The 131686-nt window shown below is 47.4% G+C and overlaps 4 protein-coding genes and 1 long non-coding RNA gene across 14 annotated transcripts in view; 1 reads left to right on the forward strand and 4 right to left on the reverse strand.

Annotated features, from left to right (window-relative positions):
- Window positions 1–8783: 8783 nt before the first annotated feature.
- LOC104058559 (deleted in malignant brain tumors 1 protein) lies at window positions 8784–32021 on the reverse strand. 5 transcript variants are annotated; one of them, XM_054071128.1, is made up of 22 exons: window positions 27917–32021; window positions 24934–25170; window positions 22356–23354; window positions 20389–20700; window positions 19217–19264; window positions 18690–18734; window positions 17623–17670; window positions 17096–17140; window positions 16029–16076; window positions 15560–15713; window positions 15122–15336; window positions 14928–14972; window positions 14587–14631; window positions 14405–14446; window positions 13858–14169; window positions 13639–13686; window positions 13112–13156; window positions 11894–12044; window positions 11345–11556; window positions 10907–11079; window positions 9992–10380; window positions 8784–9475 (listed from the first exon to the last, which is right to left on the reverse strand). In XM_054071128.1, the coding sequence occupies exons 3-22, from the start codon at window positions 22420–22422 to the stop codon at window positions 9202–9204; spliced, it is 2718 nt and encodes a 905-aa protein (XP_053927103.1). In that variant the 5' UTR covers window positions 22423–23354; window positions 24934–25170; window positions 27917–32021; the 3' UTR covers window positions 8784–9201. The 5 variants fall into 5 exon arrangements, with proteins under 5 accessions (XP_053927103.1, XP_053927101.1, XP_053927099.1 ...); XM_054071126.1 differs by having other exon boundaries at window positions 22356–23403; XM_054071124.1 differs by lacking the exon at window positions 22356–23354.
- Window positions 32022–32168: 147 nt separating this feature from the next.
- HTRA1 (HtrA serine peptidase 1) lies at window positions 32169–66668 on the reverse strand. Its single transcript, XM_054071130.1, has 9 exons — window positions 66192–66668; window positions 48971–49070; window positions 48437–48641; window positions 39837–40031; window positions 39137–39169; window positions 37826–37940; window positions 37660–37717; window positions 36647–36742; window positions 32169–32890 (listed from the first exon to the last, which is right to left on the reverse strand). The coding sequence occupies exons 1-9, from the start codon at window positions 66613–66615 to the stop codon at window positions 32722–32724; spliced, it is 1395 nt and encodes a 464-aa protein (XP_053927105.1). The 5' UTR covers window positions 66616–66668; the 3' UTR covers window positions 32169–32721.
- Window positions 65001–72039, forward strand: LOC128852667 (uncharacterized). 2 transcript variants are annotated; one of them, XM_054071139.1, is made up of 3 exons: window positions 65001–65579; window positions 67841–67998; window positions 68228–72039. In XM_054071139.1, exons 1-3 carry the CDS (start codon window positions 65059–65061, stop codon window positions 68482–68484), a joined length of 936 nt encoding a protein of 311 aa, XP_053927114.1. In that variant the 5' UTR covers window positions 65001–65058; the 3' UTR covers window positions 68485–72039. The 2 variants fall into 2 exon arrangements, with proteins under 2 accessions (XP_053927114.1, XP_053927113.1); XM_054071138.1 differs by having other exon boundaries at window positions 65006–65579; window positions 67841–72034.
- A 2182-nt stretch (window positions 72040–74221) lies between these two features.
- On the reverse strand, window positions 74222–104468 carry PLEKHA1 (pleckstrin homology domain containing A1). 5 transcript variants are annotated; one of them, XM_054071134.1, is made up of 13 exons: window positions 104347–104468; window positions 89126–89286; window positions 87420–87476; window positions 86172–86217; window positions 85251–85348; window positions 84898–85029; window positions 84001–84141; window positions 82949–83017; window positions 81629–81693; window positions 80742–80805; window positions 79324–79413; window positions 78136–78176; window positions 74222–76686 (listed from the first exon to the last, which is right to left on the reverse strand). In XM_054071134.1, exons 2-13 carry the CDS (start codon window positions 89264–89266, stop codon window positions 76461–76463), a joined length of 1170 nt encoding a protein of 389 aa, XP_053927109.1. In that variant the 5' UTR covers window positions 89267–89286; window positions 104347–104468; the 3' UTR covers window positions 74222–76460. The 5 variants fall into 5 exon arrangements, with proteins under 5 accessions (XP_053927109.1, XP_053927108.1, XP_053927110.1 ...); XM_054071133.1 differs by having other exon boundaries at window positions 78106–78176; XM_054071135.1 differs by having other exon boundaries at window positions 78136–78210.
- A 17689-nt stretch (window positions 104469–122157) lies between these two features.
- The window catches only part of LOC128852744 (uncharacterized), a 13706-nt gene continuing 4177 nt past the window's right edge, over window positions 122158–131686 (reverse strand). The window contains exons 3-5 of the long non-coding RNA XR_008450777.1: window positions 127185–127280; window positions 125902–126010; window positions 122158–122579 (exon numbers count right to left, since the gene is read on the reverse strand). This is a non-coding gene — a long non-coding RNA (uncharacterized LOC128852744). The remainder of the gene's footprint in view (window positions 122580–125901; window positions 126011–127184; window positions 127281–131686) is intronic.

The raw sequence follows: 131686 nt of genomic DNA on the forward strand, positions 1-131686 counted from the left end.
TCTCTCTCAAAATTCTCTGGGCAATGCCAGGCCCTGCTGGTATGGTCCCTTCTCCACAGTGCGAAGAGAGGACATGAGGCCTGCCTGGGTCACCAGGAAAAGACAGCTTGCAGGATGAAACAGTACAGGCTATGATGATGGTTCTTTCAGAGCTGCCCACATCCTCCTCATCAGGTCAGGATGTCACCCGAGAGTACAGCTTGTCCTCCTCACACGCCCCTGTTTCTCTGGCTCACCTCAGGTTATGGTGCTCCCAGTGAACTTCCCTCTGTCATAGCTGGCTAGAAAACACGAAAGTCGAAAGAGCATCTCTCAGTCAAATACCAGTGACCTTTCCACGTGTAGTAAGCAGCCTCTTCCAAGCAGATTCTTCCTTTATTGTTATTTTTATTGTGTTTTCACACGGGCATAGGGGACAGGCCACATTTCCTTCTGGCAGCTTATGCACATTCTCTGTCCTCTCCCCATTACAGGTGCAGAAACACGTAAGAAAAAGAGCAGAAATCATTGCTTAGCAAAGTCTCTTCATCAGAGGCACATTTTCCAAGCTGATAGTGCATTAGCTGGGAGTTCAGACATGTAGATGTTGTTAGCAAGTACACAAAAAGAAGCGGTGCTCAAAGCCTGTTTTCTTTCCTGTGTTTTAAAAATTACACATTTACATAACAGATTTGATTATTTTTGTCTTCTATACAAAAATTGTGCAAGTGGCCTACATTTGCTCAGGAAAAATCATCATTGTGAAGAACTGTCTCCCGCAAAATAAGGAAACAATTCCTCATGTGAAATCCCCATGCATTTTCACTTCTGGCTCATTACTGAGATATTTTTTACTACAAAGAAACATTTTTCTTGGACTGCTTTCCAGCGTATCTCATGGTGTTACACGGGTGTTTATTCTGCTCATCAGCAATGGCAAGTAAGCTCTTCTTTCTCAAGTCACCCAAATCAGTCTTCTCAGACAGACAGACAATCGACTGTGATGCTCTAAATATCCAGCACTGAAGCTGGATTCACTGGTAGCTTATTTGGATGCTGGGATGGAAGGATTAACCTTTCTTCAGACCTCAGGTATATGTGGACTTAGGGTTTTAAACCCAGGCTCCTTTAGAGGTTCAGTTCATGACAACACAAGGTTTTACCTTAGAACAGTGCATTCTTCAAACTAGATGTGCATGATGGAACAGTCAAGCAGGAGTCACCCTCTACACAGACTGCAAAACCAAATCATGAAGTAGATGACTGGTGAAAAATATGTTCCACCTGCAAGCCTTGGTTGCCTCTCCCATTATCTGGTACAGGACAGATTCCTTCAGTTTGTTTCAAAAGGAATCACAGTGAGAAGGGCAGCTGCCAGCCCCACGGCAGCCACAGCCAGAGGAACAGGGGATCTGGCAGCAGGCACTGGCCACAGAGGTCCCTTTCACTTGAATGTCAGAGGCCAGCTCTGTGTGTAAAAGAGATGCTAATGTTCATTTTCCTGAGCCAAGTGATGTCAAACGTAACCAGGCAAAGGGAATTTGAATTAAAATGTTGCAATCTGGGTCTGGTCAGAAACCAAATTGCTGTATTGTGCATTGTTTCACAGTGATCCTATGGCCATGCCAAACAAGTAAAGATTACTCAAGATATGAAAGAACAACTAAGAATTTACATTGTTCACACTCAGAGACCGTAAAACGCTGTTTCCTGGTATTGGAAACCAGGAGCTGGACTCAATGATCCTTGTGGGTCCCTTCCAACTCAGACATTGTGAGATTCTATGAAACAGCAGCTATACGACACCTCGAAACAACATTTCCAAGGGAACCTACTGACTGGTTGCTAATAAACAAAAGACACACCAATCAGGCACAGAAAGTTCTGAAGAACTCATGTACATCCTGGGGGGGGGGGGGGGTGAGATACATCTTGTCCCTCTTTCCACAGAGCTGAACCATTCTCTGTCTGACAGAGCAAAGAATGGATCTAAACTGTGATAGAAGGGAAACAGCCTGCAAATGGTGTAAAACATTTTAATAAAAATTATTTTAAAAATCCCTATGAGGATTATAGTAGAGTTATGAATCATAGAATCACTACGTTGGAAAAGACCTTTGAGGTCAACAAGTCCAACTGTCCCTGTCCACTACAAAACCACCCCTGAGCATTTAATTTCACCACCTTTTAAACCCTTCCAGGGATGGGGACTCCAACACCTCCCTGCACAGCCTCTACCAGTGCCTGAGAGCCCTTTTGGTGAAGAAGTTTTTCCTAATGTTCAGTATGAACCTGTCCTGGCACAGCTTGAGGCCATTCCATCTCATCCTATCACCTGTCACTTGGGAGAAGAGAAAAACACCTGCTTCACTACAACCTCCTTTCAGGTAGTTGTAGACAGTGATGAGGTCTCCCCTCAGCCTCCTCTTCTCTAGGCTAAACAATCCGAGGTCCCTCAGCTGCTCCTCGTAAGACCTATTGCTCTCCAGCCTCTTTCCCAGCTCCGTTCCCTTCTCTGGACATGCTCCAGCCCCTCAATGTCCTTCTTGTAAGTGAGGAGCCCAGAACTGAACCCAAGATTCAAGGTGTGGCCTCACCAGTGCTGAGTCCAGGGGCACAATCCATTCCCTGGTCCTGCTGGCCACGCTGTTTCTGAAACAGGCCAAGATGCCATTGGCCTTGGCTACCTGGGCCACTACTGGCTCGTGTTCAATTGGCTACAAAGGCACATTCCAGAGCTGGGATTCACTGAGCTGACATGCAAACAGGCAGTGTTACTCAGACTCTTAGGTTATTTAAGTTACTTCCACTATAGGAAAGATGAGGAACTGCAGAATGTCAAGTTCACATCGTATCTGCCATGCTGGGTTTTGCTGACATTAACAATGGCATCAGCAAGGTATTCTACTTGCACCCAGGCGTTCTGGAGCATTTTGCAGTTCTTGTGTGAGTGAAGGTGCTTTTACCTCTTGATGAGGTCACCAGAAGCAGTCACTTTTATCACAAGTCAGCAATAGTTTCCTTGCCCTTCTAGACACATTAGATGAGTATGAAATTACGCAAGAAATCACATTCCCAATGTGTATAAAGTTCTGTACCAGGTCCTAGTGTAGTCAGAAAGAAGATGTAATACTCAAAAATCCTGAGCATGCTGAATGGAACTGTTCTCTTAACTCTCTCCTATATTTTGCTCTCTAGAACATTATACTGAATATATTAGATACAGAGATTACCTAAATCCTTGGAAGAACAAGTAGGAATGTTTATCAGACTCACATGAAGACCTGTCTCTCCAGGTTTGATAAGAAACACCTTTGACTTGTAGCCACTACAGTGCCAGTGTCCTCTGTACCAAATACGCCTTAGATTGCCTCTGCTTCCTACTGTGCACACTGACAGCAGAGCAGCCGATATCTGTATTTCTGTTTCCTGCAAAGTGCCATAAAACCCCTTAAACACAGAACAGCAGATCAGCAACCGCTTGTTGTTCTCACACCAGTAACAAACAGAAACCATTGCCCGGGGGGCTTCACCACATATTGCTGAGACAGAGTACGAGGAATGGAATTTGTTTAACTGTAACGCAGGAGATGTCAGGCACAAAACACCCGGAGAAACTCGGCATCTACCTCAGTCAATCATTTTCTTTCAGTATTTCAGAAAAAATACAACATTTTCCTTACTGTAACAGTGAGTTCTGGGTCCAGGGGCTGGTTCTCTGCCACGTGCTTCTTGTGGGAGTGAGGTCGGACACATCAGTCTTCATGCTGCTCCTTTGTATATCACGGGGATGAAGATCTTAGATACAGTCCCACTCATCTCCTGTTGCACCCAGATGTGTCATGATCCCAGAATCAGCAGAGCATTTCAGAAGGGGTTGACTAAAAAAAGAAAATGTAAGAGTAAATATTAGTTATTAAGAACCATGGCTTGTATTTACTGACAGCACTTCAATGACAATATCGTTTGACCTAAAACTTGAGATTTGGTCTTCCATCTTCCAAGCAGGTGGAAGAGGCTCACTGTACACAACCAAGGAATGCTGAGGAAAACTTCAGACCTCAGCACAAACATGACAGTGTAAACATCGCTATGGGGATGCCCATATTGGTTTTATTCATTCACTAGTATTCCGTAGAGGGGGAAATTATGGAAACATTGGGGGTTTGCTACAGTTATGCAGGTTGCAGCTTCATGTTAACAGAAATTTATTAGAGTCCCTCAGCTATTCCACATACTTTGGTCTTAAATGTGAAGTACTTGTGAATCATTAAACTTTCATCCAATTCAGCCCTCAGTCTGTGCTGTCTTTCAACTCTCTTCTTCAGAAGCATTCCAAAGCAGAATTTCCTCCAGCTGTTTGCAGTTAAATCATCACAGCGGTGATGCGGTAAGTCCAAAGCTGTTGAAGTCCGATCTAGGCTTTTGCCCTTGGGAAGGTTTGAACATGTTCCAAAGCAAGAGTTTATAGCAGTACCTCGGTTTGTTCATTCACAACTCCAGTTACGCCTGAGAAGACTGGTCTTGTTTTCTCCAGAAGCCCAAACTTTTGTTGGTACCAGTAAAGGTACCAAAGGTCTGCTGACTCAGGTGGAGCTGACCTGCAAGCAGCCATTGAAGCCCATTTCCACCTGCCTTGTCCCCAGCCCAAGGCCAGCCTGGATCACACAGATCACACTTTCCAGACACATCAAAGCAAAGCTGCTCTGCATCAACAGTGCCAGGACACAGGGATATTGCAGCCTGGAGCTGGAGGGTTGCAGCCAGGCATTCTTGGTGTAGCATAACTGAAAATAGCTCTAAGAGCTCACTTTCTCAACAAGAATGACCTCCCTGAAGAACTAGTCAAAAAATATTCAGTGATTTTGTATGAGGACTCATAGAATCACTGGGTTGGAGAGGATCCACTGGATCATCGAGTCCAATCATTCCTAACACTCCCTAAACCATGCCCCTCAGCACCTCATCCACCCGTTCCTTAAACACCTCCAGGGAAGGTGACTCCCCCCCTCCCTGGGCAGCCTCTGCCAGTGCCCAATGACCCTTTCTGTGAAAATTTTTTTCCTGATGTCCAGCCTGACCCTCCCCTGGCGCAGCTTGAGGCCATTCCCCCTTGTCCTGTCCCCTGTCCCTTGGGAGAAGAGCCCATCTCCCTCCTCTCCACAACCTCCTTTCAGGTAGTTGTAGAGAGCAATAAGGTCTCCCCTCAGCCTCCTCTTCTCCAGGCTAAACAACCCCAGCTCTCTCAGCCGCTCCTCATAAGACTTGTTCTCCAGCCCCTTCACCAGCTTCGTTGCTCTTCTCTGGACACACTCCAGAGCCTCAACATCCTTCTTGTGGTGAGGGGCCCAGAACTAAACACAGTACTCAAGGTGCAGTCTCACCAGTGCTGAGTACAGAGGAAGAATAACCTCCCTGGACCTGCTGGTCACACTGTTTCTGATACAAGCCAAGATGCCGTTGGCCTTCTTGGCCACCTGGGCACACTGCTGGCTCACGTTCAGTCAGCTGTCAACCAGCACCCCCTGGTCCTTCTCCTCTAGGCAGCTTTCTAGCCAGACTTCTCCTAGTCTGTAGCACTGCATAGGGTTGTTGTGCCCCAAGTGCAGGACCCGGCATTTGGCCTTGTTGAACCTCATGCCATTGGCCTCAGCCCAGCGGTCCAGCCTGTTAAGATCCCTTTGTAAAGCCTCCCTACACTCCAGCAGATCCACAATTCCACCCAGCTTAGTGTCATCTGCAAACTTGCTAAGGGTGCACTCAACGCCTTCATCCAGGTCATTGATAAAGACATTGAGCAGGGCTGGACCCAGTACTGAGCCCTGAGGAACCCCACTCGTGACTGGCCTCCAGCTGGAGTTAACTCCATTGACCACCACTCTCTGGGCCCGGCCATCCAACCAGTTTTCAACCCAGGAGAGTGTGCACCCATCCAGGCCAGAGGCTGACAGTTTCTGAAGCAGAATGCTGTGAGAAACTGTGTCAAAGGCTTTACTGAAGTCCAAGAAGACTCCATCCACAGCCTTTCCCCCATCCAGTAGTCGAGTGATTTTGTTATAGAAGGCCATTGGGTTGGTTCGGCAAGACCTGCCTTTTGTGAACCCGTGTTGACTGGGCCTGATCACCTGGTTCTCCTGCATGTGCTTCATGATAGCACTCAAGATTACCTGTTCCATGACCTTCCCTGGCACTGAGGTGAGACTGACAGGCCTGGAGTTCCCCGGATCCTCCCTGCAACCCTCTTGTAGATGGGCACAACATCAGCCAGCCTCCAGTCTAGTGGAACTTCCCCAGTCAGCCAGGACCGCTGGAAGATGATGGAAAGGGTTTGGAAAGGACATCCGCCAGCTCCTTCAATACTCTTGGGTGGATCCCATCCAGCCCCATAGACTTGTGGGCGTCTAGCTGGGCAAGCAAGTCTCTAACCTCCTCCTCTTGGATCATGGGAGCCTCAATCTGCTCCTCTAACTCCTGGGTTTGTGCACAGGGGGAACAACTTCCCCTACTATTAAAGACTGAGGCAAAGAAGGCATTAAGTACCTCAGCCTTGTCCTTATCCCCTGTCACTGTTGTTCCTTCTGCATCCAATAGGGACTGAATATCCTCCTCCCTAATCCTCCTTTTCTTGTTAATGTATTTGTAGAAAGATTTTTTTATTATCTTTCACAGACTTAGCCGGTTTGATTTCCAGTTGGGCCTTAGCTCTCCTGATTTTTTTCCCTGCACGATCCCACTTCCTCCCTGTAGTCCACCCAAGACGCCTGTCCCTTCTTCCAAGGGACCCGTCTGCAGATGGGTCCCTCCGCACCTTTCAGAAGGGAGCCCCGAAGACAATCAGTCTCCTCTTCTTATTTGCTGAGGATGTTTTTATGGTCATCTGAGGATGGCACAGCCTAGGGAATGTTTCTAGGCTGTGGGAGCCATCTTCTTCATCCTCGGGGATGGGTTCCGTCTGCAGCGCTTCATATTTGTTCCTCAGGGGGCTCTGGGGGTTTGTTGACTGCATGGGGGGAGCAGGTTTCCTGCGCCGGGCAGGAACTCGCTGCCATTCCCCCTCTCTTGTTCCCCCAACCCCGCAGTTTGCAGGTGGGGGTTGCTCACCCTGCTGAGCTCGTGAGCGGGCGCTGCTCCCGCGATCCATCTCCCTCTCACATTCCCCGATGGCCCTCAGTCTGTTCACCTCCTCCCTCAGCTCTGCCACGGCGCGAAAGAGTTCCCCCGCGAGCACCGCTGCCCCGAGCGGAGCCGGTGCGGGGGGGGGGGGGCACTGCCCGCGGGAGCTGCACGGACCCCCTGAGGCTCTGCCTGGGGGGCAACACCCACCCCGCTCGCTGCAGCGCCCGGAGCGGCTTTAACCTTCTGCCGGGTACCCACCACGGCCCCTGCCGGCCGGGCTCGGCCCCTCTGGGCGCCCTCCCCGCCCGCTCCGACTGCCCCGTTACGCTGCCGTGTCCCGTTCCTCTTTCGGCCGCGCTCCGGGGCGCTGTGCTCCCACGGGACGGTTTAAATCCCCCGCGGGGCCGCCGGGACCACCCCTCCTGTCCGGCCCCGCGCGGGACCGTCCGCTGCCGCGTGTGAGGAGCGCAGCGGGGCCGTTCCGGCGCGGGGCAGAGCCGCAGCGCAGCCGCCGCCCGTCCGCCGGGGGCCCCGAGAGAGCCGTACGCAACAGTAACTCTCCTCTTTCGGTCGTGTGTGGTGGCCCGGGTGTCCTTAGCTGCGTACAGCCTCCACCTGAGACACTTCATCAGCCCATGCCGGTTTTTGTGCCACGTTTAACTGCCTTCGTAGAAAACTGGAACTGGTGAAAAACTGGCTCACAGAGTACCACAGCAGCGCTCGCGTTCAGGTGTTTTGGCCGCTGGGACTGACTGCAATGGAAACAGGAAAGACGAGGGAGCGATTTCAAGGGAGCCGGGCTTATCTGAAGGGTAAATTGAAATATACACAGTGAGGTTTATTGCGGTGCCGTTCAGAGGGGTGCAGGGGGGCCCTGTTACCGCTATCAAAGCAGCACACGCCACGCATGCACTCACTGCTGCTCTGTGGAGAGGAAGGTCTTGGTCTTCATTTACCCCTGAGGGAGCAGCAAACAAACTCCCGTTCGGGGCGGAGTAAGAAATGGCCATATGGGTTCCCCACAACCCAAGCTGTACTATTCACCAGCAGAGTTAAGATATCCATCCTGAGAGGAGGGAACTGATGATTCAGCCACTGTGTTACGATTCAAGAGCCTAAATTGCAGGTGGCAATAATGTGACAGCCGTTATTGGGCTGCGAACTTGCTTTGGCATCTTTCAAAGCCGGGTTGTTATGTCAAGCCCATCTCTTCTCTTGAGGTGGGCCATCACCACTGAGAGCCTTTCTTGCTTGATTTTTCATCCAGAGCTTCCAGTGGAATTACTCAATGAAGGATATTACTCAATCCATCAAACTACTCCACAAACATGATCAGCAGCGGGTGTTTACCAAGGCTTACACCTACACTGGGTAGGGAACTGGTTTCTTTGCTTTAGGTTGCACAAGAAACCCAACAAGAATGAAAAGAGTGGCTAGTGGAGGCCTGACAGCAACAACAAGTGGTGCCTGAGAAACTTCAGCTGGAGCAGGAGCTGAATTCATGTTCTCCTGGATGACAAAAGGGTCCCACTCTGGGAAGGATGAGAAGACCTGGTCACATCTGATCCCTCATCCTGTTGTTTCCAAAGCATTCAAAAAGGAAAAACTGGCTTTCTGGGTCAGATTTAAAGATCAATCACCACCTTGCACCCTGATACACCCAGGCTACTCCAGGTACACCTTGAACAAGGATTGTATTGGTAGAGCTGGTTTATGGAACTTAAAACTACAAATTAAGCATTTAGGTTTTAGCATTAAGAAACCAAACAACAAACAAAGAGCTTGGGGATTGCAGATTTATCTGGGATGTTTTCTGACTGGCTTTATGGACGCAGCAGCTGCAAGCAGTTTGGGAAGAGACGAGTTCCACAGAGCTGCCGGTGCCCTTTCTCATCAGCTGCCCCCCAGAGCTCCTGAATTGGCATCATTGTGACACGCAAAGACAAGTGAAGTGAGGTGGGGTTGATAGGCAAGAGTCAGTGAGCATGTTCCTAAGGTTTATTGAGGAGCTGCTGGTAATCCATCAGTAGAAGCATAGTTTCATTCAGAACTAACCTGGGTTTAAAGATGCTCTCTGCTAAAGGACACACAGTTTTATTTAAAATCTCATGCATTCCTATTCTCTGCATCAGCTTCCCTAAGCAATATTGGGCCAGCGACAACAGTCACCAGTTCTTGGTCAGAACTTGCCCCTCTCTTGGACCGAGTAATGCAGCCTTGGTAGCATCTGGAAGAGTAGTCATAGGTCCTGCACACCACTAGTTCACACTGCACGTAAACCAACGGATTGCTACGAATGAACTGGAAGGCATTGAATTTAAACCGGACCCTGTGTCTGTAGTGTGAATAGTAAGTATTGTAGGTAGGATCTCGAACACATCTAAAAAGAAACAAGAAAGCTCTCATGAGTACAGTCTCTGACCAGTCATTCATGTGCAGTATAACACAGAACGTGATAGCAACTGTTAAACATGATGAAAGTGGTTCAGAAAGCTGAAATTAGGGAAAGCAAGATGCCCTCCTTTGGCAGCACTGAGCCATGCTACCTCCTCTCAGCCTGTTGTGTGTCTGGGGTCGGGTTTGTGTGTATATTTTTCTGGATGTGCATTGACCTCACCCGAGATGGGCCATTGGTACCTCTCTGGTAATAAGAAGCCATGGTGAACTGGCCACAGCCATCGAGTTGAATTGTCATCTTAAAGCGGGCTGTGTTAGATGGAGTCAGTCCATCCCCCTTTCCCCAGTAAACCCCAAATGCCTCTGTTGGTTAATTAGTCAGAAGCTGACATTAACATATGCTGTATTCACACTATTCCATTAGAAAATAAAAGAGAAAATAAGAGCTAGAGGAGTTCAAAGGCAGTTCTGTCTGTAATTGTAATGCATAAGAGCTTACCCATTCCTGATTATATCATAGGTCACTGTTGTAACGTTGTGGGGAGTGGGAGATGCCACACATGTGTCCACAAATAACATCAGGTTGGGATCAGAGCTGTGCAGGTAAGCTTCAAGGAACAAGTTCTGGTTGATGTCAACATAGTAGGGCGAGTCATAGACTGGCCATGAGAAGGACTCAGAATGATAGAATGTGAGGTTTACATCGTATCGGGCATACTGAGTTTCAGTGACTTCAAAATTGTTGTCCGCCACGTACATTATCTGAGCCCAGGTGTTCTGGAGCATTTTGCAATTGACATGCAAGAGAAGATTTTTATTTCTTGTGATTACACTATCAGAACTGTATCCTGTGATGATGTTGGAATAGATTATTGTGTTGTTGTTCCCCTGTTTGGCACAGAAAATAAAATGCAGAATTAATTCACACAGTCAGGTTTCCTCCTGTGTATCCTAAACTCTGCTGCATCCTTGCACAATGTATACAGTAAATACATTCTTTCCCACAAAGTCTGTGGTGGAGAAGTCTGAATCCAGGCATTTCTGTTCTCAAGGTAAGAAGCCAGAATCTTCGTGTAATTTTCAGTACCTACAAAGTGGGCCCAGAAATCTGCTCACATGAAATGCAGAAATTAGCCACAACCTGTACAATGCTTTGAACACTGAATGCCTGTGGGTTTGGGTCCAGCAGAGCACTGAAGCTGAAACCTTGCTTAAAACATGATTGGTTGTATTTAGTAAAGCTTTGGGACCATTTTAACCACCACCCTCAGCCTCGGACCTTGGAAATGCCAGGTGTTTACTTCCTTCCCCAGCCCAGCTCTCGGTTTGTGCTGGTTTTCACAGCGAACACCGCGGTCTGAGTTCTTACACATTCACAATCTTTGCACCCTTTGCTGACCCGTGTCAGCCCTACCTCGGTCACTGTGCCGCAGGCGCTGTATGGTATGTCAAATATGACGTACTGCGAGGTGACATTGGGTTTGCAAGTGGGGTCGTTCAAGCTGAGCTTCCGAGCAGAGTAGCCATGTGACTGAAGGTAGTACCTGCTCACAACTGCACGCATGTAATCTGGCAGACACTGCAGAGCTAGTGAATGGCAAAGGGAACATGTTAAAATTTCACTGGAGGGACCGGAAAAGGTTCTAAGTGGCAACTCAAATAAAGTGGCAACTTTTGCAGAAGGAGCTGATAATGCAGGAGGAGTTCAGTACCTGGAGCACAAACTTGCATCTCTATGAAATGCTACAGATCAAATTGAAATAACGAGATTATGGAAGGGTACAACAAGATTAACAACGAGGGAATCAGCAAATACTTGAGGAGTGAGTTTCTGCTGTAAGCATGAACTTACTAATGCTCTGATCTGCTGGGGTGGAGTAGTATTGAGCCTGAAACCCTCTGTATGTGTAGCGAGAGTTACTGTAGAACTGGACCGTCAGAAGGTTGGAGGAAGACGTGTATGTGCGATAGGAACCAGAACAGAACTTCCCAAGCAGAGGAGAGGTGTAGAGTGGCCCATCATAGACCTCCACGTAGTCAGACAGGCACCTGCCACCCTCCATCCTGTGGAGCAAACAGGACTCTTTAGTTAAATGCTGCAGTTCTTGTTGCTACAGCTTGTTCCTTTTGTTTTGTTTTTAATAAAAGCTCAGATTAACCATTCCCAGCAGAAAAGCACATTTCACCAACAGCCCTGTCAGACCTTTGGAACAGGCATTACAGTCTCCAACCTCCATCTCCGCAGATGCCAGCCACATCACTGACTAAATATCTAAAAATGGGTGCATTATTCACCTCAGATATACTGAAAAACACCCTTGAAATCAAGCAGCTATCAGGTTACTGAGTCTGAGATGTCAATCCCATGCATAGTCTTTCTAATTCATAAATTTTTACTTACTGAACATCTCCAAATGTGAGTGTGACAAGAAAATTGCTCTTTACTTGTATTTCCCACACACATTTGGCATTGTTTGGATAATTTCTGGGGTAAAATGGACTCTGTAGTGTCCCAGATGGAGAGGAAAGCAAGCCACCACAGAAATAATTCTCTGCAGAGAAAAATAAGAGCAGAAAAATAGACATATAAACCGTTTAAGGTTGTGTTTGGAATATATCTATGTAGAAATTACAAGTCTAAAATCTGGAGACAGTGACTTCTATGAGCTTCAATGGTCTTTTTATTAGGTTCCTGTATTATCTGAATGCAGATTAGGAGGTGCAAAGCACACTGAAGGACTTTTATACTGCTTGTCTTCTGCATCTGCACCGGCGGGGGACAAGCCTTTGCCCTAGAAGTGCACAGTGGTGGGGGTTGGATCCCTGGAGCTCAGCTGCCCCTTGACAGAGAAGTCAGAGCTGAGCCTGGCTCACCTCTGTCACAACTGCCAGTGACCAAAGTGAAGGAAACAAGGACACAAATGATTTTGTTTCTGTGTAAGAACATTGGCAAACACCCAATTCATAGACATGGAGACCTTCTGTTACAGTCGACAGATTATTTGTAGATCAGTTGCAGCCCAATCAAATAACAGAGGAATCCAGATCAGAGAAGGCAGAGAGTGCCATGGATTCCTAAAGATACCTTTCAGTCCAAATTCAAACTGCTCTGAGTAGAGAAATGTGTAAACGCATACCGCCTTTTGGATTACATCCCTAATTAGATAACCCACACGTTTGTGCTTGAACCCACAGCAAGAACAAGGTACCTGCCCAGAGAAATCTGCTGAAGGACATTCAGTTTCTATTTTCTAGTGTATTTGCCACTAGCAAATCCAAAGAAGCCCTCCTCTCACTTGGGGCCAACACTGACCATGTAAACAAATAAACTTTTGATGGCCCAAGTATGTTCTGCCTGAAAAGCAGGAAACACCTTTTGACTGTGAAACTGACTGACCAGTGGCACAGGTTGCCAATGGAGGCAGTGGAGTCTCCATCCTTGGAGACAGTCAAGAACCACCTGGACATGGGCTTGGGCAGCAGCTCTAGGTGATTCTGTTTTAGTAGGAGGTAGGACCATATGACCTCCAAAGGTCCCTCTCAGCCTCAGCCACCCTGCAATTCTGTGGTCCTGAGCAAAGCAGGAGCTCGTCAGACCTCTCAGGCCCTCTGGACCTACCTGGGGTCGCTGACACCGAAGCCGTCAAGCTGGAGGTCTCTTGCGCTGCAGGGAGAGAGCAACACGTGAACGAGCAGCACTTTGCATAAGAGAAACAACACTATGGGAGCCACCGCTTCCCAAAAGGACTCCCAGGGACACTGGGACACAAGACTCACAGTCACCACCCTGCCATTCACCAGGCTGATGCAAGCCACCACAGGTGATGACACTCGTGGAAAAGAGCAGAACCCCGGGATGGGCAGAATGCTCTTGCAATCCTATCTCCAGAAGCCCTCAGGGCTGAACTTGGCACAGGCAGTGACCCCCACGGGCAGTGCCAGGACATCTAGTGGGACACCTGAGCAGGAGTTATTAAGACCTCGTGGCCCCTCCGGAACTGAATGTGGACACAATCCCGTGGAAGTCAAGCTGAGCGATCGTGTCAGCTTGCTCATCATACAAATTTCTTCCCAAGAAGAAATTGGGTGGTTAAAATACAAAGGCATCCTGTCACAGAAAGAAGAAAGCTGATGGATTTTACTTACAATCAACGGTCACAGGTACTGTTGTAGGAGCTGTAGTGGTTGGTGTTTCTGGAGAAGGAAAAAAAGATGGGGAATGGAGATCTCAGTAGGATGGTCTTCCATGGTAGGAGCAATGAAAACCACACTCTTTGAACACTCCCCCAACACATACCTAACTGTGGCCAACAAGGGCCACTTCTATGAAGCGTCTCATTATTTAGGAAGGAAACGCAACGGTACCTGAGCACACAACACCAGCATCTTCATAGTGGTCACAGTTGTGGATGCCCCAGCCACTGTGTCTGCACTGGAAGAGGGAGGACTCCCTCCCTGTGCAGTGCACATCGTCCAGGTAGATCTGGCCAGTGCCTTGGCCAAAGTAGGCATTTGTTGTTGCAGAAACAGCAAAGCCACATCCCAGCTGCCTGCACACGACGTTGGCGTCATTCAGGTCCCAGAAGTCATCACAGACAGTGCCACGGCCCCCGTTGTAGTAGATCTCTACACGCCCTTCACACCGGTTGCTGCCGTTCACCAGGCTCAGGGAGGCACCTTGGGAAGGAGAAAACATGGGAAACCCCTCCAGCACACAGGTATCTTCTCTCAACAGGGCATTGGCAGCGCTCGACGAGTTTCAGGCCACCAGGGCTGCCGCCATGGGCTACCTTGGTCTGTGTGTTTCCCTGGCTCTGCTCTCTCACTGAGAAGACCACACCCCATCATGTGAGCCACCACCTGGTACTGCCAGAAGTAATGGCCAGGAAAGCCATGACAAATTCAGACTCACCTGGAAGAACAGATACCTCGGAGCTGGATGTGGTTGTGGCATCTGTTTAGAGGAGGAAGAGGAGGGCACAAGTGAGGACACTGTGGATGAAGGAGCACAGCCAGGCTTTCTCCCAGCACTGAGGATGTTGGTGCCTGAGCAAAGCAGGAGCTCGTCAGACCTCTCAAGCCCTCTGGACCTACCTGTGGTCACTGGCACAGCGGCTGTCAAGCTGGAGTTTTCTTGCACTGGAAGGACAGAGCAACACGTGAACGAGCAGCATTTTGCATAAGAGAAACAACCCTGTGGGAGCCACCGCTTCCCAAAAGGGCTCCCAGGGACACTGGAACACCAGACTCACAGTCACCACCCAGATGTGTGGCAGGTGCCTGTGTGGCTGCACCTCAAACCCTTCCCCCCTCCATCCCACAAGCCCAGAGGGCACCTCGCCTTTTGCATGAACAATAGTTCTCATCAGCAGGGCCTTGTGATTCTGAGATCCTGTGCAAGGACAAGAGATAACCTTCTGCTTCTCCAAGCCTACCTGTGGTTGGTGGCAGAGACGGAGTCGAGTTGGAGTTATCTGGTGCTGAGGAAGAGAGCAGCAGATGAGCTAGCAGCCTTTTATTTCAGACAAAGAGCCCCCTGGGAGCTATCGCCCCCCCAAAGGCGATATTACCCTGGGATGCATAAAGCCAAACCACAGTCAGCGTTTCATCCTGGTGGGACTGATCTTACCTGTGGTGTTGCTGAAGGCGGGATATGAGGAGTAATGCGCTTGGAAGCCTCTCTGGGTGACACTACCGTCACTGCGAAACAGGATGGTCATCTGGTGCCCGGATGACTCGAAGAAGTTGTGGTTGTTCCGACAAACGCTTCCAAGGAATGAGCCCCTGGGGAATGCGCCATCGTACACCTCAATAGCGTCGAACTGGCAGCTGTTGCCTTCCAGTCTGCGGAGGAGAAGAGGGTCTGTCTGCACCACAGGCTGCGCCATCCCGAGCGCCAGGGCCAGGAGGAGATGCAGAGCTCAAGCAACTTGACCCCATTCCTGGCTGGCCAAGGTGCTTGGGCAGAGGCGGCCAAGGTGCCGTGATGGGGATACAGCCACCCCCAAAGCCGCAGCCACCACCAGGCACCCTGTCCACACTCCAGCTGCCGCCCCACCGCACGTACTCGACATTCAGAAAGCGCAGCCTGATCCTGTGATGCCGCTTCCACAGCCGGATGCGCCACACGCAGTGGGCGTTGTTGGGGTAGGAGTTGGGGTAGCCCGGGCTCTGCAGGTAGCCAGACAAACTCTGATGCAAGCCACCACAAGTGATGACACCTGTGGAAAGGAGCAGAACCCCGGAATGGGCGGAAAGCTCTTGCAATCCCATCTCCAGAAGCCCTCAGGGCTGAACTTGGCATGGGCAGTGACCCCCACGGGCAGTGCCAGGACATCTAGCGGGACACCCGGACAGCAGTTATTCAGACCTCGTGGCCCCTCCGGAACTGAATGTGGACACAATCCCGTGGAAGTCAAGCTGAGCGATCGTGTCAGCTTGCTCATCATACAAATTTCTTCCCAAGAAGAAATTGGGTGGTTAAAATACAAAGGCATCCTGTCACAGAAAGAAGAAAGCTGATGGATTTTACTTACAATCAACGGTCACAGGTACTGTTGTAGGAGCTGTAGTGGTTGGTGTTTCTGGAGAAGGAAAAAAAGATTCATGATACCTTGTTGGAAGGTCAACAAGGCAAATATAATCTGAAGCTTCCTCCTGTAGCAATGTGTGGCGGACCAACTTCAGATCCAGGAGGTTTCTTTCTCTTTTAGTATCTCTCACCAGTTTTTTCCTCCACTCATCATCAAATCTCTTTGTGAACCCACCTTGTCCTGGAAGCGGCCCAGAGGCTGCCACGTGCCCTTGAGGTGAGAAAAGGATCTAAAAGAGGGGTGGCCTGGCTGTTTAAAACTGGTTGATAACATAAACTGAGTTGTTTCAGTGTTTGACTGAGCTTAATAACTGCAGTTCCCAAAACAAAACTGGTTTCAATATCGCCTTCATCACGATTGCGTTGGGCACAACTGAAGCGCAGGAGGTTCTCCCTGAACGTCACACAGAAGGTGAGGAGAACTCGCTCCGGTCGCTTACACAGGTGGTGGGGTCTCCATCCATTCTGCACTGTTTGAAGCATCCTCCCTCCCATCAGACCCACCGACATCGGTGTCAGTCCCCAGTTGGGCAGATCACTGCCTGGGCAACCAACGTAATTACACTCATAACAAACATTAGCCTATGGGAAATTAGAATAACATAAGATGGCGGTAATTCCTATTATATTCTTATCCTTACGAAAAAGAGGAACGGGGATTTGTGCCATACTTGTTCTACGTAGAGCGCCCTGTTATTAATCATCAATGTGTTATTCATGACAATACGCTCAATCAAATGCAAAACACGTGCTTTGAAGAGCACCTCAAACTGCAAAATAAACATGCATTCCATCCAAAAAAGAGAGATTAGTCTTTAAATGCATTGCTCCGACACGATTCATAGATTTATATCTTTGGCTTTACAGTCTATTTGTTTTCTTTACTGGCTTCCTTACAGAAAATGGGAGACCTTGCAGATGAAGCACAGCCAGGCTTTCTCCCAGCACTGAGGGTGTTGGTGCGTGAGCAAAGCAGGAGCTCGTCAGACCTCTCAAGCCCTCTGGACCTACCTGTGGTCGCTGACACCGAGGCCGTCAAGCTGGAGGTCTCTTGCGCTGCAGGGAGAGAGCAACACGTGAACGAGCAGCACTTTGCATAAGAGAAACAACCCTGTGGGAGCCACCGCTTCCCAAAAGGGCTCCCAGGGACACTGGGACACAAGACTCACAGTCACCACCCTGCCATTCACCAGGCTGATGCAAGCCACCACAGGTGATGACACTCGTGGAAAGGAGCAGAACCCCGGGATGGGCCAAATGCTCTTGCAATCCTATCTCCAGAAGCCCTCAGGGCTGAACTTGGCACAGGCAGTGACCCCCACGGGCAGTGCCAGGACATCTAGCGGGACACCCGGACAGCAGTTATTCAGACCTCGTGGCCCCTCCGGAACTGAATGTGGACACAATCCCGTGGAAGTCAAGCTGAGCGATCGTGTCAGCTTGCTCATCATACAAATTTCTTCCCAAGAAGAAATTGGGTGGTTAAAATACAAAGGCATCCTGTCACAGAAAGAAGAAAGCTGATGGATTTTACTTACAATCAACGGTCACAGGTACTGTTGTAGGAGCTGTAGTGGTTGGTGTTTCTGGAGAAGGAAAAAAAGATTCATGATACCTTGTTGGAAGGTCAACAAGGCAAATATAATCTGAAGCTTCCTCCTGTAGCAATGTGTGGCGGACCAACTTCAGATCCAGGAGGTTTCTTTCTCTTTTAGTATCTCTCACCAGTTTTTTCCTCCACTCATCATCAAATCTCTTTGTGAACCCACCTTGACCTGGAAGCGGCCCAGAGGCTGCCACGTGCCCTTGAGGTGAGAAAAGGATCTAAAAGAGGGGTGGCCTGGCTGTTTAAAACTGGTTGATAACATAAACTGAGTTGTTTCAGTGTTTGACTGAGCTTAATAACTGCAGTTCCCAAAACAAAACTGGTTTCAATATCGCCTTCATCACGATTGCGTTGGGCACAACTGAAGCGCAGGAGGTTCTCCCTGAACGTCACACAGAAGGTGAGGAGAACTCGCTCCGGTCGCTTACACAGGTGGTGGGGTCTCCATCCATTCTGCACTGTTTGAAGCATCCTCCCTCCCATCAGACCCACCGACATCGGTGTCAGCCCCCAGTTGGGCAGATCACTGCCTGGGCAACCAACGTAATTACACTCATAACAAGCATTAGCCTATGGGAAATTAGAATAACATAAGATGGCGGTAATTCCTATTATATTCTTATCCTTACGAAAAAGAGGAACGGGGATTTGTGCCATACTTGTTCTACGTAGAGCGCCCTGTTATTAATCATCAATGTGTTATTCATGACAATACGCTCAATCAAATGCAAAACACGTGCTTTGAAGAGCACCTCAAACTGCAAAATAAACATGCATTCCATCCAAAAAAGAGAGATTAGTCTTTAAATGCATTGCTCCGACACGATTCATAGATTTATATCTTTGGCTTTACAGTCTATTTGTTTTCTTTACTGGCTTCCTTACAGAAAATGGGAGACCTTGCAGATGAAGCACAGCCAGGCTTTCTCCCCGCACTGAGGGTGTTGGTGCGTGAGCAAAGCAGGAGCTCGTCAGACCTCTCAAGCCCTCTGGACCTACCTGTGGTCGCTGACACCGAGGCCGTCAAGCTGGAGGTCTCTTGCGCTGCAGGGAGAGAGCAACACGTGAACGAGCAGCACTTTGCATAAGAGAAACAACCCTGTGGGAGCCACCGCTTCCCAAAAGGGCTCCCAGGGACACTGGGACGCAAGACTCACAGTCACCACCCTGCCATTCACCAGGCTGATGCAAGCCACCACAGGTGATGACACTCGTGGAAAGGAGCAGAACCCCGGGATGGGCCAAATGCTCTTGCAATCCTATCTCCAGAAGCCCTCAGGGCTGAACTTGGCACAGGCAGTGACCCCCACGGGCAGTGCCAGGACATCTAGCGGGACACCCGGACAGCAGTTATTCAGACCTCGTGGCCCCTCCGGAACTGAATGTGGACACAATCCCGTGGAAGTCAAGCTGAGCGATCGTGTCAGCTTGCTCATCATACAAATTTCTTCCCAAGAAGAAATTGGGTGGTTAAAATACAAAGGCATCCTGTCACAGAAAGAAGAAAGCTGATGGATTTTACTTACAATCAACGGTCACAGGTACTGTTGTAGGAGCTGTAGTGGTTGGTGTTTCTGGAGAAGGAAAAAAAGGTGCCTGTGTGGCTGCACCTCAAACCCTTCCCCCCTCCATCCCACAAGCCCAGAGGGCACCTCGCCTTTTGCATGAACAATAGTTCTCATCGGCAGGGCCTTGCAGGCCAACGGAGGAGCATCTTTATTAGCCAAGGGGATGATGGGACAAAGCAGACCCTCAGCAAGTTTGGTGATGACACAAAACTGGGAGGAGTGGCTGATCCACCAGAGGGTCCTGCTACCACCCCAAGGGCGCTCAACAAGCTGGAGAAATGGGCCATCAGGAACCTCATGTGGTTCAACAAGGAGAAGTGTCAAGTCCTGCTCCAGAGTAAGAACAACCTGAGGCTCCAGTAGGCACTGTAGGCTATCGAGCTGGGAAACAGCTCTGCAGAGAAGGCCTTGGGGGTCCTGGTGGACACCAAGTGAAACATGAGCCAGCAATGGTTTAGTGGCAGGGGTTGGACTAGATGAGCTCCAGAGGGCAGCTCTCTTCCCCGCACAGCAGCCTTTGTCTGCTCTGCAGCCGTGCCGCTGGCATGTGCTATGGGGAAAGAAGGAGAAGGGATGGAGCATTTCCATCTTGCTGTGAAGCAAGGCTGGGAGAGCTGGGACTGTTCAGCGTGGAGATGAGGTGGCACAGGGAGATGTCATCAATGTGCAGGAACACACAAAGGGAGGATGCACGTAGCACAGAGCCAGGCTCATTCCAGAGGTGCCGGTGGGCACAAACTGAAACACACAAAGTTCTACCTGAACAGCAAAAAACACTTTTCCCTAAGACCGTGACTAAGAACTGGCACAGATTCCTTACACAGGTGGTGGGTTGGAGGTTACCCTGGAGCTGGGTATGGTCATGGTTAAGAGAAAGAGGAAGAGAAAGCCACAAGTGAGGACTTTGTGGATGAACAAGCACAGACAGGCTTTCAGCGAGCACTGAGGATCTTGGTGCCATCCTGTCAGTGGGTGCTGGAGAGCTTGGGGATCTCAGTAGGATGGTCTTCCATGGTAGGAGCAATGAAAACCACACTCTTTGAACACTCCCCCAACACATACCTAACTGTGGCCAACAAGGGCCACTTCTATGAAGCGTCTCGTTATTTAGGAAGGAAATGCAACGGTACCTGAGCACACAACACCAGCATCTTCATGGTGGCCACAGTTGTGGATGCCCCAGCCACTGTGTCTGCACTGGAAGAGGGAGGACTCCCTCCCTGTGCAGTGCACATCGTCCAGGTAGATCTGGCCAGTGCCTTGGCCAAAGTAGGCATTTGTTGTTGCAGAAACAGCAAAGCCACATCCCAGCTGCCTGCACACGACGTTGGCGTCATTCAGGTCCCAGGAGTCATCACAGACAGTGCCACGGCCCCCGTTGTAGTAGATCTCTACACGCCCTTCACACCGGTTGCTGCCGTTCACCAGGCTCAGGGAGGCACCTTGGGAAGGAGAAAACATGGGAAACCCCTCCAGCACACAGGTATCTTCTCTCAACAGGGCAGTGGCACTATGGACAGGTCTCCAAAATATTTCCTCTTCAGTAATGAAGTGCTAATATTCGGTTCCCCAAAGTGTTTGCAGATTTCCTATCCCTTGAATAATTCCAGGCCAGGTTGTGTGAGACTCCTCACCATCTTCCATTTGACGTCTATTGATATCCTGCTCGTTATAGCGAGGTTGGATTAGATGATCTTTAAAAGTCCCTTCCAACCCAAACAATTTTATGATCCTATGACTCTTGCTTGAAACTGTTTTTTTAGTGAGTGCCTACATTTGCCCATACAAGTGATAAACAAACACATATGAGGTGTATTTTCCATAGAGATGTGCATTTTTTGGGATGTGGTGCAATCCACCTTGGAAAGAACAAAACTGCAAAGCTCCAGGTTTGCATGCCGTGTGTCCAACAGCCCGAAGGTCGTGACTAGCAGACCTGGGGCATTTGGTTCCTCACAGCACCATGCTCCTATCTGTCCCACTTGCAACTGGGCAACGTCAGACTCTTGAGCCAAAAGGCAACAGAGGTTGTTCCAATCATCCCACACCTGAATAACACTCTGCAATTCATTGTGGGTGCGAGTCAGTGGGGCGAAGTATAAAACACATTCTATATCCTTCCTGTCCCTGGGATTTCAATGGATACTGTTTTCTTATTTCTGCCTGCAGAGCACAGTGAACAGAGAGGTGTCCTGCTCATAAGACACTCCTAGCTGGAGCAGAACACTTCAGCTCTCTTCTGTGCCACAGGAGTGATGGTCACAGCCTGGTTTCTGCTTTTCTCTTTCAAATGCTCGTGCCTGAGGTAAAGCAGGGAAGTCCCCTTGGCAAAGCAAAGCGAGAGGCTGGCAGGTGTGACACAGCTCAAGAGGTGTCTGATTGGAATAGGAAACTGAAGAATTCACCTCTGTAAAGCAACAGTCGTATTCAGAAAGCCCTCACCAATCCTAAATATTGGCGCTGGGGAACCCCAGCACTGTTCCCATTTGCCTGTGCAGACTGGATGGATAAAGTCATTTCATTCCACATGCATGAAAGTCTCGAGGATGCAAAACGCTCACTCCTGGGACTTTGTGACACTGTACAGGACAGCACATGGCTCTCACTGGTGTGCTTCATTAAATTATATAAAGTGAAATAAGTACTGGGTGGTTCCATCTGCATCTGCAGGGCTGACTTTGGAGTCTTTTAAATCAAATATGCATTGCAGCCCAAGAAACTCTATTGCCTCTTAATTCCACAGGGAAACCCACAGGCTCATAGGAACACAGTCTTTCAGTAGCATTGTCCTGGTAATATATTGTTTTTAATGTGATTTAAACTCTGCTACATGACACTACTGCAAACCAGAGCACTAACAACCTCATTACACATTCTTAACATGAATAAGAGTTAATCATGACCTCAGTGGGTTCCTGTTTTCAATAAGACCACACAATGTTATCCAATTGCAGTCTGCCTTACTTCTCATTTTCATGCAAAGCTGATTATTCTGGCATGTGAATTGCATGGAAGGAACCCGCACAGAGGAATGAGACATCCCTTCTCTCCTACCTTTTTCTGGAAGAAAGGTGTGCAAAGATTTTAAGCGCTTTACCTGAGGTGGCATCCAGCAGTGCTGTACTTAAGAGGAATAACCACAGCAAGTTCTTGGTGGTACCCATCTTGTCCAGAGATGCCAATAAAGCAGAGCATCAGCATTTATACTCTGCACCTGGAGAGTCTGAGGCTCCCAAGGTCAGTGCGGCTCGTGCTATGTCTGACCTCTTATGCAATATTTTTATCACTTCCTGATTTCTACAGAATGGTTCTATATCAATACCACAGTTTCCATTTCCTGCATAATCTGGGCTACTGCCATATTATAAATTATCTTAACTGTAGGTGCAGGCCCAGCGGTACCTTTGGAACCGGGCTCATGAATCTATGTGTTACTTTACCCCTACCATCCCAGTTTTATCAATTTACTGCTAACGACTGCATTGAGCAGACCATAACGCACGCCAAGGCAGCGAATTCCTAGCAGGCTTCCTGATAAATCCTTCAGCAGAGAGCCCTGGTCTCATAATGTTTATATTTCTGATTGTTTCCACTTGAAATTACAGGCTTATTTCCCTGCTGCTCGTACCCAAACAGGACATCATGAATGGGATTATGTCCAGTATCCGAAGTAAATTAGGGTCAGCTCTCGGTAGCATACCCTAAGTGGACCTCATCTAGGAGCCTCTGGGTTGTCAATGCCTTCGCTGAATCTGCTGCTGTGCTCCTTAGCTGAATTTGCCAACAAGATTTCCTTCAATCCTTGAAATCACAAAGTTTATAAAAAGGGAAAGAAGTACGGGTTGAAGTAAAATCAAAAGTCAGTGCACAACAGCCTCAGTCCTGTCCTGCTGGAGTCATTATACTGCAGATCCCACATCCGATGAGGAGATACAAGCCAGTGGTTGATTTGATGTTTTCTTCATCGCACTAAGGCAGTGCCTCTCTGTTCGTTTTGGCTATGGCACAAATGGCAACCAAACTTCGATAGTGGATGTAACTCACGATTCCTGCTAGTATATTCCAGCTTTCCTCCTGCACAAGGCATAGCTTGGGTCTAGAGAAGAAGGGAAAAGAGAGTCTTCTTTTTGCAGAGGTTCCCAGCGCTGGAATAGAAGAAGGGAAGACAAAAGGCCAGAGTGCAGAGACAGAGTCTGAAGCTATCAAAGCAGTCATTGAGAAGAGCAAACAAACTGGAGGACAATGGTAAATAAAACTGAGTGAATTCACACGTTAATAATGAAACATAAGCCTGAATGCTGTTATTCACAGTTGCACTGTTCTTGCCTTCCAGAAAGAAGAAAAACCAATAACATGTACTCAGTGGGGTGATCACACTCGTCACTGGGAAGGGGCGGCGGGGTCAGAGTCCCACCTCTAAACTCTTAAATAATTAGCCTTTTGCACAGACCAAGGAGCCCAAGCAGCTGGAAAGCAGTTTTTCAGGGCAGGACCCAGGGCTCCTGGTGAATGCGTTGACCGTGAGCCAGCAACGTACCCTGCGGCAAACGTGGGCAGTGGCACCCTAGTGCTGTCTTCTAAAGAGCATTGCCAGCAAGTCAAGGGAGGTGACCTTCCCCCTCTACTTGGCACTGGTGAGACAAACTTAGAGTGCCGGTGTCAGTTCTGGGCTCCCCAGTATAAGAGAGGTGGACACACTGGAGCAAGTCTAGCCAAAGGCCACCGAGATGACTGAGACTGGATCATGTCTCATATGAGGAGAGGCCCAGGGAAGAGAAGGTTCAGAGGGATCTCAGTGTGTACAAATACCTGATGGGATGGAGTAGAGACAGAGTCTTCTCAGTGGTGCCTGATGGCAGGATGAGAAACAACATCCATGAACTGAAGCACAGTAAATTCCATTTAAGCATAAGATAAAAGTATATCACTGTGAGGGTTCTCAAGCAGTGGAATAGGTTGCCCAAAGATGCTATGGGTTCCTCCATTCTTCAAAATATTCAAATTCAAGTGGAAGATACCTGCTTTCTCTGACCCTACTTTGAGTAAGGGGACGGGCAAGATGATCTCCACCCCATCCAGCCTCAGCTGGGCTGTGACACCATGAAGAGAAAATTTATGAAATATGTCAAGGAGGCTCAAGAGCAGAGGAGAACTAAATGTGCTGTGGTTAAACCTATCCACAACCATTCAATCTGGCAGCACGGTTCTTTAACACCAGTTCCTGCTTCCTGGTGCATTTTGTGTCAATGTTATCAGCCTCACATGAGGACCTGTCCCTCCAGGTTTGATAAGAGACACCTTTGACTTGCAGCCACTACAGTGCCAGTGTCCTCTGTACCAAATACGCCTTAAACTGCCTCTGTTCCCTACTGTGCACACTGACAGCAGAGCAGCCGATATCTGTATTTCTGTTTGCTTTAGAGCAAAATGCCATAAACCCCTGTAAATACAGGTCAGCGGGTCAGCAACCTCTTGCTGTTCTCACACCAGTAGCAAACAGAAACTGTTGCCCGGGGGCTTCACCACGTAGCGCTGAGACAGAATACATGGGATGGAGTTTGTGTTACTGTAACAGAGTAGGTGTCAGGCACAAAACACTTGGAGAAGTTCAGCATCTCCCTCGGTCAACCATTTTCTTTCAGTTTGAGAAAGAAAAAATACAACGTTTTCCTTACTGTCACAGTGGGTTCTGGGTCCAGGGGCTGGTTCTCTGCCACGTGCTTCTTGCAGGACTGAGCTCGAACACATCAGTTTTCACCTCGCTGCTTTTTGTCTCATAGGAATGCTCTGCAGGACTTAAGTCCTTAGATATGGTCCCAATCATCCCCAGTGGTACCCAGAGGGGTCTAACTCCATCGGGAGAGCACCCAGTACTTTTAAGAGCTTTACTCTTCGCCTGCTTTGCTTTGTTGCTGCAATAGAAGGAAAGCTCAGCTGTAGGTAGTCTGAGAAAGTGGCAAAAATAAACATCAGAAATCATATGCAGAGCTTCTCATGGACAATATCTGCTCCTCTCTTACCCTTCCCTGCAGCTGCATTCTTTCCTACTGTTTTATATTATAGAATCATAGAATCACCAGGTTACAAAAGACCTTTGAGATCAAGTCCAACAGTACCTGTCTACTACAAAACCAGATTCTTGAGCAATATATCTGACCCTCAAGCCTAATTTTCACCTTCCAGCCTCCTTTTGTATCCCTCTACGCAGATTTCCTTTCTAAGCTGTCTAAGGTAAAAGATACCAGACAGAGGGGAGCCTGAGGCAGCTGAAAGAGAAGGGTTGAACCAAGAGGGCAGCCTGGATCCGTGACTTCCAGCACCTTCCTCTGGTCCCCCATCTTCACTTCCCAGATTTTTGGCTCTCCTTGCACCTCTGTCCTAAGCTTTGTTTACACAAGCATTACCAGAGCAAACTGCAAAGCCAGAAGGGTTTCGTTGCATTATGAAATCAAGGTTTGTGATTAGTCATAAAATCCTAGAATACCAGGTTGGAAGGGACCTCAAGGATCGTCTGGTCCAACCTTTCCTGGCAAAAGCACAGTCTAGACAGGACGACCCAGCACCCTTTCCAGCTGAATCTTAGAAGTGTCCAGTGGTGGGAAATCCACCGCTTCTCTGCGGAGATGATTCCAGTGGCTGATTGTTCTCACCATGCAAAATTTTCCTTCTGTGTCCAACTGGAATCTCCCCAAGGTGTAACTTGTACCCATTGCCCCTCATCTTTTCCATGTGATTCCTTACAAAAACAGAGTCTTCATCTTCTTTGTAGCCACTCTTTAAATACTGGAACATGGTGAGATCTCCCCTAAGCTTTCTTTTCTGAAGGCTGAACAGACCCAGTTTCCTCACCCTTTCCTCATATGGCAGGATTCCCAGTCCTTTGATCATCTTTGTGGCCCTTTTCTGGACCCTCTCCAACCCGTACACATCTCTTTTGCTAGCATTGAGCTAATTTTGCTTGGAAGAGTGAAGGCTGATTAATTAATTCAGTCAGCAACTGGGGCCAGCCATGCGTCTTGGCCATGGGAACACTGCCTTCTCTCTTTGTACAGAGGCCTCCTACCACCCCTCTGCTGCTCCTGCTTCCAGGAATGATCATCTCTCAGTAGACATTAAAGAATAAATGCGTACACGGAAGGTGGTGCAGATGAAGAGAACATTCGTTTCTTGTAGAAGACTTGCCTGCACCCCTCGGCTGCGTTGCTCAGCCATCCAGGCCTTCAGCTCACACCCCACCGCTTCCCTCAGCGCCACCCTGCAAGCTTGTTCAAAAGGTGAACGGTTTTGTTAAGTGTAAATGTTTGGCAGGTTGCTGGAACTGTGCTTCTGTTATGAGTCCGAGTTTCAAGTTTTAGTCATAATAGCACAGTTCACCTCACAGAACAGTCATTTGCGATTTTCACCAAAGGGTAACGATCGTATTTGAACGTAATCATTACTGGTTGATTCTAAAGAGCAGGATTTACAGTCACATAAAATAAGCGGTTAATGTTGTAGTTATTTGATGGTTATATGAAAGTTATGTAAAGATTTCCCTCCAGTAATATCTGGATATGGAATCATAGAATCGCAGAATTAATAATGTTGGAAAGGACCTCTCAGCTCATCCAGTTCAACCATCAGCCCAGCCCCACTGTGGCTGCTAAACCACGTCCCAAGGTGCCACGGCCACACATTTTTTGAACCCCTCCAGGGACGGAGACTCCACCACTGCCCCGGGCAGCCTCTGCCAGGGCTTCATCGCTCTTGCAGTACAGAAATGTTCCCTGGTATTCAATATAAACCTCCCCTGGTGCAACTTGAGGCCATTTCCTCTTGTCCTGTCACTTGTTCCTTCAGAGAAGAGATCAGTCCCAAAATCTCTACAACCTCCTTTCAGGAGCTGCAGAGAGCAATGAGGTCTCCCCTCAGTCTCCTCTCCTCCAGGCTAAACAGCTCCAGGTCCCTTTGCTGCTCCTCATAAGACTTGTTCTCCAGATCCCCCCCCCCGCCTTGTTGCCCTCTTCTGGACATGACATCTGGATCAAGAGACATAAAATAAAAAACCCTTTCCACTTTAGCAATTAAGCTTCTACCACCTGATTTCTGTTTAAGCAACTCCAGCAATTCTGTGATAACAGTAAGGAAGTACACGTTGCCGTGTTCAGTCTCCAGTTTATCTGATGGCCAACGACTGTGTGGTAGGGCTGCAGCTGCAGGGAAAGCTTATTACATATAAAGACTTTCTAATAAGGGAGATTGTGTAGCGGTGAGGGGAGCAGCTGAGGAAAAGGAGTCAGAGCTACAAGAGGCCAAGAGCAGCCAGCATGGACCGCCGGCAGCACCCGCGAGCAGAAACACTGTAAAGATAAAACACTGTCCCACCAGAAACCACGGTATTGGCACTAACATGGAGAGTATATTTATATATTGTTATATATCTTAGTACGCTATATGCAATTTAATATGGAATCTCTTTAGAAATGAGCTGTAAGTGTAAGATTCTTTGCTAACGTTTTACGTCTAAGAGGATGTGAAAGATGACAAATTGGACACAAAGGCTCCCAGTGACCACGCTGGTGAAACACAGCATTCTTTTGCCAACTCATCTTCAAAAGGAAGGTTTCAAACAAGACATACCCTTCTCATCCCCAGAGGACGACTAACCCTGCTGCTTACCTTTGCAAGCCCCATCTCACAAGCGAGAGGAGCAGTGCTGCGATGGTGCTGCCACAACCGCGCCCAGCAATTCAAATTGCACTTGGGCTCCCAGCCTCCCCTTGCCTCACTGGTGTCCTTCTTTTTAAGCAAGATACTGTCTCTGACCACGCTTTCCAATCCAGCTCTGAGGAAATGTGCTCTTTTTCTCCAGTGAATTACAAGTGTGTCCCATCACAGCCTAGTTTTGCTCCAGCGACAGCCAGAGCTGCTTCTCCGTTGTATTTGCTTGTTAGTGGTTGACTTGCAGGTTTGAGGTTTTCTCCTGTAAGAGCAAAGCTGGACAGGATTTCAAACACAACACAGCATCCTGAGACGTTCTGGTTTCCTATCCAGCCTGGCAGCTCTCCTTCCTTGCCCGACACACGGAGGTACCCAGCGTGCAGACAAAACCTCTTTCCTTGCCAGACCTGCCCAGCCCCTCAGAGAGTTAGAATCAGCTCTGTTAGAAGCAGAACTTGCAGCACTTTGTTCTGAACAGACGATCGGTTCAGGCTTCCACGTGCATCTCTTTCCCCCCGCACCGCCGGTGCTCCCGCTGCTCCACACCACTGCGCCAGCACTCGCCAAAGGGCTCCATTGTCAGTGCAACCACCGGACACAGCCTGGGGAGCTTCCGCCGAGGATGGGGTGCAGGTTCTAGCCTCAACTCGCCCCCTCGTGGACTTATTACCTGACCAGAGGCTCTTGTGAGAATCATAGAATCAATAAGGTTGTTAAAGACCTCCAAGCTCATCCAGGCCAACCGTCAGCCCAACGCCATCGTGCTGACCAAATCGTGTCCGAAAGCATCACATCTGCATGGCTTTCTGAGCACTTCCAGGGACTGAGACCCCACCACTGCCCTGGGCAGCCTCTGCCAGGGCTTCACCACACTGTCAGGAAGAAACTTTTCCTCGTGTCCAATCTAAACCTCCCCTGGCACAACCTGGAGGTCAGTCCAGAGTGAAATTTCAGGTTCCTCCTGCTGGCAGCTACCAGGAGCTCTAATGGGGAGGGGGTCAGACCAAAGGGAGGGGGAAAATAAGTCAAGGATGCCAAGGTACTTTTCTGAGGGGAGGGGGAGAGGAAACAGTGGGAAATAATATAAGAATTTAGGAAGAGCAGATATAATCGCAAATACAATTCAGTCAAGAAGATCCCTGGAACCTCAAATGACCATTTCTTTATCTTCACTCTAAGGATGAAAGGCGATCCTCCAGTGACCCACCATCACATGAAATAAACATGCAGTGGCCCTCATCATCAACTGCTCTGGACTGGTGACAGTTACAACTTCTTCATCACCACTAATTCTCTTAGATATTTCCAGCTGCAGTTTTAATCACCTTTACAGTATTTTTCAGACATACAGTAAGGACACGAATATAATCCAACGCCCTACTAGATGTTTCTTGCTCTAATTTGGAAAAACATCATTTTTAAAATATCCTCAGTTTTCTGAGGCTATAAACACAAAACAGTGATGGGGAGGGGAGGGGGGAAGCCCTCTGTTACTGAAACCCCAGGCTCTTAGTGACTGCCATACAAGCCACAGAAACCAGACAGCTCTCACTAATGACCATTTCTTTCACAGCTCGAGACATTTCCCTCATGGAATAAGTGGATTATCTTCTCAGAACCATCTCTGAGTGCAGCCACACCAAGCCATCCGCTCGGCACCACAGCAGCAACTCCAGTTTCCGTTGCAGACATTCCAAAATGCTGAAAATCAAGCCAGGATGTCCAGTTTCCCTGATTTACCTCCAACACTCACTAAAGCGTCCAGGAAACTGATAGTTCTACAAACTGTGCCAAAGCCATTCCGCACAAAGTCTTTTCAGTTGCACTTGGCAAGAACTGTGTGTGGAAACAAGGAATAAAATCCACTCCAAACCATAACCCAACAGAACATCAAAAGCTGCCTTCTAGTACCAAAAGGTGATGACGGGGAAGCTGGAGAGAGACTGTTTGAAAGGGCATGGAGGGACAGGACAAGAGGAAGCAGCTTCAAACTGAAAAGGGGAGATTTAAGTGAGATCTTAGGAAGAAATGTTTTGCTGTGCGGGTGGGGAGGCCCTGGCCCAGGGTGCCCAGAGCAGTGGGGGCTGCCCCATCCCTGGAGGGGTTCCAGGCCAGGTTGGATGGGGCTTGGAGCCCCTGATCCAGTGGGAGGTGTCCCTGCCCATGGCAGGGGGTGGCACTGGATGGGCTCTGAGGTCCTTTCCAAACCAAACCACTCCACAATTCCATGAAAAATACAGGCTAATTGACTGTAATAAAGACAAACTTTGCTCCTGTGTCTCTGCTTGTCAATCATCTTATTTTAAATGCTTTAAAATATTTAGAGGCAAGTTTGATTATAAGAAACAATCTGCAAACATTGTTGGATACTGGAAGAGTAAATATTTCTCAGGACATGCATGTGGTTCTGGATATATGATGCAAAGAAATTACTTATAAATGGAAAAACATCAATCAGAAAGGCACTTTCAAACACGTGATGGAAAATGATTGACTGCAGCAAGGGCCCATCTCACATCCCACTAGATGGAGCCACAGGCCTGGTCTACACAGCCCAGAAATCCAGTCAAGTGCCTCCTAAATGCCAGTGAAAGGAAAACCACGCACAAAAGTCAAGTTCACTTGCATCCTCCCTATCGTGCACACACACGCGAGCGTTTGTCTCACAGCATTTGTGCCCCACGGCCACATCTACATCCAGCAGAGGCAGAAGGATGTGCTGTGGTGGCTGTCATGGCGGGAACCTCATCGGTCCTGAAGCAGCCAGGCAGAAACTGAGCCAAAAAAGGAGTGGGTTTGCATACTAAGAGACCGTAACAACAAACAGCAGGAACAAAGAGAATCAACCAGCTCAGTAAACCATGCAACCACTTGTTCTGAAATAACAAGGCAGATGAATATCACTTCTGTTTTAAACACAACCTCCTGGCTTCGGGGCTCAGCTTCACTGTTGTGAGCCGCGTTAGCGCGGTAGCAGAGAGGGTAGGAGACCGTTTAAGTCACTTTTGCTGAGAGCCGGATGCCACCCCTGCGCACTGCGGGGCATGGATGGCCTGCAGAATACAACAGGAGCTAAAACATTCACCAGCATCAGTAAGACGAACTTGCAGTGCAAATACACAACAAAGCAACTCCGCTGGATTGTTCTCCTTTGCATCTTCCATGCCAGAAGGCATCGCAGACCTCCAGCACTTGGCACCACAATACCTTGGCAGATTTTCAGACTTGTGTGATTCACCACAGTGACGGATGAGTAAATCGGTACTGAGTTGTGTCCACTGTCTGACTATAAATTTATAGTGGTCCGGATGAGTCCCAGTGCTCACAGATACAGGAGCTCCCCCAAACTGGGAAAAGCTGGCTGAAAGAGAACTGAAATACAGTGGGAGAAGGGGCACTGCCAGCTATCCGGGTCGAGAGGAGCTCTTGCTGTAATTGCATGGAACGCAGCCCTTTCTTTCTAAATCATAAACTGCCTGCTACCCATCTACTAAGACACAGTTTCCAGCAGAAGAGTGTGTTCAGGAATGACAATCACCAAAGTCTGTAGCCCTTGGATTTATTCTCAGAGATGCAGATTTCAGCAGAGGAAAGGAAGAGCTGCTTAGCCTATCGTTATCCCGTGAGTGATTACACTGTAATTAAATTCAGTTAATTGTTCTCCATCACAGAAAGACAGTCTCATTCACTACCCAAGCTTCAAGGACATCCACAAATCCACATATAAAGCTTAATCTCTATGTTAAAGGAACGCCCAATATTCTAGTCAAACCGAAGTCCCATCACACCCCTCCCAGCACTCGGATTGTAAATAAACCAGCCTGCTGGAGAGAGCTTCAAAGCCAGATCGACCGTGGTTACAAATATCCCAACATCTGAACCAGAATGGTATACAACCTGTGAGCCACAGCATGACCATTTCTGTAGTGGGCAAAGAGATTTCAGGCTCTGGTGAAGCTGCGATTAAAACAAGGCAAACGCATTCCCATCTGGAGGACAGGCAACCTGCAACAGCCAGTAAAGCAAATTCAAACCAGTTGTGCTAATAAAAGCAGATGCACAAGAGCACAAATACGGCACACACTGACTCGTAAGTGTTTTGGGTTATGAGGATAAAAAGGAGACCATCCAGATGTCCTCACAGGCAGATGTGCTGCTCAAAGGAAAACACTCCATAAGGGGAAGCAAAATGACTCACTCACAAGAGCCAAACTGTTGAATTCTTTTAATAACATTAGGAAAATATCATAGTATTAAAACCCTGCATGGGATCCTCAGAGAGTTATTTCGGTTGGGATTTCTTTGTGTTTATAAACCAAACTTGTTTTCCCCAATTGTGTTTTCATTTAAACCAACTACTCCTTTACAGCGGTATTTCCAGTTAAAACGCAGCTAACCTATACATACCTGAATACCACAACACACACTGTGTGCGTGGGGTTTGTTTAGATCTGAGCGGAAATAATCGTAAAATCTATTCAACACAGGGAAGCAAACGTCGAGTTGTTAAGCGGGAAATGTAATAGCCAGTAAAGAATACATTGCATAGATAATACAGAAGGAAAACATTATCGTCTGGAGTATGTGAAATTACACGGGTTTTGCACCTTAAACCTATTAGAAGTTACTCTGTCGGCCAATGCTAATCCACTGAACAAGCAGAATGTCGGTCAGAAGTCTAACGGTTCCTGTACCAGCACAGAGAGAACAGAAGCAGTCCAATGCTGTTAAAAGAAAACATGAAATCCAGCTCATGTTTCTGGTTAGGGATCGATTTCTTCAGGAATTACTGTTAACATAACATCTTCGTTGCCCCTGCGTATGACCATGTTCAACGTACTGTCCCTTTTAATGATGTCACTGACATCACTGGCTGAACTGATCGACTGTCCATTGATGCTGATAATCACATCGTTGTCCTTCAGGCCACCGCTGCAAACACAAAGCAGCAATGTGTTAGTAGCTTTGCCACTTTATTGTCTTCATAGGATTGTTTAAATAAAAAGATTGCTGGATTTTTCCCCTTTCCTACCCAAGTGGGCACAGAGACCCTGCAGGCATGAAAAAGCAGTAAGAATTTGAAGCAGCAAAGACTAAAACACAACGCAGAAACCTCAGAAATGGATGAAGGTATAAGCTTGAGGGACCCCACACTTCACTGTCTTCAAAGGACTGAATATTGCAAAGAGTGGAATGCTTTTGCAGCACAGATCCCAATGCTGATGCAGCAGAAGAGAGAGAGGAATACTTTCCTTTCAAAGTAATTGCAGTGAGGCACTCGTTTTAGAGGGGAAAGTTTCTAATCTTTTATTTACCCACATGTAGCAAAGCAATTTGAGCGGCACTGTGTGTTAACAGATGAGGAATTCCGGTCCTGGATCCATGCTGCTCTCCACACACGGCTTATTAGCAGCCGCTCCACCTTACCTTTGTGTATTAAACCTGAGCAGAATGACACATGCAGTGATCCAGCCCAGTCACCAAAAATGCACGTGTGTCTTCCCCTTGTCCACAGTCCCCAGAACCCCTTCTCCTGATCTCAGCACCACCTCCAAACCGCAAACAACCACCTCCTCACTCAAAGCAAGACAGGGCAGAACCAGAGCCGGCACTGCAAGGCTCTCCTGCCAGGACCTAGAAACAGGGTGCTGAGGGCTACCATCGATCACGTCATCTTGCCCAGTCTTGCACAATGATCTGGCTCCAAGTTATGGAAATATTCACCAAATAACCAGATCAGACATGATTCAGCCCTTCAGCGTAATCACAGAATCATAGAATCACTGGGTTGGAAACTACCCTCCGGATCATCGAGTCCAACCATTCCTAACACTCCCTAAACCATGTCCCTCAGCACCTCATCCACCCGTCCCTTAAACACCTCCAGGGAAGGTGACTCTCCCCCTCCCTGGGCAGCTGTTCCAGTGCACAATGACCCTTTCCGTGAAAATTTTTTTCCTGATGTCCAGCCTGACCCTCCCCTGGCGCAGCTTGAGGCCATTCCCTCTTGTCCTGTCCTCTGTCACTTGGGAGAAGAGGCCAGCTCCCTCCTCTCCACAACCTCCTTTCAGGCAGTTGTAGAGAGCAATAAGGTCTCCCCTCAGCCTCCTCTTCTCCAGGCTGAACAACCCCAGCTCTCTCAGCCGCTCCTCATAAGACTTGTTCTCCAGCCCCTTCACCAGCTTTGTTGCTCTTCTCTGGACACGCTCCAGAGCCTCAACATCCTTCTTGTGGTGAGGGGCCCAGAACTGAACACAGTATTCGAGGTGCGGTCTCACCAGTGCTGAGTGCAGAGGGAGAATAACCTCCCTGGACCTGCTGGTGACCCCATTTCTGATACAAGCCAAGATGCCATTGGCCTTCTTGGCCCCCTGGGCACACTGCTGGCTCATGGTCAGTCGGCTGTCAACCAGCACCCCCAGGTCCTTCTCCTCTAGGCAGCTTTCTAGCCAGACTTCTCCTAGTCTGTAGCACCGCATAGGGTTGTTATGCTCCAAGTGCAGGACCCGGCATTTGGCCTTGTTAAACCTCATCCCATTGGTCTCGGCCCAGCAGTCCAGCCTGTTCAGATCCCTTTGGAGCCTCCCTACTCTCCAGCAGATCCACCCAGCTTAGTGTCATCTGCAAACTTGCTGAGGGTGCACTCAATGCCTTCATCCAGGTCATTGATAAAGACATTGAACAGAGCTGGACCCAGTACTGAGCCCTGAGGAACTCCACTTGTGACTGGCCTCCAGCTGGAGTTAACTCCATTGACCACCACTCTCTGGGCCATCCAACCAGTTTTCAACCCAGGAGAGTGTGCGCCTGTCCAGGCCAGAGGCTGACAGTTTCTGAAGCAGAATGCTGTGAGAAACTGTGTCAAAGGCTTTACTGAAGTCCAAGAAGACTCCATCCACAGCCTTTCCCCTATCAAGTAGTCGAGTGATTTTGTTATAGAAGGCCATTGGGTTTGTTCGGCAAGACCTGCCTTTCGTGAACCCGTGTTGACTGGGCCTGATCACCTGGTTCTCCTGCATGTGCTTCATGATAGCACTCAAGATCACCTGTTCTATGACCTTTCTTTCTAACAAAAACCACAGAGCAGTCATCATCTGCTTCTGCCCGCAGGAAACGCCTTCCATGAGTGCTTCCTGCAAGCAGGATGCCTCGGCCAAAGCTTGCAGCACATCCAGTTGCTCACTGAAGACGTGACTTTAAATATCTCCTTGGGAGAAATCATTTGGGTTATCCTGGTCCTTCCGGCAGCCTCTCCTCTTAACTCACACCCAGGACAGGTCGCTGCCGAACTGCTCCGATCCCCCAAGCACACTGGAGAGGAAACCAGAGAATGGGGAAACCCATGGGCAAGGGCACCAGGAGCGGTGGGAGGACAAGGCAAATGTGGGCTGCATTTTAATTGCCAGACCGGCCTTCGGATCCAGTGCCCTGATTTCATCTTGCCTTCAAATTATGAGGCTGTATTGCCTCACATTCTTCTCTCTCTCTCATGTCCTTCTCCTGCTCTCTCCTAACTATTACCCACACTCCTATAATGATTTTTCTGCACCTTCAGATGGGACCGGCACGTCGGGGCTGTCAGTTCAGCCCCACTCGGGAATGGCCACGCTATTCCTATGCTCACTGCAGTTTCATTTCACATTACAGATAGAAAAATATTCCACGTGAATATTTTCCACAAGAACTATCCACACAGAGCAGCAATAATTTAGAAAGCAAGGAAGACAGCTGGCACTGATGGCTTAGAGTGGCATCCGAACTGCGACAAAAAGACATCACCCAGTCATCCTTGCAGCCTCCCTAAGAGACAACACGTCTGCTCCATGCAGCTTTCTGCCTACACGCCCCTGATGCTCCACTGCGTCTCTTCCATGCCACAAGATTCACTCTTCTCTTAAATGACCTTTACTCTCAGAAAATGAATCAAGCTTCCTATTTCCTATCCTGATCACCAAGTGATTTTCTATTAATCAAACTCTGAAGGTAAAGTGTCTCCAGTGAGAGCCAGCCTGGCCGGTGCTGAGCACGGAGCAGATGCTGCCCTTCAGCCAGGCATCTCGTGCAGAGTGGTACCCACCAGCAGGAGAGCTTCTGGGCAGCTATGAAGGAAATACCTGTTGGCCAAACCCAAAAGCTCCTCCCAGTAACGTGACCCCGACAAAGCTCTTGCATGGAAGGGTATCTCATGCTGTGAGAGGATTTCACCCCAGAAAGAAGCACGCCAGGAGAGCTGGTGGGTTTGCCATGCTTGGGCCGAGATGGACACCTCTTCATGAGGTGGAAGCCAAGTTTTCCCCCAGCTCTCTTACAGGAGGGACCAGCAGGGCTGTGGGGAGCACATGCAAGCAAAGGGCTTTATTCAGCACTGGCATCGATACAACAGAAGTCTTGGAAGCACACACTAGGAAAAAGGAAAACAGAGTGTTCCCGCCCATTGAATCCTTGCCCTTTGAGCTAGGAACGCTGACAGGGCTTCACTGCAATGCCCCGATACGTTCACAATATTACCCACCAGGGACCCGACTGAAACCACAACCAGATTGCCAGCAGACAACTTAATAGCTATCAGATGGTAGTAATTTTGTTAATTTAGGTTAATCAAGCCAGCCAGTGAAGCAGGGAACATTCTCCATCATTACCCCCTTCAGTCAGTGGCAGCGGTTTTGAGAGCAAAGTAGTTCAACTTACGCTTCAGCTGGTGTTTCTGGAATGACTTCAATAACATAGGCCCCAGAGACAACATCAGGGAAGTCTTTATGATGATCCTTCAGCTCTCTAGCTTTGCTGGAAAATGAAAAAAAACAGCAACAAAAAACATTTGGACGAGATGAGGGGTGAAAATCATGCATTTTTGCTTAGTTTACTCAACATTCTCCAGCTGAGGCATCTGACACATGTTGCTGTGACACTGCACAATTCATTTTGAGTATGGACCTTAAAGATTATAATTTTAACCCATAAAAGCCTTTGAAGAATTACAGCACTTCTTGCACGCAGGCAGCTTGTTAAAGCCTGTTTCTGGTAAAGGCAATCATTTCAATAGATGCAGATGATCAGAGTTAAAACGTTTCAAATCTTTGTTATTCCCTTAGAACCAGCAGATCCTGAACACCTCAAGAGCCCTTCAGTTTTCAATGCTTCATTCGACCTCTGGTCCTGCGTGTGGGAAAATGCTGGTTATTCCTCTGGGATGTAGAATGCCCTGCTCACAGGTTTGTTCTGGTCTGAGTATGAATACCCAAGCCCACACAAAAGATTCACTTTACATTAAGTGAATTATTTAACAAAAAGAATTTTATAGAAATTGAGATAGGCATGGAGCTGCTGGGATTCCTGACAATTCACTGTTTTGTTTCCTCCTCGACCAACAGGACAGCACAGGACAGATGGTGACAACACTAAGAGAGCCCTGGGACAAATTAATGACTTCTAGCTCTTCCCTTCAGAAGTGCTAAGGAAAAGAAAAAGCCAGGGAGTTCTTTAGAAACGAGCTCATACAGGCATCTACAGGAGAGTTCAACCATGCATGTAGCAGAATCGGAGGAAAAGGCAGTAAAACCGGGCTGGAAGCTGCCACCAGCACCTACAGAGGCAGGCGCTGCTGGCGCATCCTCGTGGCTCTTTCTGCAGATCAGGAGCTTTATTCAACTGCACGCAGTGACAGCGCTTGGGAAAGGTGAGGAACCACAGGTTTTACTTACCTAGGAGTTAGAGACATCATTCGAATGCCAATGTATTTCTTTTTTGTTATAGCTTTTCCTACAAGAGAAAAACAGGTCTTGATTAATTGCTTATACCAAAACTGTTGACTTTCTGGTTTATTGCTCTTTTCACATATTTTTCTTTCAAAGTGGTGAGTTACGGTACCTTTAGCTTGTCTGTCATGGGATTCAGTTAGGAACTTCTTGATTTTATCTGACGGGATAGCAAACGAGATGCCTGCTGTAACTTTTAATGTGTTGATTCCTATGACTTCACCATCCTGGAGAAATAAGAAATTGTTATTAGCAAACGTGAAACACCATGAAGAGAAGTAGATGGTTTCTTCCAAGTAACCACAAAGATAAATCCAGATGGTGCATTTCATAGCTGGTTTTCAATTTATTAAATGGTTTCTTTAAGTGCAATTCCTCTGCATTTATTGATAAAAAACCCTAGGTTTTGGAGAGCTGATGTGGATATTCATATTGCTACTGCCAGAATCGAGACTGGAATTGGGCAGCTCTCCTCCTTCCAGCAGACAAGCAGCATACTCTACAGCCCATTTCGGTCTGCTTATCTCAGCAGGCACCTCATGAAGCATGGCGCCAACTGGTTCTGAGGAAATAGTGCAGAATAATAAAAAGGAAAACGGGATTTCTGCAAAACCTTAAGCTTTTCCCAGTAATGTGACTCCAGAGAATTTAAGATAAAACATCTCTGCAGTCCCAGTAGCTCCCATCCCTGATCTATCCCAAATAAACCCACCCAGCTACCAGTTTTCCACTGGAGGTACTGAAATTGTCCTGTGAGTAGGGTGAAAGATAATTGCCGACTCCCAAGGCAGAAGCCCTGCCCAGCTCTCTCGCCTGTCCCGCGCTGTCCCTCGCTGAGGAGCCGCACCTGAGCTCTCAGCCTGCAGCTGGGTTTCACAACTCATTCTGTCCTTCCCTCTTACCCACAGCTGCAAGGTCAGCTCTGACTGCACGCCGCAACATCAGCAAACAAACCCTTTTATCCCAACCGTTGTGGGTTTTTCTACCTCCTCAGTGCAATTCAAAATAAAGAGACGGATGCGATTTTGAAGCATTAAACTGAGTTTCAGTTTTAATGCAAAAAACTCTTCCCGGCTGCACGGTACACAGTGAGCGCAATGCCACAGCTTCAGAATGGGCTTTTTACTTCTTGCAAGGCACGGGCAGAAAAGATTGGGCAGTACACTTGCCCAAAACTATGCAAACTGTAAAGACCTTAAATATTGAAATCCAAGTACATCTTGTGATTATCCAACACAAATGCAGGCAAATGATTAGTAAGAACCATAGGAATTTTGTGTAGTCAGCCAGATAGCAAAAGCTGTGAATCACAGTTCTAGCGCAGAGCTTTGTTGGTTGGTTGGTTTGGGTGGGGGTTTGTGACGTGTTTTTAAACTAAAAAGTAATACACTTGACATTAAGCGAACTTAAAAGAAATTCTTACCAGATTTACTAGGGGTCCTCCAGAGTTTCCATACTGAAAAGAAACACATGGCAAAAATGTGCTTTAATATCTACCTCTTCATTCGCGGCAAGCAAAACATCAAAGACACTTCTGAGATATTTCTGTAGTGATTTTTTCATTGTCTGTTAACTAAGTGCAACAGGACAGTCTGAACATTCGACAAATTAACTCACTTAACATCCCCCCTTTCAGCTTAGTTTTGCAAAGGCCTGGTCCTTCTTCTCTTGCCAGAGCACATTAGGGAAGCCAAAGTTTTTCTTTTGCTTTAACAGAAGGTTTTAGGACAGCTCTGGGAGCTGTTAGTGAGGATTTCTTACAAGGGCAACAGTAGAAGTACAAAACCTATTGTTTTGCCTTACTGCAGAAACAAACTCGGATCCTTAAACTAAGCTTGGCTGCTTTCTGGAAAACATGCTGGCTTTTGAAAAGATACTTATTCACCAGAGAACACTGCCTCCTCTCTCGTAATCTGTAAGGATTTTGAAGTGAAGGCAGATATTGTACTTGGTGCGGTTCCTTGGGGGGGGTTAAATAACAACCGAGTGCTGCTGCGCCACAGATGCCTGTATTTACACGGATAAAAGAGTCAGTTACGCTCACTGCTCTTAACTGCAACACTGGGAAGTTTTCAAAGGAACTATTCAAGAAATCGAAGAGCTGAAGGGGCCGTGGGACCTACGTTGATGATGGCGTCTGTCTGGATGTAGTCCATATCAGAGTTGCGGAGCCCCAGCTCCTTCCCCCCGCGCTGAGTGGTACTGACGATCCCCGTCGTCACGGTGTTTTGCAGGGAAAACGGACTCCCAATCGCGACCACGAATTCTCCCGGCCTCAAGTCTGCGGACTGACCCAGCAGAAGAACCGGCAATTTACCCTGCAAAGGAAAAGAGATGGACAAGAAGAATGAAGCATAGTTCAGACGTTGTCGAGACACTGCTACACCGGTAGAACGAGTTCTAGAGAAATATGAATACATTAATGGAGCAGAGGGGGAAAAGAGAGTTTTATCCCTTGGGGATTTTGCTCTCTGTTTTCTTTGAATTTTCCATGCAGCTCAGTACGGAAACATCTCAAATGAGCTTCTGCTCTGAAGGGTGGGCTCTTTGTACTCGTAGGATTGCTTTTTCCACAACAGGTACCCATTAAATCCAAAACAATTAAAAGACCAAAGGAATATTTATGCAAGTACAAAGGAAACATCTGATGATACCAGAAATAAGCTGTTCCCAACAGCTTCTTGAAATAATTACCCAACAGCTGCCTGAGGAAAAACACTATATTGTTTAAGAGAGAACCCTGAAGATCATGAAAGCAACAGTCAAAGTCTACCACACATACACAGGTGGAGTTAAAAGCATTTTATATGCTCAGAAGACACCAGCTAATGTTTAATCTTACTATTTTTTCAATGGAATACCTCTTCTCAACAATTATCTTGCCTCCTACATACATACACTGATGTCTTCTTCTGAAGATTTAGGATTTAAGACTTCACGGGATGTCTCTGTTATGACAGTTGGAGATACCATTGTACTTTCCTTCCAAGATCTTATCTCTAAACACATTACCTATCATGCTATTGAAGACATTCCCGCTAAGACACAAACCTAGCATCAAGAGAGATCACTGCAATTTACAGCAATTAAAAACAAAACGGGAGGGAAGGTTGGATCAAGGGAACGGATATCTGTTCTCCAGGACATGTATTTGCACAAGAACCAAACTGACTGGATAGTGGATGATTCAAACTGGACCAATAGCCACTCCTCAGCAAACAGAACAGAGCTGGGACGTTCTTAAGGCCTCCTACTCCCCAAGTCATTAAAGAAGGTGTTCTGAAACACAGCTTATTTCCAATAAATACTTTGCCTTTATTTATCCCGTCTGGAAAACACACACTGCGCTCCACTGCCCCTGGCTGCACATTTTTAAAAATCAGCTTCTACCTTTTCAGTGATGTTAAATGTTTTTTCCTCCTTTTATGTTTAATCTCTTGTCCAAATGACCCTGACTCACACATATCTTACCACGGCACTAAACTATTTCTATTAGCATCAATGCACCTAGACATGAACAAATTTTGGCTTAAGGATTTGGAGGATTAGAAGGTTACTGAACCCTACATCAAACCAAAGTCCGAAGGGAAGCATTCTTGTTTGACCAATCCAACTTTAACACAGCTTTCCTCCAAGCTTGCCCCACTTTAAAAGTCCTCCTTTTGCTCAACAAGCCTGGCTCCAAGAAGAAAAAGGCATTAAACCTTAAACACAGGCCAATGATTCTAGAAGCAGAGATTAATGCAAACCAACTTCCAAGAGCAGATAACAGTCAATTAACAAACAGGGCACCTTCAAGGTCTTCTTGAGCTGTGTACCTAAAACTGAGCTAAAAACTGGCTCGATACCTTTCCTTGTAATGCACTCCTGGAAAACTTGCAAAGGTGCCTCTTCCATCCTGTACCTGTTCCAAAGCACACAGACACCCGTGTCTGTTCTTGGTGGGATCAGAGCTAAGCATCGTGGGCTCATGTAGCAAAGACAACAATATTTAGTATGCCCTGATCATTTGTACAGACTCCAAACTCGGTGATCATTTGGTTCCAGAAGTTAATGGAAGCTGAATCCTTACTAAATTTGGGCAAAAAGGGAAAACATTTTGTGTTTAAATTGGAAATCAAGGGATAGCTCTGTAGAGGTCTTATCACCAGCGATGGAAAAGCCTGTATTGATAACCCACCCTTAGGGACAAAATTCCCAATATAAACTGACCCAAATGCTCATCACTTTATTTTTCACCCATAGTTCTATTTCAAATGTCCCAGGAGATGCACAGTGTCTGTGAAGCAGCAAATAAGAAACGAAGGACATCAGTCACCACTATATGCTGCTACAAATATAGAAGTTATGGTTTTAATATTTCACAAGCCTGGTCCTGCGTATCCTTTGCAATGATTCCACCGCTCAAATTTCACTCAGATGAACAGATTGTTTCAATAAAACTCACTGCCAAATCCCAGACAGGAGAAGATGCTTTACGGAAACTTCTCCTTTAGTCTCCAGACAGTATGAAAATAATTAACCCACTGCTTGTTAAACAGAATCAATTGGAAAAGCAATGTAACAGGCAGTACAGTAAGGAAAAAACTTTTCCCTTTCTAATTATCTTGCAGAGGAAAGTTTTCAGGGCCAGCGATGCCCTTCTATTATCCGTGGTCCGTCCCGGTGCCACAGCCACGGCTGTGGTTTAGCTCCGAGAAGGATGCAGTGGCGATGCTCAGTTTCCCCATCAGGTTTGCAGCACGGCAGAGAAGCAGCAGCATCCCAAGGCGACAGCGCTGAGCAGCTCAGAACCGCAGCGCTCAGCCCCGAGCCCAGTGAGCTGTGCTGGGAAGCACGCAGCCTGTGCGGCACAAACAGCCCCAGCTGGCTGTTGTTTGGACAGAGGGAGCGCCCGGGCCCTTCCTCCGCCCAACAGATGCCTTAAGCTTACGGTGCACGTGTTTTCAAGATGTCACTGGTCAAGAGGAACATCTCTTTTTGGCACTGCTCCTCCTTATTTTAAAACAAAACAAGATAAGAAGTGACTTTTGCCTGTGTCCTTGTGCACTGAAAACGGGTACTTTCTAGAGAAAGAGGACATTTATCAGCAAATGAAGCACATACAAGCAAAAGAAATGAGAAAGCTTTTTTTTTTCACTAATACAAAAAAAGAAAAAAAGCCTGGTCGTGTAAAAACTTAAACATTTAGACAGCGTTCCTGAGTTATAAAAACAGTCACAAAGCCAAAAATCGCATTTGGCAGCAGACAGAAAAACCATGAACAATCTCTGACTAACACAATTACTTCTGATTGTGCTGAGTTTTCAAGCCTGTGCCCATACCAGCTAGGCTTCAGTTCAAAGTCCAGCGCTGTCTGGGGTGGCTGTGTGATCCAACATGCCTTCTGGAAAGAGTTTGGCTACCTTTCCCTGCGCTAGGAACACAAAATCAATCATGAAAATCGCCTTGCTCTGCACATATTACGAAACAGAGCTTTGGAAATTGTGTTCTTTAAGCATCGTGGTTCACGAAAAGATACAGCCTTGTGCAAAAATACACTATCCTGAGATAACTACAGACATGAACAATACATTTGAATTGTCATATTCTGTTAAGCAATAGGATCAACTGTTACCTGCTATATAGCCCCATGCCATAGGAGGGAAGGACCGCCAGTACCTATCGCACTGAAAGAACAAGGAGGATGCTGAGCACACTGGAAAAGAGCTCCTAGGTCTGGAAGAGTATGTCGTAAATGAAAGACAGCAGGGTTTGCATACTGCTTGAAGTACTATCCGTTACAATTTAGCAGCGTTGTGCAGTGCACACTGACAGCACCGCATCCAAACAGGCACCAGCGCCTCTGCAAGTAAATGCCATGAAGAACTGGTCGTGATGAGCACATGCACTGTAGTTGTTTTAAATTTGGGGTCCTCTTTCTAAAAAGCTTGAAAATAGCTTTGCCACATTCAGAACTAACCCTTCTTTTATAAAAACAAACCCCAAGCACGCATTTAAATTGCAGAGGTGGCTTTGCAATGAAACCAGTATAAACCAAATCAAATTCCAGGGCATCAGGTGACTGCATGGAGGGGTTCCAGGCCAGGTTGGATGGGGCTTTGAGCCTCCTGATCCAGTGGGAGGTGTCCCTCCCCATGGCAGGGGGTGGAACTGGATGGGCTTTAAGGTCCCTTCCAACCCAAAGCACTCCATGATTCTATGTTCTTACGTGGTCCACAGGAGGAGCACAGGACAAGTACTTCCAGCAGTGGTTGAGACCGGAATTGTATTAGAACCCCCTGCCCATGCCCTCACACCTCACAAGCTCATGCCTAGGACATTAAGGCAGTCCCTGCAAACCAGGTTTAAGTGCTCAGGTCTAGGACGCTCAACTGCTACACTTAATAAAGGGACACTCTTCAATTTTTATGTAATGCTTGATGGTCATCTGGACGATGCAGCTACTGCTGCAACCCGTGATTCTCTTCAGTTACCTATAGATTTGCCACCACAGTTAATTAAAATCCCAGGCAAAGGAGCGTGCCTTGCAGCACAATGAAGAGGGAGCAGAACCACCCAGCTTTCCCGGTGACTCACAGCATGACCCTGGGCAACGCATAACGTCTTTCCTTCCCCTCCTCCCTCCATTTCTCATTCCATGGAGCCTTGGGGCTCTGCTGGGATCCGTGTTTACTCAATAAAACAAATCTGCAAGTAGGCATTCTGCAAGTACACAGAAATAGGACTAAACATGCAAAACCATAAGTAGCACATGACTCACTGTTTACACGCAGCTGGAGAAGGAGCCGTTAATTAGTGTTAATATTTTAAGCCTTTCTCATCCCCAAGGGCTTCACGCGTTATTATGCATGGATTTGACTCAAACCTTGGATAAACATAACTCCCACGAGATGGAGAGCTGTACACCACCACACGGAATGGCGTCACCCAACGATACGGTGAGGCTGTCCCCGGGATGGGAGGCAGCAGCCCAGCACCGGGGACAAGAATAGGGAACAGCAGCAGCAGCGAGGAGCCAGATCTTCTCCTGATGTCCATTAGCAACCTAACGGTAAGCAGAGCCTTCTCTAATCGGCTCCGAGACTAAAAGAGGCAGCAGCATGTAACCCCCACTGGGCACAGCCAGTGCCATGGGCAAACAAAAGCCAAGAGACGGATACCCACAGCCAGCAGGGGTTTGGGCTGGAATTCCTTCACATCCATGAAATAAGCAAACCATTTCTCTGCTCTGCAATCCCCTTCATTCAAGAAGATCAGGAATTTGCAGGAGGTAGTTCAATAAACTGATGGAGAGAAACATTTGATTGGTTTTAAACAGCAACAGATTTCCTTCTTGCTTTTTATTTTTAGGGGTAAAAGAAGCAGATGCTCATACGGAATGCTAATTCTGCTGTAAGTAACTGGCAAAACATGTAACTTCCCTGGGAATTGCACTGCTGTTCTCATTAATGAAACTATTTAACTCCTAGAATATGTTATGGCAAAATAAAAACACAGGACATGAGCATATAAAAATGTCGAGTGTCATCTACAATCCAGAAACTGCTTGACAAAATGCCAAAGAAAACGAAAAGCCCAAGCTGAATGCATTACGAGTCTCCAAAAGTATTTCATCTATAGTTAGAAAAACAAAACTGGGGCTCCTTATCCAAATACGGAGCCTGGGAAGCTTGCAGGAAAAAAAAGTAAAAAGCACTATGCGTTGTTTTGCTGTGTCACCAGGATTTCAGTTACCTGGCAGGACGTTGCTGTTCTCCCTTAAAATAAAATAACCTGGAGCTGGCAGGGCCGCACTGGAGGTGTGGGAGCAGCTGCTGCGCGCGGAGCCGGACCACGCATCGTCCCTGCAGGGAGGGCTGCGACGAGCTGACAGCGGCAGGAAACCGCTGCTGCCTCAACTGATGGGCAACCAGGAGCTACCAAGCAAGCTTTTTACAAGCTATTTCATCTCTATGGGTCCTGAGGACTTCTGGAACCAATCTGTGGGCTTCCTCAGGCACTCAAGAGGAAGACAGACATCAAAGTATGAAATAGCATTTTAGGAAAGCCACGTACATCTGGTATGCAAATAGCTTGGTTTTCCAAAATGCAGGCTATTAAAATATTGATACATAAACAGGAAAGTTTGCTTTAGTGCTTCCTCCAGTTTGTACACACGGGAAAAAAAGCAAATCCTCTCTGACCACAAGGACACAGAGCCTGCATTGCCTCCCGAAACCGCCAGAGGAAGGAGGGCAGCGGCCTTGTTGATTTAAAAGTGTCAGCCTTAAGTGGTCATTAGTAGAGGGCAGGAAAAACCTTAAACGAATGGACTGAACTATCACCGCAAATTAGAGATCACTCACAACCCCAAGACTGCTGTATCCTCAGATGCCAAGTCCTGCTGGGATGCAGACGCCAGTAACTGGTCACACCGAGGAACAAAAATCTGCAGCCCCTGGCATGTTTTCCGTGACACCGGTGCTATGTCAGAGTCAGTGGCTGGTTTGTAGGGGTGTAGGAAGAAAACACACCTCAACATAAAGCCATGCACCACACTTGCCCCTTCTACACTTGTCGCCGAACCATAGGCACCTGACACGGAGATCATTCCTGGGGGGAAGAATACAGTTCCCACGGGTGAAAGGGGCAAAACCACCTCCGCTTTCCACTGCTTTGGGTTTCAGGCTGACGAAGCCCAAATGGTTCTGGGGAGGTTAGAAAATTGGCATGTTCCTACCAAAATTGTCTGAAACTGTACCGTTCCGTTCTAGTTCTGCTGCCTTCTCCAGGCCGTCTACATGAGGAAGCACAGTTACACTGCACTCACCGTTACCACGCGACTCACTCTGTGATGGAGGGGAGGCCCAGGCCCAGGGTGCCCAAAGCAGTGGGGGCTGCCCCATCCCTGGAGGGGTTCCAGGCCAGGTTGGATGGGGCTTGGAGCCCCTGATCCAGTGGGAGGTGTCCCTGCCCATGGCAGGGGGTGGGACTGGATGGGCTTTGAGGTCCCTTCCAATCCAAACCATTCTATGATTCTACGACTCCAATCTCTCTCCCTACTTTCAACACCTGAGCAAACTGCTGTGTCTCACTGTGGACACCAGAAATTCAGTTTCTCTCTTTTATAGGCTGTAAAAATAAGCATATTTTAGCATTAGAAGAACTCAGACATTTCTTTTCCTTATTGACTGCAATATGGTTTTGCATGGAGAAGAATTTAAATCCAGGAAATGGTTCATCCTTCAAGGTGCCCAGATTTTACCTCCCTCTTTCACTTCCCCTACTGCGCTCAGTTCTAGTCACGTCTTTGGCTACTGTTCACAACTTGAAGAAAAACAGCATGCAAAGTGCTGCAAAGTCTGAACAGTTTTAGGGCTCCCGGCTGACAGCCTAACCTCATCCTTCAAGCCCACCTCTGTTCCTCACCAGAGAGCACTTTTTCCCCTCACTTCCTGACAGAACACGCCACGGAGAAACAGAAGGGGAAAAAAATCTCTGCATCTTTATGTCACCTTCAAATAATTTATTCAAAAGAAAGAACTTCATCTCTTACATCATCTAAATTCTCAATGATTTGCAGGGATCTTTCGCCTTGCTTTGTTACTGCACATCTGCTTTTGCTTATTCCAATATAAAAATGAGAAAATAATGGACTGGTTCACTGTAAATAGGTTGCCTCAGGAAAACACGGGAAAAAACAACACGGCAAACCCCATTCCTGGTGTTGCAAATGTTTTTTGCTATGTTGCCGTTAAGAAGCTTTTAAATGAGAAAAAAAGAGAGTGTTTAAGTGCTAAAGGTGGTGAGGGAGCAGCAGGAGCACTTCACATCTTGGGTCATCCAAGAGTTTCGCATCAGACGTCAGATTTAGTCATGAACTCTGGCACAAACACCCCTGACCCAGCTGGGGAATGGGCCTGAACTGAAACAACACTGCAAGATCTACACGTTTTTGAGTCATGTGTTTCAAATGAAATGTTCTCGTTGTTAAATTTGGAGGTCGTTAACTAACAGTTCAAACAAGGGAAACAGCACTCCAAGCAGTCACGTGCAGCTAAATGCATCTACATCACACAGGATTTTGACACAACATTCCACTTGTGCTACGCTGCCGACACATGCAGAACTGCATGATGGCTTTTCTGCTGTTGCAGGGGCAGAAAGATGCTGACAGCCTTGTTTGAGATGGAGGAAGAGTACGGATGGGAAGCCGCACTCCCATTTGTTCTGAAAACCACTTGCAGCATAAGAACATCCTTTCAAGTTGGCTTTAACTTGCACATTTCAGATGTTTCCTGAGTTATTTTCCATTTTAGTATCTACATCAGTGTAGCACAGCACTTCATGGGGGGATCTAAAAGCAATTTGTGGCTTCAGCGTAAGCACAGAAGAAAGACTAATACATCCCTCTACCAACCACAGGAGAACAACTCCCATTTCTTCTCCGAGAAGGCAAACGTGTGTGTAAACCATCCAGTAAATGATGCTGGGTTTTATTTTGAGGGTGCATACAAAAGTGCTCAGTACTTGCTTATCCTATGCTAGACAGTGATAAAAACAACCACTATCAACCTCAAACTTGGCCTTCAAAAGCGTGGATCTACCTTACTCGAAGACTCTGCATAACTCACACTACAACAATATCAGCCTTTCCTCCAAGCACAGAAACGAGCTATAACTTTTGGACAGGAGGATACCAAATTAAGAGGAATAAAATGTCTTGCTTTCAATGACTCACCTGAGAATCTATTTTAATTAGTGCAATGTCAGCTTTTTCATCAACATCTTTAATTTTAGCTTCATATGTTTCCCCATTCTTCAGCTCCACCTTCACCCGGTTTTTGTTGGTGACGACGTGGGCGTTTGTCACTATCAGTCCATCTTCCGAGACGATGAACCCTGACCCACTGGCAACAGGGATCTCTCTCTTCGAATAAGGAAGTCTAAAAGATACAGGAAACAAACATTTATTCCTGCAAAAAGTTGAAGCACCACACATCACTCCAAATAAAATACAGACAAAGACAGCATGGTGGGTTCTAACGTTGCAGGAGACCTGCTGCTATACTTGCTATCATTAACGGATAATGCACGTGCATTAGTTTAACTCCTTTCTTTTTTGTAGAACTCTTAAATTATCTTTAATTCTTAGGCATGACAAATATTTATCATCTCAAAAGCCTCTCTGCTATCACAGAGCACCAATCACCATGCCTGGCACACTGGGAGCTTTTTCAAGAACACAAAAATCACAACTGGGCACGTTGTTTACTTGCGAAACAATTCGATGTGAACCACGGCAGGAGCTATCTTCTCCACCACATCTGCAATAAAGTTGTATTTGTGCCGCAGGCTGTTAGGAAGTTCTTGGCCTGAAATAGAAACAGAAAACATGTCATGAGTTCTTCAAGTGATAGCAGACGGGGCATTGCAAAACACCTGAATTAAAAAAAGCTCCAAGTGAATATAGTTCTTCTCCTTAAAAGCCATCTGCAGCACAACCCTTGCCCCTAGACTTCCTTCTTTGCTCAGAAGAGGCAGCACTCTTTATCACTGCGACAGAAGGGGCCACAAAACCGTCTTGTTTCAAGCGCGGGTGATGAGGCCACGGGGCAGCGGCGTAACTGTGGCCACAGACCCTGCACGTGGGCAACCCCCGGTTCAGCACGTCCCACCCAGCAGCTCCTGGGGCAGAGACGCTGGAGAGTCATGGGGTTCAGTCCACACCTACGCTGTCCTGCTCTTCCCTTCGTGAAAGGCATCTTGAGCTTCAACGCCTCCACTACTGCTCTCACCTTATTTTCTGGATGGTCTATTTAGCTTGCATGGTCTTCTCAGATAAAACAAATGGGCTCTGTTCCTCTGCTTAGTGATTCTTCAAGCCTCATGCTGCTGCATTTGTAAAATGCCCAGGACAGCACGGTCCTATGTGCCCGCATCACATCTGCTCTGCAAGGCTATACCCGAGGCGTCCACTGGGACTGCCTGAGGTCCACCAGCTCCAGAGAGGAGTGGATCACACGTGCTCTGGAGTTATTGAACCACCCTCAAGGCGATAAAATAGATAGGAACACGCAAACAATGGGGCTGCAAAGCCCTGCATTCCTGGGCAGTGCTGTAACACAAAAGCTCATGGTCACTGAGGATTCAAGAGAGGGCAGTGGGATTTTCAAATGCAAATAGATATCAAACACCCATTGTGGCCACTGGGAAAGTTGTCTGCGCTATCAGATGTGTAAAAACCTCTGGAAGAAACTCACAACTCTGACACAGCTTCCCCTTCTCATGCAGCTCAGGGGCAAAACTGAAATTGGGAGCAACTAAGAAACTAGAGCACCCCAAAGAGTTCTTCTGTACTTCCCCAGAGGCAAGGAACACCCTTTGTTTTCACCAGCCTCCCCATTTTATCTGCTGCATCCATCTCGCTCTCTGGAGGCACAAGCCAGATCTGTAGTTGACTTTCAGATGAGCATTAAGGCACTGTGCTGCCCCCATCCCTCCTGGCCATTTGGCTTCTAAATCTGCCCGAGATTAAAGCAGTAAGCAGCTTGTGGGTGCTGCCACAGGACAGTTTATTTGCAGAACTCTAGGAGACACAGGACTGTCCTATAAAATCATCTTAATGCTCATACCCAAATGACCTTAATCAGCTGAAAACAGACTGGAAAACTAAGCACATTTTTAAGAACATACTGGAGGCAAAACCCCATGGCAGGAGAGTCAGATGAACGACTCGGGAGCAAAACATTGCTGCTTTTAATACTAACGAGATACTGGTTTGATGCAGGGGTGAACAACTGTCTTAAGGTGACTTACCAAAGCCACCGAGCACATACTGCCCTTGTGAGCTGCGTGGATGTGCAACCCAAACACTACTCGGTCACTCAAGAAGAAGTCGGTTCCCATTTGTTCCAGGACCTGAAAGGGCTACAAGAAAGCTGAGGAGGGGCTGTTTACAAAGGCTTGTGGGGATAGGACGAGGGGGAATGGGGATAAACTGGAGAGGGGCACAGTTAGACTGGACATAAGGAAGAATTTCTTCACCATGAGGATGGTGAGACCCTGGCCCAGGTTGCCCAGAGCAGTGGTGGTGCCCCATCCCTGGAGGGGTTCCAGGCCAGGTTGGATGGGGCTTGGAGCCCCTGAGCCAGTGGGAGGTGTCCCTGCCCGTGGCAGGGGGTGGAACTGGATGGGCTTTAAGACCCCTTCCAACTAAAACTATTCTATGATTTACACTTTCCTGTGAAGCACTTCAAGGGCTTTTAAATGCAATCATGAGCAGCAGCCATCGCAGTAACCACAAAATCCGCTATGCAGTTTCAGATCACGGCTCCAAGATGTTCATCTTCTTTATGGAGCAGGAATATCGATCAGGAAACCCATGTGCTCAACCTACTGCTTTCCTCAAAAGCATTCCATGCTTTCTGTGATTCATGCATACACTATTTTCCTTGCACTCTAACACCAGAAAGGCACAAGGGCTAACTGACAAACATCAATTTACCTAAAGATTTATGTTCCCCTCATTAGAAACACCCAGTATCAAATGAACCACATCATCGCTATAGAGCTGACAACTGTAAGAGGGGTTCAGTAAATGGGCAGGAGAATGAGCGCTGTACTTTGGAAGCGCTCACTCACATCAAATAGGAGCTTTGACAGATTATCAGCTTGGATTAAGGCGATGTTGGGACAAAACGCCGCAGGGCACTACTGTGTCCATCAATCTACTTTTTGATCTCTGCTTATAAAATCATTCATTTTGGCTACAATGCTGTGAACATCCAAAGGTCACATCCTGCCCTTGAAAAAGAGCGCTCCCACGGATGAGGGGACTGCGCAGGAAACACACAGCTTTTTTCATGCCTTCAATCTTTCTTCGCAACTATTCAGGAGGAGAAAGTATGCCCGAGCAGTACATGGCCAGACTGCTAATGTTTCGGCTCAGAGCCGCCTTTGCTTCGGCTATGAATGCCCAGAATTCAAGAGCTGACAGTACTTGTCATACAATTTGCCTCTTTGCGTAGTCCCAAACGCTGCTGCAGAGTTAAAAGGTCAAAATTTCAAGCTCTGAAAAAGTTAGATAATAAATACTGATTCGTGGCATACTGACCTAAAAAGCTTGCAGCAGCAGCAGCAGCAGCTCGCCACGCCTGCCCCTCGCTTATGCATCAGGAATTTGTGCATTGTGTAACAGGGTTTTGCAACAGCTCTTGAACAACTGCCCACTTAAATGGAAAACATACCTTTGTAAAGCAAACAGACAGAAGTCAAGGTACCACTCAGACAGATTCATTGATGAATGCTAACTACAACACCCCCACCAACTGGGCTTTATTATTCTGTGACAGCAGAAAATCTGAAGACTAGAGTAAAAGAATTACTATGACAAAAGCTTCTTCTTTCACTGAGAAAAAGCACGCTGGGGAAAAAATCAGGAGACCAAACTGAATTCGATGCTCACCAGAACTAATCACTCTTTGGGATTACTGAGAGCAGGTGGAGCTGAGATGTGCACTTCTGTTTCCTCTACGGAACAACTGCCGTGTAAAAGGTTACAGAATCACAGAACGTTTTGGTTTAGAAGGCACCTCAAAGCCCATCCAGTTCAACCCTCCTGCCACGGGCAGGGATACTTCCCACTGGATCAGGGTGATCAAAGCCCCATCCAACCTGGCCTGGAACTCCTCCAGGGATGGAGCAGCCACCACTGCTCTGGGCAACCTGGGCCAGGGCCTCCCCACCTTCATCGTGAAGAATCTCCTCCTAACATCCAATCTAAATCTTCCCCCTTCCAATTTAAAGCCATTCCCCATCATCCTATCACTCCAGGCCCTTATAAAAAGTCCCTCCCCAGCCTTCCCGGAGCCCCTTTCATCACTGGAAGCTGCTCCGAGGTCTTCCCGCAGCCTTCTCTTCTCCAGGCTGAACCACCCCAACTCTCTCAGCCTGGCCTCAGAGCAGACGGGCTCCAGACCTCAGATCATCTCCATGGCCTCCTCTGGACCCGTTCCAACAGTTTCCTTTTCTTAGCTCAGATCAAATCACCAATGGGCACAGATGACTACGTGGAAGGCGAAACTGCCATAAAACCACCAATAATACAAACCTAATCTGAGTACACGCTCATTCCTCAACCACCACATGGCAGTTTCCACCAATAACCAGAGACAGCAGGGAAATCCATCACTTCTCAGGGGATACTTTCCTCTTTGCTCTCACACACACATTTTTCCAGATGTACTGACAATTCAGGGTTTTAGCAGAAAATACATTTTTTTGAGTGGAATGGGTATCACGCAACACCCTCCAGGTTTTCAGGTTTACAGAACTGAAGAGTCGCTGTAGCGGTTCAGTAGACAGTGCTTGACTATTATGCAACAAAAATAGCAATTAAAAAAGCACTTCCTTTATGTTTTGATTGATGATATGGGGCTTCGGTTGTTGTTTGTTTTTTTTTTTTAAACACTGAAACGTGGGTTTGAATAAAGCTCTAATTCCTAACTACCTTCAGGCTTCAATGTTCAGACCTTTCCAGACTATCCGCGTTTCCGTTTACATGCTGTGATTATTTGTGTTTTGTAATGTTTTTCCTGAGGTATTGCACAACCTCCTAAGTGCCCAAGAGGATGGTTAAGAAACCTTTATTAATGGCATTATGAAGATGATTGTGGTGAACTCAGCTAATGATCAAAAACTTTAAAAAAGCCATATGTTACAGCATGAAAACTTCCCAAGGCAACTAATTCTTCAAGGGCTTCAAAGGTGCTTCTGTCAGCCCTCAAGTGAAAAGGAAAATGCCAACTGGCATTAACAAGGCCAATATCAGTAAACAAACTGCTGGGAGGCAAGACAGAATGCCAAGCCATGGAAAAAAGTACACCCAGCTGTAAACAACTGAAATAACTTGGCTTCATAAAGATGAGCCAAAAAGCATATTAAGATCTAGGTTCTGATTAGGTCATTACTCAAAGTGGCATTGATGCTTTCATGCTTACAACTCAGACAGGCTGCTTTGGGTAATAATTTGAGCTAAACTGAAAGGATGCTTTGGAGATAGAAATCTCTGGAAGTAACCTCTTCCCTTCAGCCATGAGAGCTTCATCTGCTGTTCTGGAAGGTCTTCTCCCAGCACAGGTCCACTGCTCGTGAGAACAGCTCTTCACACAAAGCTTTAGGCGCATCTCAGTCAGAAATGGGTCTGTTTCCCACCCAGCTTTCATGTGTATTCCCCCTTTCAAAGGAGGGAGCCTGCTCTCCTCCATCAGGAGGACCAGCTCAGCTCACTGCCTGTTCTCTTCCATGTTCTCTGCCCCCAGCCTGTCCTAAGGCATCCCAACACTCGCAGGTCTCCTTTCCACTGTCTGAAGTCAGAACCAATACAATTATCTCATTCCACGGGACTTGTTATCCCAAATACATGGAGAGGAGGTAAAGGCACATCCCAGGGAACACCAGCAAGCCTCTCCCTCCCAGCCTCACTCGATGTGACCACAGCAGATGTCTTCAAGTCCTAAGTCAAAATGCTCATATTCAGTCTGGAATCAAGTCTTCAGTTTCTTTTAACACAAGAAACTTTCATTCCTATTAAGACTAAAAAACCCTTCCCATGAAACTGTAACCACCTAGACAGCTGAAACCATTAGCATTCATTTATTGTAGCCGTTAAAGAGGATGCTCACATGCAAATCACAGGGAGGGTGGAGCACCATATCTGCGTTCATCATTAAAGATGCTTTGGAGGACATCAGCCCTGTCCTTCCAGAGGAAAGCAGGTAAAATCTCCTTAGTGTTTGCTCCATGCCTGCACCTGCGCAGCAGCGGGTTCAGCCAGGAGGGCTGCTTCACCCTGGCCCCCCTCACCAGACACACCATCATCATCTCAGCTGGAGGGTCCACGGTCTACTAACATCATCCTGGCATCAGTGGAAGAAATCGGGACTGGGAACCAAGGATCTTTCCCCATTACCTTCCTAACGATCACAAGGGATGCTATGCACTCCTTGCCCAGTAACAGAGTGTGAGCAGAGCCACCACAACCTGCTGGAGTTTGTGGGCTGACTAAATGCATTGAGCTACCCAGGTTGCTGAAAACAGAGGATTCCTTCCTCCTGTCCTCGCAGCTTGCTTAAAGTTCTGCCCAGACACAGAATCCTGGGTGCGTACGCACACCAGGGTCTGACAGGACAGCTTGGGTTTCTTTGCAGAATGAAACCAGCAGGGCTTAAGCACGGACGAAACCCCTGGGCTGGCAGGATTGGTGACTACCGACACAGACTGCAGGACTGAAACCTCCCAAACAAAACTCTGCCCGCTGGTGTTTGTACAAACTCCCATTCATGCGGTATAGGAAAACGTTAACCCCCTGATGGTGCAATGGAAACAGAAACCCGAGCAAACGCACTCGGCTCACGCTGAAAACGCTGGCATCAGCAGGCTCCGCTGGAGAGAGACCGGGAAAAAGTGATGTATGGGATCTGCTGCCGCTTCTCTTTTTGAAATGACAGAAAACTGCAAGCCTAAATATTCCACTTCCTATTCAAGGATAAACTGTGTAATGCACCAAAAAAAGGACATTATGCAATGAAAAGACTTAGAAAATAAGAAACAACATTCTACATATTGCAGGTGAGTCACTTAAGAACAGCTTTGAGGTCCATGGAGGGAGGTTTGAGAGGTCTGAACCACAGGACAGTGCTAATAAAGCCACTATTGCATCAGTTATTTTTCCCCCTGTATAATCCAAGGAGAAACCAGAGACACATCACAGGTTTCTGAGAAGAAAACCTGTATTACTGTGACATCCCAAAAAGCAAAAATATTTACATAGTGCTAAATAACGTAGAGACTTCAAGCACTTTATTCCACCAAACAGTAAACTGCACAGATCTGTTATTCACTTGAAATATTTCCTGCAGCAAGACCCGCTGCAAGATTAAAGTAAAGGATTTAAAGTAAAATCGCTTTTTGGCACGAATGCAAACTTGCAAAGGGAAAATAAACTCCATTTTCATCACCATAATATTTAGATGCTCAGTTCTTTCTTGGCAGCCTCCAACAAGGACTCTGCCACAAGCACCACAAATCTTGCAAAGAAAAGCCTTTGAAATTTCTTATTTTCCCTGCTAATCCAACAGCCTGGAAACATTCATTTTAATCACTGATTTTAAACAAACAATAAAAAAAAAGCTGCCAAGCTAATCAAAATCGGGAATCTATGCACAGCTTGTAGAGCTAACCAGCTCCGAAGTTCATGATAACAGTTATCAGCCCCACCTGTGGGCGCTCATAGAACACAGCACTTTGGAGTACAAAGATGCAGGTGAATAAATCGCACGTTTTAATTGAGATTCTCAAGAACAAAAGCTGACTTCACTGATTTTCATGGAAGTGGGTGTGAAAAAGAGTAGTCCAACCCACCCATGCATGAAGATGCTCCTGCTGGAGGCGCAGAGGCGGCTGCAATGCTCTGGATGGCTCAGTAACTGTGTGCATCCTATTCCCAGGTACTGGCCACAAAGTAATGCTGGCACCAATCAGGGCTTAGGGGAATAAACTATTGAAAATGCAAATGCACAAATAACGAAAAGCAGCTATTGGCAACACACCATTGAATGGCCAGGCTGCATGAAGAGGGCAACACGCACAGCTTTTCTGCAATCAGAAAATGAGAAAATAACAACCAAAAAAAAAGGAATTGATGATAGTTACGTTGTAAAGCCCAGAGTTTTCAGAGAACTTTGGTCCAACCTTTTCGGTCGAGCTTCTTTCTTAGCAAGAAACAGATCTGTTTGGCATCCGGTCCCAATCTAATTCAAGATTTTCTTGCGACTGAACCTGGTCAAAGGGCAATGTCCCCAGGCAAGATGCCTACAGCTGCCTTGGTGGAAGCTCCCATACAACTTCAGATACCAACAGTTTAGCTTAACAGGGTGTTCCTGCCACTTGCCCAAAGGCAGAAAGAGTAGTAAATTAATCAGACACACAGTGCCTGCTGTTGCAACTCACCTACTGAATTGCTAGGTAGATGTTAAAGGGTTAGAGCAGTGTGCAGGACGAGGAACACCCAGGACGTGCGCATCTTGCTCTAAGCTGTGTCATTCATCTCTATGCAACTTGTGGAAAGTAATTTGAATCCTCAGTGTTTTAGTTTTATCTTTAACACAGGCACCACTGCTGTTTTATCTCACAGGAACAACACCTGCAGAACCTCAGAAGGAGAAAACAGGCAAATAAAAGAGCTCAGAAATTCCGGCAACTCTTCTATAGACCAGGCACCCTGGCTGCCCCTGCGAGAAGCCAGGCTCACAATTCGAGCAGTAGCGAGCAAAACCAGTAGACTCCCAGGCTGAGGAGGCTGAGAAGCAGCTCAGCGTAAGCAGGGAGGGCAGGCATCCAGAGCAGAGCAGCAGCTCCATCTCACTCCAAAAGGAAACTGCGATTCCTTCTGTAAACACCAGCGGTGAGGTGGGAGGAAACCCAACTTCTGCATAAACAGCCAGGCTGGAGTCCCGGGCTCCAGAAACGCAGCCCTGTGAGGAGGAACACGCTGTTCCTGCAGCAGCACTGCCATACAACGCTGAGCCCGGCCTCGTCGCAGGAGCTGCCAAACAAATTGCAAGGCAGCAGCCCTCCAACGATGGATGCATGGCCCTGGTGGCCACCCAGCAGCCTTCCCTGCGCTTGCGATGCCTTGTGCAGGCGCACTGGTCTGTCTGGGTGATGAGGCAGGAAGGCAGGGTGCAGGGAGACGCTCCGACACAGGAAAAAAGGGTGAGGAGCAATTCAGGACAAGGGCAAAGAGCCCTGAGCTCCAAAACATCGTTAACAGTAGCCCTGCCTGAACTGGTGATATTAAGAAAAGTAAGTCAGGCAGTTATGGAAAAGAGTCTGCCTGGTTTCCTGCAAAGAGATGAGAAGAATATTTCAGTCAACAGGTTAAAGCAGACGTGGTATTCTCTTCCCTGCAAAAGCTGCAAATATAACCGATGAGTCAGGAATAATTTCTTCTCTCCTTTTTCCAGCCCTGCTCAGTTTACGTCCCTTCCAGCTCAGGTCATCACCCTGCTCTGCCTCCCAGCTCCACACGTGGCAGGCAGAGAACCAGCAAAACAACCCCAGAACGCCTGTTAGGTAACAGCAATGGTAAATCCTGTCTCCTCCACGTAACCAACAGCTGTCTGATCCTGAAAATTCCTCTTAACACCATAAAACCATTAAAGTCTCATTTCAGGTAAGTGAGAAACTTTCACACTGCACCTTTATAAGAAACCCTTGCTTAGGGGAGACTTGGTTTCAGCTACCAGGAACCCTGGTCCGAAGACACCAGGGAATAAAAGCCAGCTCTTGTTTTCACATCTTTTTTTTAATTCTTTTTTTTTTTTCCCCTCTAATGGGAAACCTAAAAAAAGCCTTTCAAGATGCAAGCCTAAAAAAAGGCTGCTACGATGCTGCCTCTCTGCAGCGGGAGAAGGCACTGATTTCACTGTGGGAGGCGTCACTGCCCCTGGCGAGACAGCCACCCCTGCCCCGCTGCACCTACAGCCTCTCCTTACAGGTGAGGAGAGCAGGTTTCTAATTCACTCTCTCAGATACACACATTTTTACAATATTTAGAGTTCTAATTACTATATCCTTTGCTCCCCATCAGCATCAAGTGTTTACACAGTGGCATTTCTATCCACATAGTCTGCCTTATTGCGTGGATCGCCTGAAGGTTTTTCATACTTGATTTATAAGTGGCCTCTGCTTTTGACCCTTTTACTTTTGTCTGAAAACAAGGGCTAGTCAAGCTTTACCTTTCTAGGTAGGGGTCTACAGGCAGAGCTCTGATACAGAATGGCCGGACATGCCAAACAGTGCATACACTGTCCTGGAAAAAGGAGTGAATCATCCCTTTACCACCACAAACGGTGAAGTATGACATTCCCGGGGGGTTGTGTTTATTTTGGGGGTGGGATGATGGGAGGAAAGAGAGTTGTTTGGGTTTCTCTTCCTTACTCGTGCCCAGCCCACTCAGTTCTTCCTTTCCCCAAACAGACATTCTGCAGATGCGGATTGACAGATCATCGATGCTGTTTGCAATCAGAGCCAAAACTGCACTCTGCGAATTTAAGAAATAGAGTAATGGAAAAGAAGAGTCACGGAAAACAGAGCAGCAATGCTGGGGAGAGGCAGGAAAATTAGCAGGGGCTCACAAAACCTCACTTTGCTCTCAGCTCTGCTACTGGCTGCCCTGAGCAAAGCTCTTTATCCTCCCCTGCCCCAGATCTGCTATCTGGGAAACGGTGTAAAAAAAACGTTGTGAGCATCTCCTCACGCTCTGCTGTATGAACAATTCCAAATTTGAGAACGGTGGATAACTTCCGTGCGTGGTTCCTAGGTTTAATACACATCATTTTATCCATCATTTCTTTGTAAGGAAAAATACGTGCAAATTCAATTGCTATCAGAAACACAAAGTGTTTTCTTACTTTGATGAGCTCCACCTCATCAACGTTTCTGGTAACCGCCTGTAAAACCAGATATAAGACCCATTTGCTGCATATCCATCTCTGCCGTCCCAGCCAAAATGCGAGCAGGGAGAGATGGAAAGACTGAAAAACACCTCGTAGAACTTGATGGGAAGAAGTGAGGGACACAAGATTTGGTTAACTAGGAGCACAGAAAAACCGAGGGGTGCTGATAGCAGCTACACCGTGACAGTCACACCGGGGCCATTAACACCGCTGCTCGCACCGACAGCACCAGCTACGGTCCGGTGAGCCCGCAGAGCTCGTGTGTGCTGACAGCATAGGCTGAGGGATCATCTCACGCCTTACACACACGTTTGTATTTTTTGCAGTGTGTTTACCTACACGCACACATTTTTGTACCCAGAAATGAGCTCCTGGCAAAGCACTCGTGAGGAATTGCACAACCCAGCTGGCTTACAGCCTTGTGCTCCATCTTATCCATGCACCAGGGTATCCGATATTAACCCAGAAAGTCAAAAGTTACTCTGGCCGGCTGCCTAATTCACCTCCAGTCACTGAAATATGGTAGCCAAGATCTCCTCCATTCGCTAAACTTGAAAATAAAATCACTAGCCACCTGTGTCCCATCTTACAAGTTCATTGTGTCCTGTTCCCTACAGATGGGGGCAACACCATCAGTTAATGTAGGATCAATGCATTATTTTACAGCCCTTCAACACAGGGGAATCAGGAGTCCTTTTTTAGCTGCGTTCTTCTCTCTGAGGCAGACGAACCAGTTTGGGAATCACAATGACCTGTATCCAGAAGACAAAATAAAGTTGTTCTTTTTTTACACATCCTGAGCACAGCCTCCAAAATAACACCAGATATTCACTGGGGCCCGGTTACCGACGCTGCGGGACGCGATGCCAAGCCCGGCCAGGGATCCTAGGGGCCCCAGCACTTTATGGGAGCGAGGAATGGCTTTATTTACAACAAAAGTTAAGTTCCACAGCACCCCAGTTTCTATTTCCAACGCTGCTTTCTTTCACTACCAGCACACAAACTCATATTCAAGAAATATTTTCCAGCTTCTCCTATTTCTTGGATGGCAGCGTCTTCCCTTTAACTGCTGCGGACACGCTGCCTCCGGCACATCCAGACTGCTTAGCGAGATTCCTGCTGCTTACTCACAGCTTTAGGAATTCCTGTCCAGTCCACAGGTACCTTTAAGTTTCAAAGCCCAGAAGATGAAAGGATAGAACCTTTCCTTGTTCCACATCTGTATTTACCGAGCTGCCTGTTTGAAGTCTGGAGCCCACAGAACGACTCGGGAAGGAAACCTCGATGTGGCGAGGGGAAAAGGTGAGCTGCTTCAGACAAACCACTTCTTACAGCGCTTTCCTCTCAGAGCTGAATGCTTGGCTTTGGAAAAGCTCTTTAATCCCACACTTGGGAATTGCTTCTCCTCTGGAAATGTGTTGCTATTTATTTCCACTGCCTTCAGCTGCCTCTTCCCTCCCTCCTCCTCCTGCTGCTGCAAAAGAGAATGAAGAAAGCCGGAAGATCATGACCTTCAGACCACCCAAAAGCAGCAACCGAGGGAGATGAAGGGGGCTGCAAGAATTAACGTCCCTGCAGGGCTCATTAGTACATCCAGTTCCTTAACACCCAGCCCTCCCAGGTCATTTTTAACAGACTCGACACGTGCCAGGTCACCTGGGAAGCTCTCCCAGCATCTCCCCAGCACTCTAACCATCACAGGCACAGCTATCTTGGGGGAAACAGCTGAAAACCAAGTTCACGACAACAACATCAACTTCCCTCTTGATAAATACCTGGCTCGGTTCCCGGCCTTCCCAGATTTCTCAGCTGAGTTCCTCTTCCTGCCCCAATTCTTCATCCCTGCTGGGCCAAGCGCTGCCAGCTGCCCAGCCCTGTCTGTGCTCTGGGCAAAGGAACTCAGGCAGGTCCACCTACTGCTCTTTCCCATCCTCTGCCGTGTGGATTTCATTCTTATACTGCTTTTAAGGGACACAGAATTAATGGCAAATAAGTTTATTGACCGCAAAGGTAATTTTCTCCTGCCAGATAATTACACAGTCACTTGGAGGCAGTTTCACCTGGTGCGCTTCAAAACAGAGTCAGCCACTTGGCAAAAAATGGGGTTCGGGTAATGGATTTTTTTTCTCCTCACCTCTCCCCAGCCTCTGGAGCTACGGAATGATAACGCGACAAAAAGAAAGAGCAAAGTCTGTCAGCAATAACAACCCCTCCAGAACTGAGTTACCCCTAACCACACCTCTGCCTTCCCCCAAAGCAAGCAGTAATGACCCGCTCCGTCCAAAGCGGAGGAGCTCACGCCAAACTCCAGACGTGACATCACGGTGAAAGCACACCTGTGACAGAGACACAGGAACTGCCGTGACAGACGCTCTCGCTGAGGACTGCTGAAGTGCCTGGGTCATCCCACTGGACAGAGCACGTGCAATAAAAACACAAACCCCTTACAATCCAACTCAAAAAAGGAGCAAAGTCAGGAACTGACAGCATCCACGAGGAGCTTTCTTCTTCTCACTCTGGTTAAAGGTGAGAAGAAAAATCCAGATCAGTTTGTGTTTTACAGTGTGAGGAGCACAGTGTGGTGAGAATTTGCAACGTCCTAAACCACCTGCCAGCCTACGAGGAGCAGCGAGAGGGGAAGGAAGACTGGTTTTGGTTGGGTGTCGAACATCCCAAGCTTCTTCCCTTGGTCAGCAGGAGGGATTTAAGGGCACCAAAACATATTTGCAGAAGGAAAAGAAAACATCCCGCTAGTAGAATGAACCTCATAACATAGAACGTTGAGGTCTCGTTGCACTGCCCTCACTCCCAGTGTGGAATGGTCCTTAGTCACTGATTCTGCTCAGAGAATGCTCACTTTCCTACCACGCCTTTGTGTTTTCACAGGTACTGACCCACGTCACGCTGCCTCACGCGTGCTGAGCATCTACCACGCACACACTCTGCAGGCCTGGACACTCTCTACCAACATGAGCAACCTGATGGAGTTAAAGATGTCCCCACTCCTGCAGGGGGGCTGCACCGGGTGACCCGTAAAGGTCCCTTCCAAACCAAAGCATTCTATGATTCTGTGAACATTGCTCACATCCTTCGTGGGAAGTGAAGGTTTCGTTTGTGAGAGCCGCAGCTCCGCAGCCCTACCCAGGCTGGTGCAGAAACACCTTTCTGGTGCTGCGAGTGTTTGCCTACCAGTGGTTTGGATACGAAAAGTGGGGCTCCATCACCTGACGGAGGCAGAGGGAAGATCTGCCCCACACACGGTTACAGTGACAGTGGCCACATCGCAGCAGGAGGAAGCTATGAGAGGATGCATGGCCCCGGAGAAGGACAGCCCTGCTGAAAGGACTCAAGCTCACCCTGCCCAAGGTGCAGCCCTGCTCCCACAGGGACACTCACCCAGCCTCTTCCCTAACAGCCACAGCCAGGCTTTGGGCTTTCCCTTCTTCCCTCGCTGCAGACCCAGCACAGCCTCCTCCTGCCGCTCCCACATCCCCTCAGGAATTCTCCGGGGTATGAAGAGGTAGTATCATAGTATAGTTAAGGTTGGAAGGGACCTTAAAGATCACCAAGTTCCAATCTCCCTGCCATGGGCAGGGACACCTCCCACTGGATCAGGGGCTCCAAGCCCCATCCAACTTGGCCTGGAACCCCTCCAGGGATGGGGCAGCCACCACTGCTCTGGGCACCCTGGGACAATGCCTCCCCACTCTCACGGTGAAGAAATTCTTGCTAATGTCTAGTCTAAATGTGCCCCTTTCCAATTCATACCCATTCCCCCTGGTCCTATCCCCACAAGCCTTTAGGGATGCCCTGAGAATCCCTGAAGGACAACAGCAGCACTGGGAGTGAGCTGTAGTAGACAAAAATTCTAAAAGCCACACACTTTTATATTCTTTTATGCAATATACACAATGTCGTATCTGACCAGATACTGAAACAACATGAAACTTAAAAACCACCAAAACCCGTGCTCTCTAAACACTCTGTCTACCATCCCTGCTCCCTCCTTTCCCCAGGCCACCTTGCTGTATTCACTACATTACGTATATAGATATGTTATTATGAAAGCATAAAAGTATTTTACCACTAATAACTCCATCTTTCGGAAGCAAAAACACTCCAAAAAGCAAACTCAAAATACAATTAACAAACAACGACTCTGAGGAGTCACACATGAGGCAATGGTTTGCCAAAGCAGGGACCACTGCTTTACAGCCTGCTTTCTATTTCCTTTTATTTGAGGTTCTTTACATCAGAAAAAAAAAAGCTTTGCTTGCAGCTTGCTCCAGACTAGGGATAAACACGTGCTAGCGCTCAGCTTCTCCAGCACCTTCCTTTTGTCCCTACTGATACAGAAAATAGGCATCGCTCCAGCCAGAGATGCAACAGGGCAAAACGATTGTCCGGCCTTTGGCAGTGCCTCCTGCCGCGGAGTTTCCCCACGCCAGGTCTGGATGCAGACTGTGCATTTTCTGTAGAGCCCACGGAGGCACGGAGTGCCCTGCAGCTCCAACCCTGCCCCAGTTCCGCAAGCGCACAGCACAAAAGGCTGAGACAAACAATATTGGTGTCAGGAATTGAGGACAAAAATCACAAGGCATTAATGTTATACTGCGGATCAGGAAACTGTAGCGTGAAAGCTTTAATTGTCTCCCATGTCAGTCAATGACAGCTGTGTTCCGCCAGGACAACGCAGCTTTGAATCCCGGGGGAAAATCAGCCATACAAAAAATTGATTGTATGGACTCCAACGTTCCAAGTTCGATCCGTAGCACAGGACCGGAATTTTGCCCCTGCTGAGCACACAGTCACTGCACATCACAACACTCTCCTGCCAAAGAGACGATGGCTAAACATGGGAAATTATGTGTTTTAAAGAAACGAGTGCAAAAGCGGCATGAACTCTACCAAAAGAATCATGCCTCAGTGGAACAGCACTGACTTACTGAAAGGGGGCTCCCACTTCAGAAATCAAGGCTGAATTCATACTGACTTTTACATGCTAACACCCTAAACGTGCTCAACGGCTGGCAGGAACAGGCAGCCTCAGCTTACAAGGTTTAAGCCAGTCGAAATTAGGGGTTGCATCTCAAAGCTCATCCCGTTTATCCCCCAGCAAGGCTCTGCCTTGCCCTGTCACATCCTGCGCTCGTCACGCTGACAAGACTGAACGCTTCACTGGGCTGCTCAGCCCAGGACTCCTCCCGCAGAGCCGCCGTTTCATAACCCAGCAACGTGTTTTATATGGATCACGAATAATGAGCATCCCTCCTGCAACGAGGCACACCTGATTCAACTAAAATAACTAAATAATGGCAATGCCGAGAAGTAAACACTACGGTTCTGTCGGTACCTCTCGACAGTGAGAACTCCCCGTTCGGTGCCGAGCGCGTCCCTCTCTAGCACATCCAGTATTAATAAGGAGAGCGCGGCTGTGAGCGCAGGCAAAGGCAGCGAGCCGCGGGCTCTGCCGCCACGGACACCCACATCCATTCCCTGTGACCGGATTTTAACAACTTCTGCATTCTTGGCTTGAATTCCCAGGGTATCTCTTTGTGCCAAAGCGCCTGGCTGGAAGCCTTTCTCTAAACTTTGCTGGAGCCACACAGTCGGACTCGGCTCGTCTGCACCGGCTTCTGGAGTTTTGTAACCTGGTTCCCCAAGCTGTGAGCCCGGCACCGCTTCTCTGGGATGGAGAAGGTCACAGGACCATCCTGGAATGGTTTGGGTGGGAAGCGACCTCAGAGCCCATCCAGTTTGACCCCCTGCCCTGGACAGGGACACCTCCCACTGGCTCAGGGGCTCCAAGCCCCATCCACCCTGGCCTGGAACCCCTCCAGGGATGGGGCAGCCCCCACTGCTCTGGGCACCCTGGGCCAGGGCCTCCCCACCCGCACAGGAAAGCATTTCTCCCTCAGATCTCATCTCAATCTCCCCTCTCTCAGCTTCAAACCGTCCCTCTCTTCCTATTCCCGCGCTCCCTGATACGATGTTTAGTTTTGAAGTTGGACGCGGGCTGTTTTCCCCCCGGCGCTTGGCAGACGGAGACAAACACCACATTCCTGCTCCACTTTCTCACTGCAGTCAAACGGAGCTCGAGCCAAGGGCAGCCCCTCCTTCGGCCCCGCTCCGCGATGCCGCCCGGGCGCGCTGCGAGGGACGGACGGACGGACGGAGGGATGGATGGATGGATGGATGCCTGCACCCCCTCCCGGGACACGGGGCACGGCGCCAGGGGACAGCCGCACCAACGGGGGATGGGGACAAACGGGACCAAGGGAGAACAGAGCACAACGAGGAGAGCGATGGCGGATGGGGACGAGGTCGACGAAGAGCGACACGGGGACAAAAAAAGGGGAGAAGGTGGAGGCACGGCGGGGGGGGGGGGACGTGGAAAGAGGGGGATGAGGGAGGGAAGAAGACGAGGGAGGGCAGAGCACGACAAACAGGGAGGTCCGAGTGGCACAAGGGGGGAGAACCGGGGCACGAGGAGATGGAGATGGGGAAGGGGAGGGAGGGGCACAAGGGGTGATGGAGCACGCGGGGAACACGGGCGCAGGACAGGGGACTCGGGAGGACAGGAGGGGGGACGGGGGCCACGGGCACCGGGGGGGGGGGACGGACACGAGGGGAAAGAAGAAGCCGGGGCGGGGGGGGAGGCACGAGGAGATGGGGAAGGAGGGAACACGAGGATGGGGGCACGAGGACGGGCGGAGGGGGCAGGATGAGGGAGGACGAAGGAGGGCGAGGGGAAGGGGGGCAGGACAGAGGATGGGGGAGGACGAAGGACGGGAGCGCGAAGGCGAGGGGGGCAGGACAGGGAGCGCGAGGGGCACGAGGACGAGGGACGGGAAGGATGAGGGGCACGAGGACGCGGGGCAGGAGAGAGGGCAGGACGGAGGGAAGGAGGGGGGCAGGACGGAGGGCGATGAAGGCCGACGGGCGGGAGGAGGACGGAGGGGCGGCGCGCCTCACCCTGCCCGCAGGCTCCGCGCTGGATGGCGATGACCGGCGGCTGCCGCAGGCTCTCGGCGCGGCGGCTGGCGGCGCGCAGGCGGCACGCGCTGCCGTAGGTGTTGCCGTCGCTGCCGCAGACCGGGTCGGCGCTGAGGCAGACGCAGCGCCCCGGGGCCGCCCGGCGCCGCACGGTGCCCGAGGCGGGCGGCGACCCGGAGCAGCGCAGCCCCTCCCCGCACGGCGCCCCGTCCCCGCACGGCTCGCCCTCGGCCGCCCCGCACACGCGGCAGCAGCCGCAGGGGTCGGGCACGGCGCCCCCCGGGCACGGCGAGGGCAGCGCGGGGCAGCGGGAGCGGTCGCAGCGCTCGGGGCACGGCGAGCCCCGCGCCGAGGCGGCCACGGCCAGCAGCGCCAGCAGCGCCCGCAGCGGCCACCGCGGCATCGCGGGCAGAGCGGGACGGAGCGGGCTGGAGCGGCGGCGACCGCGATGGGGCGCGCGGCGAGCGAGGCGGCTTTAAGCGGCGGGGGGGGGGGGGGGGGGGGGGGGAGGGGGGCGGGGGGAGAGGGCGGGGATGGAGCGGGGCGGAGCGGGGCGGCCCCTCCGGGCACCGGCACCGCGGCACCCACTGCCACCCCCGGGCACCGGCCCCGCGGCACCCACCGACACCCCCGGGCACCGGCACCGGCCCCGCGGCACCCACCGACACCCCCGGGCACCGGCACCACGGCACCCACCGCCCCTCCGGGCACCGGCCCCACAGCACCCACCGACACCCCCGGGCACCGGCACCGGCCCCGCGGCACCCACCGACACCCCCCGGGCACCGGCCCCATGGCACCCACCGCCACCCCCAGGCACCGGCCCCACAGCACCCACCGCCACCCCCGGGCACCGGCCCCACGGCATCCACCGCCACCCCCGGGCACCGGCCCCACAGCACAGTCTCAGCGGTATCCAGCAGTAGTCCAACAGCACCCATGCCCAGCTCCCCAGCACCCATCACCGGCTCCCCCCGAGCACCAGCAGGCAGCACGGGCACCAGCACCCACCAGCAGCTCCGCCCGCGCACAGACAGGGAGGACGGGCTCACCAGTATCCACCAGCAGCTCCCTCCAGGCACCAGCATGCACCAGCAGTTCCCCGTGGGCCTTAACATCAGCACCCACGAGCAGTACCTTGCCCACTGCCCCCAAAGAAGCCCCCCCAGTCATGAAATCAAACCCCTGGGTCACAGCATCCCCCCCTTGGGCAGCAACACACACAGAGGCAGTAACTACACCCCCCCCACACAGATCATACTCCCCCCTTGGGATCATAACATCCCCCCAGACCATAATATACAATCATAGAAGAGTTTGGGTTGGAAGGGACCTTAAACCCCATCCAGTCCCACCCCCTGCCACCTCCCACTGGATCAGGGGCTCCAAGCCCCATCCAACCTGGCCTTGAACCCCTCCAGGGATGGGGCAGCCCCCACAGCCCTGGGCCAGGGCCTCCCCACCCTCAGCGTGGAGAAATTCCTCCTTATGTCGGTCTAAACCTGCCCATCTCCAGTTTATCCCCACTGCTCCTCATCCTATCACTATAAGCCTTTGTGAATAGCCCCTCCCCAGATTTCTTGTAGCCCCTTCAGGTACTGGAAGGTCACTATAAGGTCTCCCCGCAGCTTTCTCTTCTCCAGGCTGAACAACCCCATCTCTCTCAGCCTGTCCTCGGATGGAAGGTGCTCCAGCCCTTGGATCATCTTTGTAGCCTCCTCGGGACCCGTTCCAACAGCTCCATATCCTTATGCTGGGGATCCCAGAACTGGACGCAGTGTTCCAGGTGGGGTCTCAGCGGAGCGGAGCAGAGGGGCAGGATCCCCCGGCCACGCCGCTCGGGATGCAGCCCGGGACGTGGGAGGTGTCTGGGCTGTGAGAGCCCTCCTCTGCCGGGCCGCTCTCCATCCCATCATCCCATCACCCCCCACCGTGTGCTGGAATCAGGGATTGCACCGATCCAGGCGCTGGGCGCAGCTGTACCTCACAAGGTTTACACAGCCCCCCTTCTCCAGCCTGTCCAGGTCCCTCCGGATCAGAGCCCGTCCCTCCGGCGGGGCCACCGCCCCGCTCAGCCCGGTGCCCTCTGTCAGTGTCACTGCTGAAGGGCCATCAGACAGCGGCGGCGCCAGCGCGGACCCTGAGGGACCATAACACCCCCCGGGCAGAGCACATCCCCCCTGGAGCACAACATCCCCCCTGGAGAACCGGGACAGACACCCCGGCCGAGCCGCGGCGGCATCTGCGGCTGATAAGGGGGGGCCAGAGATAGCCATGCAAATGTATGCAAACGCGGGTCCCCCACCCGAGCCCTCCCGGGCTGCTCGGAGCCGCGGCGCCGGGCGGGCACCGGCAATTAGCGGAAAGTTAATCACCCCGAAGAAGAAAAACACCCTCAAACCGCAGCATCCCTTCGATCCCTCGGGCCGGGCCGGTTTGTGTCGTTACAGGGCGGGGGGGACGGGAGGAGGGGAAACGGCTCCGGATGGGAAGGGGAAAGATGAGATCTGGGGAAGGAATCCTCCACGGTGAGGGTGGGGAGGCCCTGGCCCAGGGTGCCCAGAGCAGTGGTGGTGCCCCATCCCTGGAGGGGTTCCAGGCCAGGTTGGATGGGGCTTGGAGCCCCTGATCCAGTGGGAGGTGTCCCTGCCCATGGATAGGGGTGGCACTGGATGGGCTTTGAGGTCCTTTCCAACCCAAACCATCCCAGGATTCTACAATCACCACCAGCGCCCACAGACAGAGGCCCATCCCAGTCCACTCCTGCTGCGCATGGGAGGTGCGGGGAAAGCCGGTTTGATTCCACCTTCCGAGGGGAACAGTGTCGCTCTGAAAGCGAGTAGGGAGGGGATAACCAGAACCATCAGCTGAAAACCCAGCACGGCCAATTTCTTTAATTGTAAGCCAATTAAACTTCTGGTCAGACAGCCAATCTGTAATTGTTTATCGAACACCGGGTAACCAAGAACCTGATGAACATCATAAACCATCAGGCCAGATGGAATGCCATTCACCGCTAGGTGAGCTGCGACTAAGGCATCGCAGGTGCCAGCAACTACATTAACACAGAAGAAAAAGTCTTCTCTGCTGGCAATAGGGGAACAATCTTTAACAAGGAGTGACCAGAGCAAGTGGAAACACCACCCCAAGGGTCAGAATTCAAACCCGATCGCCCAAAGCAGCTGTGGCTGCCCCATCCCTGGAGGGGTTCCAGGCCAGGTTGGATGGGGCTTGGAGCCCCTGATCCCATGGGAGGTGTCCCTGCCCATGGCAGGGGTGGGACTGGATGGGCTTTGAGGTCCCTTCCAACCCAAACCATTCCATGATTATAATGTCTTATCAAATGTGACCACAAAATTTCCTTAACTGCTTGCTTAGTACCTGAAGGTCGGAGAGCACGTAGACTCCAGCATTCCCACTGGTGGCTTCCTGAGCCAAGAAGGGAGGAAAGGGAAGCCAGGATCGTTGTGCTGCTTCTGCACACAGGCCCAAGGAGGCAGCTTTGGAGTGAGCGTCTGGGAGCACAGGGAAAGGGAGAGAAGCAAGGAGCAAGTGAAGGATGGAAAAAAGAGTGCACTTGGCAGGAGAGAAAGAGGGTTAACACAGGGACAGAAGGGTCCGGTCAGAGAAAAGGATGGGGGTGGTCTTGGATGCCCCGAATGCCTTCATGCCTTCATTCAAAGCCAACTCCAGGAGCCCAGACTGCACAGAAAACTTTTCTGAGTTTATTATGACTCTGTTATTATTTTGCTTCCTTCATGAATGGCTTCTCCCAGATTTTCTAGGGGGAGGAAAGTCTGTTCTGCACACTTGTAGACTGGATGGAACACCCCTATCCCTCCCTCCTCAAACCCCAAGGCTTCTCTGTTTTGTTAAATAAATATATATTGTGGGGAAAAAAAAAAAAAAGGGAAAAAGGCTTCTGAAAACCCTGTGCTGGGTTCATCGCTACACGCAGAAAAACTGCTGTTACTTTGAACGGGAACAGCTGCCAATCAAGGAACTCAAAGCTACTTTTCTTCCAGACGTGAAGAAGAAGTTTTCTTCCAGATGTGCATCCAGCCCTGGTGCGTGACAAACCTCGCTGCAGATGTAGTTTACAAAATGGACCAACTGTAAGGCTGTCTTTTTGTTAAAACCCTCTGGAAACCAAGCAACCCACCCCAAGAAAAAGCTGCTGACCTGAACATGCCGTGTGTCTGTGTGCGGGTGGGGGCTCCTCCGGTGTCGTAGGGCGACACTCCGAGGAGTGCAAGGATCACACTACAGAGACTGCAAAACAAGCCAAAACTTCATAAACTCATAGAGTCCCTAGGTTGGAGAAGAGGTCACTCATAAACCACTTAATCTTCACCTCCGGCTGCCCTGCAGCCTGGCAGCGAGCGGGCATCGCTGGGGCGCGCTCTCAGGGGATGGGGCAGGAGCATCGCAGTCCAGGAGAGTGGCTTGAATTCTTGGATGCTGTACGCAGTACGTGCCCGTTGAGATGCAAAATTACACTGCAGATGGTGGCTTTAGACGTAAATCCCTAATGACAGAGTGAAGGCAGCACTTTGAAGGGTGATACTCACCCAGCACCGCCCCACCACACGGTGCCTGTACAAACCAGCACCAGGTTCTTCTTTCCAGAGGGGCTGCACAGAAAACCTGAGGTGAAAAGCCAAGGCAGACCTTTGGGGTGGGGTTCAGGTACGAAACAAGATCCACACTTTGCTTGTCCAGAGTTGCTTTCATTGGGTCCAGGGAAGATCTCAGAAGTGTTTTAGCAGCTTCCTGGCTTGGGAGCATCGAGTAGCGATAGAAACCGTGGTCCAAACCAGCAGTGAACAGTAAGACACTAAATAAAACCAGTAAAAGGGAAAACTACCCACAGCACAGAGTGCTTCAAATTCTTATTTTCATTTCATTTTAACTTTTAGACTAAAAATACCCTGTCCCAACTGCCCCTTCTTCCATTTCTTCCCTCTCTCCCACCTCAAATAAAGAATAGGGAATCTGGTTAAGAACAGTGGTATTTCTGTGCCCCACCTTCACAGCGCACCTCTTCGATGCACTCATTGATTTCTGGTCATTCTAATACAGACTCCCCAGAAAGACTAAAAAATTAACCTTTGAATATCAAGATTTTCTACTAATGCAGCAGTTTCCTATAACAGGAGAGACTCTGGGATGCCAGATCCACTTTAAACTCATTTCTGTACAGGATTTTGTCTTCTGAACCTGGCTTAATATAGGATTGCAAAGCTCTAAACTCTGAAAAGCAGAATTGATTAACGTGGCAGCCCCGAGTAAGGAGAGATGATGGAGTGTCCAGCTGGTGACGCCTCCTTCGATCCGCCATCCTGCTTACTCTGCCCGACCTCCAGACTCCTGTTTTCACGCTGCCTTTCTCTGCCCACCCAAAGCCTTCCAGTCCGGCAGGGGAAGGGCTGCACTCGTCTGAGGTGTCTCGGAGGTCCTCCTCTCCAGCTCCTCGCTCGCCATAACCCATTTCCCAGGTACCTTCTGGGATTTTCAGACTGCAGTAATGGAAAGTCAACCAGCTCGTCTCCCAACCTCTCAGCACAGAACATTCCCTCCTAACGCTGCTGGACACACACGCCTTTCAAGCAGTAATTACCATTTTGAGCACTCACAAGTTACACCATCCCCTAACACACCCGCGATCCGCCCACAAAAGGCTGCTGCTCTCAGACTGAATTCCTACCTGGGAAGCGAGGGGTTTCTCTGGCGCTGGTTTATCATAGCGAATGTCAGTTCTTAGACGTGGGTACATTTCATAGTGTCATAGAATCACGTGGTTGGAAAAGACCTTCGAGATCGAGTCCAACCATCCCTGAGCACTGCACCTGCCCGGCTGTTAAACCCCTTCAGGGATGGGGACTCCACCACCTCCCTGGGCCGCCTCTGCCAGGGCCTGAGATGCCTTTCCGTGAAGTTTGTCCTAATATCCAGTCTAAATCTCCCCTGGCACAGTTTGAGGCCATTCCCTCTCATTCTATCCCTTGGGAGAGGAGACCAACACCCACTTCGCCACAACCTCCTTCCAGGGGGTTGTAGACAGCGATGGGGTCTCCCCTCAGCCTCCTCCCCTCCAGGCTAAACAGCCCCCGGGCCCTCAGCTGCCTCTTACAACCGTTGTTCTCCGGACCCTTCTCCAGCCCCAGTTCTTGTAGTGAGGGGCCCAAACCTGAACCCGTTTCATTAGTGCTGTGGTTTGAAGTTCCATTCAACAGATCATCAGTTGTATCTCCCTCAGCCTTCGCTCTGCTCTCCGCCCGTCAGCAGCAGCGTGAGGAGCTCATACCTGCGCTGCCCACTGCCCCACGCGGGAGGTGGTTCGCTTCTCTCCTCTAACATCAGGGCTTCCCCAGGAGCAAAGTGGTCTTCTCCACAGGAGTGACAGGGAAAGGTTCTGCCTTCAACCCATGTGCTGCAGTGCTGCCCAAAGCTGACCCGGTGTAAGAGTTAAAGCAGCCCTTGGAGCAGCCCCGTGACTTCAGCAACTGGAGCTTCAGAATGGATTTGTGAGTTCCACAGAGAGACTGACAAACTGACCGCCCGATGCAGATCCCCTTAGAACCAGGACACGACCTCTAGGTGGTGCTGACACCCCGGTATCGCGGGAGGGGAAGGCTATGCCAGTTTCTTGCACTTCCACGGTGTAAAGGCATTGTATGTCAGTGTATCAACCTCTATCCTGGACCACTGCCCTCTGGGCACGCGGATCTCAGATTCGGGCGTTAGTCCTGTATGGTTCTTGTTGCATTGCAGTGGGTTAAACCCCACAACCACAACGAATAATGCGATTCCTTTGTCAGGAAAGGGGCAACAGCAGGCGCATGGCAAATGAAAACAGGCAAAGCAACCCGCAGGAAGGCAGAGCACCCACGTCACCTCTGGGCCCAGCAGGATGGGGAAAACACCTTCAGGTTTCTATGAAAGTAAACGGAGGATAGTGTTGAAGACTAACCAGCAGAGACGCATGCAGCAAGACAGATGAACTAGAAATGATCATTTCAGCTCCTTTAAGCGAGTTTCACTCATAGCCAGCAACTGCATTTAATGCTGTCACCTCTCACGAGGCAGAAAAGCTGCCCTGCTGTGCTGGAGCAAGTGCCTGACCCACCATGCTCAGCATTACCGAGACATCAGCTCCTCGCCATGGCAAGCCAGCTGCTTTCAGAACCTGGTGATGCTGTGATAAAGCTGAAAGCGTTTGTTTAAACAGACACGGGCTGACCCGAGGTGCAATTCTATACGTATCTCGCACCAAGTCCGGCCTGCAATGCACCTGTTTAAAATGGAAGCTTTGAGCCACTCGGTGCGGTGACTCCTGTAGGGGAGTAAAATGTTGTGGGCAGCAGCACACGTGTTTCGGTACCAGTGGAACCGCAGATGTGTACGTACCTGGAACGGTGCACAGCCAGGAGAGGTCACAGCCACCCCACAGCAAGGTGGGGACCTGTATCCAGCCCGTATAAAAGACCTCACTCAATCACAGTTCCTCACCTGCAGCAGCTCATATGCCCTTCAGACAGACGGACCAACCGTGCTGCTTCACAGGAGGGAAACACGGACCAGACGCGGTCACCAGGCGATGACCCCGTACTGCCCACTGCACAGTGACGCGCTTCGGGGCGTCACACAGGGCTGGCGTCTCAGGAAAGCATTTCTGAGAGAGCATCTGTGCTGCAACAGTGGAGAGCCAGAAACAATAAATGGTATATCCTCCTTCCCTTTCCAGTGATGCCCGAGTGTTCACTGTGCATCACCTCTGCCTTTAGAGGGATTAAAAAGAAACTGGATTGACTCACGTAACACACAAAAATCCCGCAGAACAAACCAAGAACAACAGCTCATCCTGTTCAACTCCTTTCCTAGCTGACACAACCTGATCAGATTTGAAGCATCACGAAGACATTACAGCTGTATAAGAGATGACCTGAGCTAAGACGCTAAAAAGGAACACATGGATCTGATAAAATACTTATCACGGTGCAAGGAAACACAGCCAGAAGTTATTTTAAGTTACCCAAACTGATTTATTGACAATTTCAATGTGACATATTTACAGCACAGTTTCTAAAATAATTTAACAATTTTCATAGATTTATAAAAGTACTGATAAATAGGAGACCCTGACAGTTACCAGCCACAAACATTTCCCTATGCTACTGAACTACAACAGTAGTTCTTCTCTTTATTCTGTTTTATTTTTTTCCTTTCCTCTTCTAGGAGTCCCATAACGGAGCTGCTTTACCTCCACCCAAGGTGTAAAATTGCCAATAACAAAACCGAATACAATGACCATGCAGTGTGAAAGCGGTACCAGGGTGAGTGATTTCGGCTGTTAGACTACAGTAAAAAATACGTCAATGTGAAGTGTCTTCCACACAGAATGTACTTGTGAAAAAATAAGCTTTTAAAGAGCTATTGTTTTATCTTTACAGAAGTTAAAACCTACAATGCTAGTTCAGACATTTAGAGTCACTCCCAATCCTGCGCTAGTTTTCACCTACGTCTAAAGAGTCAAAACCAGACATTTACACACACCACTGCCTTCCAACAGTGGTTTGTAGCTTATGGATTAAAAGAACATGAAGGTGCTGATAGAACGTAAGGGTTTGAAATCAGGTTCTGTTTCATTCTTGTGTGACACCTGTTATTCTACCCTTGGATCAAGAAGTTACCGTGGTAAAGCCATCCACATCTCTCAAGCAGGACGTCAGTTTGGAAGCTGGAGAGAAGATGGACTTGTCTGATATGTATCTTGGGTTCCAGTAGACAAAAGTATGGCAAAGCTGGGCAACGCAAATCACGGTAACAGCAGCACGAGATGTTTGTGGGGTCTGATTAAAGCCAACGCTTCCCAAAACCAATGAACAGTACACAACCTAACCCAGTACGTGAAATGTGAGGGTTCTTTCTGTTTGCATCACCAAAGCCCCGTAACACAGTGCACACCAACACCACGTATTGCACAGCCGGGAGGTGCAGGACCAGCACTCTGGTAGCCCTCGCCTAAGGTTTTGAGTTCAAACAGCTGTGTTGAGCTATGCGATCCAGGACAACTCCAACGTTCAAAATCATTAAGGAGAGTTTGTGTACAACCTAATCCAAAAGTGTTTCCACAACATGAGAGAAACCACAGGCACTTCAGATTATTAGTGCACCAAGAGTTATAGGCCACGACCGCATGACCACGAACAGTTCAGTACCAACAATGACACAACTCATTGAGGAGGTCAAATATAGAGACAGGAACTGTTCACAAAGCACTGATAAGGAAACCGTTCTCAAAACAGTAATCAAACGATATGTTCAGACATCAAAGAACAATAATTGCTGCAAAGCCTAACGCAACACAATATAAACCCTACTTGGTTCAAAAGTGTCCAAATTCAAAAGTCCGATTTCTCTTCTCCCGCCTCCAAAACATTCCACGCAGTCCATTAAACCCCAAATGTGCAAAACGTTAAGACCCGCCTTTAGGAGTGCATCAAAACCAGGCTGTCTGCTCAAACTATTACTTGAGTGGGAATTTTACAGCACCACGATTAGAATTCCCAGGGAGCTCAGAATTTGTGTTCTGATAACAAATCGACTGACACCATCCATCCTAAAGAACAGCAGAAACATTTTCTGGTATCTGAAAATCATGGCGAGAAACAATTCCCAGCCATGCCTAGAACATTACTGCGGTTCAAATTGAAATCAGGCGATCAGGTTTGTTGGCAGCGAGCTCTCCACAATACAGCGTTAGCTGTGAATTCAGTGAGTTTGCCAGATTAGGAATGAAAAGTTGCTGGTACTTGCTCACTTGCAGAAGTACGTTTTTGGTTTTGTCTTTTGTTTGTTAAATCTGAATCGTGTAGTTTTGGCCCCTCCCTAGTAAGTGATTTACTATCAGGCTTTGAGAAACTGCACGAGGTCCGTTTCTGGCCCTCAGCTGAAAGGCAAATACAAACATATTATATATACACATGTGTGCACAGAAAAACAAACACACACACATATATATATAAAAAACAGTGTTCTGGTGTTTTTTTCTTCTCATTTCCTATAATTTTCTTTGGTTAGAAGTCCGAGTAAGGAAATTAGAGGACCGAACAAATGGATCATTCTTCAAACGCTTCCATCACTACACATCACTAACTGGAAGGCTTGCATCATCCAGATCCACAAGGCCAGGATCCTGTTCCTGAGTGCCATTTTTACTCTGGGGTTCCGAGAGGCCCCCTTCAGTCACTTTGGAAGCTGACTCTCTTGGAGCGACAGCCTGGATCTTGTAGCTCCCTGGCCTGGCCTTGGTAAAAGATTCGTGAAATCCTCGCTTCTCCAAGGCAGGGTATTTGGCGTGAGGGTTTGGGACCAGAGGGCTGCCGTGAGTGGCTGTGGAATGTGAGGTGGCTGGGGCTGGGACGGCAGAACGGAGAGCATGGTTGGGTTCGGCAGAAGACTCTGTATGTTCCTAGAAAAAAAGAACCAAACGCATATGTCAGATGAAGTCATTGATGTCATGTTGGAAAGACAGTTCAGATTTCACCCTCAGAAACAAATCAAGGTGGAAAATGGACAAAGCGCAGCATCAACCACAGCAGCAGGAAGCAGGTGCTTTGGCACAGCAGTGCGCTGTTACATGTGAGCTCACAGCGGGATGTGACAGCAACAGCAGTTTCCTCATTAGAAGGAATTAAATCTCTCACCTCAACCTCAGCAGCAGTTTGGACTTTATAAGATAGTCCAGCAAACTGAGGCTTCTCATTCTCCTGTGGCATTCGGTGACCTTTTGAGGATACACACCGTAAAGGCCATCAAAGTGACACCTTTCCACAATAAAGATGTATTTGAACTGATTAAATCTATCAGGTATTTGTATCCTAAACCCTGAGGGAATGCACATTTCACTGTTCCCTCTTCCTGGGGTATCAATCTCCCTAACTCATGCCAGGGACAGAAAAAGCCCCTATTTTATGTTATCGAGACTGCGTAACAATGCCCAAAGTTAATGGGCGTAGAAAAGAAATTCACATTTAAGCTGTTCCTTCTAATTGTCAGGCTTATTATTGCTAACTGCCATCCTGCCGACCTTCACATCGATACTGGGAAAACAGTTCTCCACCATTACCTCATTGATAGAAATGAGTACCCAGACTTCCTAGGGTTTACAAGGATTTACCTACTATTCTTCTTTATTACTAATAATAATCTTAGTTTGACAAATAGGTCAAAAGTAAGGGATATTTGGACAAGATGTCTCTAACAAGCTTTTTGCTGAGCTGAACTGCAGGACACTCAGATTCTCCTACCTGACTGCAGTGTCACAGTTTGGAGGAGATGCTGCTGTGTTTCCCCTAACGTGCGCTACTTTGAACAGTGCCAATCACACACTGTAACACTTCTACGTTTGAACTAATAATTTCATGCAGACACTCAGAAGCCATGCAAATCAGGCTACTATCTTATCTTTCCAATTACAGGAGTTACAATGTGCATTTGGTGTGTGCACGCATCTGGATTAGTCTGTGGGGAGCTTAAATTCAATTTTGCTTTTGCGCATTTTCACAAAAATGTAACGTAAAATGGAAATATGAACTCTCATGCAAATTAGTTTTGATACTTTCCTGCTAAAACGACATCATGTAACTACACTTAAATATATAGTATGCTTTGAAGTATAAATACACGGTTTTGCCATTTTAATTTCCAATTAGTTTAAAAGTAAGAAAAAAAATGAGTAAACCTGTAAGTGAATGATATAATTTACAAGTTAGTTTTCAGTAACGGCAATGCCAACAGGTAGCGTTATGTTTAGTTTTTTTGCAGTGCACATTAGTCTCTAGCCCTAGCCCTCTGTTAAGAAGGCAAGTTTCCATGAGAGCCCACATACGTGCTGCATTCACCAGTTCTTGATGTATACCTCTGTATACAAGGATTCGACAGCCTTCTGGCCTGCCGCATCTGGAACACAGGGCAAAGCTAAGATTAGAGTAACCTATACTCAGGGAAAGGAGAGAAGAGAGGGAAAGAGAAAGAACCGATCCAGACAGTGACAGCTAGATTGCTCAGTTAGCCCCACAAAACCAAAGCATACACAAAGAAAAGTTATCGGCTTATTTTCATTCCCCCCAGAAGAAACACAATTTATAATAGGAAGTTTCATTTAAAGGCACAAAGCAGCTTCCAGCTGCAAAAAATAAAATCGAGAGCGTAGATTAATTCAGCAGAAACACAATATCGATGCGTAAGTGTGGTCAAAAGGCTGATTTAAGCAATTAGATTTTGGATCGTGGGGGCAATGATAAATGCAGGTAATTACAAAACATCCCACAGCCAGACAGTGGAATCCATAGCTTGCAGCACCTGAACTGCCCAGTATCCCGTTGGTTAAATCTGGGCATTCTCGGAGGCACTGTGACACTGCAGCAACATTCACTATTCACCAGTCAAGGTGCTTTGTGTTGAACATCCATCAGCAGCTTAGACGTAAGCACGTCTGCAACGCTGCCATCCACGTGGCCTCACAAATACCAGATGTGTCAGAGTGCCTCGGTCCAGCAGCGCCAGACGGTGTGCACAACACTTTTCCAACCACAAAAACTAATTCATGCGAGCAGAGATTGCTTACAAAGTTACTTTACATTTGAATCTGTATCCACACATACACTAAACCACCAGCAGTAGAGAACAACAATTGAGCAATGAGAGTTGTTAAAAACAGATGAGGATATTGGCATCCAATTGTAAAATTCTGCAGTCAGCCAAAACACCTCGCAGGAATTAGGAAGTATCAGTTTTCCTCCCCAACTTGTGGCAGCACGGTGACAAAGAACATCCCCAGCTCGGCAGTATTCCTCTAGGTTAGCACTAGCATTATCTACACATTCAGGACAACACAGCGCACATCAAGTCACACGCCTGTCAGACTAAGGTAAAAGCTCCGTTAAAACACACACTGTTTTATGCCAGTCGGTAAGAAAATTCATGCAAAGACGCCGCGTTACCACAGGACAGGAGAGAGGGCAGGCAAGGAAAACACAACTACAACTTCATGTACACAGGTGAACACCAAGTCATCACTGCGTCTCTGAGGGTCAGAATAACATACGGAAGCTGCTGATCTTCCGGGTCCCCGCTGTGCTACAATGGCCCCAGAAATTGCTTTTATCCAACTGTGCATGTCTTCTGGACTATCCGCCTGGATCAAACAACATGTGTTACATTCAACAAGACCAACGCTCAGCCTCCCCAGCCCCCTGACCATCTGCATCAAAATGATGCCCTTGTCCTGCTTTAGTGGTCTGTTATCTAAAGTCATTTCCATTTCTTAACCCAGACCTTTCTTAACATCTTACCTGGCATCTACTATTATCCGCATACAAATATAGACAATAATAAACAAGAAATATATATAAATAAATACATATATATATATAAAAATATACTATTTGCATACTCGACAAATTTTTCCTTTTGGCAAACAAAACCATTAAATTGCCCCCAGAAATCCTTACAGGGATCTGCTGACCCCTCTCCTGGTTGATGACGTCACTTCTGTGCTTTTTGGTCACTGCTGCACTTCACTTCCATGAGGCACTGACTGAAGAGTTACAGTAAATCACAAATCAGCCTCTGCGGGGTCAGCTCTGCATTTACTTGGAACAAAATCCAACAGCAGTGCAGAAGTGACAGTGAATACCAAGGCTGCACATATCAGGGGTAAAGGCAGATAAAACACTAAAGCTATCTCCTAATTACGTTGCAACTTTAATAAATGAACACATCCACCAAGAAGAAATATCTGCACCACGTCACTTCATTCTGTTCAGCTGTAGTACAGAGGGATTTAAAAGCCAGACAGATGAGGTGCTCAGAGGTGGTTTACTGGTGGACTGGTATAGTTGGACTTGACCTCAAAGGTCTTTTCCAATCTAATGATTCTCTGATTCTATTTATCTCAGAACTCAGCACCATTGCCGTTATTGGGCTTATCCAGGTCTTTCTGATCCTACATAAGGAACTCCAAAATGATTTCTGGTACCATAAGCACCCCATTTGCCCAGAGCCAGGAAAAGCAAGTCTTTGTAATATGCATTGTATCCAAACATGTAAAAGGTGACAGGGCAAAGATGCAATAAGTGAAGTGCCTATGGATACACATTACCAAACAGGTGCGGAAATCCAAGTGGTGCTGTGCTTTAGTAGGCATTTTAATGTGGCAACTAACTTGGATCTGAGACCTCAATTACTGAACATAAAAATTCAGTGCTTCTGAATCTGAAGACACAAACGCCCACAAACTCACATGAGGAATTGTTGTTTATTATTTTCACACGCTACCAACACAACACTTGCTGTTGTGTCGAGTGTTTCTTATATGCATCTTTCTGAAATACAATGAAGACCACATTTGCTCTGAAAACAACGGCATAGTTAAATACAGCTTTAAAGGCAGAAAAGCAGCACTTCTTTGCTGTGACTACGGCAGTCTCCAAGGTTTGCCCAACGTTTAAAAGAAGGAATTACCTGTACATAGAAGGTTCGAGAAGTCGTTACAATTTCAAAGAGATTGTCTCTCATCATTATATCACTGCAAAGGAAACACAAGAACACCTCAGCAGCCAAGTAACACCAACCCGCTTTATTTTAGGAAGATTTCAGCGCGTGCAGAGTCAGAGCATTTCTTGTCTGAATTTCTTTATCACACTACTGTTGGTGTTTTTGGTAAATACCAAGTAAAAGAGAAAATCAGCATGTCTTACTCATTTTAGCCCTAAGACTCTTCATCAGTGGTGCGTGTGCTCTTATTTATATATCTAATTGGAACATTGTAAACCATATCATGTTAAGTTTAAAAATATTTATTGTTTCAGTCAATTTTCTGTACAATTTCACAATTCAAATTTTATGATGTCTTCGTAAAGTACCAGTTCTGGACACTGGCCTGATAAAAAAAAAAATTCAACTGCCCTCATAAGTTCTACCAAGGCAATTCATTCCTTTGGAATTGTGGCTTGCAGGGAGGGAGGCAGCAGGAAGGAGGCAGCAGGAGGGTTCTCATCTCAATTTGGACATTTAACACAAGGTCATGTCCTCTGAAGGCTTAAAGATCATCTAAGCAGAATGGAGACTCCTAAAATTGCCGCCACACATCAGACAGCACCCATGCATATCTAACTCCTGACTGCATGATTTCCTTTGTTCCACCCTAGTCCAAGGCGTTCGCGTTCTACTGAGTGATGAGTTTGAAACACACAGAGCCCTCAAAACCAGTTCTGTGCACAGAACTACCTGCTGTCCTACAGAGTCTCATGCACGCACACATTGACCACAGCTGCCATTCCCGAGCTGCCAAGCCATGCCAATGTCATGTCCTGCACCCCACGAAACAGCGTCAGTGCTCCTCTCCTCACCTTTGTTTGCATTCCTGAACTTTATGGACCTCCTTCAGTGGTATCACTCTGAGAGGTTCCTTCTCCTGAAAAGAAAGACATAACTATGTCAATAGACCACATCCAATGACTAGAACCCTGTCAGGAATCCAGCGGTGAGAGAAGTTGACAGCAGCAGACGTATATAAATGAGAATTTGGAGGCGGTCACTTTAGCAAAAGGCGGCACCAACCAAAGTTTAATTCGCTTTCCTAAGTATTAAATGTCACGTGCAACAAAGAGGAGGCCAAATCAAGAAATGAAACACCCAAAAGCATTGATTCCCCTCACCGTAATGTAGACAACCACCCCGGTTCCCTTCCCCTAACCAGATCAGAGCACTGAACCTGGCCTCAAGCAGCTTATTGCAGTTAAGCCGTGACTACATTCATTCATATGAAACCGCCCTCATAAGGGCAAAATGCTTCAACACCAGATGCTTTGTTAATTGTACTGCATGACACGGCTTTAAAATAGATTAACCGTATCCCACCCTCAACACAATTAAAAATAATACAAAGAGATCCATCGTACCAGAACCTGTAAAAGAGCAAGGATTCTTAAAGCATATGAAAAATCCTGGTACTGTAACACAAAAGTGTTATGGTTCCTGTAGAGGCTTTGCACAACAGGAAAAAAGTGAGAGCATGCCAAAAGAAATACTTTCACTTCTGCCAGGCCAAAGTTAAAGTCATACACACAATTATTTTCCTGTCCTTGTTGCAGCTTGAAATTTGGGTTCTTGACATCTTACATCTTGACAGGCTGAGAGAGTTGGGGTTGTTCAGCTGGAGAACAGAAGGCTCCCAGGAGATCTTACAGCGACCTTCCAGTACCTGAAGGGGCTGCAAGAAAGCTGGGGAGGGGCTGTTTACAAAGGTCTGTAGTGATAGGATGAGGAACAATGGGGATAAAATGGAAAGGGGCAGGTTTAGGCTAGACATAAGGAAGAATTTCTTCACCATGGGTGTGGTGAGGCCCTGGAACAGGCTGCCCCATCCCTGGAGGGGTTCCAGGCCAGGTCGGATGGGCCTTGGAGCCCCTGATCCAGCGGGAGGCGTCCCTGCCCATGGCAGGGGGTGGAACTGGATGGGCTTTAAGGTCCCTTCCAACTCAAACCATTCTATGAATCTATGAGTTAACAGCCACTCTGCTGACTTTTTGTTCTTCCCGACCATGAAAACCTATCATAGCACAGAGGAGACACTGCAAGAGCAGCACAGCACATTTTTCAAACACACATGTATTTCTTTAGGTTTTCTTGCAACCATCACTGGAAAGTAGCACCATTTGGAAACTTACCAGTTCCGACTTGAAATAGCCTATCGTGTTCTCATCTAACTGGAAGTATCTTCTCTTCCAGTTCTTCATCTGGTAAATGAAAATAAACACATATTCATAGATTTTATATATAAAATACAAATACACTTACATATTATATATTACCCATACATTTCTATATTTAATTTTATTCATAATTCTAGTTTATAGTATATATTGTGTAATTCTTATTTATTTATAATTACTGATCTATATTTATAACCTTAATACAGTACACATACACATGTGTGCTGTGTGTATATACAGCATCCCTAAAATACTTCTGCAAGGCTCTGCCCAGTTAATTTATTTTTAAAAATGACAAAAAAATTAAAAATCCTTGAAGCCAGTGTTTTCTATAAGAACTCTTCCACCATCTCCAGTGAAACTGCAGCAACTCAGCAGCACAAATATCCCCTAAGAGATGTTAAAAGACATCACACTAAAAATTTCTAGTTTATTTTTAACTAATAAAAGAAAGTTACAAAAAGCAGCTTCATAATCCAAGATAAAACAAGGCCGAGGACTCATGAAGCACACATCTTGCTTAATCCAAACTGTCTGTGCAAGGCATGGTGTGAGCAGTCCCAGTTACGTTCATCACTGACAAGTCATACAATTCTTCTTCTGAACTGAAAACTGTCTTTGTTAAACATTGTAGTGATTTAAAAAGCCTTCAGATGTTGAACTTCTGCCTCAATTTCAATGCTTCTAATAAGTGAGATAAGGATCTCTACATACAGAGCAGCAGAACCCCTGGCTGCAAGCACCAACCACCATGTGAAAGTCTTCGTGCATAACTGTGCTCCAAAACATCTCCAACATCATGCTGAAGAAAGTCACGAAAAGAAGGAACGCAGACATAAGTTATGTGCTGCAGGAGGACGAGTATTATCTTTAGTTATCCTTAACATTGTCAGCAATGCTGAAGTTACTGGTAATTACGTCCCTCTCTCTAAAGCATCCATTCTCCAAGTACAACCATGGCCCTAGAACCTGTGCTCGACTGATGAGACACAGTCTCAAGCACTTACCACCGCCCCTTGCTTTACGCAGTAGCCAGCTTTGATGACAGCATTATCCGGGGGGTGCTTGGCAGCGAAATAAGGCAGATGACTCTGTGACCGTTTCAGGTAGCTCCGATCCCCCCCATCACTGCACTCACTGACTTCTTTCTAGAGAAAAGCAGGAAAGTTCAGAACACTCAGTTGTTTCCAAAGGTCAAAGAACAAGCATACTAGTCATAAGAGGAAAAAATCGTGTCCCCCACATGCTCACAAGCCCCACTTTCTTCTGCTGTTACTGAACACTAGGATGACATTTCCATGGTGCGACTAACTCTCCCCTCTCTCTCCAGTGGAAAAACGTTATTTCTCGATCTAGCATTTTCTACAAGAACTAGAACTGTTTTTCCCAGAATCCCTTATGCTATATTTATTGTCACTGAATTTCACTTGCTGTCTCATTTGTCCACACGTGCCATTTCATAAAGCCCTTCTGCAACGGTTTAATCTACTGCCACCCTTACCACCTCTATTAACATTGTGTATATAATTACCTCTTAGCGTGACTTAATCACCTCTCTTTAACCACCAGGAAAAGTGGGCAGAAGACAGAACTTTGGCATTGCTAACACTAACAATGCATTTCACACACACAAACCCAGATGTTCACAGCACAAGCTACAGTATCTGTGAGCAAAAAATCAGTACTTGAGCAATTCTTTATAGTTTGGTCTAATCCTCTATGATGTTGTATAAATGGAATGAAATCCTCAACCCCCCCAGTATCACTGAAAGGTGCACGCCAAAGCACAAGTCCTCTGAGCGAGGTGAGAAGCTGACACCTACCCTGAGATACATAACCTGTTCTCACCTGCCAAAGAAAGGTTCCTCTATCAAATAACAGCCCCCTTGTCTCAGGGGCATTACCTGCGTTGGTGTGATGATAGGAACACCGCCGACAATTTCTGTCCTGTATGAGACCTGCTTTTTTCCCCCCGGGCTTTCAGCCTGGCGGTTTGAATTATCCATCGGACAGAGAGGATCAGATTGCTTTGGTACCTGAGAGTGCAACAGGACCGTTAATGTAAAAACAAAAGTGAAACAAACTCGTTTAGCGGGAGATCTGTACAGTTTCTCCAAGCCTCGCAAAGTCAGCCAAGCCTCGTTTGCAGAGTTAAAGGGACTACTCTAGCACAGCAAATGGAGGCAAAGTTTCCTTTTAAGCACCTCGAGACAGCCCCCATTTGAAAGCGTTGCTAAGAATCCACTAAAGCACTTACTGTGATTTTGGTAGCTTTGTTCAGAACATTCACCCATTCCACTAGGTCCTGCTGGTCGTTGGCTTGTAAGAAGTATTTCCTCATCCCTGCATTCATAACTGTTAAAAATCATTGTGAGAAGTTAACAACACTGACATCAATGATCAAACTTAACACCATGATAAAGAGATTTGATTTCAGACAGAGAATCCAGCTGAAGCATTCAAGCTCCCTGCTGCACTTCTTTTTAGAAATCCATCTTGCACTGCCAGCACTTTCCTCTGAGCTCAAACCCTTTGGTGAATGCAGTTGTAAAGAACAGTTGTTCATCAACAGAGCAGAGGCTGATACCAGTCCCTACAGACTTCTGTGAATGCCAACTGCTTGTCAAAAACACCTGGAATTAGGGGAAACTCTGCACAAAGAAAAATCTAAACAAAGACCATAAGTGGCTTTTACGATTATCCGAAGCTCTACTCAAGTTTAAACGGGTTTAAGTATCAATAAACCCAGAAGGTACCCCAAGCAAATTCTGTTTCTTTGGAGCAGCAATAGAGGCTGAAAGGTAACACAGAACATTGGCTGACAGTATTTTTAGATCAATTAAATCCACTTTTACCAGTAATACAGATAAAAATCTTTAAATTCCTTGTTTTCCCAGCTGACAGGCATGCCATGTTCCTGAAGACACCCATTTTTATTAGCTTATCAACGCCTCAAAATTTTCAAACATCTCTAAAACTGCTCCCCCCCCCCCCCCACTGAGCCACAACACAGCCAGCCAAAAAACATCTTGTGAAGAAGCCAACATTTCCCTCACACTGCAGAAGAAATAGTAAATGAAAGCTATTTTTAAACAACACCCTGCCAGCTGTATCGGGAATAGTAGAACATCATCTCTGTTTCCGATTTCTGATGCGTGTGCCGCATGCGAGAACTTACCAAAACAGAACTCTGCCTTTGGTCTCAGCTTCGTTGCATCGCTAACCTAGGAGGGAAACGAGGATCATAAACATCGCTGTGCATACAAAATATACATCGGATATCACAGGGTTTTTCTCTTTCAAGTGGCTAAATTTGCCGACTAGCAGCACAGCAGGCTCGTTGTGTATAAAGATGTTCAGATACAACGAAAGTACTATACAAGATTCAGCTCAAGACATGCAACCTATGGTAAGACAGCTTGAGCCATATGCTCCTGTTCCTTAAGTTTAAGGATTCATTACCAGACTAAGGCTGCAAACTAAAAACATAAGACTTCCACTTGCATTTTGAGGTCCTATTTCTCAACTGAACTAAAAACCCGAGGACATTTCACGCTGTCAAGGACACCGGTTCTATTTTGGTTCACTAATATACGAAGAACAATAGCCACTTTGCTTCCAGACTCTCCACGCTGGGGAGGGTAAGAGGGAAGGGGGTGTCCTGTTGTGAGAGAGGCATTGCCATTTTCACATCACAGAGCACTTTTATCAAGGGAGGAAGAAGGCAAAGCAGTCTCTCACATCAAACCATATTTTTTTGGCAGAAACAGAACACATGTACCACGTAAATAGGAGAACTATGGGGATTCAGGCAGGTACACAGGAGGCACATGTGAGCTGCCTCCAAAGGTAAAGATGACCAAAAGAATGAGGAGAAACAAGCAGAAAGACAAAAGAAGGTCAATTGGTTTTTTTTCTACTTATTTGTTAATGCAGTATCTGCTAGACTTTTAGTTCACGGTTTTCTTTCAGACATATTTGGAAGTGAGCGTATGCAGAGTGAAATGAACTAAGTATTTTCTGGAAGTTTTTCTGTCCTGCTCATTAAAGATCATTCTTCCTTGGAAACCATCACACCCAGCGACTTATCTTCACCAACTGACTGTCCTTTCTCCAGACTAACTGGAATTCAATCACTCAAAAAGAATTGAAACATACAGTTCAGAAATACTAACTGTATGCAGCACAAAGCTGCCATGTGGAACCACAGAGCAAATCTAGACAACATGGCAACTGGTCTGTCTTATTTCACCTTGGTACTGTTGGAAGCGTTTGTATCCTTCTCTGAAAGTCAGGAATAGCACACAAGTGAAAATCTTCCCATGAGCTACACGAGAGGTGTTTACAACTGAAGTTCAGGCCTTCGGAAGCAGCCCTGGGTGGTCATCACCAAATTTAGCAAATAGTGTCTCGCGTATTCTCTTACCTTGGAAATATAGGTAAGCTTGATGACTCCAACAGGCGGGGATCCAGAGGGAAGATTCTGAAATAAATCACGTTACAAAGTGAAACTAATTTATTCTCATATAAAAAAGTAAATGTAAATATAAAAATGTAAAAAGTAACTGAATTCCACAAACGGAAAGAAAACCCTATGCGTTTTTATGGACAATACACAAAGCATGCTAGAAACAGGATCTGAAGTGCATGTTTACTGTACACACATCTGTTAATCACCTAAAAACAGAACGACTGCTAGAAACAATACAAACAATGATTGTTTCAGAGGTTTTACTAGAGGAAAAAGGATTCTTGCAGGTCTGCATCCAGGAAATCCGGAAAGAATACTTTTTCCTCAACAGATGTTGGTGCCTCATGTATTCTGACCTGGCAGGTGGAAGGCACAAGAAGTGACATTCGTCTGTTAGGGCAGACACTTCAAAAGCAGCATCCCATGTCCTCCAAAAGGAACTGACAAATCATAGCCTTAACATTTAATATTTCAGGGAAGACTAGCATGCTTTCCAACGCTGCAGACAAGCCTCAGGATACTTACACTCCAGAGAGGAGCTGTCCCATGTTTTCACATCCTCCTAGCACACCGGTCTAACATTCACAGTACTGTTCCTAACCAGCTAGAAGAGCTGAGCAGCAACATCTTTCCTAAGGAAACAGCCTTCCCAATTTTATTCCTCTCACTAGAGTATTGTTTTTCACATACCTTTTCCCACTACAGTTTCTACTTTCCCAACAGCCCTTTACGTCTCAGTACCATTCCTCCCACTCCCGGCCTCCCTGCAGACCATGAGAATGGTGCTGTGTCTGCTTGCTGCTCTTCCCCAAGCTAAAGGGCCCTTTGTTATTCCATAGTGCCTTATGAACTTCGGCATCGCAGAGAGGAGCCTAACGCTGCCCACAGAGTCAGAAACACACAAATAAATGATTTATACTCCATTTGTATTTCAAAGTTAAGAAAGTAGGTTAGGTTTACTATAGGCTAGCAACGCTGACATTTAATTAAAAATGTCTTCCCATTCTGCCCCAATAAAGTTTTACCTGATCAGAACTTGAGGATAATAATGTGTCTTAACGATGGAGGTAAAAACAATATTGCTCCGAACAGTTGAACTGATTTCACAGGTACAAACAGTGCACTTTCTAGTAGCAAAGGGCCCAGTGAAACTCTGCACACACTGCAGACCCATCCTGTATGAAGTTCCACCACTTCATGGATTCAGAATAGTCTCCACGTGGTGAATCTATCAAAACTCAGTTGTTCTTCAAAACTACAACAGCGGAAGAAAATCAAGAAGGTTCAACTTCCCTCTCGCAAGGCACTCTAGTGACTGGTTTGTAAGTGGGATCACACTGAGACTCCAGTCTGATCCCTACGTCTCCTGTCAATACTTAGATCTCATGTCAGCAATTCACTGATGTTCAAGTTGGCTTTGACATTCTACTATTACGTGGTAATGTTTTCAATAGAAACATGAACGCTGTTTTCATTAACAGACTGTATGTATTAGCAAAGAAGAAACACTGATTTACAATTATTTCACTCAGGTAACTTTTCTCCCCTAGCTTCTCGGACAATAAGCCATAATTAAACCCAATTTTTAAGAATATCTGTTACAAGATCTGCGGAAGTGGAGATTGATGGAAGCCAGGAAGCGACTGCCAGGAACCTCTCACCTGTGGGTTGTCCATGTACCACACCAGACTGTCCTCTCGCGTGTCCAGAATGAAGTACCGCCGCAGAAACTTCCCGCTGTTCTCATTTTCTTCGATATCTAGGAAACCACAGATGCGATTCTGACGATCCACATAAGGCATTTCTGACCCTGACCATCACACTGCGGAACAGAAAGCATGGAGGTTAAGCCAGGTTCCTCGTTACTGACTCTCAGGCTGCTCTGTGCCAATCCATGACATTTTCAGCAGTTTTGACTAGCAGTGAAAAGAAGTTCCTAGAGTAGAACAAGTGGAGTGTGGTTGTTTGCCCCTACTCCACCAAATTTTTAGACAGGGCTTTTTTACTTGTTTAAAGCGTGCACTTAGGATCTCTAATATCCTGGCTGCAGAGATATGAGTGGTAAATAGCAAATGAACATCCAGCCTGGCCTTGGCGAGATCCCTGCAGGATCCCCAAAGGTTCTCCCTCACCACCTACACAAAGCAGAGACAATGCAAGGTTCAGGCTACCTTCTTTGACACCGCCTTTCACCATCAGGAAAAGATCTTTGTCAGCGGCTCTACTGTTCAATGTGATTGCCCACGTTTTGCCTGACCAATTTCAACAAAAAGGCTTTCAGAAACACTGGTCACATTTTGCATTTCTCCTACAAAAAGCACTTCATGTTTAAGAACAGACACCCATCCTTATATATTAAACAGTTGAAATGAAGATGTGAGCCACTTGTTAGCCCTCGAATCCTCAATATCCACATGGCACTAACTTTGACAGCGGTAAGCTTTTTTATTTTGTTTTATATTTTTTCTCCTTTTTTTCTGCTTTAAAAAAAAGAAAGAAAAATCTGTACCGCTGACCACCTATTCCCTTTTTGCCTGCTTCACCTTTTATGGTTCTGTCTCATTGCAGGCTCTTGCATCATTTTCTTTGCTTCCTTTTATTCGATGGGACAGTACTTTTACCCTACGAGCCAGCTGCGTACGACCAAAGAGAAATTTGCATACTCATCTAAAAACAGCAACAAATCAACGTTTAAATATGGTAAAAACCAAGTTCATGCCAATCTTTCCCAGCACAGGAAAGAAAAGATTCAGTCTTCTTTACATCATTACAGCCCTCAGAGATAGCACCGAAGGTATTAACAGGAGACAGGGCAGGTTTAAGCACCCCCCACTTCTCATAACATCTTGCAGCTTTCGCTCCGCAATATCAAATTTTCTTTAAATATTTCTTGAAGTTGTTTACCTTTACTATTTCCTTGCTTAAAGTTACTTGATCTATAGCTACACACATAGCGCCCTGCTAACTCTGCAGCTCGCTACAGCAAAGCGCGATGTGTGGTTGGGCACACTTGAAAGCGTCTGGGATCAGACCTACAAACAAGTGGATACGTGCTTGGATTTAGTGACCCTTTTAGATGGCTAATGAGAATACTGGTCACATTTTGCTTCAACCACTATGAGAAACAACTCCTAAATAATCCATTATCCTGATTTCGACACCATAGGAGAAGGATTTCTAGAGAGCAGTTTTAAATCATGCAACTCAATCTATAGAGTAACCAACCTCTTACCGCCAAACCAACCCTTGGGTGGAACTCGGGTCTGGTACACTGAGGCAGGCACCAGGGACCGGATCGACACTGGTGCAGTGGAACAACCTCCCCAAGGAAGTGGCAGATCCCTCAACACTGGACACTTTTAAGGCTCAGCTTGAGAGGGTGCTAGGACATCTCATTTAAGCTATAGATCATCTAAAAGGTTGGACCAGAAGATCCCTGAGGTCCCTTCCAACCTGGCATTCTGTGACACACATCTCAGTTCAGCAGGATTTGCCAAAAGCTGAACAGATGTAATACCATAGTGATGACAGACTATTGAAAAGTTAACACTTTAGGTTTTTTAAATATAAGCTGTTAAATTCTGTAGATAAATGCATTTTTGCGCATAACAAAGTTAACAGTTTTGTTTCCAGATGCAAGAAATTTTCTGCACAGCCCCAAGGCCATTACACATGTACAAGCTTCCCACAGAGGGCTTAACTGGTTTCTTCTTTCTATCTCCAAATGGTAAAGGAGTTTCCCTATTTAAGGTACGCAATTATGGTTTAAATCCTCAAGGGCGCAGGTTTGTTCTTCAATAAAGTCACAACATTCATTAAGGTAATCTCAAATTTACTGTATGCCCCTCACAATTTAAACATGACAGACCTGAGTGCTGTCACCGAGTTACACGTGACAGCAAAACCAAACACTTGAACGCTCTTAAGAGAAGAGAAAGTTCCAATGGTAACAAAGGTTCAGCAGTAATTCACACCCAAGGGACATCTCCCTACAAACACATCCAGAGAGGGGTTAAGCCTGAGGGCAGTGATTCTCTCAATCAAAGCACCCTGCAGGCAGGCAGCGAACATCACTTGAGTTTGAATGAATTAAAAGATCTGTCCTTTCCAGGTCCTACTTGGCCCAGATGGTCCCTCAACAAACCCAACAGCCCTCCTGGGACACAATCCAGTGCAGTACCAACAGCTTCCGGAGCCCAGCAAAGCCCATGCCTATAAGAAGCCAACAAGGGTGGCCGGGCTCCTGCCTGAGCAGGCTCAGGCTGCCTTCTGCGCAGATGTGAAGGAATGAAACACAGAAACCATTCTTGTGAAACATGGTACAAATCGATTAAAAATCCTTGAATAAAACCAACCCACTGTTAAAGCATCTGTGTTTCAGAAAACCTTGATGAAAAATGAAAGAGGGACACTCGCAACTCCCCGTTATGAGCGCATGATCAGCTACAGCCCAGCTACTCCCTGAGTGGAATCCTTTTGCCCAGGGCAAAAGACAAAATCCAGATCTCTTGTATTTGTCAATAAACCAGTTTTCACAGAAAAGTGCCCTTACATTGATACAGATCTGCTATTTCAAAGTGGTACTAGCTATTTTCTAGCCCTCAAAAATAACACTATTTGCAGTTCCCTTGTCCTCTCACGGAAACACAGGATCCACTATCACCAATTTAAAAACAGTTTTATAACTGCTGTTTCCCTTGGATTAGTTTGCAGCTCCTCACAGGATTACTGACATCTACCAGAGTGACGCTATTAAAGAACAACAGACTTAAACAATCCTCTAACTGGATCATAAAAATGGAATCAAACATGAAATCATGCAATTGCTCTCCAGCTTTAAAAGCCCGTTTCCATCACATTACAGCTCGGCAAGATTCCACTGTAAATTAATATCCACTGTATTCAGCTTTGTTAAGGAACCACAATTTGTAGCACATAAAAATTCATTTGTGCCTTTCTCCCAGCTACTGCAGCAACTGAACCCCCATGACAAACCCACCACCCAGACACCTTCCTGGCCACTCCAGACTGACTGAAAGAGCAACACAGACAGAGTCACCACGTTACTTCTAGAGAGTCATAAAAGGAGTTGCCCAGCTCCAACGCGAATCCTTCTGTGCAGCGGAACTGCCTGGCAGGTCACCAGCCTAAAAATTGACCTGAACCTCAACTTACAAGCATTTTCAGAACACGGATCCTATCTCACATGGATATGATTTATTATTCATGAAATTATAATATCAGTAAATTATAAAACAAAAGCCTCCAAATCTGTGTATTTTTTACACCCTTTATTACACGAGAGCTCTTATTTTCTGCCGTACAATACAGTGTAATAACTATTCTGCCCACTTCTAGAATCAAACATTATAAAACAATCAGGAGTTCTTAGAGAGAAGAGCTGAAGGCATCAAACCTGTAACGGATCACACACAAGACCACTGCACCATGCCCTCCCTTCCTGAAGCAGCAGAACCAGGGAGGGAGGAGATAGTGGTCAGTGAAGCAGTGCTACCTCAGAACACACATCCCCAGGGCTCATTTCATATTAGCTCTCGCCATCACCCACCAGAAGCTGCAATATGTTTGTGCCAACCCACTTTGCGGTGTGCACTGACACTCGAAGATAAGAATTCAGAAAACGTTCAGCTCCTCAAAACCCCTTCTTGGAGGGCTGTGCTATACCCTAAATAGGAGCGTAAACCTCAAAAAGTGAGTGCTCCTCTTTCCCGTGGTGCTGAACTGATTTAAGCAGGTACATACCTCACAACCCAGCTTGTCTCAGATCCTCCCTCAATATTTAAATCAAAACTGAAGGCTGCCTGGCATCCTGGGCCCCATGATAAATACAAATCATAGATCTCCTTCTCCCAGTCTACCACTGTGACTGCAGCACTGCACAGCTGGAACGTGCAGGGGCACACAAGCAGCTCCTTTACACCATTCAGAATAGTTGAGGGGAAACAGTTTTCAGCTGAAAGAGAGGAGACTGAGATAAAATCTTATGAAGAAACTCTTCACAAGGACGGTGGGGAGGCCCTGCCCCAGGTTGCCCAGAGCAGTGGTGGCTGCCCCATCCCTGGAGGGGTTCCAGGCCAGGTTGGATGGGGCTTAGAGCCCCTGAGCCAGTGGGAGGTGTCCCTGCCCATGGCAGGGGGTGAAGCTGGATGGGCTTCAAGGTCCCTTCTAACCCAAACCATTCCATGATTCTATGAAAGCTTGGTTAAGAAATGCAGCAAGATAAGCACTTCTCCTCGCTACAGGTTTAGATTCATTTTACATGTGTTCTCACCAAGCTTTCTGTATAATTTTAATATTGTTTTAATTTCTTTAAAGTAACATTTCTACTTGGTGCTCTGTCAGCCTATGGACATTTTTAACTTTGAGTTTAACTTACGGCACGAGGTTACTTTGGGGTTCTTTTTCTATTAGCTGAGATGAAGCTGCATACGTTACCTACTTACCTCTATGAAACGATGAGCAACGTTCATAAACTAACACTTATAAATATAAAATGATGCTGTGAGTCATGTCCACTCCACCTCCCCACTGTTCTTTTTAAGCCCTACTGTTTACACTGGCTCCATCACCGCAAAGGGAAGGAAAGTACCCTTCCCTGCAGTTCCAGGGACTGATTAATTATTGAGAGCTCTTGGCTTTTGCCTTGACAATTACTATCAGCTTCCTGCTGTAAATCAGCTCCTCTCCAGTTGGTCACCTCTGTTACTGCCCATTTACTCCATTTATGGGCTCCCGAGGGGAATGGGTGAGTTCACTGTCCTGCTTATTCCCTGAAGAGCACAGTAATGAAAGCTCTCCTTCCTGCATACATTCAGGCCAACAAAGAGAAGGGGGCAAAACCCAAAAACACCCAGTCCTGAGACAACCAGCTCAGAGCAGCCTCTGAAAACCAGTCCCATAAATCTTCCAGGACAGTTGTTCACATTTCTTTATTCACAACCCCTTGCAAACCTTCTAGGAGAGATGGAACACCATATAGATAATTTACACTCAGAGATAACATCGCTGCTCATCTTTAACTACCCCTTTAAGTACCCAAAGTACAGCTTCCTAAAGTACCCAAACCATGACAGAAAACACTAATCCAGGAGTTGAAGATATCACCAAGGTGCAATTCTGATGATAACTGAAGATAACTTAGGATGGAGTGTTTTAAAATGACATGCTGAGCTGCTTCCCAAAGGTCCCTCACTGATCCCTCACAACAGACATGGTACGCTTCTGTTACAGAGACCGCACTACCTGATTTGTTAGAACTGTGTGAAACTATTGGCAGCATCTTAACTCCATCTAGAGATGAGAACAGGAAATCTCCCAGACGCACTTCCCCCTAAACTTAAGATTCCTTCTCTAAAATGGCCAAGGAGGAGGGCAAAAGCAGCTGCAGGAGGCCCCTATTCACCTGGAAGAGAATTGCTAAGCATAAGAAGTTCATCTTTAAAAAATCTGAAATAAGTACCAGGAGCGCTGGCTTCACCCATCCCTGATCAAACCACGAGGCAACCAAAAGACCCCTCTCCCAGTCCCTAACCCAGCTTCCAACCCGGGCCACAGCGAGGAAGAATCGTCACTTGCGCTGATGAATCACCTAACGAACACAGCCATCTTATCCTGCCCGTCATTCTTACTTGGCTATCATTCTGTCTTCAAAATACACCTGATCTGCTGTTTTCCAGGAAGACTTATTAAGTCAGGGTAAGGCAACTATTCCCATCTTTTCCAGTGTACCACAGCAAGTCAAATGGCTGTATTTTTTATTCCATACTGTCTACTACTAAAATGCCACAGCACTAACTCCAGCTGCTCTCAACATCCACATATAACCAGCATTTCTTGAAATAGTTTACATGTGCATATTTATTCAATGTATATGTATTAAATGTATATTTATTAAAATACACATTTTGCAACAAATGCATCAAAATGTGCAGCCTTATGTACCTTCTTTCAGTACAGACTGGATCCGGTAAATCCTGCAAGACCTTTGGTATAATAAAACCCCATTAAACAGTTGGCTCAAACTGAAGTAAGAAACAACTTCGATGAAGTTAACCCCAAAAGACACATGCAGTTCATGAACACAGACTCCACCACCTCCTTCCTGACTATGCTGGCAGGGATGGCTTTTTCACACCCTTTTTGGGCTGCCCCAACGCCAGACAGGCTGGCCAGAAAGGCACAGGCATTCCCCATGGACTACGCCATCCATCCATGCACAAGCTCTTCATCTTCAGGCTGAACTGCAGTAACATTACCTTTGCCCAGGTAAAAAATCTAGTACATTTTAGGGGAACATTGGACTTCTAAGGAGAATGTTCTGAAGTTACCTAAATGGAGGTTGTAATGAAGAGGATGCTGGTCTCTTCTCCCAAGAAACAAGTGATAAGACAAGCGGAAACAGCTTCAAGTTGGGCCAGGGGAGGTTTAGGCTGGGTATTAGGAAACATTCCTTCATAGAAAGGGCTGTCAAACACTGGAACAGGTTCCCCAGGGCAGAGGTAGAGCCTCCATCCCTGGAGGGATTCAATAGATGCGGAGGTGTGGCGCTTAGGGACATGGTTTAGTAGTGACTTGGCAGTGTGAGGATTATGGCTGGACTTAAATGTCTTTCCCACCCTAAACAATTCCGTGACCCTGCGATCATCCCCTGGCCTATTCCAGATACTGATCTACAAGTTCCATGACGGAACAGATTGGTACTTCCTCAAGAACTTTTGCAGGGATTTCTGTAAGCGATGTTTCATGTTCTTAATTTAACATCTTTTCTCCATCTTAAGGTATGTGCAACAGCAGCCGCAGGCTCTGGGATATGATGAAATAAGGAAATGCCCGGCACAGGATGTGGAATTCCTCTCTGTCCCTGATCCCTTAAGACAGCCAAAACAAAAAAACCTCGCCTATTAATGGGTTTTGCCTAGGTCAAACAAGTGCTTTAATTGTCCCTCTGAATGCCTTGAGCTGACACAAACAGAAGGAAGCATTATTATAAAAGACACTCTTGGAATTTATCTATTAATAACTGACGAGTGATGCCCAGCTCAGAGAGCAGTAAAGACAAACAACAAAGTTGAAAGACAATGAAAAGATGTTAAATAAGACAGCTTTTACAGCCATCAGAAATGCAGTTTCCATTGCTTCCTATGAGGCCTAGGTAACACAAAGTCAGTCAAAATAAGACCTAGTCAGGGATGAGCACCACATCGCTAATTCATGTCGGCTTAGGTCATGCAATCCCAAAACCACGTTTTAAAAAGCTTATTAATTTCAGTTACAGACTAATTAAAATGCTTCATAATGCAGGCTTGGAGCTCATTATTATTTACAATTACTTTAATGTTGTCATAAGCCTTTTCAAAATTTTCAGTAAGTGCTGTATGTGAAAGTCCAGACACAACAAATCAGGCCCTTGCTCCTGAAAACACACACACCCGTCTAGAAACTCTTTCATTCCTGACAACTACACCAAATTAGAAATTAAGTGGGGAATAAGCTCATTACTTATTAGGATTACTTATTAGGATTACTTATTATTAATGGTTAGTCATTAGTAAAAAGCCCGTTTAATTGCAGTTACTAGGAACTGTTTCACCCAGGCCAACCACTCCAACAACTCTGATCGCACATGCTGCCAGCTATTTCAAACTCAATGCAAACTCATTCTCAAACAGCAAGAGTTTCAAAGAGCTCAGTGGACAGAGCACAAGACTCATTCTCCGGGTCGTGGGAGCCCAATTGCTCGGTTTTAGCTGTACAAATTGGCCAGGATGGGGCTAAACTGAGACAGCACCCCAAGGACTTGAAGCCCAATGACTGCCTCCAACCAAACTACAAACTCTTATGAAGCTTAGTGCACTTGGGGAACTTTGATGCAAAAAGAAGGGAAGTGAGGCTGGCTAAAAATCCATACACATCCAAAGGCAAGTTCATCTGAAGTACTAAACCATGAAAAGGACACTCAGATGAGCATTTGTTTTGACCCGTTTTGAAAAGGTACAAGGATTTAATGAAACCAAAGCACACAAAGTAAGTAACTGATATTCAGATTTGATTTGATAGATCTAATTTAGCATATTTAATGCAGAATAAAATAATGCAGTGTTTCATCTATGTTCCTACTTTAGGAAGGAATAATTGTTGCCATTAAGATTTCCCCTCACACTGTGGGACCACTCGGTACAGACCACGTTCGGTTAATTGCAGAAAACACTCTTGGGGCCAAAATTCCCACTACTGCAAAGACTGGACACGGTTTCCAGGATCTAGAGTACTCATCAATTAAACTGGTACTACACAAGAGTTCTCAGCGATTAGGACTAATCTCAGAGCTCAGCAGTAAGCACAAGTTCAGTGAGAGTTCTTTAGAAAGAATAAGGCTTTGTCCGTCTCACACAAGTAATCCAACATGCATTTACAGGACATACACCAGCACCCGTTTACTGTGGTAGCGCCCATCAAATGGCAAGGTCATTTTCTTCCTGTCTTGCTTTTTTTACTTCTTAAATTAATAAAATGAAATCCCACTCTCATATATATATATATATATATATATATATGATAAAGGTCTCGCCTAACACAGAAGAAGCCCTATAAAACAGAAATGTCTCTGCAATAACACGTTTTGTAGCACAGTGCCAGCACACTAACAGCTCACTTGAAGTACATACTTCACTGTAACTTCTCACACCATTCACTTCATTTCCAGCAGCCTTCTTCCTTGGAAGCAAGCTGTGAACCCACGGAAGTGTCCTCACAGCCTATGCTGGGCTGCGAACCTTCCTTCCCCCTCTCCCTAGTTGGGCAATACCACAGACCCAGTTACTGCCCAGCTGCTGTCCTGCACTGGCACTGGGGTTTCCCAAAATCCGGTGTCTATGGAGAATAACAATGCTCCACCCACAGAATCATCCCAGCATTACCAGGAAGTCATTGGGCTCCTGGCACTTGGCAGAAGCACTGCCTGACCTGCACACAACGAGACGGAAACAATCCAGAGGAGTTACAGGTCCTGCATGTGCAAAAATACGCCTGGAAATCCTGACCTTACTGTGGATATGCACAGGACTGGTTTGCAACACGATCTCGGTAGGGGACTGAACAGACCCCTCTGAGAAACCCTGCTCCTCCTCCTCCAAGAACCAGGACACCGGCACAATCAGCAAGAGAGTGTAAATAAATTACAGCACCTACAGTGAACTTGGTTTAAAGGGGGGGAAAAAAGCCTTAGTGAGAAAGAACAAAACCAAAGCCTGAAGTCCTGAAGGAGCAGGAACCCTTTGGAAGCCAGACCATTCTGTAGGCACTGCTACCTCACTTTGCAGCACACGCAGAAAGGCTGCCAGCTACAGAAATAACCCACCAAGTGATCGGCTAGTACAGCTTAAGCTTCCAATCATTATTATAAGACCTCCTAAAGAGTTAACCAATAGTCTTACCAACACCTTTTCAAACACAGTTTTAAGAAGCCTGCTTGCTCTCAAAACAAAGCTGACATGTAACTGTTTTAGCCTGAACAAAACACTTAATTAAGTCACTAGTCCGGACAAGTACAAACACATTTTCTTGGACATGGGATGTAAATGTGGTGGGTAACAAAGCATCCGTGGAGTGCGTAAACATCAAAACAATTCCATGTTAAAGTAATGAATTTATCACCCACTGTCGGGATAGAGACTGCTCCTGGGAAAGCTGACTCGCAGCAATCAAAACACATTTGCAAAGCTTGGTAACTGCTGTCTGGTCTACATTTTCAGCTCATAACCATGGCAATACCATCTTGTATTTCCCTACAAGGGCTTAAAATCCAAAATACTTCTAGCTCTATAAAGTTACTAAAGAGACTGCTCCTTAGAGGAGGCTGCAAAAAGAGCAGAGAGGTAGAGAAGCTCCCATTTCTCAACCTCTTTCACACAAAGTTTCAATAAATCATCCTGAATTTAAGAGATTCTGCCTATCGTGCCAGCAGAATCAATGGACAAAACACACAGCTACAACCTTGGGATGGTAACAGTTAGCGAGCATAAAAAGTGCTTTCCAATAAGAGGAACAGACAGCTTTGCTGTTGTTCCCTGTGTGGCTGAATCATAATAGATAATATTTGCCTGGTTCATTCAGGTATTTTAAGCATTGTTTTTATACTTTGTTAAACAAATTAAGCCATGCAGTGCTCCTTAATGTTTTAAGGACTGACTTTGTTTTTAACTGATCTAAGAGAATTCCCGTCCAAACTTTTTTCCCTCCTCTTATTTTTCTGATCTTACCCCCTTCTGCCTGGAGCTTTCCCCTAACTTTTAACTCTGCAGTCTTTCCAACCTCTCCTTCCTAGCATGGTGGAGCTACAAGCCCCACACTACCACTGCACCTGAGCACATCGAACCCTGACCAACAGCTCTTTGCAGCACTTGGGCGATGCAGAAACTACTTGGCAGTTTCACTATGAGAACAGAGGGACGGAGAAGCGTGTCCCGGGCCACACAGGAAGCTCTAGGCAACGCAGTGAGCCGAACCTGTTTCCCAAGTCCCAGAGGAGCAGCCTCACCATCGAACCACCTTTCTTCTACATAAAACACCTGAAACTATTCAGATTTTCAAGGCAAAGGCATATGTTCCAACCTGAAAACTGTTTAAGCTATTGAATGCCACAAATGTCTACCAGACCTGCAACTCCCTGCTCGTGCAGATAACATCTGTTAAAAGTGGCTCAGAGTTCTGCACCAGAAAGCTTAATAAGTTCCTTCTCCAAGATTAAAGAAACACCTACACATTCTCGATGCTTCTGCAAGTCCCTGGAGGGAGAAAATGCTGCTCAGCGCTGAGACAATGAACTAAGCTTCCTTCCTCAACAGCAACAAACCCTGCTGCTGTACAGAGCATGAACAGGAAAGTGTTATTTATAAAACCAAGCCATATAAGAATACGTATCTAAACGTTTCTCAGTTAGGCTGCAGCAAGAGGTCAGATCTTCACAGTCCTAATCCAAGAGATCAATGTAAGAGTTGCAGAAATTTTGCAGCAGCTCAGATGTATCCTCTATTCCAATTCATTGCCACCCTTCTGTGCATTCAAGTGTCACTTCACAACCTGAAGTGGAACCAGACTTCTGACCTCTTCAGCAGATGATTTTTTAAAGCAGCTACATTATTTCTGCACATCAGATCTGCTCACCAGGATTTGATATTTGTTTCTTATATAATTTTATAAAGCACTGAGAGCAATGCTTCTGGTCATGTCTTGTTGCATTTAGACTCAAACCCAAAAGAATACGCATTGACTGCTGTCTTTCTTGTAAGATTTGTTTCCCAGTGACACCCACAGCACTCGCTCCACTTTTACAAAGTTTACGCTGAAGCCAGTTACCTAAATTGCCGTGTTTTGGCACTGCCGTAAGTCACTATCCTGTATTTCCACACAACTGTACAACTACACAAAGGTTCCTTTGGCTCCAAACGCCACTAAAAATGTTTAAAGAATGTTCCTATTGTTCATAGTTACACACACACACACAATCTTGCAAGAACGGTACCCACTCCGGCACCACAAGCCATTGTTCAGACCAGCACTGACGCACAAGAAAGTGCACACCATGGCATGCAAGGGAACTTCTCACTTTTAATGTGTGCTCACCTCCCAGTGCTGCTGCTTTGCTGCAGTCTGAAGGAACCACACTTGCTGTGATAACTGTCAGCTTAAATAAACAGGCACATTCTGTAATAAAGACACTGATGGAATTCTAAACGACTAAAATAGACTGAGGATTCTGCAGGCCTGGCAGGATGGGCTCTGTCCAACACCCACAGGAGGCGGCATTACAAGTCCTGATCTGTTCACATTTCAGTCATGTCCGAGCTCTTTCTAATCTGCTACAGTGAATAAATACTGACTTTTGTGCTTCCTCTCTTCCACATCAACTCTCTGACACACAGGCAGGCTGTATTATTTCTGCTGGTATAGCTCCCTGGTCTCCTGAAACAAGCCACAGCCATCTGGAAAAAACAAGACCTTCTGTATTCAGGGCTTTCCCTTGTACATGCGCCCTCCTTATTCCCCATATGTGTGTCTGTCTCCTGTCACTCAGTTGCCACTGCAAATACAGTAGGGAAGGAGGAAAAACATTAAGATGCTTCCTATTTTCTTCATACGCTGGCTTTTCTTTGTCTAGCCTCCAATTTATACGAAAGCCCTTGCTCCTCTAGAACGTTTGAACACTGATCTATCTGTCAGTGACCACTGTGCATCTTTCTCTGTGTTTCTGCCCTCGAAGTACACAGCACAACGTTAAGGCCAACTGCAGTTACAGAATGCAAAAAGCGCTTAAAGAAAGTGGAGTATTTAACTTCTACAGTTTACTAACTCAGAATTAATATTTCTACACTAACAAAATAAAATTGCAATGTTTAATAACTGTAAAAAGAACACAAGAATCACAGAGTTTTACTTTTTATGCAAAGGAGTCCCAGCAGTCTGGTACTCTGTGATCTCTAGGATACACAAAACCCCCATATATTGTCTGGAATTACTCTCCACAGCATCAGTGCTTATTTATCCCTGAATTAAGAGGCTCTCCTCCAAATACCAACAAGGCCAAGAACCTCTCTCTACCGCAAGAGATTGCGGTCCACTTACCTGTGTGACAAAAAGGAAAACAGCACTTCTGCATCCCTCTGCTTTACACAGCTGACAGCTTTATGGATTGTTACTTGGGTGACTCTTGCAAGTAAAATAACAACCAGCATCAGGAGATGAGACTGCAGGGACCCAAAAGGCTAGTCTGCTGTTCCAAACCCACTGTTAAGACCAGAATGCAGCAAGTGACCTGTGAATTTATCAAATGTGGAGCCTCATGAGAGCAACTGATAAAACTTAAAAGTCTTCCGATATGTAACTGAACTTATAGGCAGTCTCAAGGACTGCTGAATTGGCATTAAAGCTGCGTCTGTTAACTCAGTTGTGAAACAAACCGTAACAAGACTTCATCATAACTACTTTCAAATTAAAAGCATTTAAACCCCCTCACCCTTAAGAGTGCAGTAAATTCATTAAGACAGAGTAACTCATCATAGCATGACCAGCCACAGCTGCCATGCCCAGCTCCATCCTAGCAAAGACTGGATTTGTGCCTCATCTCAATGAGCACAGCCTGAGTGCAACAGGGAAGTCGACAAATCAAAGAAAAAAAAAGAACCAAATCCTGCTGGATTCAATCGTGAAACTATTCTTGGCACCTCACAGGCCCAAATGGTGTGACCACATACAGCTCTGTCTTCCAGTGTCACACATGGAATCAGGTAACGGGAAGAGTGCAGAAATATCTTTACAGACATTATGGGCCCTCTTAGTAAAGCAAGGGACTTGTCATAACACAACAAAAAAGCTGATGTCATTCAGCTTGCTACACACAGGGATGTCGAGTGGTCTCTCTAAACACGCTGTTTTTGTAAGGGGGTGAGGCATGGAGAGATCTCACTCTCAATGATCTACAAAAATAAATAATCATTCTCCCTCTCAGCTTTCCTCAAGTAACCAACACCACCTCGCTCATGCCTAATTCATAACACTCAGCCTAACAAAGAACGGCTCCCCCACCCGAAGATAAACTCTTCTTTCTGCTTGCCTATGAACTAACACAGCACATTGAAGTTAGATGCTTACTTTAAAAAAAGGCCTCAAAATGGAAGCCTTCATCCCAAAGGGAAGTTACTGCCCTCTTAAAGCCGCTTTGCAAACATTTTAAGCAATAACATAATGCTTTTTATGAAGATTATGCGATAGTTGAAGCTAAGGGAGCTGCACAGCACATACGGTGTGTCAAGGTAGCAGCATGTCAAACACCTGTCTGGAATTCTACGTGTGCTCAGAGCTGCAAATATGACAATACTAGTTAAACATTCATTTCTAGGCAAGTTAGCCATCCACTCCACTTCAGTGAGTAACCAGCCTGGGTTACAGCTAAGCCAGAACACAGCTCGGAGGTGCCGGCTTGCATCACTAGCAGAGGCGACGGCTTTCCCAAACACAACTACCGCCTTCGAAAGCCAGAAGAAGTATTAGCTGTCCCACTCACATTTAGCGAAGCTGCAGCCTGAGATACCAATACCGAAAGGGAGCAGAACCGAGCGGGGCCCGGCTCGGTGGAAGGAAACAGGCAGGGAGCCTGCACCTGCCCAGGCAGCAGCACTGCAGGGCTCTGCCTGGATAAAATCGCTCCTTCCCATCAAAGGCCCAAGTTGAGAAGAAGAGAGGAGTAGGAAGCAACAATATTAGGGGTCCTGACATCTGCCTCTCACCTCTGGGGATGCGACAGAGCCCTGGCTGCCTCACCAGGGTCCTTCTGCATCTGCCACCGGGGTGAAGCGTGGCCAGAGCCACCACACCACGGCTGAGGCTTCGAGGGAGAATGAAGAGAGAAACAGTAGGAAGAGGGGAGGGAAAGGCACGATCAAGAAGCTGCACAGAGGCGCGGCGGGCACAGAATAATGCCCTGCCCGGGCCAGCACCGGGCGGGCGGGCGGGGAGGGAGGGAGGGAACAGCATCAGCCCAGCGCCTGCCCCACAGAGCTGCCCCCTATGGCCTGGCCACCTCACAGGCCCCTGCCACCCCACAGGGCAGGGCTGCCTCATAGAAGCCCGTCCGCCCCACAGGGCCTGGCCACCGCACAAGCCCCTGCCACCCCACAGGGCAGGGCTGCCCCACAAGGGGCGCGGCCGCCCCATACAGCAGGACTGCCCCCCAGAGCTGCCCCCCAGGGCTCCGGCTGCCCCACCGGGCCCTAAGCGCCCCCCCTCCAGCTGCCCTTCTCCGCTGCCTCGCCCCCCAGGGCCTGGCCGCCCCCCGAGCTGCCCCGGCGAGGCCTCCCCCAGCACTTACTGGAGCGCAGGGCAGTCCCGGAGCCGCGGGGAGCAGCTCGGCCCGCCGGGCGGCCCTGGCCCTGCCCCTTCTCCCCGCCACCGACCGCGCCGAGCCCGCCCCGTTTTGCGCATGCGCCGCGGGGCCAGCTGGGAGATATAGTCCAGAGAGGAGGGGCCGGCGGGCGCGTCGTTAGGGCGCAGTGTACGATGGGATTTGTAGTCAGAGAGGGGAGAGGAAGGCACTGCGCGGCTCTGCGGCGCAATGCACGACGGGAGTTGTAGTCCGAAAGGGAAGGGCCGGCGCGCGGCGCCACTGAGGCGCAGTGCATGACGGGAGTTGTAGTCCAGGCTATTCCCAGGCCATACACATGGGGAAAGAGGTGTTGTTTTTTCTTTTTAAGTTGCTTAAAACAGCTGTATCCCTTAAACCAGAAAGTATTTGAACTCAGCCCTTGCCTGTAAAAACATCTTTGTTTCAAGCTGATATTTAACCACCATGCTTTTCAGTAAAACCTGCTGCAGCTGGAGAGCCACAATGAATCACAGGATGGTTTGAGTCTGAAGGGACCTCCAAGCCCATCCAGTGCCACCCTCTGCCATGGACAGGGACACCTCCCACTGGCTCAGGGGCTCCAAGCCCCATCCAACCTGGCCTGGAACCCCTCCAGGGATGGGGCAGCCCCCACTGCTCTGGGCAACCTGGGCCAGGGAACCACCACCCTCATTGTGAAGAATTTCCTTCTTATGTCTTGTCTGAATCTTCCCCTTTGCAATTCATAGTCACTATAGGAACTTAAACATAGCTGTCTCTAATGTCTCAATTTAAAGCAGAGTTTGCTTTCGGTAGGAGGCTGCTTGTAACCTGGTGTTACAATACCGGACTGCTGCACAGGCTGCATAAAGCTCCGCTGAGCTCAGTGATGTCAAAACATTTCAATATTTTCACCGTCCCTTTCTGTGCAGCGTGCAAATGAAATAACTAAAATAAATTGTGCTGACAAACAGGTAAACTTCAGTTCCAGAGTGATTAGATCACATGGATCTTTTCCATTTCTTCTTCAATACAAAATAAGCATGCAAAGATTACAAAGGGCAGAATCTATTTTTCACCTACCCTGCTATGTCTGGAACATCAAGAATAAAGTCTGCCCTGGCGTCTGTCCCAGGTGATGCCACTGCCTTCAATTTAGAAGGTGGCTCGGAGCCCAGTGTATTCCAGCAGAACTGTGAGACAGGCACTTAGTTCCTCTCCACTTGCCTCTATTCATAATTTTACAAAGCTGGCAGGTATTCTCACAACAGTCCTTGTGCCTGAGGAGAAATATTGACAGCCTCCTCTGCACTGACTCTTTTCTCAGGAGCTGCTTGTGATTCTCATCACTGACACGGGTAAGGGAGTTTGGACATCAGTTCCTGTTGGGATTCTGGTTACTCAACAGGCGGTTTAATAAATAACATTTGGTGGGTGGCCTGCAGCAAATCACACTCTTAAGAACATGTGTTTGTCTCATAAGGTATGGAAACTGTTAGACGTGCATGTCTAACAGTAACATCAGAAGGAGGAATATGTTCTTATACACACGTGTATATACAGATATAAATACACACAGCATGTCTATGCCCTGCCTACATAAACACACATCTCACATATCCTCCAATGAAGCAAAAATATTCAACAATTCCCAAATATCCCAATTCCTAACTTTTCTAATTGCATTTTTGTGATGGATAATTTTACCCGCCAAAAGTTCAGCCACGTTATACACACACAGAAGTAAAGCACTGTGGACAAAACCTCACTTCATTGCTCGAATGAGATTAACTCTGCCTCAGTCAAAACAGTTTTGTTAAAGCTAATGATTACGTTACAGCGCAAAGCAGGAAAAAGCCTGGCCAATGAGTTGGTAAGTGTAGAGCAAAACGCTCTCACTACGTTCTTTTCTTGTGGGTTCAATATTGCACATTCCATCCACATGCAGTTTGCCTTCTCTGCACTGTTTTAAGCAGAGGGGTCTTACTGAAGTCCATAGGACCACGTTTCTTAGAGGTCTGATCACACGATGTCCTTACTCTACTGACACCTTCAGTGTTAGCAACCAAGGAAAGCTTTTCCATCATTAAACTTTATCCCAGAGGATGAACATCTGAGCTTTCTGCCATGACACGGAATTGATCAAGTAATATTCATTACCTACTTAAATGTTTTCCCATGATGCAGAGACAGATGGAACTTCTCCCGGGTTCCTGTTAGTACGATCTGGGAAGAACCTGCGCTTGCACCTCAGGCTGCCAGCCAGGATGGGCTCTAAACCACAAGGCTGTCTTCTCCACCTGGGAGACACACCCTGCTCACCTGCACTTGTGGGCTTCTGAAGCTTGATCCCTGAGCTATCACCAGCTAACGGGAAGGGAAGGAAGAATTACCCCTGGGCGGCTGCAGGCGGTTGGATGAGGCACTGAAGAGGGGTTCCCTGCAGTCATTGCCTTACAGCAAAACCTGGGCACCTGGAGGGCAGCACAGACCGGCCTCATCCTTCCGTGCCTCCCGGGGTGGAGCAGAAGCATTAAAGTCCCTGCACACGTAAGCAGAGAGGTTAGTGCAGAACCTCCTTTCAAGTGCATTTACAAGGTGCGTTTTAAAGACTCTGAGAGCCAAAGCTTCATTTCTTCTGATAAAATTATGTTGACAAAATGTGGAAACTTAATCTCAAATGGAAGCTGAATTTATTCATCTCCAGCTTCCAGTCTTCGACCTTATTATTAATTTAATACTGAGGTAAGAAAGTCCCTGGAGGTAATGGCTGTGTATGTGTACAGATACCCAAGGATAAAAGGTAATAATTCCTCAATCTTTTGAGCTAAGTAGCCTATTTCCCTGAAAGTCCTGTTTAAATACTTTCAGCTCAGTAATACTAGCAGTTTAATGTTCTTATGCTGCAGTTGTTTTCTTCATTCCTATGTGCATAGTAGTATACTAAAATATATGACGATTCCTCAGTTTCTACCAGTGCCTTGCTAATTTTCTTCCATCATTTTTATACATAAAATTTACTTCTATAAGCAAAACGCCCTTTTCTTCTCCTTGTTCTGTTTTAGCCCAGAGCCCTTCCACTTAAAAATAAAGTGAATTACCTTTAAAGTAGAGTGTCTCTGTAATAAAGTTTGAAATGTTTTATTCAGCTGGGGACTCTCATTCCAAAGCTTAAAAGATGAGAGCTTAATTTTCAGAAAAGGGTGTATTCCACGCTGAAATGTATGCAAACCGCCTGGAGGGCTCTCAGCTCGCACGGTGGGTGCAGTCACTCAGGACGGTGCTTTGCCTCTCACTGTCGCTGGGCTTGGAGGCACCGTACCCTGGGGAGAGCCAGCACGCACTGCTGTCATCGCCTTGGAAGGATGATAGAAGTCCAGATGCCTCAGCTGGCTCTCGGGCAGAGTCACAGATGTGACGGTGGGCTACTTGCAGCCTTCCTGTGCCTTTCCCTCAGCAGATATCCTTCACCAGATGCTGGTTCACAATACATGCCTTCTCTCGTGAAGGGTTGGAGGTCTACGGGGGAAAGTCTACGAGAGTGTAAATGTGATTTGGTACCAGGAAAAGTGATGCTCTGTTGGAGCATGCAGAACATGAGATGGAGGTAATGAGGTACACCAGTTTATTTACTTAATTTTTCACTATGCGCTGTATTCCAGAGATAATTTACATTTATATTTGGTAGTAAAGTATGGGGCAAACCAGAAGGTTGAAGCTGTTCTCACTTGTACTTCTACCTAGAACCATAACATTATACTTTGCCATAAAGACTCAGAGACCTGGCGTGACAGTCTGAGTTGCAGTCCCTGATGGGTGGAAGTAAGAAAGCTTTCGTTTGGCTACAGCAAGATCCCGCGGTATGTTGCAATGCCCTGCCCCCGGCACACCCTGCTGACTTAGCTGTGGATGATATTTCCCATGCTGGGGAATCCTTCGGTGGTGGCACTCTGGGCTTCTCCTCCGAGAAGTCCCACTGCTGGTGCCACCAGCCCTCGACCCTTCTTGTTGGTACCGACTTATGGATCCCTTACTGGGATGCCGGCAGCAGTGGCAGAGCCTCAGACCAAGGTTTTTAATAGGAAGAACAGCTCTGCAGGTGGAGATCCATATGGCAGCATTCAAAAATGTACTGTTTAATATCAGAGAAGTGGCTACAAAGGCCCTGGGTACAAGATCAAAAGTGCCTCAGCCCCATAACAAACCAGCACCCTCAGCACCAGCACAAACTCATTTCATAATCTCAGATCGGGTCAATATTTTTCCTGGCTCACTTTTGCCCCGGTGGGTGCTGTGCCAGACAAGGTGTCACCTGGCACTCTGCAGCCAGCATGAATGCAGCATTAAAGCTGAAAGCTGGTGTGAGCTCCAGAGCACACAGTGTGGCTCATTCAGCTGTGATCCAGCTTTTTGCCCTCCTTCTTGACCCCCGTGGATGCTTTAGGAGATAACACTATTTCATGGAATCATAGAATGGTTTGAGTTGGAAGGGATCTCAAAGCTCATCCCGTCCAACCCCCTGCCACGGGCAGGGACACCTCCCACTGGATCAGGGGCTCCAAGCCCCATCCAACCTGGCCTGGAACCCCTCCAGGGATGGGGCAGCCCCCACTGCTCTGGGCACCCTGGGCCAGGGCCTCCAAACCCTCACAGGAAAACATTTCTTCCCAAGATCTCATCTCAATCTCCCCTATTTCAGCTTCTCTGGTGTCCTTTTTCTAAGCCCAGTTGCCATCAACAAGTTCACCCAGGGCTGAGCGTGGATGAAATCAAGCCACAGCTGAAAATGATTTAACTGACAATGCACCCAGCACCACTCCAGGTATTTCTCTGGCTTGTCTGGCTCTTCAGCATTTCCTTTCTCTCCACGCATTTTCCACTCCTGCTAAAACCTGCTCCACTGGTTGTGGCAATAGCTTGAAGGGGTTGTGTAAACAGCAGCACTGCCAGGTCAGCTGCACCTCTGCTCAGGTGGTGGCAATGCTGGCGCCTCTGGTCCCTGCAATCTGTCATCCACGAGCAGACAGATGTTGACAGCTGTTCTCCTGCTGAATGCTTCCTTAGCCATCGAGTTACTGTGCTCATCCAGCCATGATTCATCTAAGTTAACCAGGTGGCTTTATATTTTAAAGGTAAAGACCCCATTTCCATGGTAAGTGTCCTGGATTTTTGTTTCCCATTGTATCTGGAAAGAAACACTTCCAGGAGGCTTGTACCGAGCTGTACTGGGACAATTTAGGATCTTGTATTACTGAATGTAATTCTGATATTCATGACAAAAAAATAACCGATTCTCTCAATCCTGTTTTGTCTTGGGGAAAAGAAAACAGAACTGATTTATCCTTTGGACCATTCGGTAGTTCCATCACACTCTTAGTAAGTTCTAAACACAATTATAGTGGCATGGGCTGTGTGCCTGCCTGGGAATGACCTCAGGAGCGTGAAAATATCTCTGTAGACATTAAATAATGTCTGATGCACCATCAGCACAAGGATGCATTAAGGTTAGAAAAGAGTACGGCAGAGCTGAAACAGACAAAACCAAGAAAATATTTGGTGGTAATTAAGTTGCGTATCTTTCCTCTCACAGAGATTAATTGAGTTACAGCTTTGTTAAAAGCATCTTTCAGTTTTGTTAGAAGCAATAAGAACCCAACAGAATTGTCTTATGGTCCTGTCATAAATTAATTATTAACCAGCAAAAGTAATCAACACCATTGAATAAACGCGGTGCTCTCTGTTAAAAGCACAGCAGCGTGGTTTGCCGTGGCAGGCATGGCCAGATCTGACACTACTAAGTGAGAAAAGGATGGGGACAACAGAGGAGCTGTTTTGGGGGCACATGCTGGGATGGGGCAGAGGTGAAGCTGTGCTGGAGGGCAGCTCTGAGCCACGCGGGGGCACAAATCTGCCCTAGAGGGCACAGCCCCACGGGGTCACCTTAGGTAGCTGCACATCATAGGACTCACCTACCAACCTCCAAGTCCACGAATTGTTTTACAGTTTAAGGCTAGTGGATAAAAAAGCGTTGTATTTGCTTAATGGCATAGGTTTCCCTTGTTTGAAGATAGTTATACAGTAATTTGTTCTGTTTGTGCACCTTTCATTTAAGAAATCAGCAGCCGTTGGTGCCGGAGACTGGGGAATTCCAGCGTCGCTTCTCCTCGGAGCATGGCTCGCTCTTTGGTCCGTGGGAGCTGCGATACCCACAGTGAAGGGCACCAGCCTGGCCCCGTGCCCGCGTGCCGGGCAGCATCCTCCTCCTTTGAGGTCAGGGAGCATCCCACCGCCCCTGCCTCCCGTGTCCTTAATTCGAGCTGTTTCCATTCAGCGATTCCTGTGAATGCCATAGAACTGCGGTTTACTGAGACACCAAGGACCGGGGGCTGTGATAGGGCGCCAGTTTGGTCCACAAAATGCGAGTCACGATAAGGAAGAACAAAGGACAAAAGGAAAAAAGGCAGAAATTGTGGCTAACAATTACATGACTAAGGCACTCGCTCCTCTGCAATGATTAAACATTAAACTCCCACAAGCTAAATAAACAAAATGAAAAGCCCTCTGAATTCCCCCAAGGCTTTGTCTTCACAGCAAGGTCTGAACTTGAGGGAGGAGCGCAGACACAGCCTCTGCTGAGCTCCCTCCACCCTGGAGGGTGTCTGTTGGGGGTGTCTGTAACGGGGTGTCTCTGGCCAGGCTGGCCTCAGCGTGGGACGCTGTGGGCACTGTGAGCGTAGCTCCCATCCCATCCCACCCCACCCCATCCCACCAGATGCAGCAGGGGGCCAGAGGCTCTGTCCCTCTGCTGAGCCGGGGGCTCCCCCTGCTCTGCACTGGTTCCAGCCCAAAGAGGCAAAGCAGAACCTCTTTTATTCTCCTACAAAGGAATGATTTGGGTTTACCTCTCTTTAGCTGTTATAGCCCCGCTGGCTTGTCCTCCCTTGACTTCACTTTATTCATCAGCTGGATCCCAGGCAGAACTGCCTGTAGCCTGAAATTTGGCTTTTGCTACTCATCGCCTCCCCTGTTTGCCAGCACTTTAATTATTCTGACTGACTTCAAAAAACAGAGAGAGATTTAAAACCAGTCCAGGTTACACAGTGAGGAACCGAATTTGCTTTTGCAGAGCAGCTTTGCCAAACCAGAGGCAGCAGAGGAGGTTCTCTCATTGGTGGAATCAACCACCACTTTATCAAAGTGAAGACTGGAGCAGCTGGCTCCCCATGCGCTTCCCAACGGCGCAGAATCCCATCTTCCCTCGGGAATGCAGCACAAGCACGCACAGGCACGCCGGAGCGAGCAGCAGGCAACAGCTCTTCCTTTCCCAGGTCCCACGATGCGCGAAGAGCTCGGCTTTCCACCTGGGCTTTGCTCTGCCTGTGCTTGTGTTGCAGACTGTGAATGGGGCCACAGAAGATGCTGAGGCTGTCATTCAGTTTTTTTCTTGAGGACAGCAATGGGTCACTGCGAGGAGGGCAGGGGATGGATTGCCAGCGGGGAATGCTCTGAGGGGGTGTTGTCCCAGAGGCCGGTGTCTCAGGGCAGCTGGAGAAGGGGGCTGGAAAGGCATCCAAGAGTGATGAAGGCTCTCCCACCGCAGCACCTCCAGGGCTGTCTGAGCAGCGGTGCAGCAGTCGGGCACCCAGGAAGGTCCGGGGTCACGGCGAGGCTGTGACAGAGCTATGAGACAATTCCCAGTCCCATTTCTGTCTGTGTACAGTAGGGAAAGAGAGATGCCCTGGCTGCACACTTGTTCACAAACACAGCAGCGTTGTACAATCACCCTGACTGCAAAACATGAGACTATCCCACTGCGGAAGCTCACCTCCGAGCCCCATCACTGGGAAGGGAAGGAGACCCCCAAAATCAAAATTATGTTATCACAACTGCTTATTTCTGTGTGCAAACCCACTCACGGTCTCTGCCTGGCTGATACAAACGGGGCTGTGGCACGATGGAATTGTTCCTCAGCAGAGCTGAAGGTGAGGCAGCTGCAACCAGACGAGTTATCACGTCCAGTAAGTTAATTAAGTTAATTAAGACACATGAAAGGTTAGCTTACAAGATCTACCTTTTTTATGTCTGCAGTGGGCTGTGGGCCTGCTTCCCGCTGGGGAATGGGGTTCAGTGAATGAGAGAGAGAGCATTAAGCTCAACTGCTTGAACAAATCTGTGTGCAGATAACAGCAGCGGATTAAGGACTTAGTTGTAAGGAGTGAAAATGGACTTAGAGAGCCGGACAGCAGAGAAGTAAATGGGAAGGGTAAAATCGGAGAGGGAAGGAAGAGAACAGGGAGACGTGAAAAGAAAACAAAGGAAGGAAATTATGGAGCAGACATGAAACTGAGGAGATTACCAGGAGGAAAACAAAATGAAATGGAGACTGTGTTGTCCTCTTTCAGGTGGTGAAGGTGAAATAAAAACACCTCAACGGTCACTTCAGTTCAGCTCCTCTGGAAAGCCTCATAAAACCAGCAGGATGTGCCCAAAGATGCGGCAAAGGGCGGGTATTGCTGCCATGTAATCTGTTTGCTTTCATTCGAGGGAGGTCATGGCTGTGATATTTTCTTTCCAGAGTGGCCTGACTTGGGTGCCAGGCTGTTTGTTTGTTTGTTAGTGCAAGGTCTCCGACATCTGCCTGCATTTTCCTAGCAGCGACCTCATGGTTCCTGCAGTTTCCCGCCCTTGCCCACAGACCTTTCTTGGAAGGTGAGTTCAGTTTGTGTCTGCTAAACACCCTTCAGCTGAACTCACTCAACGCAACAACACGGTGACTAAATTGTGACGGATGGGAACTGTCTCAGCCTTTCTGTAATGCTTTGCTAATGGCAAGGAGCAGGTCGAGCAGTGGAACCAGTGCGGATGCTGAAGAGCAGTGGGGGGATCACACAGGTATTTCTGCAAACATCTAGATTTCTAAAAATACAGATGAAATCATGAGGAGCTCAGAGTGAAGCTGTAGAAAGCAAAGGCAACTCATTCTTCACCTCCATCGCCAGGCCAAAACTGGTCCAACACCAGTCGGAGCAGCGATGTGGTCACCTGGCTTTACAGCAGCTTGAGCAGGAACCTGTGAAACGGCCACCAGCGAGGGATGGCTGCTAAGAAGTCTCTTGAGGCTTTGGAGTAGTTCCTGGCTCAGCCATGCGCTCCTCCAGCTGCGGGTTCACCCTGCGGCTCACCTCCCGGGGCATCTCTTGGGGTTACCTGTGGGAAACAGAATTCCTTTGGGCAATAGTGGGAAACCACAAAGTCAAAGCCTGGAGTGGAAATTTTGCCAAGAAACAAGCTGTTCTCTCCGCAGCCAAGTCATGACCTTATGGATTTGTGCCTGACCCTTCTCCCCACGCGGAGAGGCTCCCTGCTCCTTCCCATGTCCTCCTGGCTGTCCCCTGGGGGGGACCGGGCTGTGGACCGCTGCCCAGAGGGCAGGACCGCAGCTGAGGACCCCGTGGCTGCTCCACCAGCATCCCAGCACATCTTTCCTCCCACCCCCACGCCGGTTCTTACCGTATGGGCAGGGGTGCTGATATCTTGGGGATTTGATAGGCTCCTGTAAATCTGATTTTAATTAGCTGGTGTGTTCTGAATTCTGACTAATATGTATTTTTAGCCATAATTCTGCTGTAAAATTGGCTTTTATGTAAGAATACATGAAAAAATGATGTGTGTGGACTGGGGAGCTCGGTACCTGAATGATTTATCTGCTAATGAGCATCCCTGACTGTTTGATATTTCCTACAATATGTCAGTGTTATAATTGGGCAGCTAATTGAGCACAGGCTTTATTGAACTGTTTCTAGGAACAGTTTACACTTAAACATGCAGCCAACTGTTCACTGCTAAAGCTCTTACAGAAATGGTTGCCTTAAGTTTCCTTTCAGAATCATGATTTAGTGCAAGCACACTGCCTTTTTTTTTCAGCAAGCAAAAGAATAAAGTTTTTGCTGTAGAAACTTGCACGTGGGCCTTGGCAGACTGTTTTTCTGACCTCAGAATCACTATGAAACATGTATTTTAGATACTGCGAATCCTGAGAGTAAATGTATTTACAGGAATGGAAGCCTGACCAGAATGATGAATGTATCAGGCTTAATCAGAAATAAACAGTGACCTATTCATAACTGTTCCAAAAAGGCAGGAATTCTGCTGATGCTGTTATATAAAAAGGCAGTTTATAGCAAGCAGAATGTGTGTGCTAAAGTCAAGGGAGGTCTTCACAGACACATGTTTTTCCCATAGCCACGTGACTTCATTCCCCAGTGGCGCGGCTTCATTTTGACAGACGCTCCTTTTCATCTCTGGCTGTTGCGCCATCCCCACGGCGGTGGAATCTCTGGAGAGCACAGTGGGAACTCAGTGAGACACAGGAAACTGAAGTTTAGGCTTAATTCCCTTAAGACATCCCAATCCGTATTCACAGGAGGGATGCCCAGTGCGGAGCCAAACCTGCCCCGGGAACCTGTGCGGCAGCCGGCACCGGGGTGTTTGCTGCGCTGCCTGGATTTTAGTCCCGGTCAGATGTTATTCTGGAGCATCCACCAATGCCCCCACCATTCCCCCTCCCTGCTGGTGGGAAATGCTCGCTCGGAAGGCTGCGCCTGTCTGGAGATGCAGTTTTGAGAGCCCCGTGTCTGGAGCCCAGCAGGACCACAGAGCTCACCTAGAGCTGGAGACCATTTTCCCGCATCTCAAGCGATGGGAGGGTCGGGCCAAAGGCTGCAATCCAGCCAGCGGTGGGGCTGGAGCACAGCCACCACCGAGCTTTTAAATTGCTCCCGAATTGACCCTGATTTTCATTTGAAAACCCTGATTGTAGAGCATCTACACTGAAGCCCAGAACACCAGAACCTGCTCACTGGCTTTGAGCCCAACACCCATTAAACCACACTTCATTTATTCTAAATAATCATCATCCTTTATAGCACCGTAGATATCTTAGGTGGCGTTTCTGCTGATATTAAAGTAGAAGGGGGGGAAGAGATTGATAGCCAATATTTTGTGTGCTGAAAGGCAGAATTACTCACAACCCCGGTACAGGATGGCACCGCGGCACGAGTTCTACCCTCAGCCTGCCTTTCACCATATCAGTGTTGCACAACATTTCAGCCGGAACACAGGTCTGGGATGGAGTCATCCTGGAAAGAACAATTTATAACGAAGGTGTGGATCTAATGGCATTAAATGAGAGGCCTTTCTCTGAAAGAGGCTGTGCTTTGTTCCCTCCGGCAGCAGTGGGGCTGCAGGGGTGGCTGCAGCAGAAGTCAGACCTGCCGGGACCAGATGCTGCCGAGAGTCGTGCGCTAAAATTCCGAGTGTAGAAGTGGGGGAGAAGGAAGGGACATAGGCTGGAGGGTCAGCGAGGGCACGGAGCAGTGTGTAAGCTCACACAGAGTTACAAAGTCAATTGCTCAAGTGATCTAGACTGGACTCATCCAAGGGTTTTGTAAAGCCAGAGCCCACTTGGAAAATATTATTCAGTCAGAAAGAAATTAGAAAATGTGTGCAACAGCAGGAAAGCTGAGAGGTGAACAACCCCAAACTGTCTCTTCCTATAATCTAGAGCCGAGTTTTGTCATCTGAGCCTGGGCCTTAATACAGAGGAAATTACCATTTTTCAGCAAGAACCTACGAGTAATGGAAATGGGCTGTTGTTTGAATTTACCCTTCAAACGAACATGACATGAGGAGAGGCTGCGGGTGCTTATTTTCACTCTGTGACAGACATGATTAGCAGGCTAAACCCATTGCTCCCTCCCACCAGCCCCATCAGGCGCTCAAATCCATTCTTTAGGAGAGGAACCATGAGGACTGACTGATGCCAGGTGGTGGAGGAAGGTAAGCATGTGCCACATGGCTTGGAATGGTAGCCTTGCTTCAGCACAGACCCAACCTATGTTGGAAGAATCAATATAATTTATCAGTAACTTAAAATTCTAAGCTGACTTCTGGCCGAGTATTTGGCAGAACAGCTGCAATCTCATGGCTTTGAGCTTGTAGCAGAAAGACCGTTTCTTTTTAAATGAGGAAGGGGCAGCTCTAGGCACCTCGTTTTCTGGAGGTGTTTTGCAGGCAAGGGGAAAAGAAACACATCTGGTTTCTGAGTAACTATTCGAAAGTCCACACGGAGGAACCACAGGCGCTGTCTCATCAGTGACTTTTTGCACAAGTGAGGCAAGCGATGCACAGCTCTTCACAGGAACTTGCTGTTTTGCTGAGGAGCAAATTCATTTCTACTATTGTTAATTTTAATAAGCCCTCTCTTGTCTACAAGTCATAGCGCCGGGGTACCGCTCCCGCTCCTTGTCAGCCTTGTGTCTCACCTCGGGCAAGACACCTAAATCCTTCCATTTTCCTGAATCTTCAGCTCTAACTCTGCCAATCTCTTCTGCTGAACTGGAAGAGCCTTTGCAGAGCTCTCTGGGTTGTCAGAGGGGAGACATTATTAATGTCATTTCTGATTTCGGTTGCACCCACACAACCTGCTTGTTCGTGTGGAACGGTGTCATTTCTCGGACTTCCTTTCTCTGCAAAGGCTTGGTGTTATCTGCATTAGGAAGTGTGATTAAGGAAAGAAGTATGCTTCTTTTTCGTGTTTGGTTTTTTCTTTTTTTTTTTTTTTTTTTTTTTAAGATATCTGCTTAGCGTGTGCTTTTTCTTCCACAAATGTCATTCTACCTTTTTCTAAGCTGAAATCTTTGCTCCAGTGAGTTTTGTTCCCGAGAGATTCCGTTAGCATCGTCCATGAGGGCTGGAGTCCACGTGCTGCCAAAGTTTTCTTTGAAGTTCTAAGCATCTACTTTTGTCAGAAATTTCAGTCAAAATGAAGGATATCAAATACTCTAGAGCTGAACCTTGTGTGAGGCAATCCTTGCGGAGGCTGAAGGTGCTTGGGCACCCCTTAGAGAAAGCTTTGATGTACAAAGGGTTTTATTTACAGAACCTGTGCGTGTCAGTCCTCTAGCTGTGACGCTCAAAGCACTCTGCAGCTTCTAGAAAGAGCCAAGTTAGTTGCTGGTCATAGGTAGACGTGAGGATCAACGTCCAAAGGCTGAAGAAGCACGTCTAGCAAAGACACGCATCAGCAGGCTGTTGAATCAGCTCTTTAAACAAACTGCTGTATGTCGGCGTCGGGCTGTGGAGCCGTTTGTGCTGACGGGCCCTTCTGGACGCCAGCTAATGGCAAAGGTATGACATGTGTCATCAACTGAACAACGAGAGCTGGAGACAGCATTTCTGTCATTGGCTCCGTAATGTTGCAACAAGTCTGGTGTTTCTCCCATACTCCGTGTCTGCTGCCACGTTTTAAAATTCATACCTATGCCTATTTTTCCTTATCTTTTGTATTTATATAGAATATAGAATAGTTAAGGTTGGAAGGGACCTTAATCAAATCCAGTGTTCAGTTTAAGGTCCTTCACTCCAAGAAAAACATTGAGGGGCTGGAGAGCGCCCAGAGAAGGGAACAGAGCTGAGGAAGGGGCTGGAGAACAGGGGTTATGAGGAGCATCTGAGGGACCTGGGGCTGTTTAGCCTGGAGAAGAGGAGGCTGAGGGGAGACCTCGTCACTGCCTACAACTGCCTGAAAGGAGGATGTAGAAAGGTGGGTGTTGGTCTCTTCTCCCAAGTGACCGATGATAGGACAAGAGTGAATGGCCTCAAGCTGCACCAGGGTGGGCTCAGATTGGACATTCAGAAAAATTTCTTCGCTGAAAGGGTTATCAAGCACTGGAAGGGGCTGCCCAGGGAGATGCCATCCCTGGAGGTATTAAAAGACTGGCAGATGAAGTGCTTAGCGATATGATTTAGTAGTAGACAGTTATGGTTGGACTTGATGATCTCAAAGGTCTCTTCCAACCTAGGGATTCTATGATTCTATGAAACACAGATTATTAAAGGTTTGGGTGAGAAGCAAGATCAATTTTGATTCAAAATGTTATCTCCTCCACACTGCTTTGGTGTTCAGTTCTGAAGGCACCTTTTGAGCTCCTTCTGAGCCAGCCCAGCCCTGTAAGCACAACATTTGTCTCCGTGAGAGGTGAGAATGAGCCTGGTACGCACCAGCAGCTCTGGAAACCCCCGAGCAGCAACAGGCTGGCAGCACAACTTGAGCGCTGCAAAAAAAACCTTATCCACCACCATCTCCGATATTATTAATCAGCCCACGGTTTGCCCAGACAGGAAATTGTTACTGACCACTTTAATTTTGCTAAACAAATGAAACCACCCCATTACTCATTCAAATCTAATAAACCGCAGAACATGGAGGAGGAAGTGAGTACTTTAAAATGGCTTGGAGAAAAGTTCTCACTTTGTTTTGCCATTTAATTAAAGCCAGGCTCTTTACAGGAAAGAGAATAATTAAATGGCAACAATGGGTGTACTATGATAACCTTCTCCAACACGGAACTGTCTACCAAAGGCAGAGGGGCTTCTCATGGTCCTCTTTGCATTCCCAGAGAGGTACTTGCTCCTCAGGAATAAAAGAATGAGAAAATACATTGAGTCTCAGGACAGATCTCTTCTGTCATGAGCTGTTGGAATCACAGACCTTCATTAAAGAGACCAATTAAATAAATTTCCTGATGCTTAGGGTCTGCAGACACTCAAAAAGTGAATTCCTGAAGATGCGCCCTGCAAAGCACCTGACATCCAGCTGTTCCATCCATGCCTTGGCAATTCCTGGCCGTCAAGTGTTTTAAATACCCACAAAATCTCATCCCATTTTTCATATTTGCAGTTCTAGCATTATTTCAAGACGTGATGCAATTTGTATGCTTGTGTAAATATTGTCTTTGCAGTCAGAAGGCAGAACAAGCATGAACATACTTGTACCACAGAGACCAATGCTGTAATTGTTTGCCTTTCTTCTCAACATCAACTTACGACTTTAATGCAGGGAATTTCACAAACAGGCAGAAATGAGAATTCTTACTCCAGCATAAAAGCTGTACAATATTTCATAGAATCATGGAATAGTTTGGGTTGGAAGGGAGCTTAAAGCCCATCCAGTCCCACCCCTGCCATGGGCAGGGACACCTCCCACTGGATCAGGGGCTCCAAGCCCCATCCAATCTGGCCTGGAACCCCTCCAGGGATGGGGCAGCCACCACTGCTGGGTGGACGTGGTAGTGAAACGGAAATCCACCCTGGGCCAGGGCCTCCCCACCGTCCTTGTGAAGAGTTTCTTCTTAAGAAGCCTCATGTTTTATTTCTTCTACCTGAAAGAAGGGTTCATAAATGATAATTATTTCTTTGTGGCGTTTTGCACCTAAAAGATTGTTAAAGAACTAAACCACTGGTACCAGATAATCTCAATCATAAGGGCAAACATCACAGAGAATCTAACACACATGGTTTTGGAGGATGGCAAAGGCCATGAAAGCTTTTACAAGTAAACATGAGTTTGTTCCTGTCTGTACAGCACGTGTTCCTTGGGACTGCTGGCGTTTGGCATCCTGAAGCTCAGGGGGGATGGAGAGCGTTTGCTGGAAGGGCCTTGCCAGTATGGGGCTGGATGGAAAAATCTCTCACCTGATTTGATGTAGACAATCTAGCGCAGCCCTAATCTGATGCAACAGGAGGAAGGTCAACAGCCAGATGTGTTAGTTATATTGTGTATTAAAGAAGCCCTTGGCATATTTAGTAAAATCCCGTTTTAGGCACCACCAGAGCAAACCGGTGTCTGGTAAGGGAAGTCATGTTTGTGGCCATGCCTCAGCTCCGTGCATGGACCGTGTGATCCGCACGGATAGCCAGCCCCTCCTCCCTTCCCCATCACAGGTGATCTCCAAACTGGGATGTGATCTGCTCTGCTTCCCATTCATCAAAGTATTCTCCCTACCAGTTTAGCTGCTCTTGCTTAATTTGTTTTGTTATTTGGAAAGACTCACAGATTCAACATCCTAGAAAACAGCTGTCGTTTTTACAGGAAAGAAGTATGTGATTCATAATTTTCCAGAAATACGCACATTACACATGGGACACGCTGGCACCTTCTGGAAAACAGGCTACATCTCCAGCCTTGCACCATATTGTTTCTCTTTCTCTGCTTCACGTATGTTACAAAGAAAATGATTCAGTGGTGTCGTTTTGCACTGGCACAGAGGAGCGGCGTAGATCCAAGGAGATGGAGGATCAGGAGCTATAGGACAGACTTTTTGCTAAGTCAGATCATGCTAAAGAAATCCATAATGCAATTCTGATTCGGTGTTTAATTCCAGTAACCATTTTCTGCTTAGTTTCTTTCCTTTCCTGTCTAAAAGCAGCATCCTCCGATTGCCTCATTGGGCCCGGGGGGTGAGGGCTGTGATGGAACCGGACTGTGTGGCAAAGGTCCTGAGCAAAAGGTGTCATGGCCAAGAAGACTCTCAGATCCATCTTTTTGCTTGTAATTCTGAGGGGCGAACTTTTGAGTGTCGTACAGAGTGGAAAAAACTCATAGATACTTGAAAAATATTAATAATTAAATAGAGTGAGCGTTGCATAAGATGCCAGTGAGCACACTCGGCCTCAGAAGGAATAGCTGAATGTTTTGAATAATGCAACCTTCAGAAACCTCCAGAAAGGCAAAAAATTATTCATGAAGTGCATGTAAGGATAACAGTAGCCTGTCCGCTAAGCTGAAAATACCTTTCTGTCCTCCTCCACTTTTCATCCCCCTTCACAGAGCACCCAATATCTCGGGGTGTATCACCAAAGCTACTCCCTACCTGCAACAGGAAAGCAAAAGCTTTGCAGTTCAGAGGTCCTTCCTGACACCACATCTGGCCAACATCTGGCCAGGACTTGAAGGCACTTGGTGAGGATTCAATACAAAAAGCAATAATCTGAGTTTCAAGGAGTAACCTCCAAGATTTTCTCTTTCTGTTCTGCAAAGGATTCCTCCACGCCAGGGCAGGGCGATGCTTGGCCCCACGCTTGGCCAGGACCCCTCCAGCCAAGGCTCTGGGAAGAAGTCCCTCTCCGGCCATCCCTCCAGCTGCCAGACTGAGTTTGGTTCTCCAGCCACCCGCCCAGCTCGATGCCACCCCGACGCCCTGAGTTCCAACACATGCGTTGTTAAGACAGGGATATTCCCTGCTCTCAAAATGTGCCTTCCTATCGCTTCCTCTGAAAGGATAACTCTGGTGGAAGCAGACGGCAGCCTTCAAAGGGAGGATTCGCTGCGGAGCTCTTGGACCTGGCTTGTGGCTCTGAAGCCCGCGAGCGCTCAGTGCCACCCCGAGCAGTTCCTCCTCAGTTTCCCCCTGCAGATCCCCTCCCAGCCGTGCTCCCAGCAGAGGGGACTGGGACAGCCCTGGCCAGGACTGGTTTCCCCCGTGCACACTGGTTTTGCCACCGCTGGGCTGCAGGAGGCTGAAGAGTAGCGGACCCCCGCGCGGGCTCCCCAGCAGTGCAGGGAACACACTTGGCCACAAACCCCGCATGACACAAGCGCTGAGGGCCCTTTTCCTTGCCCATCACCCCCCAGCAGTCATAAGAAGCAATGGTATAGGCCTGTTAAACACAAGAAACCCCACCAAGCTCCCACCTCGCAGAGCACTTTTAGCCTCCTTTCCAGCATACCTCATCCTTCGTGTCTGCTCAAACAACTGTTTAAGCAGTTTGTGTTTGCTTAAGCAACCAGATTTGTATCCTGGATCAGTAAATAAACCTGTAAGCGTGTGCTTTCCTACAGTTACTTTTACTCTTATTATTGCAAAAGACAACAAGTAGGAACAAATTACACATGTGCAAAGAAAACCGGTGTCTTTAATGAGAAAGATCAGAAATTAAATACCTGGTTTGATGTATGCAAGCAGACACACAGCCAGTCACGGCTGCCTGCCTCCAGGATTTAGGCTTAAGAACCTCTCTAAGCAAAACGATGGCCAAGTAAAGATGTTATGGGAGATGATAAAACGTGAATCCTTAAAGTCTGTGTGTTAGGTTTGACTGAGCTTTGTCTGGAGCTGCTGGATTGAGGAGCTCTGTCTCCTCTGGCTTAGATATTACATAGCAGAGCTCGTCATGTTTCATCTGTTCTGGAATGTAGTTTTGTAATAAATACCAATCCAAACTGTTAGGTGCAAAGGAATTCTTTCAAACAACGTTTTACATTGCCCACCTGTGTTGGAGTAGGGGAGAGTTTGGGCGGAAGGTGCCCCCTGCCCAGGAGAGAGGAGCCACGAGGAGCTGGGCTGCACCAGACCGGGCACTGCCACTTCAAACCTTCCCATCTGAAAACGAGAGCCGATCAGGTTTAAATCACAAACACACAATAAAACGTACTTGAACCGAGTCCATGTAAACGAAGGGATTGAAAAACAGCTCTGTATCTCTGTCCTATTTCCCTTTCCAGGAAGGAACATCTCTTGGGTAATCTAAAAACAAAACAAAGTAGCAGAAAACTTTACTTAACCTCGAGCTAATTTCCTCTCCGGACTAAATTTAGCGGCTTAGCTGTTGTTTGGTGGATGTGCCTCCCGGCACAGGACTGGCAGAGGGGGGTTTGCCATTTGCCCTACGCAACTGGTGTAGCGCTCTCGCTTCAGCCAGATGCTTTGATTTCGCGTCCTACCATTAATTTTTAACCTGAATCGCCACTTTACCTTTGGAGACAGCAGTGCTGGAGTGGCAGCGGGAGCCTGGTGGCCGGATTTGGCTCCCTGGAAAAGCCCACCCGCCCACACGGTGAATGGCTGCTGGGAACCGACTTCCAGCGCCTTCGGTAGCAAAGCAGGAGGGTACAAACATTATCATAAAAGCTTCTCCACGCTTATTTGGAAACAGACAGGCATTAATTCAAGGAAGATCAAGTAGGGGACCAGCCCAAAACACTTAGATTATTTTTCCATGAGTCAAGAGTTGTACTCAAAACAGAAATTAGCCTACAAATACCAAGGCCACGCTGGTGCACGGAGCGTTTCCCAGCACAGGTCCCTGCTGCCCGCCTCCTGCTGCTGAAAAATGACCTGGCAAACGGCTTGGAAAGTTTTTAAGACTTTATTCATTCTGTCTGTCTCTGCCTTTCCTAAACCTTTAATTTTAAGGTCAGAAATTATCTGTACTACTGTCAGCTCAAGGTGTATCAGTCCTCGAAGGAGCATCGAAGAGTTATGAGTACATTTAGAAATGCTCTAGAACTGAGAGCAAGTTCTTCTGGAGACAAGGACTGAGGGAAGCTGGAGACCACAAGAAAGTGCCGCCTTCTCGTACCTACACTCTCTTAGGTAGCCTAGCAATAGGACGAGGGGGAATGGCTCTCAGCTGAAAGAGGGGAGATTGAGATAACGTCTTACGGAGAAAGATTTTGCTGTGAGAGTGGGGACTCTGAGGTTGCCCAGAGCAGTGGTGGTGCCCCATCCCTGGAGGGGTTCCAGGCCAGGTTGGATGGGGCTTGGAGCCCCTGAGCCAGTGGGAGGTGTCCCTGCCCATGGCAGGGGGTGGGACTGGATGGGCTTTGAGGTCCCTCCCAACCCAAACCATCTATGATTCTATGAAAGCTGACTGAGAACCGCACCATCTTTGTGGTGAGTCTTCCCTGGGTACAGAGATAGTGAGTTACCAATCTGTCGCTGAAAGGGTTAGTAAGTTGTGTGGGCTGCTCACCTCAGCCCGGTGATATTGCAGGAAGAAGAGGAAGGGAAGAAAAGAAGCAATTTTTAAGTAAGTCAATTTTTTAGAAGTCACAGCAATTTGAATGTGTAAAAACCACCTTTGTTGATGCCCTGAGTGAAGTTAGTGATAGACCCAACGCTGGGAGGTGGAGTCTTCCCCCATGCAAGTAAAAAGATTGCAAGGTAATGACAAATGCACCGACAGACTGGCTGGGAAGGGTAATTCCAGGCTGTGTTCCTGCCCCACATGAGCCTCAGACGCACGGGCCCTGCCCCGGCTCAGCCCCGCTGCACCGGGAGCCTCTGTAGCCGCTTGGCTTTCCAGCCCGGCATCTAAAGTCCCTGTTTTGTGACAAACCAGAATCTGAATCCCTGAAACAGCACAAAAAGTGTTGTGTGCTTCTAAATCCAGGCTGCAGCTGCCTTTTCCCGTGGTGCTGGACGGAGCAGCATCTGGCACAGGCACATGCACCGGGATACCGGGCATCCCGTTCTTACCGCGGCAATGCCTTTTCCTTGTTTCTTTTGCCTTTTTTTGTGGGCAGAAAGAAAATTAAAAGTTAAAACTAAACTGTGTGGATCACCCTTGTTAAACCAGACCTTTGTTTCCTTCATTAACTGAAAGGTACATTTGAGATTTTGCTGTTCGTGTGAATGAATCATAGCAGCCGGGGATGGAAAAAGGAAAAAAAGCTGTACTACAGATAACACTCGTACTTGAACCTCCTGTCGTCATCAACACTCTTTCCCAAGCCTGTGGCTGATTCACTTGGATTTGTTGGTGGAGAATGTACGGGTTTACAAACCCAGAGAGCCTCTGTTCGGGGAAGGACGCCGTGCCAGACGCACACCAGGACGGAAGGGGATTTAAAGTTGTTTCCAGTCTTACAGCAGGAGCCTCTCTTTCTATCTCTGGCATTAACAAATAAACACAATTACAGGCAGGGCAAGAAGGAGCAGCTGGTTTCTAGTAGGAAACAAAGCAGTGAATAATTAAAACAATCGGCTCTAGGAAGGAAAAAATTGTTTTCCAGTAATAGTTCTATTTTTCATCTGCTGGCACCAAATCTGGCCGAGATCTGTGAAAGCCTCTTCAGGACTGGTTTGCGGTGATAAGTGCCGGTGGTGTCATGGACTGCACAAAAAGCTATGGATTGTACATAGCTGAACTTTTGGGGAATGATTATTAATAGGAGCCACAGGATTCAAGAGAAAGAATCTCTCAGCTGGCAGAACGTGGCAGAGATCACAGTAAGGCCGAAGCTCCCAGCCCATGGGGCTTACACGGCACCCAGCAAAAAACAAAGTGTATTTTCCCTGCTATTTCCCTGAATAGTTGTGAGTGGAGCAAATCAACATCCGCAAAAGGGAAAAGCGTCTCTGTTTCTAATGCAACTGCCCCTGTGTTTTCTACCAGGATTTTCCATAAGCTGCCTTTTACTGATGCAATTTAAAGTTATGTAAATGATCTGATTGCAAAGAATCTCTATCATCTCTATCTCTATCACTACCTCTCTCTCTGCCTCTATATCTGTATCTGTCTCTCTGTCTCTACCCCTAAATCTCTTCCTCTCTACCTCTATTTATGGGTTGCCTGAGCACTGCCACAGCTTCTGAAAGAAATGGAAGATTAACCATTTATGTATTCCTGCCCACAGCAGCGGAGTTGGAACCGGATGATCTTTAAGGTCCCTTCCAAACCAAACCGTTCTATGATTCTCTTCTCTGAGCAGCTGTGCATTTGCAGGTCCTGGAAACACAGGTACTGTTTTGCAGAGGGGTCATCACAAGTGAGAAATGAGCTGAAACTCAATCGTATCTCCTCCTCCACACCGTGAAAAGGCATGGCTGGCCGGGCCCCATCCGAACTCAGCTCAGAAAGCGGTAAAGGAACTCAGAAGTTGTTTTTCCCACCAGAAAAACAAAAAGAACAATTGCATACCCCTTCCATTTTCTGAAGAGGAAATGGCGATTTGTCTCAGCCACGTTGCTGCCTGGGAATTCAGCAGCCTTTGGTCACAAAGGAGTTAAGCAGCAAGTTCATCCCAACTCTGGAAGAAAACAGGTTGTTTGGATTACTCCTTTCCAGGGTAAATAAGCATTGATGCTCTGTAGCACCTTTTCTCTCGGAGGTGCACGGTGTCTCTGCCTTGGCTGCTGTTTATTGTAACACAAACACTGCGCCACACCTGAAAGCTGCTGGAAAATCTCAGCCAAAGCAAAACAAGAAATGCTCTGAAATTCAGCCTCCTGAGCGGTCAACAATTCCAAGGCACAAATTAATTTCATTATGCAGGCGAGCTCATCCAGCGAGTCCTGGTGGAAACCCAGGTGAGTATCCAGCGAATGAAGGTGGGGAGGCCCTGGCCCAGGGTGCCCAGAGCAGTGGTGGTGCCCCATCCCTGGAGGGGTTCCAGGCCAGGTTGGATGGAGCCTCTGAGCCAGTGGGAGGTGTCCCTGCCCGTGGCAGGGGGGTTGGAATTAGACGATCTTTAAGGTCACTTCCAACTCAAACTATCCTATGAATCTATGAAGTTTTCATTATGACCTTTTAAAATATTGCAACTGGAAAAGCCCCAGATCCTCTTTCTCTTTTCTTCTGCACCAGCCCCTCCGAACCACGCTGCTAAGCCTCACTCCAGGTCTCATGTCCAAACACAAATCCATCCTGTCTCCTCAGCATGAAATCCTCTGGAATAGCTCTGCTTTTGAGCAGTCTTTCCCATACTTCTGATTTTCAGCCCAGACTGTGCACTCTTGCACCTGTGACAGATGTGCTGACGAGGATCCAGGCCCTCTGGAAAGCATCGCCTCTCCTCGTGGGGTTGTCCCCTCTCGACATAAGGGAAGTGATACACAAAAGCACACTAAAACATGGACATGAGTTAAGAATAGCCCACAGGACACTTGTTCAACCTTAGATCAGCCTCGCACAAATCAGCCCAATAAACAGCAGTTCCGCAATACTACTTTTTCCTCTCCCTGTATGACACCGGCCGGTTTCCCTGCAGAGGATGGACCTGTTCTAGCTGTGATTCAGGCTTGTTTAGGAAAAGTAGCAGAGTCACTGGTAACACCTGGTGCCATAATCAGATCCTGACATGGCCACCAGTTATTCCTGGTTTATTTTCTGGAGATCTCTGATTTGTTTCTCCAGAGCTGTTGCTATCTTGTTGTGACTGGGGTCGGCTAAAGTGACACATCAAATAAGCAAACATCACGTACCTCTCAGTGCTCTGAAAGAACCCCAAGTCCAAGGCAGCAGCTGAGCAGGGGAGGTGGTGGAACAATTCTGATGTTCATTTCCCTCCATCCTTGTCCCTGAAGTGAGTAATTCAGAGGAGGTGAATCTTCACATCTCACATCGGCATGAAAGTACATTATTAATAAACATCTGCCATGTTCACTAAGACTGAGATGAGAACCGTCATAAATCTGACAGTAAGATTGAGTATCATGATTTCAAAAAAGTCTTTACATTTCAAGGTGCATCCGACAACAGGGAGGCAGAACACGCAGACACCCCATCTTTGAATGCTTTTCCACTCTGCAACGGGGATGTGATAACAAAAAATTATTCAATTATTTCTTACAATGCTTTATTATAATGCCTATGCCAGAGGGTCCTGGACTAAGATTGCGTAGGAAGTTTTCATCATGTCATGTCATTGTTTTCGTGGAGCTGACTTTGCCAGTCCAGTAGCATTCTTCCCTGTAAAGTACATCCTGCGCTTTACGCAGCATTTGTTTGTAGCCAACTGTTGGCTTTACAAAGAAAACTGTGTGAAAGATCTGTATTTCTCATTGCATTAACAATGAGCAAAACCCCAGCTCGCAGCAGCAACGTATATACCGTTCTACACATTGTTTGTGTTCTCAAAAGGAAGAGGAACGAGGACGGGCTCCTTCAGAAATGAGACAGAAATGGCACTGAGGTCTCATTTCCTGTGCAGGAGCTTGTGAGAGCTTCAGTCGCTGCAGCCCTACGCTGGGTTTTGGTTGGCGTTTTGGTTTGTAAGATCTGCTACATCTTCCTGAAACCACTTGTTTGAGATGGAGAAAGCTAAAAATGGGCCTGCTTTTAAGTCAAAGAACCCTAACCACTAGAGTAAATTGAGCTGAGGAAAGCTTTGGTCTCTTCTCCCAAGTAACGTGTGACAGGACAAGAGGACACGGCCCCAAGTTTCACCAGGGGAGGTTTGGATTGGATATGAGGAAAAATTCCTTCACTGGAAGAGTAGTGAAGCCCTGGCAGAGGCTGCCCAGGACAGTGGTGGGGTCTCCATTGCTGGAGGGTTCAAAAAACCTGTAGACATGTCACTTAACGACACGGTTTACTAGGCATGGTGGGTTGGGCTGATGGTTGGATTGGATGAGCTGGGAGGTCTTTTCCAATCTCAATGGTTCTATGGTTCTACGATCCTATGACAGTCCCTTTGAATGGGAGCAGAGACCTCCTCACCTCTGCCCGTGACGAAGAGTGGGAGGGAAGCCTCAGGACATGTTTGTGGCTAGAACAGCCTCAACTTATCTGGTAATTAAGAAATCATCCCTGACGTGTCTGGTGACGGTCAACAGGCCGCCGGCCTCCTCACCACAGGCAGCACAGCATATGCCTGGTTGGATGTCAAAGCCTTCTGAAGTAATTGTTTAAAGTAGTGGCAGCCAAGCACAAATAGGAAAATGTTAGATGCTGTTTGTGTGCCGGTCGTACACGATGCCGTTCAGAGTCATTAATCAGACTCCAGAAATGGTGGGATGGCTTCAAATGCTGTTTTTTTTTTTTTTTGTGTCAACTATAGTTTAGGGACTCTGCTTCTTTAACTCTAACGTTCCTGTAATTCAGAATATTTTTAGGTGGTACCTGTCAACTTTTCTGCTTTCAGGGCGTGAGGCTTCTAAACCCATTCTTCCCTCCCACCAAACATTACGGGACTTGTGAAAAAGTTGCAAAGTGGCAACACTATGGACGTGTTGGGTGGCTTTTGGGGGAGAAGAGTTCATAGATAGCTTCTGCCTTCCTCCATTGGCTCGCATGGAGCAGAGAAAGGCGATCTCTGCCACACAGTCTCATCACTACATGGTTGCAATGGTCAAACCAGAAATGTCAGCAGCACTGTAAAAACTCATCTTCAAGGCCAGGTTGGATGGGGCTTGGAGCCCCTGATCCAGTGGGAGGTGTCCCTGCCCATGGCAGGGGGTGGAACTGGATAGGCCTTGAGGCCCCTTCCAACCCAAACTGTTCCATGATTCTATGATCTTCAAATCCAGAGTCTGACCTGGGAGAACAAAATGGACAATGTTCTCTTCAGCCAAGAGAAATAATTCTGTACAATATTCTGGTTTATACATATTTTTAAAACATATTGTGGCCTTTTCTGGAAAATTCATTCCCTCATCTCCCCTTCCTCCTCCTCCCCTCCCACCTGAAGTGATGCCCACCAGGAAAGAGACTTCTTGATCCCAGATGTGTTCCATTTCCTGCAGTAAAAATTAAAATCATTGCCTTTTTTTTAAATATCTGCCAAGGATGGAGATGCGCTACTCAAGAACTTTCTGCAAATGCTTCAGTTTGAAATGAATAAATCAGTGGGATCTGAGGCTCTAGCCAGCATTTTCTAATTTGTTTCTACTGGCAAAAGTGCCGCAGAGAGTTACATCCAAACAAATTTGGTGGCAGCATCTGCTTCATAATGACCTAAATGTCTAAAGCTAATTTTAGACAGTGACTTGCGAAGGGTTCAAGCAAGGCTTTCAGAGCTTAGTCTGGATTTCATTTTTCGCTCCTTTAAGCGAAGAGCGGACCCATGGCATTCATGTGGTCACTGTTGATTTAGGGATCCATGGTGGGGTCTCCAGCCAAGCAGAGCTGTGACCCATACCCGTGCACAGGGCAAGACCTCCATGTGTTCAGAGAAGCTCATCAGCACTCTTTGTGGTGCAGTTGGAGGAAGATCAACCCCGCAAGGCCACAAGTGGTTTGACATACCGAGAGGCAAGCCTGTAGGGAGAGAGAATGTGTTCCAACACCTCACCTAATGTTGAGGAAAAGTGAGGAAAACTTTGGTGTTCAGCAAGCCTTCAGCAGTTGCATGGTTCGAGAAATCCTGTCTCTGGGCAGTCTGTGATACCTTCAATCCCTGGACTGACATTTCCAGCTGCTTTGCAAACACCCCTGCCACAGGCAGCAGTGGTGAAGTTTCACCTTCTTGGATTCCAGGAGGATTGGGGTGGCAGGCGTTGGGCTGCGCTTAGGGTCTGCCCTTTGGGCTGGAGCTCAGGCAAGTGGCACTGCTGGGGTCGTCTGGCAACTGGAAATGCTTACGACCCTCCTGCAGTTGGTACTAAAGTACCCGCACAAGTCCTGCTAACAGAAGGGCTCCACGTGTTCCTCACTTTTTTGGCCTCTCCAGCTGTCCCGGATGGCAGTGGCTGCCGGGGCTCTCTCTCGGGCTACGGCCTTGGATTTGGGTCTGATTTGCTCTTTTATCCTCTAGAATTTCTGGTTTATTCCAAATTTGGGGTCCTGAGCTTAGATGGGCTTTAACACCCAGGACTGCTGGATGATCTTAGAGGTCTTTTCCAACCTTAACAATTCTACGATCCTCTGACAATCTATCTGTATGACTTTTACATCCAGGCTATGCTGGTGTTTCAAAAGTACTCTATAATGCTGCATCATACGGACACTACAGAATCCAAAGGCATAAACAACACCGTGTTTCTGAACCACAAGAGAAAATGTACTCTTGAAGGCCTTTTTAAACAACCAAGACACCATTCTGGAATAAAGTTAATCACATTAATGACAATATATAAAAACAATGTGAAAATATACAGGGGATTATTATTATCATATCTGTTGTAAAAAGATCGTTAAAAACATATTTAGCGCTTGAGTCGTACGTAGCTTTGGCCTTGTGTTTTGGGGATTTCACGGTATGATTTTCTTTTCTTTTAAAGCTAGTGGTAAAAACACAGCTCGGGTCAAAATAGTAAATAATGAATCACGCACAAATTCAGCTCATTTCCTATCTCTCCCTGAAAAAATGTTGATTCCAGGCATGGGAGCAGAACTTGGAGCCAAGCGGCGATTTCTTTATGGTGTGCATGACTCATAGGAAAGAATGCCTCAGGGGACAGCAGGAGAAAAACTGAATTCAAACAAAACCATAAGTAAATTTGCTTTAAAGCAACAGGCCATCAAGGAGAGGGCAAAAGGTCAGAAAAGGCCCTCAGCCACTGCTGTGTTGTTTCTGCCATCCTCACAGCATCCCCCAGCTCCTCCACCCCGAAACGCCATGGCGCTTCCCTGGTTGCTCCGGGCAGGGCGTTGGAGGGGCAGCGCCAGGGGAAAGGTGTGGAGCACCTGGAGGCAGCACGGGGACCAGCCTGAGCCCACGGGAGAATGGTAGAATCATTTGGCTGGAAGATACCTTTGAGATCATTGAGTCCAACCATCCCTGTCCACCACTGAATCAGATCCCTGAGCACCTCATCTGCCCGGCTTTCAAACCTCTCCAGGGACAGGGACCCCGCCACCTCTCTGAGCAGCCTCTACCGGTGCTCAATAATGCTTTCAGTGAAGAGTTTTGTCCTGATTTCCAGTCTAAACCTCTCCTGGCACAATTGGAAGCCATTCCCCTCATCCTATCACTTCTTCCTTGGGAAAAGAAACTAGAACCCACCTGGCCACAAGTCCTTACAGAAGCTGCAGAGAGCAGTGA

Source organism: Cuculus canorus, chromosome 7 (assembly GCF_017976375.1).
Source record: "Cuculus canorus isolate bCucCan1 chromosome 7, bCucCan1.pri, whole genome shotgun sequence".
NCBI classification, from domain to species: domain Eukaryota; kingdom Metazoa; phylum Chordata; class Aves; order Cuculiformes; family Cuculidae; genus Cuculus; species Cuculus canorus.

Coding starts and splice junctions, on each gene's coding strand:
- PLEKHA1 (XM_054071135.1), bottom strand. CDS start 89,266: ATGCCTTATGTGGATCGTCAGAATCGCATCTGTGGTTTCCTAGATATC. Junction 85,349..86,171: donor AAAGGCAGAGTTCTGTTTTG/GTAAGTTCTCGC, acceptor GATTTTTAACAG/TTATGAATGCAGGGATGAGG. Junction 83,018..84,000: donor GCGTAAAGCAAGGGGCGGTG/GTAAGTGCTTGA, acceptor TTCATTTACCAG/ATGAAGAACTGGAAGAGAAG.
- HTRA1 (XM_054071130.1), bottom strand. CDS start 66,615: ATGCCGCGGTGGCCGCTGCGGGCGCTGCTGGCGCTGCTGGCCGTGGCC. Junction 37,941..39,136: donor GAGGACCCCTAGTAAATCTG/GTAAGAATTTCT, acceptor TTATTTCTCCAG/GATGGTGAAGTCATAGGAAT. Junction 32,891..36,646: donor CCAGAAACACCAGCTGAAGC/GTAAGTTGAACT, acceptor TTGTGTTTGCAG/CGGTGGCCTGAAGGACAACG.
- LOC104058559 (XM_054071124.1), bottom strand. CDS start 25,006: ATGTGTTCGAGCTCAGTCCTGCAAGAAGCACGTGGCAGAGAACCAGCC. Junction 17,671..18,689: donor CTCGGTGTCAGCGACCACAG/GTAGGTCCAGAG, acceptor TTCCTTCTCCAG/AAACACCAACCACTACAGCT. Junction 13,687..13,857: donor TGCTGGTGTTGTGTGCTCAG/GTACCGTTGCGT, acceptor TTCCTTCTCCAG/AAACACCAACCACTACAGCT.
- LOC128852667 (XM_054071138.1), top strand. CDS start 65,059: ATGGGGCAGCCCCCACTGCTCTGGGCACCCTGGGCCAGGGCCTCCCCA. Junction 65,580..67,840: donor GGACAAAAAAAGGGGAGAAG/GTGGAGGCACGG, acceptor GTCTCCCCGCAG/CTTTCTCTTCTCCAGGCTGA.